This window comes from Balaenoptera musculus, chromosome X, assembly GCF_009873245.2.
Source record: "Balaenoptera musculus isolate JJ_BM4_2016_0621 chromosome X, mBalMus1.pri.v3, whole genome shotgun sequence".
NCBI classification, from domain to species: domain Eukaryota; kingdom Metazoa; phylum Chordata; class Mammalia; order Artiodactyla; family Balaenopteridae; genus Balaenoptera; species Balaenoptera musculus.
In genome coordinates, this window is record NC_045806.1 from 64,907,057 (window position 1) to 65,030,288 (window position 123,232).

General features: G+C 35.2%; 1 protein-coding gene and 1 pseudogene across 1 annotated transcript; one reads left to right on the forward strand and one right to left on the reverse strand.

Annotated features, from left to right (window-relative positions):
• Positions 1-59,991: 59,991 nt before the first annotated feature.
• Positions 59,992-121,551, reverse strand: BRWD3 (bromodomain and WD repeat domain containing 3). Its single transcript, XM_036840240.1, has 30 exons — positions 121,516-121,551; positions 118,039-118,143; positions 116,856-117,009; positions 112,935-113,069; positions 111,775-111,903; positions 110,241-110,466; positions 108,298-108,465; positions 106,049-106,232; positions 102,620-102,713; positions 100,694-100,843; positions 97,921-97,997; positions 97,162-97,330; positions 95,865-95,978; positions 91,248-91,355; positions 87,824-87,948; positions 86,076-86,158; positions 84,867-84,978; positions 83,858-83,919; positions 83,599-83,754; positions 82,811-82,931; positions 81,673-81,798; positions 81,508-81,586; positions 77,115-77,171; positions 75,884-76,024; positions 74,930-75,004; positions 73,432-73,581; positions 71,949-72,112; positions 71,151-71,248; positions 70,446-70,604; positions 59,992-65,776 (listed from the first exon to the last, which is right to left on the reverse strand). The coding sequence occupies exons 2-30, from the start codon at positions 118,056-118,058 to the stop codon at positions 65,022-65,024; spliced, it is 4,191 nt and encodes a 1,396-aa protein (XP_036696135.1). The 5' UTR covers positions 118,059-118,143; positions 121,516-121,551; the 3' UTR covers positions 59,992-65,021.
• LOC118888788 lies at positions 88,513-89,857 on the forward strand (annotated as a pseudogene).
• Positions 121,552-123,232: the final 1,681 nt, after the last annotated feature.

Consider the following 123,232-nt stretch of genomic DNA (forward strand, 5'->3'; position numbering starts at 1 on the left):
TATATTACTCAGCCATAAAAAAGAATGAAATACTGCCATTTGCAGCAACATCGATGGACCTAGATATTATCATACTAAGTGAGTCAGACAGAGAAAGACAAACATCATACGATATAACTTACATGTGGGATCTAAAAATATGATGAAAATGAACTTATTTACAAAACAAAAATAGACTCACAGACATAGAAAACAAACTTCTGGTTACCAAAGGGGAAAAGGGGTAGGGGAGGGATAAATTAGGAATTTGGAATTAGCAGATACACACCACTATATATAAAATAAACAACAAGGACCTACTGCATAACACAGAGAATGAACTGTATTCAATACCTTGTAATAACCTACAATGAAAAAGAATCTGAAATATATATATATATATAAATGAATCACTTTGCTGTACACCTGAGTGGTAAATCAACTATATTTCAATTAAAAAAAATTAATGGTCATAAAGAGGCTGACCAAATGTGGGAGAAGAATAGAGGAACACAGTGAGAACTTCAACAAAGAAATAGAAAATATAAAAATATACTAAACAGGGGGGGACCTTCAAGATGGTGGAGGAGTAAGATGTGGAGATCACCTTCCTCACCACAAATACATCAAAAATACATCTACATGTGTAACAACTCCTACAGAACACCAACTGAAAGCTGGCAGAAGACCTCAGACTTCCCAAAAGGCAAGAAAATCCCCATGTACCTGGGTAGGGCAAAAGAAAAAAGAAAAAACAGAGACAAAAGAATAGGGACAGGAAGTGAACCTCTGGGAGGGAGCTCTGTAGGAGGAAAAGTTTCCACACACTAGGATGCCCCTTCACTGGTGGAGATGGGGGGTGGGAAGCTTCAGAGCCATGGAGGAGAGTGCAGCAACAGGGGTGCAGAGAGCAAAGCAGAGAGATTCCCGCACAGAGGATCGGTGCCGACCAGCACTCACCAGCCAGAGAGGCTTGCCTGCTCACCCACCAGGGTGGATGGGGCTGGGAGCTGAGGCTCAGGCTTTGGAGGTCAGATTGCAGGGAGAGAACTGGTGTTGGCTGTGTGAACACAGCCTGAAGGGGTTAGTGCACAACAGCTAGCCAGGAGGGAGTCCAGGAAAAAGTCTGGACCTGACTAAGAGGCAAGAGACAATTGTTTTGGGCTGCATGAGGAGAGGGGATTCAGAGCACCCCCTAAACGAGCTTCAGTGATGGTCGTGAGCCACGGCTATTAGCTCGGAGCCCAGACATGGCATGAAACGCCAACACTGCTGCTGCAACCACCAAGAAGCCTGTGTGCAACCACAGGTCACTATCCACACACCACTCCCTGAGAGCCTGTGCCACCTGCCACTGCCAAGGTCTCGTGATCCAGGGACACCTTCCCCAGGAGAACACACAGCTCACCCCAAGCTGTTGCAAAGTCACGCTTCTGCTGCTGCAGGCTCTCCCCACATTCCAGTTATGACTACAGTACCCCTCTGTCCCCCAGACCTGAATGAGCAAGAGCCGCCTAATCAGCCAACTTTTTAACCCCCTCCTGTCTGGATGAAGAACAGATGCCTGAGGACAACTTACATGCAGAGGTGGGACCAAAATCAAAGCTGATCCCCAGGAGTTGTGTGAACAAAGAAGGGAAAGGAAAATTTCTCCCTGCAACCTCAGGAGCAGCAGATTAAATACCCACAAACAACTCGATGTACCCTGCATCTGGGGAATACCTGAATAGACAAATAATCATCCCAAAATTGTGGCGGTGGATTTTGGGAGCGAGTGTAGACTTGGTGTTTTCTGTCTGTGGCTTGTTTGTTTCAGAGTTTTTAGGTTTATTTTAGCTTAGTGTTTAGTGCTTGTTATCATTAGTGGATTTGTTTATTGGTTTGGTTGCTCTCTTCTTTCTTTTTTTGTTATTATTATATTTATTTTAATAATATTTTTTTACTTTTTTTTAATTTATTTTTTTCTCACTTTTCTCCTGAGCTGTGTGACTGACAGAATCTTGGTGATCTGGCATGGGGACAGACATGGGCCTCTGAGGTGGAAAGCCACGTTCAGGACATTGGACCACCAGAGACCTCCCAGCCCTCGTAACATCAATCGGTGAGAGCTCTCCCAGAGATCTCCATCTCAATGCTAAGACCCAGCTCCACCCAAAGGCCAGCAAACCCTCGTCCTGGGCGCCCCATGCCACACAACTAGCAAGACAGGAACACAACTCCACGCATTAGCAGAGAGGCTACCTAAAATCATACTAAGTTCACAGACACCCCAAAATACACCATGGGATGTGGCCCTGCCCACCAGAAATAGAAGATACAGCCTCATCCACCAGAATACAGGCACTAGGCCCTTCCACCAGGAAGTCTACAAAAGCCACTGAACGAACTTAACCACTGGGGGCAGACATCAAAAACAATGGGAACTATGAACATACAGCCTTTAAAAAGGAGACCCCAAACACAACAAGTTAAACAAAATGAGAAGACAGAGAAATATGTAGCAGATGAAGGAGCAAGGTAAAAACCCACCAGACCAAACACATGAAGAGGAAATAGGCAGTCTACCTGAAAAAGAATTCAGAGTAATAATAGTAAAGATGATCCAAAATCTTGGAAATAGAATGGAGAAAATACAAGAAACGTTTAACAAGGTCCTAGAAGAATTAAGGAGCACACAAACAATGATGAACAACAAAATAAATGAAATCAAAAAATCTCTAGAAGGAATCAATAGCAGAATAACTGAGGCAGAAGAACGGATAAGTGACCAGGAAGATAAAAGAGTGGAAAAAACAACCACAGAGCAGAATGCAGAAAAAAGAAACAAAAGAATTGAGGACAGTCTCACAGACCTCTGGGACAACATTAAATGCACCAATATTCGGAATATAGGGGTCCCAGAGGAAGAAGAGAAAAAAAAAAAAGGACTGAGGAAATATTTGAAGAGATTATAGTTGAAAACTTCAGTAACATGGGAAAGGAAATAGTCAAGTACAGGAAGTGCAGAGAGTACCATACAGGATAAATACAAGGAGAAACAGGCCAAGACACATATTAATCAAACTATCAAAAATTAAATATAAAGAAAAAATATTAAAAGCAGCAAGGAAAAAACAACAAATAACATACAAGGGAATGTCCTTAAGGTTAACAGCTGATCTTTCAGAAGAAACTCTGCAAGCCAGAAGGGAGTAGAAGGACATATTTAAAGCGAAGAAAGGGAAAAACATACAACCAAGATTACTCTACCCAGCAACGATCTCATTCAGATTCGATGTAGAAATAAAAAGCTTCACAGACAAGCAAAAGTAAACAGAATACGGCACCACCAAACCAGATTTACAACAAATGATAAAGGAACTTCTCTATGCCCGAAACAAAAGAGAAGGAAAACACATACAGAAACAAACACAAAACAATTAAGAAAATGGTAATAAGAACATGTATATCAGTAATTACCTTAAATGTAAATGGATTAAATGCTCCAACCAGAAGACATAGACTGGCTGAATGGAGACAAAAACAAGACCCGTATATATGCTGTCTACAAGAGACCAACTTCAGACCTAGGGACACGTACAGACTGAAAGTGAGGGGATGGAAAAAGATATTCCATGAAAAAGGAAATCAAAAGAAACCTGGAGTAGCAATTCTCATATCAGACAAAATAGACTTTAAAATAAAGACTATTACAAGAGACAAAGAAGGACACTACATAATGATCAAGGGTTCAACCCAAGAAGAAGATATATAACAATTGTAAATATTTATACACCCAATATAGGAACACCTCAAAACATAAGGCAAATGCTGACAGCCATAAAAGGGGAAATAGACAGTAACACAATAATAGTAGGGGACTTTAACACACCACTTTCACCAATGGACAGATCATCCAAAATGGAAATAAATACGGAGACACAAGCTTTAAATGAAACATTAGACAAGATGGACTTAATTGATATTAATAGGACGTTCCATCCAAAAACAACAGAATACATTTTCTTCTCAAATGCTCATGGAACGTACTCCAGGATAGATCATATCTTGGGCCATAAATCAAGCCTTAGTAAATTTTAGACAATTGACATAATATCAAGTATCTTTCCACCCACAACGCTATGAGACTTGATGTCAATTACATGAAAAAAATTGTAAAAAACACAAACACATGGAAGCTAAACAGTATGGTACTAAATAACCAAGAGATCACTGAAGAAATCAAAGAGGAAATAAAAAAATACCCAGAAAGAATTGACAATGAAAACATGATGACCCAAATCCTATGGGAGGCAACAAAGGCAGTTCTAACAGGGAAGTTTCTAGTAATACAATCCTACCTTAAGAAACAAGCAAAATGTCAAGTAAATAACCTAACCTTACACCTAAAGCAATTAGAGAAAAAAGAACAACACCAAAAAAAAAAAAAAAAAAAAAACTAGAGTTACCAGAAGGAAAGGAATCATAAAGATCAGATCAGAAATAAATGAAAAACAAATGAAGGAAACAATAGCAAAGATGAATAAAACTCAAAGCTGGTTCTTTGAGAAGATAAACAAAATTGATAAATCATTAACCAGACTCAGCAAGAATAAAAGGGAGAAGACTCAAATCAACAGAATTAGAAATGAAAAAGGAGAAGTAACAACTGAGACTGCAGAAATGCAAAGATCCTGAGAGATTACTACAAGCAACTATATGCCAATAAAATGGACAACCTAGAAGAAATGGACAAATTCTTAGAAAAGCACAACCTTCCAAGCCTGAAACAGGAAGAAATAGAAAATATAAACAGACCTATCACAAGCACTGAAATTGAAACTGTGATTAAAAATCTTCCAACAAACAAAAGTCCAGGAACAAATGGCTTCACAGGTGAATTCTACCTAACAATTAGAGAAGAGTTAACACCTATCCTTCTCAAACTCTTCCAAAATAGAGCAGAGGGAGGAACACTCTCAAACTCATTCTACGACGCCACCAACACCCTGATACCGAAACCAGACAAAGATGTCACAAAAAATAAAAACTACAGGCCAATATCACTGATGAACATAGATGCAAAAATCCTCAACAAAATACTAGGAAAAACAATCCAACAGCACATTAAAATGATCATACACCATGATCAAGTGGGGTTTATCCCAGGAATACAAGGATTCTTCAATATATGCAAATAAAAAAATGTGATACACCATATTAATATATTGAAGGCAAAAAACTACATGATTACCTCAATAGATGCAGAAGAAGATTATTGAAAAAATTCAACACCCAGTTATGATAAAAACTCTCCAGAAAGTAGGCATAGAGGGAGGGAATCTACCTCAACATAATAAAGGCCATATATGACAAACCCACAGCCAACATCTTTCTCAATTGTGAAAAACAGAAAGCATTTCCTCCAAGATCAGGAACAAGAAAAGTTTGCTCACTCTCACCACTATTATTAAACAGAGTTTTGGACGTTTTAGCCACAGCAATCAGAGAAACATAAATAAATAAAAGGAATCCAAATCAGAAAAGAAGAATTAAATTAAGACTGTCATTAAATTAAAACTGTCACTGTCACTTTAACAGTGAATTAAAGCTGTCACTGTTTGCAGATGACATGATATTATGCATAGAGAACCCTAAAGATGCTACCATAAAACTACTAGAGCTAATCAATGAATTTGGTAAAGTAGCAGGATACAAAATTAATGCACAGAAATCTCTTGCATTCCTATACACTAATGATGAAAAATCTGAAAGGGAAATTAAGGAAACACTCCCATTTACCACTGCAACAAAAAGAATAAAATACCTAGGAATAAACTTACCAAGGAGACAAAAGACCTGTATGCAAAAAACTATAAACACTGATGAAAGAAATTAAAGATGATACAAACAGATGGAGAGATATACCATGTTCTTGGACTGGAAAAATCAACATTGTGAAAATGACTATACTAACCGAAGAAATCTACAGATTCAATGCAATCCCTATCAAACTAGCAATGGCATTTTTCACAGAACTACAAAAAATTTCACAATTTGTATGGAAACACAAAAGACCCCGAATAGCCAAAGCAATCTTGAGAAAGAAAAATGGAGCTGGAGGAATCAGGCTCCCGGACTTCAGACTATACTACAAAACTACAGTAATCAAGACAGTATGGTACTGGCACAAAAACAGAAATATAGATCAATGGAACAGGATGGAAAGCCCAGAGATAAACCCACACACATGTGGTCACCTTATTTTTGATAAAGGAGGCAAGAATATACAATGGAGATAAGACAGATTCTTCAATAAGTGGTGCTGGGAAAACTGGAGATCTACATGTCAAAGAATGAAATTAGAACACTCCCTAACACCATACACATAAATAAACTCAAAATGGATTAAAGACCTAAGTGTAAAGCCAGACACTATCAAACTCTTAGAGGAAAACATAGGCAGAACACTCTATGACATAAATCACAGCAAGATCTTTTTGACCCACCTCCTAGAGAGGTGTGAATAAAAACAAAAATAAACATAAGGAACTTAATGAAACTTAAAAGCTTTTGCATAGCAAAGGAAACCTTAAACAAGATGGAAAGACAACCCTCAGAATGGGAGAAAATATTTGCAAATGAAGCAACTGACAAAGGATTATATCCAAAATTTACAAGCAGCTCATTCAGCTCAATATCATAAAAACAAACAACCCAATCCAAAAATGGGCAGAAGACCTAAATAGACATTTCTCCAAATAAGATATACAGATTGCCAATAAACACATGAAAGGATGCTCAACATCACTAATTATTAGAGAAATTCAAATCAAAAATACAGTAAGGTATCACCTCACACCGGTCAGAATGGCCATCCTCAAGAAATCTGCAAACATTAAATTCTGAAGAGGGTGTGGAGTAAAGGGAACCCTCTTGCACTGTTGGTGGGAATGTAAATTGATACAGCCACTATAGAGAACAATATAGAGGTTCTTTAAAAAACTAAAAATAGAACTATCATATTACCCAGCAATGCCACTACTGGGCATATACCTTAAGAAAACCATAGTTCAAAAAGAGACATGTACCACAATGTCCATTGCAGCTCTATTTACAATAGCCAAAACATGGAAGCAACCTAAGTGTTCATCGACACATGAATGGATAAAGTTGTGGCACATGTATACAATGGAATATTTCTCAGCCGTAAATGGAAACGAAATTGAGTTATTTGTAGTGAGGTGGATGGACCTAGAGTCTGCCATACAGAGTGAAGTAAGTCAGAGCGAGAAAAACAAATACCATATGCTAACACATATATATGGTATCTAAAAAAAATAAAATCGTTCTGAAGAACCTAGGTGTAGGACATTAATAAAGATGCAGACGTAGAGAATGGACTTGAGGACACGGGGAGGGGTCGGGTAAGCTGGGACAAAGTGAGAGAGTGGCATGGACATATATACACAACCAAATGTAAAATAGATAGCTAGTGGGAAGCCGCTGCATAATACAGGGAGATCAGCTTGGTGCTTTGTGACCACTTAGAGGGGTGGGATAGGGAGGGTGGGGGGGAAACGTAAGAAGCAGGAGATATGGGGATATATGTATGTATATGGCCAATTCACTTTTTTATAAAGCAGAACTAACGCACCATTGTAGAGCAATTATACTCCAATAAAGATGTTAGAAAAAAGAACTATGTATAAAACAAATAAGCTACAAAGATATATTGTTTAGCACAGAAAATATAACCATACAGAGAATGTAGTTTATAATAATTTAAGGTGGAATATAGTCTATAAAAATTTAATTAATATTATGTACACTTGAAACTAATATAATATTGTAAATCAACTAAACTTCAATTAAAAAAATCTTGTATGTCAAATAAGTCAAAAATACCTGAATATGTATTGTATCTTATCAATAAAATTGGGTAAATACTTATCAAAATTTAACAAGGAAACTGACCAGGCAATTCATAAATGAATATAAATGACTGATAAGTATTAAAAACAAAATGACTGAAAATCATAATAGAAGGAATAAAAATAAAATAATAATAAAAAAAAAGAGAATAAGGGTTGACAAGGACATGGTAAAGTTGATACCTTTATATATTGCTGTTTCAAATGTAAAATGGTTCTGCCACTGTGAAAAACATTTCAAAAATTTAAACATTACCATATGACCCAGCAATTGCTAAGGAGAATAAAAAACGTGTTCAGAACAAATTTTGGACATAATTTTTTATTGAAGCATCATTCACAATAGCCAAAGAGTGGAACAACACAAATATCCAACAACTGATGAATGGATAAATAAAATGTAGTTACATACATACAATGTAACATTTTTGGCAATAAAAAGAATTTAAGTACTGTTTGCCCTATAAAATGGGTGAACTTTGAAAACATTATTATTTAGTAAAATAAGCCAGACACACAAAGCCAAACAATTCCATTTATAAATGTACAGAATAGCTAAATCCATAGAGAGAGAAAGCAATGTGGTGGTTGCCAAGTGCTGAAGGGAGAGGAAAATAAGTAGAAAGTTACTAATTTATTCATATGGGTTTTATTTTGGGAATGACAAAAATGTTATAAGATTAGTCGAGATGGTTGTATCTGTCAAGAAACCCCTGAATCATAAACTTTAAAATATTTTAAATTGTAAGTTTTATGTTATGTGAATTTTGCATCATTAAAAAAAGTTAAATAACATAACTTAAAAGTGATAACCTAAACTTCCACCTTAAATCACTGATAAAAAAAGAACAAACTAAATCCAAATTAGGATTTGGAGAAAATAATAAGGATGAGAGAAGAAATGAATAAAATAGAACATAGTAAAGAGAGAGAAATCAACAAAATGAAAAGGTTGTTCTTATGAAGCTCAACAAAATTGACAAATCTCTTTCTAGACTTACCAAGAACAAAATGAGAGAAGACACTAATTACTAAAATCAGGAATGAAAGAGGGGACATTAGTACCAAGCTTACAGAAATAAGAATGAATTATAAGGGAATACTATGCACAACTGTATGTCAACAATTTAGATAACTTCGATAATGTGGATAAATTTCTACAAGGACACATAGAACATATGAATAAATCTATAACAGGTAAAGAGACTGAATTAGAAATATAAAACCTACCCACAATTTAAAGCACTGGCCCAGATGCTTCACTGGAAAATTTAAAAAATATAAAGTTTAAAGATTAACTAATACTAATTTTTCACAAACTCTTTCAAGAAATAGAAAGGAGGAAACACTTTTCAACTCATTTTGTGAGGTCACTACTACCCTGATACCAAAATCAGAAAAAGGGTGTCACAAAAAAAGAAAATGACAAACCAACATCTCTTTTAAATATACATGCAATATCCTCGACTAAATATTAACAAACCAAAACTTGCACTATATAAAAATATTATACATCCTAATCAAGTGGGTTTTATCCAGGAAGCAAGGTTGGCTTTTCATCTGTATATTGACTAATATAATACACCATGTCAACAGTGTAAAGAACAAAACTGTATTATCATCTCAACAGATGTAGAAAAATCACTTCACAAGATTCAATACCCTATCATGATTTTCAAAAACCAGAGTGAAAAAGAGTTTCCTCAACGTGATTAAAAGGACCTCTATGAAAAACCTACAATTTAAATCATATTTAATGATGAAAGACTAAGTGATTTCCCCCTTAGATCAGGAATAAAGTAAGGATGTCCACTCTGATCACTTCTATTCAACCATATATTGGAGGTTCTAGACAGGGAAATTAGGCAAGAAAATGAAATTTAAAAATCCAGAATGGAAAGAAAGAAGTAAAACTATCTCTATTGGGAAATGAAATAATTTTGTTTGTTTGTTTGTTGTTTGTTTTTGGCCATTCTGTGTGGCATGTGGGATCTTAGTTCCCTGACCAAGGATCAAACCCACACCCCCTGCATTGGAAGCATGGATTCTTAACCACTGGACCACCAGGGAATTCCCTGACATAATTTTGTATGTAGAAAATCCTCTAGAATTCACTAAAACGTATCAGTATTAGATTAAAAATGAATTCCTCAATGTTGCAGGATGCAAGGTCAATATACAAAAATCACTTGTATTTCTATATAATAGCAATGAATAAACCAAAATGAAAAGTAAGGATACAAATCCATTTACAATGTCACCAGAAAGAATAAAATACTTAGGAATAAATTTAAGAGGTGCAGAACTGATATGCTTCAAGCTATAAAACGTCCAAAAAATTATAGAACTAAATAGAAAGGTGTGACATGTTAAGATACTGGAAAATATAATATTGTTAAGGTGGCAATACTCCATAAATTCATTACAGGCTCTTCACAATTCCTATCAAAATATCCAGTGGCTCCTTAATTTCCAAGCTAGTCCTAAAATTTATAAAGGGGGTCAATGTATTCAGAATAACCAAGATGATAGTAAATAAGATAGTAAATAAGAAAGTTAGAAGACTAACATTTCCAGAAAGGAAATGTACTTACTACAAAGGAACAGTGACCAAGGGAATGTGGTATTGGCATAAGGGTAAACATATAGATAACTTATATTGAACTCAGAATCTAGAAATAAATGTTTACATTTATAGTCAGTTGATTTTCAACAAGGGTGCTAAGGCAATTGAATGGAGAAAGAATCATTTTGTTTTGTTTTGTTTTAAATTGGTGCTAGTTCAACTAGATACCCATATGCAAAGGAATAAATTTGAACACCTGCCTCACACCACCATATACAAAAATGAACTCAAAATGGAACAAAGACCTAAATGAAGAGCTAAAACTAGTAATCTCTTAGAATAAAACCTAGGTGTAAATCTTCATGAACTTGGATTGGGTAATTGTGTCTTAGATCTGACACCAAAATCACAAGTAACAAAAAATAAATAAATTGGACAGCATCAAAATTAAAAACTTTTGTGCCCAAATGATACTATGAATAGTATTAAAAGACAGCTCACAGATTGGGGGAAATTTTTTGCAAATTATGTATCTGATAAGGGTATTATCTAGAACATAAAAAGAGCTCCTAAACCCAAGTATAACAATACAAATAGCCAATTAAAAACTGGGCAAATGATTTTTTTTTATTTTGGAATATAGTTGATTTACAATGTTAAATTAGTTTCAGGTATACAACATAGTGGTACAAAATTTTTATAGATTATGCTTCATTTAGAGTTATCATAAAATATTGGCTATATTCCCTGTGCTGTACAATATATCCTTGTAGCTTCTTAATTTTATACATAGTAGCTGTACCTCTTAATCCCCTACTCCATCTTGCCCCTTCCCCTTTCCTCTCCCCACTGGTAACCACTTCTGTTCTCTGTGTCTGTGAGTCTGTTTCTTTCTGTTAGATTTTTTAGAGTCCACATATTAGTGATAACATACAGCATTTGTCTTCCTCTGTCAGACTTACTTGGCTAAGCATCATACCCTCCAGGGCAAAGGACCTCAATGCACATTTCTTCAGATAAGATATATATATATATATATATATATATATATATATATATATATTTATTTATTTATTTATTTATTTATTTATTTATTTATTTATTTATATGGCAAATAATCACATGAAAGAACGTTTAACATCTTCAACCATCAGGGAAATGGTAAATAAAGTGACAATAATATGTTAATATTCTCAATATATTCTTGGTATCATTGAAATATATTCTTGGTATAATCAGCTGTATTTTGTCTCAGGATCATTGTGTTATATCTGAAGATTGTTATATCTGAAGATACCACTTCACATCCACTAGCATGGCTACAATTTTAAAAGACTGGTAATAACATGTGTTGGTGGAGATATGGAGAAACTGGAACCCTCATACATCCCTGATGAGAATGTAAAATAATGCAGATACTGTGGAGAAAAGTCTGGCAGTTCCCCCAAAATGTTAAACACAGAGTTACCATACGATCCAGCAATTCAACTCCTAGAAATATACCCAAAAGAATTAAAAACAGGTGTTCTAACAAAACTTGTACATGAATGATCATAACAGCATTATTTATTATAACCCAAAAGTGGAAAGAACCCAAATGTCAATTAACTGATGAATTAATAAATAAAAGTGGAGGGACACGCAAGAGGGAAGAGATATGGGAACATATGTATATGTATAACTGATTCACTTTGTTATAAAGTAGAAACTAACACACCATTGTAAAGCAATTATACTCCAATAAAGATGTTAAAAAAAAGTTGTCATATACATACAACAGGATATTATTAGGCAAAAAAAGAAATGAAGTACTACTAGATGTTTACTGCATAGATGCACCTTGAAAACATTATGCTAATGAAGAAGTTAGACACAAAAAGTAATATTTTGTATGATTCCATTATGTTAAATGTCCAGAATAGGCAAATCTATAGATACAGCAGTTTATCAGGGCTGGTAGGGGTTTGGCAGGGTAGATTGGGGGTAAATGGGGATTGACTGCCAATAGGTACTGACTTTATTTGGGAAATGATGACAATGTTCTAAATGGTGGGATCGTATGGTATGTGAATTATATATCAATTAATATGTTTAAAAGGCTGAAATAATAATTATATCTCAATAAAGCTATTACTCCTTAAATGGATGAACATAGTCTTCAGAAAAACAATTTTCAGATGTAACATATTAATCCTAAAACATAATTTACCATAAATATTCCAAGAATATAGTTAGACTATACCAAAACTATACTGAGCATATCAAGAGATTCTATAAGTCTGGAGTAGGCCTTAAAATTCTGGGTACTAGTTAATTGTTTTTTTAAAAGAGAATACTATGAACCATTATTTGCCAAGAAATTGGACAACCTAGAAGAAATGGACAAGTTTCTAGAAACATACAGCCTGCCAAACCTGAGTCAAGAGGAAACATGTAATTTAAACAGACCAATCACTAGAAGTGAAATAGAATCTGTTGTAAAAACAAAACAAAACAACAAACAAACAAAAAAACTCCCTGCAAACAAAAGCTCAGGACCATACAGCTTTACTGGGGAATCCTATGAAACATACAAAGAAGAAACTATACCTATCCTTCCCAAACTATTCCAAAAATTGAAGCAGAGGGAACACTATCATAGTCATTCTATGCAGCCACCAGCACTCGCTCTGATACCAAAACCATACAAAGACACTACCAAAAAAGAAAATTACAGGCCAATATCTTTGATGAATATAGATGCAAAATTCTCAGAAAATTAGCAACTCGAACCCAACAACACATAAAAAATGATCATACACCACAATCAAGTTGGATTCATCCCAGGGTCATAAGCATGGTTCAGCATATGCAAATCAAGCAATGTGATACACCATATCAAAAAAGAAAAGAAAAAAAACACATGATCATCTCAATAGATGTAGAAAAAGCATTTGATAACATTCAACATCAATTCAGGATAAAAACTCTTACCAGGGGCTTCCCTGGTGGCGCAGTGGTTGAGAATCTGCCTGCCAATGCAGGGGACACGGGTTTGAGCCCTGGTCTGGGAAGATCCCACATGCCGCGGAGCAACTAGGCCCGTGAGCCACAACTACTGAGCCTGTGCGTCTGGAGCCTGTGCTCCGCAACAAGAGAGGCCGTGATAGTGAGAGGCCCGCGCACCGCGATGAAGAGCGGGCCCCCGCTTGCCACAACTAGAGAAAGCCCTCGCACAGAAACGAAGACCCAACACAGCCATAAATAAATAAATAAATAAATAAATAAATAAATAAATAAAATTAAAAAAACTCTTACCAAAGTAGATATAGAGGGAACATATCACAACATAATAAGTGCTATTTATGAAAAACCCACAGCCAACATAACACTCAATGGTGAAAAGCTGAAAGCCTTCCCACTAAAATCTGGAATGAGACAAGGATGCCCACTCTCACGACTTGTATTCAACATAGTATTAGGAGTCTTAGCCACAGCAATTAGACAAGAAAAGAAATAAAAGTTATCCAAATTGGAGGGAACAGGTAAAATATCATTATATGCAGCTGACATGATACTCTATACAGAAAACCCTAAAGACTCCATACAAAAACTACTAGAACTGATAAATGAATTCAGCAAGGTAGCAGGATACAAAATTAACCTACAGAAATCAGTTGCATTTCTTTACACTATCAATGAAATATCAGAAAGGGAAATTTAAAAAGCAATCTCTTTTAAAATTGCATCAAAAAACTAAAATAGGAATAAACGTGACCAAGAAGATGAAAGACTTAAATGCAGAGAAGTATAAAACACTGTTAAAGGAAATTAAAGATGATTCAAAAAATGGAAAGATACCCCATGCTCTTGGAATGGAAGAATTAATATTGTTAAAATGACCACACTACCCAAAGCAATCTACAGATTTAATGTGACCCCTATTAAATTACCCATGACATTTTTCACAGAACTAGAAAAATAATCCTAAAATTTATATGGAACCATAAAAGACCAAGAATTATGAAAACAATCCTGAGGAAAAAGAACATAGCTGGAGGCATAACCCTTCCAGACATCAGACAATACTACAAAGTGACAGTAATCAAAACAGCATGGAAGATAGCGGAGTAGAAGGATGTGCACTCAATCCCTCTTTCAAGAGCACTGGAATCACAACTAACTGCTGAACAGGCATCGACAGAAAGACACTGGAACTCACCAAAAAATATACCTCACATCCAAAGACAAAGTAGAAGCTGCAATGAGAGGGTTGGAGGGTCACAATCACAGTAAAATCAAATCGCATAAACACTGGGTGGGTGACTCACAAACTGGAGAACAATTATCCCACAAAAGTCCACACACTGGGGTGAAGGCTCTGAGCCCCACATCAGGCTTCCCAACCTGGGGGTCGAGCAATGGGAGGAGGAATTCCCAGAAATCAGACTTTGAAGGCTAGCAGGATTTGATTGCAGGACTTTGACAGGACTGGGGGAAACAGAAGCTCCACTTTTGGAGGGCACACACAAAGTAGTTTGCACATCAGGACCCGGGGGAAAGAGTAGTGACTCCATAGGAGACAGAACAAGACCTACCAGCTAGTGTTGGAGGGTCTCCTGCAGAGGTAGGCGGGGGTGGCTGTGGCTCACCGTGGGGACAGGGACACTGGCAGCAGAGGTTGTGGGAAGTACTCCTTGGCATGAGCCCTCCCAGAGTCTGCCATTAGCCCCATCAAACAGTCTGTAGCCTCCAGTGCTGAGTCACCTCAGGCCAAACAACCAATAGGGAGGTAACTCAGCCCCACAAATCAGCAGACAAGAGGATTAAAGTTTTACTGACCACTGCACAGCCGAGCAACACCCAGCTCTACCCACCACCACTCCCTCCCATCAGGAAGCTTGCACAAGCCTCTTAGATAGCCTTATCCAACAGAGGGCAGACAACAGAAGCAAGAAGAACTACAGTCCTGCAGCCTGTGGAACAAATACCACATTCACAAAAAGATAGACAAAATGAAAAGGCAGAGGACTATGTACCAGAGGAAGGAACAAGATAAAACCCCAGAAAAACAACTAAATGAAGCAGAAATAGGCAAACTTCCAGAAAAAGAATTCAGAATAATGATAGTGAAGATGATCCAGGACCTTGGAAAAAGAATGGAGGCAAACATTGAGAAGATGCAAGAAATGTTTAACAAAGACCTAGAAAAATTAAAGAACAAACAAACAGAGATTAACAACAAAATAACTGAAATGAAAAGTACACTAGAAGGAATCAGTAGCAGAATAAATGAGGCAGAAGAACGAATAAGTGACCTGGAAGACAGAATGGTGGAATTCGCTACCATGGAACAAAATAAAGAAAAAAGAATGAAAGGAAATGAAGACAGCCTAAGAGTCCTCTGGGACAACATTAAAAGCAACCAACATGCACATTATAGGGGTCCCAGAAGGAGAAGAGATAGAGAAAAGACCCAAGAAAATAATTGAAGAGATTATAGTTGAAAACTTCCCTAATAAGTGAAAGGAAATATTCACCCAAGTCCAGGAAGCACAGAGAGTCCCAGGCAGGATAAACCCAAGGAGAAACATGCCAAGACACATAGTAATCAAATTGAAAAAATTAAAGGCAAAGAAAAATTATTAAAAGCAACAAGTGAAAAACGACAAATAACATACAAGGGAACTCCCATAAGGTTAATAGATGATTTCTCAGCAGAAACTCTACAAGCCACAAGTGAGTGGCATGATATATTTAAAGTGACGAAAGGGAAAAACCTACAACCAAGATTATTCTACCCAGCTAGGATCTCATTCAGATTCGACAGAGAAATCAAAAGCTTTACAGATAAGCAAAAGCTAAGAGAAAACCAGCTCTACAACAAATGCTAAAGGAACTTCTCTAAGTGGAAAACACAAGAGAAGAAAAGGACCTACAAAAACAAACCCAAAACAATTAACAAAATGGTAATAGGAACAGGCATATCAATAATTACCTTAAATGTGAATGGATTAAATGCTCCAACCAAAAGACACAGACTGGCTGAAGGGATACAAAAACAAGACCCGTATATATGCAGTCTACAAGAGACCCAATTCAGAACTAGGGACACATACAGGCTGAAAGTCAGGGGATGGAAAAAGATATTCCATGCAAATGGAAATGAAAAGAAAGGTGGAGTAGCAATACTCATTCACATAAAATAGACTTCAAAATAAAGAATATTACAAGAGACAAGGAGGACACTACATAATGATAAAGGGATCAATCCAAAAAAAGATATAACAATTATAAATATAAATGCACCCAACATAGGAGTACCTCACTACCTAAGGCAAATGCTAACAGCTATAAAAGAGGAAATTGACAGAAACACAATAATAGTGGTGGAATTTAACACCTCACTTACACCAATGGACAGATTGTCCAGACAGAAAAATAATGAGGAAACACAAGCTTTAAGTGACACAATAGACCAGATAGCTTGAATTGATATTTATAGGACATTCCATCCAAAAACAGCAGATTGCACTTTCTTCTCAAAGTGCACATGGAACATTCTCCAGGATAGATCACATCATAGGTCACAAATCAAGATTTGGTAAATTTAAGAAAATTGTAACCATATCATTCTTCTTTTCCGACCACAATGCTATGAGATTAGAAATAAATTACAGCAAAAAGAAAAAAAAAACACCTTAAAAAACACAAACACATGGAGGCTAAACAATACACTACTAAATAACCAAGAGATCACTGAAGAAATCAAAGAGGAAATAAAAAAATACCTAGAGACAAATGACAACAAAAACACGATGATACAAAACCTATGGGATGCAGCAAAAGCAATTCTAAGAAGAAAGTTTACAGCAATACAATCCTACCTCAAGAAACAAGAAAAATGTCAAATAAACAATCTAAACTTACACCTAAAGGAAATAGAGAAAGAAGAACAAACAAACCCCACAGTTAGTAGAAAGAAAGAAATCATAAAGATCAGAGGAGAAATGAATGAAATAGAAACAAATAAAACAGTAACAAAGAACAATAAAGCTAAAGGCTTTTTTTTGAGAAGATAAACAAAATTGATAAGCCTTTAGCCAGACTCATCAAGAAAAACAGGGGGAGGACTCAAATCAATAAAATAAGAAATGAAAAAGGAGAAGTTACAATGGACACCATAGAAATACAAAAAATCTTAAGAGACTACTACAAGCAACTCTATGCCAAGAAAATTGTCAACCTGGAAGAAATGGACAAATTCTTAGAAAGGTATAACCTTCCAAGACTGAACCAGGAAGAAATAGAAAATATGAACAGACCAATCACAAGTAATGTAATTGAAACTGTGATTAAAAATCTTCCAACAAACAGAAGTGCAGGACCAGATGGCTTCACAGGTGAATTCTATGAAACATTTAGAGAAGAGCTAACGTCCATCCTTCTCAAACTCTTCCAAAAAAATTGCAGAGGAAGGAAGACTCCCAAACTCATTCTACAAGACCACCATCACCCTGATAACAAAATCAGACAAAGATACTATAAAAAAAGAAAATTACAGACCAATATCACTGATGAATATACATGCAAAAATCCTCAGCAAAGTACCAGCAAACAGAATCCAACAACACATTAACAAGATCATACACCATGATCAAGTAGGATTTATCTCAAGGAGCAAGGATTCTTCAATATATGCAAATCAATCAATGTGATACACCATACTAACTAAAGGAAGAATAAAAACCATATGATCATCTCAATAGATGCAGAAAAAGCTTTTGACAAAATTCAACACCCATTTGTGATAAAAACTCTCCAGAAATTGGGCATAGAGGAAACCTACCTCAAAATAATAAAGACCATATACAACAAACCAACAGCCAACATCATTCTCAATGGTGAAAAACTGAAAGCATTTCCTATAAGATCAGAAACAAAATAAGGATGTCCACTCTCACCACTATTATTCAACATAGTTCTGGAAGTCCTAGCAATGGCAATCAGAGAAGAAAAAGAAATAAAAGGAATACAAATTGGAAAAGAAGAAGTAAAACTGTCACTATTTTCAGATGACATGATACTATACATAGATAATCCTAAGGATGTCACCAGAAAATTACTAGAGCTAATAAATGAATTTGGTAAAGTGGCAGGATACAAAATTAATGTACATAAATCACTTGCATTCCTATATACTAACAATGAAAGATCAGAAAGAGAAATTGAGGAAACAATCCCATTCACCATTGCAACAAAAAGAATAAAAATACCTAGGAATAAGTCTACCTAAGGTAAAAGATCTGTACTCAGACCACTATAAGACACTGATGAAAAAAACCAAAGATGCAGAGAGGCCTTCAAAATGGCGGAGGAGTAAGACGTGGAGATGACCTTCCTCCCCACAAATACAACAGAAATACATCTACATGTGGAACAGCTCCTACAGAACATCTACTGAACGCTGACAGAAGAACTCAGACTTCCCAAAAGGCAAGAAACTCCCCATGTACCTGGGTAGGGAAAAAGATAAAAGGAAAAACAGAGACAAAAGAATAGGGAAGGGACTTGCACCTCTGGGAGGGAGCTGTGAAGGAGGAAAAGTTTCCACACACTAGGAAGCCCCTTCACTGGCAGAGATGGGGGGTGGTGGGGGGTAAGCTTCAGAGCCACAGAGGAGAGAGCAGCAATAGTGGTGCAGAGGGCAAAGCAGAGAGATTCCTGCACAGAGGATCGGTGCTGACCATCTCTTGCCAGACTGAGATGCTTGTCTGCTCACCCACTGAGGTAGGTGGGAGCTGGGAGCTGAAGCTCTGGCTTTGGGGGTCAGATCCCAGGGAGAGGACTGGGGTTGGCTGCATGAACACAGTCTGAAGGGGGCTAGTGCACCACAGCTAGCTGGGAAGGAGTCCGGGAAAAAGTCTTGACCTGCCTAAGAGACAAGAGACCATTGTTTTGGTGTGCACGAAGAGAGGGGATTCAAAGCACCGCCTAAACGAGCTCCAGAGACAGGCACGAGCCATGGCTATCAGCACAGACACCAGAGACGGGCATGAAACACTAATGCTGCTGCTGCAGCCACCAAGAAGCCTGTGTGCTAGCACAGGTCACTATCCACACCTCCCCTCCCGGGAGCCTGTGCAGCCCATGACTGCCAGGTCCCATGATGCAGGGATAACTTCCCCTGGAGAACACACAGTGTGCCTCAGGGTGTTGCAACATCATGCTGGCCTCTGCTGCCACAGGGTCGCCCTTCATTCCGTACCCCTCCCTCACCCCGGCCTGAGTGAGCCAGAGCCCCTTAACCAGCTGCTACTTTAACCCCATCCCATCTGAGCAAAGAACTGATACCCTCAGGGGACCAACACGCAGAGGTGGGGCCAAATCCAAAGCTGAACCCCAGGAGGTGTGCAAACAAAGAAGAGAAAGGGAAATTTCTCCATGCAGACTCAGGAGCAGCGGATTAAACCTCCACAATCAACTTCATATACCCAGCACCTCTGGAATACATGAAGAGACAATGAATCATCCCAAAATTGAGGCGGTGGACTTTGGGAGCAACTGTAGACTTGGGATTTGCTTCCTGCATCTAATTTATTCCTGGCTTTATGTTTATCTTAGTTTAGTATTTAGAGTTTATTATCATTGGTAGATTTGTTTATTGATTTGGTTGCTCTGTTCCTTTTTTTAATATATATAGATATATTTTTTTTACCTTTTTCTCTTTTGTGAGTGTGTATGTGTATGCTTCTTTGTGTGATTTTGTCTGTATAGCTTTGCTGTTACCATTTGTCCTAGGGTTCGTTCTTTCCTTTTTTTTTTTTTAATATATTTTTTAGCGCTTGCTGTCATTGGTGGATTTGGTTTTTGCTTTGGTTGCTCTCTTCTTTCTTTTTTTCTTTCTTTTTTTCTTTCTTTTTTATTACTTTTTATTTTTTTAACTTTTAAGAATTTTTTTAATAACTTTTATTTTATTTTATTTATTTTTTCTTTCCAGGGTCTTGGTGCTCCAGCCAGGTGTCAGGCCTGTGCCTCTAAGGTGGGAGAGCCAAGTTCAGGACACTGGTCCGCCAGAGACCTCCTGGCTCCATGTAATATCAAACGGTGAAAGCTCTCCCAGACATCTCCATCTCAATGCCAAGACCCAGCTCCACTCAACAACCAGCAAGCTACAGTGCTGGACACCCTATGCCATACAACTAGCAAGACAGGAACGCAACCCCACTCATTAGCAGAGAGGCTGCCTAAAATCATAATAAGGTCACAGACACACCAAAACACACCACTGGGCGTGGTCCTGCCCACCAGAAAGACAAGATCCAGCCTCATCCACCAGAACACAGGCACTAGGCCCCTCCACCAGGAAGCCTACACAACCCACTGAATCAACCTTAGCCACTGGGGGCAGACACCAAAAACAAAGGGAACTACGAACCTGCAACCTGTGAAAAGGAGACCCCAAACACAGTAAGTTAAGCAAAATGAAACTACAGAAAAACACACAGCAGATGAAGGAACAAGGTAAAAACCCACCAGATCTAACAAATGAAGAGGAAATAGGCAGTCTACCTGAAAAAGTATTCAAAGTAATGATAAAGATGATCCAAAATCTTGGAAATAGAATGGAGAAAATACAAGAAATGTTTAACAAGGACCTAGAAGAACTAAAGAGCAAACAAAGATGAACAGCACAATAAATGAAATTAAAAATTCTCTAGAAGGAATCAATAGCAGAATAACTGAGATAGAAGAACAGATAAGTGACCTGGAAGATAAAATAGTGGAAATAACTACCACAGAGCAGAATAAAGAAAAAAGAATGAAAAGAACTGAGGACAGTCTCAGAGACCTCTGGGACATTAAACACACCAACATTCAAATTATAGGGGTCCCAGAAAAAGAATAGAAAAAGAAAGGGACTGAGAAAATATTTGAAGAGATTAGAGTTGAAAACTTCCCTAATATGGGAAAGGAAATAGTCAATCAAGTCCAGGAAGTGCAGAGAGTCCCATACAGGATAAATCCAAGGAGAAATACACCAAGACACATATTAGTCAAACTATCAAAAATTAAATACAAAGAAAAAATATTAAAAGCAGCAAGGGAAAAACAACAAATAACATACAAGGGAATCCCCATCAGGTTAACAGCTGATGGTTATCATCAGGAAGTCTACAAATAATAAATGTTGGGCAGGATGTGGAGAAAAGCAAACCCTCCTATACTGCTGGTGGGAATGTAAATTGGTGCATCCATATGGAAAGCAATATGGAGGTTCCTTAAAAATAATGAAACTAAAAATAGAGTTACCTTATGATTCTCTAATACCATTCCTGGGCATATATTCAGAGAAAGCCATACTTCAGAAAGATACATGCACCCCAATGTTCATAGCAGCACTATTTACAATAGCCAAGATATGAAAGCAACCTAAATGTCCATTGATGGATGAATGGATAAAGAAGACGTATATATATATACAATGGAATATTACTCAGCCATAAAAAAGAATGAAATATTGCCATTTGCAGCAACATGGATGGACCTAGAGATTATCATATTAAGTGAAGTAAGTCAGACACAGAAAGACAAATGTCATATGGCATCACTCATATGTGAAGTCTGAAATATCATAGAAGTGAACTTATTTACAAAACAGAAACAGACTCACTGACATAGAAAACAAACATATGGTTACCAAAGGGGAAGGAGGAGCAGGGATAAATTAGGAGTTTGTGATTAGCAGATACAAACTATTACATATAAAATAGATAAACAACAAAGTCCTACTCGGACTAATATTCAATATCTTATAATATACTATAATGGAAAATAATCTGAAAAGGAATATATATATATATATATATATATATATATATATATATATATATATGTATGTATGTATAACTGAATCACTTTGCTGTACACCAGAAACTAACACAACATTGTAAATTATCTATACTTCAATTTTTTAAAGTGTGTGTATTAATAAAACTGTAGGTTATGATGTGATGTAAATCTTCAGTTGGAACTACTAATATAAAAGTAGCTAGATTCAAAATTGAAGTAGCTAGATTCAAAATTGAAATGTTAACAAAGTTAACATTTTTTAAAAATCTGAAGTTAGGACTGATAACACTATATTATTATTGTCTAATAATGAGCAAAGCAGCACGAGGACTCTTATAAATACAAACATATTGACAGTGAAGTCATTGACAAATCTCTAGGATCTCTCCATACAGCATACAATTTCTAAAATATTTATACTAATAACATTTATCTGTACCAATTTAGCCTAGAAAATCTAAGCATCTCTTCCGATCTGACAACTATTGCCATGCAACACATCACTTGTTGTTACTTCAAATAAACAATTAGTATTAGAACCTCCCTTTTTACAAGATAAAAGAACAAATCTTTTGTGATCTTCCAAGGGCCCTCCAGGAAATCTCAGACAGTTTTAGGTACAAGAGATAGTAAGATTCAATTCAACGTCAGAAGTTGTCAGATTTGAACACTTGATTAAGGTAGGATTTTAGGTTGCTGAGAAACAGTACTTGGATACCTATTTAACCACAATGACAATAAAAGATTTTTAAAGTAAACATAGTAGGTAACATGATTGTAAAAAACCTTACATTTGTCCTAAGTGTTTGTTCTCTTCAATCATCAAAGGCATAATAAAGTCAACATAAGCCATAGAATATTTGCTATCTAGGCAGATTACACAGAATAAAAAATAAGCTTATAGAATTTTTATTAAGAGCAACCTGATAGTCCAAGAAAATTTTGTCAATTTAACAGAGAGAAAAAAGCAAACTCTAGTTTTGCATCTATATAATACTTGATACTAAAGGAAACGCAGCTCTTTTTGAAAATTTTATGAAGAGACCAATCAAATCTTAGCCAGGTTTGTTCATGGTAAATAAAATTCCTCTTTCATGAAATGGCTATGACTTTCTATTTCCACTCAGATTTTGCAGTATACTTTGCTCTTTTTCATTCTGGAAAAAAAATTTTACTTTAGGAAAACTACTCTCTTTTTCCCTTAACAAAAACATATCCTGCATGCTTTGCATACAAAGTCGAACTTCTCTGACACCATTGCTCCTAGTAGAGTCTTATTTATGTATACTGATTATAACTTTAAATTAATGTCTATTTTTCAGAGAAAACTAGAAGGTAGATAACTTTTGTGTGAACTGTCACACACGAGCATTTTTCAGCAGAATAGCAGAGCCCATGAATACATACAGTATAGTATTATATGGTAACACATATCCTTTATACAACTTCTCAAAGTGGCAAAAATGAACACATTCATTAACAGACACAAAGATGTCGCTTCTCTGTAGTATATAAAAATAAGAACCAAAGTATATAAACTTAAATTATGCTTTATAATGTTTCTGTATTCTTCTTACTTGCAGATGATCTAAACATCCAATGACAATTAAGTTAGTAAAGGATTTTTAGTTACCTAAAGGTTTTGGAAATTATCTTTCAGCTGACATACAATAAAAAATAATTATTATTGAAATAAAGTTTGTCAGAATAATGATTCAATTTTGTTAAGCATATATTTACATTTTTCATAATCTTAAGCATTTAGTAGAATTAATGATAGCTGATTCAATCAGTAAACCTGTATCATTTAGGAAGAACATAACTCAAGTAGAATAAAAATCTACAAATGTTGTGCTTAACATTGACTATCAGAGAAGACATAGATGTTTTTGTTAAACAAAAAATATTACACCAATCTCACTTGCCAAAGGTTTACCTAAATTATGTGAACCTGAATTCTTAAAACATTTTTGAGTTTGTTTCTGTAAGTTTACTTTCGACTTTTTAACACACTGAAAATATTGGAAGTTCAATGTCCTTATTTTCTAGGAATTTTAAGAACATGCCTTTTATATAAGCACTTATTTATCTCTAAACCAATCAGAGTAGATCTTTAAGATTTTTTACAGCCTAATTTGGTAATACCATCTGGAGGTCAGAAAGCATTACACACTTACATAATGAGATGTAAAAAGCCTTTCTGAATTACAGACACACGGAGAAATAAAAATCATATAGCTTCAATTCTATTTCAGCCCTGAGTCAAAAGTAAACACAAAATTACAAAACACACCAATTCTTATCAAGGAACCATTCTCCTGTCATTGGGTAGGAGTCTTTAACTGATTTGAGCTTAAAACAGACAAACAAACAGAAAAGACTAACAAGCCAGATTCCCTTGCCATCTTGCACTCAACAGAGACAAGATCTCTATAAGTCATTAATCCATTTACAGAAATCACTAAATGGTCAGACAAAGCAAAAGAACCTGGCATGAAAAATCAAGTGATTATTCAGAAACAATCAAATCCTTACTGAACTATCAGTGGACAAGAGTCTGGAACACAGGACCAAGAATCAGACTCACCATTGAATATGTGGATCACCAGTCAAGAACAGAGTACAAAAAGGCTCTGAGATCCCTGGTTACTTGGGTGGAATAAACAGGGATCCAAAGCAAGGTGGAATCCCATCTGAGTCATGGCACCAAACAGTCAAAGACACAATGCACTGGAAAACTAAGGACATGATTTTATTCAGGTTATTGCAATAGAGAGAACAGTCATCAATGAGGAACACTCAAAGAAAAGGAAGGAAGTATGAGCCTTTATAGAGTTGGTAGAAAAAGGGATCATGAAGAGGGCAAACAGTGAGGCTCTCTGAATGGTAGAGGCAGTTAGTTCTAAGAATACACCAGAACAGGGTGGTCCTTTGTTGTTAGTTGTTTGGAACACAAAGGGATGGGGGTATTTTTCAACTGTCCCTGCTTTCTGGAAACACAGGGCTTAGATAAAGTTCATCATTGCCACATGACACAACATATTTCTCCTTTTTATGGTGAGAAGGGAAGGGGAGCTCAATCTTACAATACATTAAAAAAGATACATTCAGGGCTTCCCTGGTGGCGCAGTGGTTGAGAATCTGCCTGCTAATGCCAGGGACACGGGTTCGAGCCCTGGTCTGGGAAGACCCCACATGCCGCGGAGCAACTAGGCCCGTGAGCCACAACTACTGAGCCTGTGCGTCTGGAGCCTGTGCTCCGCAACAAGAGAGGCCATGATAGTGAGAGGCCCGCGCACCGCGATGAAGAGTGACCCCCGCTTGCCACAATTAGAGGAAGCCCTCGCACAGAAACGAAGACCCAACACAGCCATAAATAAATAAATAAATAAATAAACATTAAAAAAAAGATACATTCAAATACAAATTATTTATATACCTAGCAATGCCCTAGACAGACAAAGCTATTTCAGTTTTTTTAATGTGTTGTTAATATTTTTCTCAGAAACTTCCAGAATTACCTCATAATCTTGAGTGAATGTAAATTTAATTTAAAAAATGAAAGTTGACAATCATTTACTCACTCTTGCCTCTTCATTTTCTAGGGAAACCACTAGTAACTCTATATCCTCCAAGCAAGCACATGAGCTTTATTATATTTCCCTCAGTTAAACCTAACAAACTGTGTTCTCTCAAACAGCCAGTACCTCATATAACCTTGAAGAATGTGATTATCCCCAAAGAAAAGTGAAGACATTTTCACTTAGTGGTGAATTATCAATCACACTTCTCAGCTCTGTGCACATGTTCATGGTGTCCTACTGTCAAATATTGTGATAACTGGAACCCTTACATTGTTCAAATATCCGTAGGGTAATTAAGTTTGTTGTAATAAAATGTATAAAAACTTAAACACTTTCCCCTGGCTGGAAGAATTCCCAGAGAATATGACAGGAGATTGTAAACATACAAGAAATTAAACAGATGTAATCATCACCCTGGCTTAAAATGCTTTTTTAAAAAATTTATTTTCATCTCAAATTTGAAACATCAGTAAAGCAGATCCTGAATGAATGGAAAACATTAGCTCATATAGTTGCATGTCTTGAAAGATTTTGTGGTTTCAGGAAACGACAAAACAGAGGAAAGGAACAGAGTGCTTTCATAAAAAATAACATCCTATAAACAAAAGCCATATGTTGTCTTTGAGGCATATCAAACTCTAAGTTTATTAAAATTTCTACCTTGTACAGTTGCTAGAACAATAAAAATACTGTTATGTATCTGACTTGTCTTTTTCCCAGGGGTGACATTATCTTCTACCAGAGTGACCTTTCCTAGACAAGGTAGTTTCACACAGACTTCAGAAGGGCACCAGAGCCTAGAATCTCAGTTCCAGAAATTCTAACCCAGTTCTGATAAAAGTTTCCCTACCCTTACCAGCTCCATGACTAGTCACCCACATGCTCTGAGCTAAGTTTACACTCAAAAAACTTAGGCATAGCAGAGGAATCCTTTTTTTTTTTCATAAAGTATATTTGTTTACAGAAGCCAAGTGATTAGAAAAGAAGTGCATGGTAAGGTAAGCCCTGGACATTATTACACTCTGAAAAATATAGGAGGAGGAGGTAATTCATATCTAGTGTGGATTCCAACCAAGTAGTAATACCTCCCACGCAAAGGATTAGAATAAACAAAATGTATAGCAATCCCACTTGACTCTGGACCACCCCATTCCTGCAGTATTTTAACAGCAGAGACAAAAGAACACTGTTTGAGAGTAACTCAGGCAGGAAGAGTTACTCAGGTTAGAGAGTTGCAGAACCAACAAACAAAGACCTGAGCTGTTTCCCTGGTTAACAAAGAAAGGAGGTAACAAGGATTTTGCAAAAGATAAGGAAAAAAACAAATCTCTTGTGAAAACCTACTTATTTTTTAAAGATGTCCTTAAAGGGAACTTTGAGGAATAACCTAAGTAAATTCTGAGAATAATTTGCAAATTATCTGAGCAATTCTAGCACAAATTTTGAGTAACATGAAATTCAGGGACATGAAAAATTTCAGGAGAAAGAGGGTGAAAAGGAATCCAGACTGGACCAAACAGGCCTTCTTCTCTTAATTATACAGGATTAGATTCCCACCAGATCCTTAGTGAGGAGGAACTGGAAACCCATCTCAAAACTCCACTCCATATCTTTATAGTGATTATATCTATTTAGTGTAGTTAGAATAAATTATATCTAATTTTCACTAAAGAGGGAATTTTAAGGGATTCTCTGAATTCTTGTGTTGTATTCATAAAAATCTCAAAATTTAAAAATTCCTTCAGACATTATTATATATAGGTACCTAACGAAGCCCTGAAACCTTCAAAACTGCTTCACCACATTGAGACCAAGCACCCTGCATTAAAAGACAAGCCTTTGGAGTTTTTCAAAAGGAAAAAACATGAACACAAAGAACAGAAGCAATTATTGAAGTTCACCACTTCATCAAATGTATCTGCACTGAGAGCATCATTCTTAGTGGCTAACTGCATTGCTAAAGCTAAGAAGCGCTTTACTATTGGTGAAGAGTTGATTCTGCCTGCTGCTAAGGACATCAGTCATGAACTTTTAGGAGAGACTGCAGTTCAAAAGGTGGCACATGTTCCTCTTTCGACTAGCACCATAACTAGATGAATTGATGAAATAGCAGAGGATATTGAGGCACAATTGTTCGAGAGGATTAATGAGACACTTTGGTACACAATCCAGGTTGACGAGTCTACTGATGTTGACAAGACAACAAAGCTTGTTTTTGTGTGATATATTTTTCAGGAAGATATGCATGAGGATAAGTTATGTGCACTTTTGTGACCAACCAACACCACAGCCACGGAACTATTCAAGTCTTTGAATAATTACATATCAGGAAAACTGAATTGGTCATTTTGTGTTGGTATATGCACGGACGGAGCTGCTGCCATGATTGGACGGCTTTCTGGTTTCACTACTCAGGTCAAAGAGGTTGCTTCTGAATGTGAGTTTCCACACTGTGTCATCCATAGAGAATTGCTGGCTAGCTGAAAAATGTCACCAGAACTTAACAATATTTTGCAGGATGTGATTAAAATTATCAACCGCATTGAAGTACATGTCCTTAACTCACGTCTGTTTGTGTGGCTCTGTAAGGAGATGGACGCAGAGCACACACGTCTTCTCTTATACACGGAAGTGAGATGGCTTTCTAAAGGTAGATCACTGGCCAGAGATTTTGAGTTACAAGAGCCACTCCAGAGATTTCTTTTAGAAAAGCAGTCACCACTGGCAACACATTTCAGTGACACAGAATTGGTTGCAAAACTTACTTACTTGTGTGACATACTCAACCTGCTCAACGAACTCAATCTGTCATTTCAGGAGAGAATGACAACTGTGTTCAAGTTGGCAGATAAAGTGGCTGCATTCAAAGCCAAACTGGAATTATGGGGTGATGAGTGAACATTGGGATTTTTGACATGTTTCAAACACTAGCAGAGATTTTGAAAGAGACTGAGCCAGGGCCTTCTTTCTCCCAGCTGGTGCATGATCACCTATCTCAGCTTTCAAAAGAGTTTGAGCATTACTTTCCAACCACAAAAGTCCCCCAAACTGGGAAGGAATGGATCCGTGACCCATTTGTGAATAAGCCAGGTGAATCGACTTTGTCCGTGCTAGAAGAGGGTCAACTGCTTGAGATCACAAATGACAGTGGCCTTAAAAGTATGTTTGAGGCAACTTCAAATCTCCATACTGTCTGGATTAAAGTCAAGGCAGAATACCCAGAGATTGCCACAAAAGCACTGAAAAGCCTGCTTCCATTTCCAACATCCTACCTTTTTGAAGCAGCGTTTTCTGCAGTGACAGCCACCAAAACGAGATTACGGAGTAGACTGGACATAAGCAACACACTTCGCATGTCACTGCCTCCCATCATCCCCAGATGGGACCATCTAGTTGCAGGAAAACAAGCTCAGGGCTCCCACTGATTCTGCATTATGGTGAGTTGTATAATTACTTCATTATATAGTACAATGTAATAATAATAGAAATAAAGTGCACAATAAATATAATGCGTTTGAATCATCCTGAAACCATCCCCTCAACCCCCGGTCCATGGAAAAATAGCCACCTACAGGAATACCAGCTGGGTTTATATATACTTGCAAGTACTTAATTGAGAGTGAAAGGAAATTGGGCCCTGAAATGGAAAAAATGGGGTTCTTTGGCATTCCAAAGCTGAATTTTTAGTGCACATTTACAGCCAGCAGTCTTCTGGATCTCTGCCGGCAGAGTACTGGAAACAACAGTGGTAAGTGCTTTTCTCTTTCCTAAAATTAGATTAGCAGGGAAAAATATTTGTAGGGCTAGCTCTTAAGGAATTAAAAGCAACTGTCCTTGTTTTACAAATCTAGTCTTTATAGGACCAGAGGTGTGGCTCCAAAAATAATCCAAAGCCTACCAATCCTTTTACCACTCCCAAAACCTGCCCTATTTATCTTTTTTTAAACAATGCACATGTACTTATTTTAAAATATAAGAAAGAAAACTTAAATAAACAGCCCTAAATGTAAACAGATACTAGCTAACAGGATGATCACCACAGCAGGTTTTGTATCAAAAATGGAAACTTCCAAATGTCACAAAAATGGAGTAATAATTAAATCACTTATTCAATAACACCAAATACAAGCAGTAGTAAATATATTTGAATTTTAGGCAAGAAAATGTGTTCCCAAATATATATATATATCATGCAAGTAGATTAAAAATTATATGTATAGTAGGATGCTAATTTGTTGCAAGTAAACACTTTCCAATGTGCAAATACAGCTAGAGATAGGTACATAGAAAGGCATCAACATCTTCACTTTGAGTATGTCTGGATGACAGACTTATCTGTGATTTTTGTTTTTTTTCTTACTCATCTAGGTTTTCTGCTATGGATATGTATCACTTCATACTAGGAGAATGGGAGAAGTTAGTTTTCATAAAGGAAAAAATAAAATAAAAAATCTCCAAAGAGCTTTATTTTCTTTTAGCATTTGGTTTAATCACTTCAAAATGTTTGCATTGGTATGTACTAGAACAAATGATGGCCTATTTTTTCAAGATTTCCTGCATCTATTGAGATCATCATGCAGATTTTGTTCTTCAATTTGTAGATGTGGTATGTCAAACTGATTGACTTGCAGATATTGAAAAATCCTTGCATCCCTGGAATAAATCCCACTTGATCATGGTGTATGATCTTTTTAATGTACTGTTGGATTCTGTTTACTACTATTTTATTGAGGGACTTTGTGTCTGTGTTTATCAGTGATATTGGCCTGTAATTTTTTTGTTTTTTGGTTTCTTTATCTGGTTTTGGTATCAGGGTGATGGTGGCCTCAGAATGAGCTCAGGAATGTTCATTCCTCTGCAAATTTTTGGAAGAGTTTGAGAAGGATGGGTGTTAGCTCTTCTCTAAATGTTTGATAGAATTCACCTGTGAAGCCATCTGGTCCTGGACTTTTGTTTGTTGGCAAATTTTTTAATCACAGTTTCAATTTCATTACTTGTGATTGGTCTGTCCATATTTTCAATTTCTTCCTGGTTCAGTCTTGGGAGATTGTGTCTTTCTAAAAATTTGTCCATTTCTTCTAAGTTGTCCATTTTATTGGCATATAGTTGCTTTTAATAGTCCCTTATGATCCTTTACATTTCTGTGGTATCTGTTTTAACTTCTCCTTTTTCATTTCTAATTTTATTTATTTGAGCACTCTCCCTCTTTTTCTTGATGACTCTGACTAAAATTGTATCATTTTTGTTTATCTTTTCAAAGAACCAGCTTTTAGTTTCTTCATCTCTATTTCATTTATTTCTGCTTGGATATTTATGATTTCTTTCCTTCTCCTAACTTTGGGTTTTGTTTGGTCTACTTTCTCTAGTTTCTTTAGGTGGAAAATTAGGTTGGTTATTTGAGATTTTTCTTATTTCCTGAGGTAAGATTGCTTTGCTCTAAACTTTCCCCTTAGGACTGCTTTTGCTGCATCCCTTAGGTTTTGGATTGTCATACTTTCATTTTCATTTTTCTCTAGGTACTTTTTGACTTCCTCTTCAATTTCTTCAGTGATCCACTGGTTGTTTAGTAACATATTGTTTAGCCTCCACATGTTTGTGTTTTTTTACAGTTTTTTTCTTGTAGTTGATTTCTAATCTCATAGCATTGTGGTGGGAAAAGATGCTTGATATGATTTCAGTTTTTTTTTTATACTTACTGAGGCTTGCTTTTTGCCCAGCATGTGATAAATCCTGGAGAATGTTCCATGTGTACTTGAGAAGAATGTGTATTCTGCTGCTTTTGGGTGGAATGCTCTATAAATTTCAATTAAGTCCATCTGGTCCAATGTGTCATTTAAGGCCTGTGTTTCCTTATTGATTTTCTGTCTTGATGATCTGTCCATTGATGAAAGTGGGGTGTTAAAGTCCCCCCCTATTATTGTGTTACTGTCAATTTCCCCTTTTATGCTTGTTAGTGTTTGCCTTATATACTGAGGTGCTTGTATGTTAACTGCATATATATGTACAATTGTTATATCTTCTTGGATTGATCTCTTGATCCTTATGGTACTGTCTTTCTTTGTCTCTTGTAACAGTCTTTGTTTTAAAGTCTATTTTGTCTGATATAAATATTGCTACTCCAACTTTCCTTTGATTTCTATTTGCATGGAAAATCTTTTTCTATCCCCTCACTTTCTGTCTGTATGTGTCCCTAGATCTGAAGTGAGTCTCTTGTAGGCAGTATATATGCAGGTCTTGTTTTTGTATCCATTCAGGCAGTCTGTGTCTTTTGGTTGGAGCATTTATTCCATTTAAGTTTAAGGTAATTATCGATATGTACTTTCTAATTGCCATTTTGTTAATTGTTTTAGATTTGTTTTTGTAGGTCTTTTTTTCTTCCCTTCTTCTTTTTTTCTCTTCTCTTGTGATCTGATGACTAATTTTAGTGTTGTGTTCGGAATCCTTTTTATTTTTGTGTGTGTATCTATTGTAGATTTTCGGTTTGCAGTTGCCATGAGGTTTTGATATAGCAGTGTATATATAAACAAGATTGTTTTAAGTTGCTGGCCTTTTAAATTCAAATGCCTTTCCAATATCCTGCATTTGGGCTCTCCTCTTCTCACATTTGCTGGGTTTTATATCATATTTGTGTGTGGATGATTTCCTACCTTTACTATATGTTTGCCTTTACTGATGAACTTTTCCATTTGTAATTTTCTTGTTTCTAGTTGTGGTCTTATCTTTTCCTCCTAGAGAAGTTCCTTTAGCATTTGTTGCAAAGTTGGTCTCATGGTGCTGAATTCTTTTAGCTTTTGCTTGTCTGTAAAGCTTTTGATTTCTCCATCAAATCTGAATGAGAGCCTTACTGGGTAGAGTATTCTTGGTTATAGGTTCTTCCCTTTAATCACTTTAAATATATCGTGCCACTCCCTTCTGGCTTGCAGAGTTTCAGCTGAGAAATTAGCTGATGACCTCATGAGAGTTTCCTTGTACATTATTGGCTGCTTTTCCCTTGTTGCTTTTAATATTTTTTCTTTGCCTTTAATTTTTGTCAATTTGATTACTATGTGTCTCAGCATGTTCCTCCTTGGGTTTATCCTGCCTGGGACTCCCTACACTTCCTGGACTTGGGTTACTGTTTTCTTTCCCATGTTAGGGAAGTTTTCAGCTATTATCTGTTCAAATATTTTCTCAGGTCCTTTCTCTCTTCTCCTTCTTGGACCCCTATAATGCAAATGTTGGTGTATTTAATGTTGTCCCAGAGGTCTCTTATACTGCCTTCCTTTCTTTTCATTCTTTTTTCTTTATTCTGTTCTGCAGCAGTGAATTCCACATTCTGTCTTCCAGCTCACTTATCAGTTCTACAGCCTCTGTTATTCTGCTATTGATTCCTTCTAGTGTATTTTTCATTTCAGTTATCTTATTGTTTATCTCTGTTTGTTCTTTAGTTCTTCCAGTTCTTTGTTAAACATTTCTTCTATCTTCTCAATCTGTGACTCTGTTCTTTTTCTGAGATCTTAGATCATCTTTACTATCATTATTCTGAATTCTTTTTCAGGTAGATTGCCTATCCCCACTTCACTTAGTTGTTTTTTCTGAGGTTTTATCTTGTTCTTTCCTCTGGGACATATTCCTCTTCCATCCCATTTTGTCTAACTTTTTTTGATTGCAGTTTCTGTTCCACAGGCTGCAAGCTTGTAGTTCTTGCTCCTGCTGTCTGACCCCTGGTAGATAAGGCTAAGAGGCCTGTGCAGGCTTCCTGGTGGGAGGGACTGCTCCTGCCCACTGGTGGGTGGAGTTGGGTCTTGTCCCCCTGCTGGGCAGCACTGTGTCAAGAGGTGTGTTTAGCCAGCAGCTATGTTCTCAGTAAGACTTTAAGCAGCCTCTCTGCTGATGGGTGGGGCTTTGTTGCCCCCCATTGGTTGTTTGTCCTGAGTCTTCCCAGCACTGGAGCCTACTGGCTACTTGGTGGGGCAGGGATTGGTGAGAAAAGACAGCCTCCAGGAGGGTTCACACCAATGAGTATTACCCAGAGCTACTGCTACCAGTGTCTTTGTCCCTGCAGTGAGCCACAGCTAACCCCCCACCTCTGCAGGACACCCTCCAATACTAGCAGGTAGATCTGGCACAGGCTTTTATGAGGTCACTGCTTTTTTCCCTGGGTCTTGGTGCACACAAGACCTTGTGTGCACCCTCCAAGAGTGGAGTTTCTCTGTCCCCCAGTGCTGTGGAATTCCTGTGATCAAACTCCGCTGGCCTTCAAAGCCAGATTATCTGGGGTCTTCTCTTCCCATTGTCAGACCCCCAGAGGTGAGCCTTACTTGTGGCTCAGAACTTTCACTCCTGTGGGAGAACCTCTGGGATATAATTATTTTCCAGTTTTTAGGTTGCCCACCCAGTGGGTATGGGATTTGATTTTATTGTGGCTGCACCCCTCCTACCATCTTATTGTGGCTTCCTCTTTGTCTTCAGATGTAGGGTATCTTTTTTGGTAGGTTCCAGGGTACTTTGATGATGGTTGTTCAGCAGTTATTTGTAATTTTGTTGTTTTTGTAAAAAGAGGTGAGCTCATGTGCTTCTACTCCACCATCTTTTCTGTTTCTTTCCCCCCTGTTTATCTTAAGAGGTTTGTAATTTTGAGAAAAAAATTTTGGCCTTAAGGGAACAAAGGCCTCCTTGAATGAACTTTCCTTTTTTCCTCCTATGTCTTTGAGATGCAAATGTTCTACCTGGTTTTCTCCAGGAACCTTATCTCTGCTATCTTTTTAAAATGCAAATTTCAGGAAAGAGTATAGGTAATTTGGAACTTGTCTTGTCAAGGACAAATAGAAATCTTGTGTCTTCTCTATAAGTATTAGTAAAAATTGTTTAGCCACCTAGACAGGTGACCTTGATTTGTTCCATCTGCCAGAAACCCAATTTGAATCCAACCTCTTTTGTAACTGACGGGTTTTATGTTACTTTATAGTAAGTCCTCTACATACAAACCTTAAAGCTGTGAACTTTCAAAGATGCAAACATGCGTTCACATGTCCAATCACGTAAGTTAGTTCAAGATACTGTACTGTTAAGATTAAAAATGTTTTATTTTTTGTGTTTGTTTTTTATGTATTGTTTGTGTGAAAAATATTATAAACCTATTACAGTATAGTACTATATAACCAACTGTGTTGGGTACCTAGGCTAACTTTGTTGAACTTACAAACAAATTGAACTTACAAACGCGCTCTCAGAACGGAACTCATTTGTATATAGGGGACTTACTGTACCTGATTCACAGCTGAAATTTTGGAACGGGACTATATGGTCTCTGTCTTTAAGTGTTTTTGTGAGTCTATATATGTGTGTTGTATATGTGTGGTATTGCCAAAGTTAATTTGTAAAAGAGCTTTATTTAATTGGCTTCAAAGAAATTAAGTACTTAAATAAACACTCAGAAATATAAAAGAAACTGGCCAGAATGGATTTTTGGTTCACATGATCTGGAAAATATTCGTTATTGAATTAATATCTGGAGACTTCCCTGGTGACCCAGTGGCTAAGACTCTTCACTCCCAATGCAGGAGGCCCAGGTTTGATCCCTGGTCAGGGAACTAGATCCCACATGCCACAACTAAGAGTTCACATGATGCAACCAAAGATCCAACATGCTGCATCTAAAGATCCCACATACCACAACTAAAGATCCCACGTGCCGCAACTAAAAAGAAAAAGATCCCACATGCTGCAATGAAGATCCTGCATGCCACAACTAAGACCCCATGTGCCGAAACTAAGACCTGGCACAACCAAATAAATAAATATTTTTAAAAAGAATTAATATCTGGTTGCCAACAAACACATGAAAGGATGCTCAACATCACTAATCATTAGAGAATGTAAATCAAAACTACAATGAGGTATCACCTCACACCGGTCAGAATGGCAATCATCAAAAAATCTACAGACAATAAATGCTGGAGAGGGTGTGGAAAAAAGGGAACCCTCTTGCACTGTTGGTGGGAATGTAAATTAATACAGCCACTCTGGAGAACAGTATGGAGGTTCCTTAAAAAACTAAAAATAGAACTACCATACGACCCAGCAATCCCACTACCGGGCATATACCCTGAGAAAACCATAATTCAAATAGAGTCATGTATCACAATGTTCATTGCAGCTCTATTTACAATAGCCAGGACATGGAAGCAACCTAAGTGTCCATCAACAGATGAATGGATAAAGAAGATGTGGCACATATATGCAATGGAATATTACTCAGCCATTAAAAGAAATATAATTGAGTTATTTTCAGTGAGGTGGATGGACCTAGAGTCTGTCATACAGAGTGAAGTAAGTCAGAAAGAGAAAAACAAATACCATATGCTAACACATATATATGGAATATAAAAAAAAACAAAAAAAAATGGCTTTGAAGAGCCTAGGGGCAGGACAGGAATAAAGACGCAGATGTAGAGAATGGACTTGATGACATGGGGAGGGGGAAGGGTAAGCTGAGAAGAAGTGAGAGAGTAGCACTGACATATATACACTACCAGATGTAAAATAGATAGCAAGTGGGAAGCAGCTACATCACATGGGGAGATCAGCTTGGTGCTTTGTGACCACCTAGAGGGGTGAGATAGGGAGGGAGACGCAAGAGGGAGGGGATACGGGGTTATATGTATACATATAGCTGATTCACATTGTTATACAGCAGAAACTAACACAACATTTTAAAGCAATTATACTCCAATAAAGATGTTGAAAAAAAACACAATAGAAACACATAAACAAATGATCTAAATATTGAAGTTACAGACAGACACTTTAAAATAACTTTGATTATGCATACCCCATGAACCTAATCCAACTCCTATGGATATACAGAGATTAAAGTGTATTCATCTAACAAAAGACATGCACAATAATGTTCATAGCAGTCATTCATCATAACACAAAATAGAAATGAACTGTATGTCCATCACCAATTAAGTTTAGTGCACTTTATGTATTTAATATATGAATGTTAAACCTCAATAAAGAAGTAAAGCAAATAAAATAACTGATTAATACGTTCAAGAAAATAGAGGAAAACATGGAAAATCTCACTAGAAAACTGGAATTTATATTAAAAATATAATGAAGATTATAGAAACAAATAATGAAATATGTAAAATCAATATCTTAATATATGGACTTAACAGCATATTAAACAAAACAGAAGGGAAGATTAGTAGGTTGAAAGATAGGTCATTTGAATGGAGAGTATGAAGGGAAATAGGATGGAAAATATAGAAAAGAACATGGGATGTATGGTACAGTAAAAAATATCTAGAATATGTGTAATTGACATCCTGTAAGGAGAAAAGAGAGAATAGGGCACAAAAATTATTTGGAGAGACCTGGTTAAATTTTTACAGAACTGATGAAAGTCAGGAAGCTCTAGAATCATGAAACTCTAAGAACACCAAGCAGGATAAATTCAAAAGTCACACTGGACACAGCATAGTAAAACTGATCAAAATGAAATGAAAGACAAAGAGAAACACTTTTAAAGCAGTAAGAAAAAAAAATAGAGAAAGTAATTAACTTTCAAAATGGCAATAAGCCTCACAATGAAATATCTTTATTTTTTCAACTTTATTGAGAAATAAGTGACAAATGTAATAGTGTATATTTATAATGTACAACATGATAATTTGATACACCTATACAATGTAGAATGAGTACCAAGATCAAGACAATTAACACATCAATCATCTCAAATAGGTAACCCTTTTGTGTGTGGTGAGAATTCTTAAGATGTACCTTCACCAACATTCAAGTGCACAATACCATATTATTAAGCATAGTCACGATGCTGTATATTAGATCCTCAGAACTTACTTATCTTATAACTGAAAGTATGTACTCTTTAACCTACATCTTCCCACTTCCTCCTTCCCACAGTCCCTGGCAACCACCATTCTATTATCTGTTTCTATGAAATCAGCTTTATTTTTTAGATTTCATATATAAGTGATACCATACAGTATTTGTCTTTCTTTGCTTTATTTCACTTAGCATAATGCCCTCCACGTTCATCCATGTTCTTACAAATAGCAGCATTTCCTTCTTTTTATGGCTGAATGTGAAAATGAATTATAACATTTTCTTTATCCACTCATTTGTCAAACAACATTTAGGACATTTAGGTTGTTTCCATATCTAGGCCATTTAAATCATGTTGCAATGAACATGGGAGTTCAAATATCTCTTTGAGATACTGATTTCATTTCCTTCAGATTTGTACTAAGAAGTGGGATTGCTGGATCATATGGCAGTTCTGTTTTAAAATATTTTTAAAACCCCTATTCTATTTTCCATAGTGTCTGCCCCAATTTACATTCCCACCTACAGTGCACAAGGTTTCCCTTTTCTCCACATCCTCACCAATGCTTGTTATCTCTTATCTTTTTGATAATAGCCATCCTAACAAGTGTGAGGTAATCTCATTGTGGTTTTGATTTGCATTTCCCTGATAATTAGTGATGTTGAGCATCTTTTCTTGTACCTGTTGGCCATCTATATGTCTTCTTTGGAAAAAAATCTATTGATACCTTCTGCCAATTTTTTGAGTTGTTTGATTTTTTGATATTAAGTTCTATGAGTTCTTTATATATTTTAGATATTAACCCCTTATGAGATATATAATTTTCACATATTTTCTCCCATTCAGTAGGTTGCCTTTTCATTCCATTGATGGTTTCCTCTGCTGTGCAGACATTTTTTAGTTTGATGTAGTCCCACTTGTTTATTTTTACTATTGTTGCCTTTGTTTTTGGTGTCAAATCCAAAAATTTATTGCCAAGACTGATGTCAAGGAGCATATGGCCTATGTTTTCTTCTAGGAGTTTTATGGTTTCAGGTATTACATTCAAGTCTTTAATCCATTTTGAGTTGATTTTGTGGTAGAGCAAGATAGTGGTCCAGTTTCATTCTTTTGCATGTGACTGTACAGTTTTCCCAACATCATTTATTGAAAACACTCTTTTTCCCAATTGTACATTCTTGGCTCCTTTGTCATAAATTGACCATACATGTTTGGGTTCATTTCTGGGCTCTCTCTCCTGTTCCATTGATCTATGTGTCTGTCTTTATGCCAATACCATACTGTTTTGATTACTATAACTTTGTAATGTAGTTTGAAAGCAGGGAGCGATGCCGCCAGTTTGTTCTTCTTTCTTAGAATTGTTTTAGGTATTCAGGGTCTTTTGTTGTTCCACACAAATTTTAGGATTGTTTTTTCTAGTTTTGCGAAAAATGCTGTTGGAATTTGATAGGGATTACATTGAATCTGTAGATTACTTTGAGTAGTATGGACATTTTAACAATATTAATTCTTCCAATCCATGAACACAAAATATCTTTCCATTTATTTCTGTCACATTCAATTTCTTTTTCAATGTCTTATAATTTTCTATGAATAATAGGTCACTAACCTCCTTGGCTAAATTTACTTCCAGATATTTAATTCTTTTTGATACAATTGTAAATGGGATGTTTTCTTAATTTCACTTTCTGAGAGTTTCATATTAGGGTATAAAAAACTAACTGATTCTTATATAATAATTTTAAAACTTTACTAAATTTGTTTATTAGTTCTCACAGTTCTTTAATGGAGTCTTTATGGTTTTCAACATATAATTCTATGTCATCTGCAAATAGCAGTTTTACTTCTTTCTTTCCAATTGGGATATCTTTTATTTCTTTTTCTTGACTAATTGCTCTCATTAAGATATCCAATACTATGCTGGATAAAAGTGGCCAGAAATGGAATCCTTTTCTTGTTCCTAATTTTAGAGGAAAAGTTTCAGTTTTTCACCATTGAGTATGTTAGCTCTGGGCTTGTCATACATGGCATTTATCATGCTGTTGTACATTCCCTCTATATCCACGTTGTTGAGTTTTTATCATAAATGGATGCTGTATTATGTCAAACATTTTTATTGCATCTATTAAGATGCTCATATGATTTTATCCTTTACTTTGTTAATGTGGTGTGTCACATTGATTGATTTATGGATATTGAACCATCATTGCATCCCTGGAATAAATCCCACTTGATCATGGTATATACTCTTTTTAATATATTGTTGAATTTGGTTTGCTAATATTTTGTTGAGAATTTTTGCATCTATGTACATCAGTGATATTGGCATGTAATTTTTTTTTGTAGAGTCCTTTTCTGGTTTTGGTATCAGGGTAATTCTGGCCTCAAAAAATGAGTTTAAGTGTTCCCTCCTCTTCTTTTTTTGGAAAAGTTTGAGAAGGAATGGTTGTAAGTCTTCTTTGAAAGTTTTGTAGAATTCATCAGTGAAGCTCTCTGGTCTTGGACTTCTGTTTGTTCGGAGGTTTTTAATTACTGAGTCAACTCCCTACTGGTAATCAGTATGTTCAGATTTTCTTATTTCTTCATTATTCACTCTTGGTAAGTCATATGTTTCTAGAATTCTTCTTTGTTAGCAAATTTGTTGGCATAGAATTGTTCATATTAGTCTCTTATGATCCTTTGTGTTTCTGCAGTATCAGTTAAAACATCTTTTTAATTTCTGATTTTATTTGGGTCTGCTCTCTTTTTTTCTTGGTGAGTCTACCTAAAGGTGTGTCAATTTTGTCTATCTTTTCAAAGAACCAGCTCTTGGTTTCATTGATCTTTTCTATTGTCTTTTTAGATCTCTATTTTATTTATTTCCAGTTTGATCTTCGTTATTTCCTTCCTTCCAACTTTGGGTTTCATTTGTTCTTATTTTTCTCTCATGTTTGATGTATAAAATTAGCTTGTTTATTTGAGATTTTCTTTTTTCTTGCTATAGGCATTTATTGCTATAAATTTCCCTCTCAGTACTGCTTTTGCTTCATCCCATAAGTTTTGGTATGTTCCATTTCCATTTTCCTTTGTCTCAAGGTATTTTTTTAATTTCTTTTTTCATCTATTCATTGACCCATTGTTTGTCTAGTAGCATGGTGTTCAATCAACACATATTTGTTAATTTTCCAGTTTTCTTTTTGTAATTGATTTCTAGTTTTATACCATTGTGGTCGGAAAAGATGTTTGATATAATTTCAACCCTCTCAAATCTATTAAGACTTGTTTTGCAGCCACTCATGTGATCTATCTCAGAGAATGTTCTATTTGCACCTGAAAAGAATGCATATTCTATTGCTTGTGGATAGAATGATCTTTATATTTCTGTTAAGTTCATTTGGTGTAACATGTAAGGCTGATGCTTCCTTATCATCTTTCTGGATTATCTATCCATTGATGTAAGTGGGATATTAGAATCCCCTAGTATCATTGTATTGCTGTCTATTTCTCCCTGTAGGTATGTTAATATTTGCATTATATATTTAAGTGCTTTATATTGGGTGCATAAACATTTACAAATGGTATATCCTTTTGTTCGGTTGTCCCCTTTATCATTTTGTAATGACCTTCTGTATCTCATATTATAGTCTTTGTTTTAAAGACTATTTTGTCTGATATAAGTATAGCTACTCCAGCTTTCTTTTGGTTTCCACGTGGATGTAATATTGCTTTCTATCCCTCCACTTTCAGCCTGTGTGTGTCCTTACATCTGAAGTGAGTCTCTTGTTGGCAACATATACATGGGTCTTGTATTTTTTTTTTTTTTTTTTTACTATGTAATATGCAGATTATATATTTTGAAACCACGTGAAACCACTATTAAACTATAGTTCATATATATATATATATTATATATAAATTTCGAGAAGACACAGTGGAAAGTTAGAGGATATCATATACATGATTTGCATTCTCTACAAAGAGAAATCAGTTGAATTTTCAATGAAAAGAAAATATTTCCTGCTACTAGGACTAAAAGAAATTTTTTTGGCGGGGTCTTCCTATAGGTAATGTCCTGACCTATACTCCTGTCTAAATGTACCATTTGTTGAATAATCCACGTACTTGAAGTGGATGCTGCCTTGATTAAATTTCCATTTGTGATTAGGTCTCTTTTGCTTTCCTGTTCTCTTGCTGTGTTTGACTCTTTCTGCTGAAGATAGATGTTTACATCATTTTTCTCAATAGGCATAATGTAGAACTGGGAATGTAGTTTTGTATACTATGGTAAAAATGATGAGAATGATCAATTCAGATTAAACAGGAGCATGTTATTACAGGGTCCAGTGTCATTTGAGGATGTGGCTATAGATTTCACCCAGGAGGAGTGGCAGCAACTGGACCCTGCTCAGAGGACCCTGTACAGGGATGTGATGCTGGAGAACTACACCCACTGAGACTGGGTCTTGTATTTTTATCCATTCAACCACACTCTGTCTTTTGATTGGAGAATTTCACCCATTTACATTTAAAGTAATTATTGATAGGTATGTATTTTTTCCATTTTGCTAATTATTCTGGCTCTTTTGTAGTTTCTGTTTCTTTCTTCTTCTCTTGCTCTCTTCCCTTGTGGCTTGATGACTTTCTTTAGTTATAATACTCTATTATGAGTTGATATTAAATTAAGTTTGAACACATTCTGAAGTTCTATATTTCTATTTGCCCCTCATGTTATGTTTTTGATGTTACATTTTACATCTTTTATCTTTGTATCCCTTTACTATTTATTGTAGTTATAATTATTTTAACTACTTCTGTGTTTTAATGTTTATACTAGCTTTATGTGATTAATCCACTACCTTTACTATATAACTACCAGTAAGATTTACACTTTCATATGTTTTCTTGTTACTAATTAGCACCCTTTCTTTTTAGCTTAAAGAAGTTCTTTCAGCATTTCTTGTATAGCCAGTTTAGGAGTGATGAATCCTTTAGCTTTTGCTTGTTTGGAAAACCCTTTAACTCTCAGTTCTGAATGATAACTTTTCTGTGTATAGTATTCTTTGTTGGTAGTTTTTTCATTCAGCACTTTGACTAAATTGTGCTGCTCCTTTCTGGCCTGAAAAGTTTCTGCTGAAAAATCTGTTGACAGTCTTATGAGGGTTCCTTGTGTGTAACAAGTTATTTTTCTCTTGTTGTTTTAAGATTTTTTTCCTTGTCTTTAATTTTGACATGTTGATTATAATGTGTTTTGATATGGGTGTTTTGGGGATCTTCTTGTTTGGAAATCTCTTTGCTTCCTGGATCTGGATGTCTGTTTCCTTCCCCAGGTTAGGGAAGTTTTCAGCCATTATATCTTCAAATAAATTTTCTGCACTTTTCTTGCTCTCTTCTCCCTTTGGAGCCCCTATCATGCAAATGTTTGTCTGCTTAATGTTGTCCCATAAGTCCCTTAAGCTATCTTCATTTTTTTCTTTTTTTTTTTTTTTATGCTGTTCTGACTGGGTGAGTTTTACTGCCCTGACTTCGAGTTCACTGATCCTTTCTCCTGCTTCATCTAGTCTGTTGTTGAAACCCTCTATTGTATTTTTCAATTCAATTATTGTATCCTACAGCTCTGTGATATCTATTTGGTTCTTTCTCATATTTTCTACCTCTTCATTGAAGGTCTCACTGTGTTCATCCATTCTTTTCCTAAGTTCAGTGACCTTCATGAACATTACTTTTAACTCTTTGTCAGGTAAATCACTTATCTCCATTTCAGTAAGTTTTTTTTTTTCTTAAGTATTACCTTGTTCTTTTGTTTGGAATATATTCCTCTGTTTCTTAATTTTGCTTGGTTCCCTGTGTTGGTATCTACTCATCAGATAAAACAACCACCTCTCACAGTCTTGAGTGAGTGACTTCATGTAGGAAATGAACCTTATTGTTCAACCCTGCCCTAACTCTTGGCTGTCTCTCAAACCTTTGTGATTGTTCAAGCAGCCTATTTTATTTTTAATGGTTTCCAGTAGGTGAGGGTATGATGAGACCTCAGTGCCCCAAAGGAGAGGACCTCAGTCAGCACCTATATTTAGGCTGATTGGAAGCTAGACCCTCCAGTAGCAGCTTCTAGAGTATGCAAATGTATACAGTCCTATGGACTGCAAGTGTCAGCCCCACTGACCACCAGTGCCAGGTGATCTAAAAGTGTCCCCTGGGCAGCAGCTGCAAAAATCAGGTCTCCAAACAAATGTATAAGCTTCTGTCTGGGAGATACCAGCAAGCTGTAGTGAGGCAGATGGAGAGCACAAAGCTAGTGTGCACTGGCTTATGTTTCTCTGAGAACACGTCCATAGATCTCTAGATGTGTGCCAAACCTGATGCCTACCCTCAGGTCAATGTTCTAGGACAAGCAAATAGACCTCTTTCACAAAGAGACTTGGAGTGTGTTTCAGTATGCTGTCTATGAAGAACCCTGTGAGTGGTATCATGCCAAGAACTATCTCTCTGTTATAGCCCCATGGGACCCAAGAATGCAAGTCCCTTTGGCTACCAGAGCCAGACAATCAAGGGGCATCCCCTAGGCTGCAGCCTCAAAGATCAGAGAACTAGAAGTTAAAACTGGAGTACCAGATGCATGTAAAATCTCCCCTCAAGAGATACTGGTGCTTTGGATTAAGGCAGAGGGAGAGTGCAAATATAGGGCCCACAATACAAGGCCTCTGGAAAAGATTACATTCAGTCCTTAGATGCATGTCTAATTAGAATCCTGCCCCTCAGGCTGCAACTATGATGATAAGTTAACAGGCTTCATCATAGAAAGACTGGGATCTGGGGTCTATTGCTTTTTTGCTGTGCAGTGGAGGTGGTAGCAATTTAAAAACTCTTTTCCTGTTGATTACAGAGCTGTGGGACACATGAGTGAAAGCCATGGCCACTGGCCACTGGAGCCAGGTGATACTGAAGTGTCCCCTGACAGAAACCACAAAAATTGGGATTGCAGATATAAAACCTAGGCACCAGATGCATGTAAAAGTTCCCCTCTGTGAGTTACTGACACTCTGGAGCATATTAGAGGGAGAGTGCAAAGATGGCACCCACTGGCTGGAACAAGGCAAAGGAAAATTGTCAAGATTGCCCCTGCCAGGAAAAAGGAAAGAAAAAGAAAGGAAATAACCCCCTAGAGTTAAAAAAATTTTTTTTAATGTTGCAGCCACTGGCTGGAGCAAGGCAGAAGGAAAGAAAAAACCAGGAAAGAAGGAAGGAAGGAAGAGAGGAAGGAAGGGAGGGAGGGAGGGAGGAATGGAGGGCGGGAAGGAAAAATGAAAGAAAGAAAGAAAGAAAGAAAGAAAGAAAGAAAGAAAGAAAGAAAGAAAGAAAGAAAGAAAGAAAGAAAGAAAGAAAGAAAGAAAGGGACCTAGAGGCTTTTTCTTTTTTTGAGGGAAAATAGGGATGGTGCCTGCAGCTGGAGCAAGGCAGAAGGAAAGTACAAAGGTGGCATCCACCAGTCTCTATCCCAGATAGCACCTCAGCAGTCCTCCAAAAGTGTGTCAAATCATATGTCTGCCCCTCAGGCCTACGTTCAAAGATCAGCAAATGAGGCTCTCCCGTACAACATCTGGGCATGCTTGATTGGCCACTTCTTTGCTGGGCCCTGGGGCAGGCGAGTCTGCGTGTTCAAGACCTTTAAGTGCCATTTCTCAGATCCCTATAGCATTTTGTCTCTCATGGACACTAGCCCGATTGGTTTTAAAGGCTAGAATTTTGTAGCCGAGCAGGACACTATGGGACCTTCCTGGGACAGACTCCTTCCTCCATGTCTTTGCCTGCCTCTTGTTTATAAAAAGGCTTTCATCTCCTAGACTTTCCTTGACTTCCAAAGAACAGATTCAGTTACTAACTAGGAAAGTGAGGGAATGCAGAAACAAAGGAAAAGCAAGCCTAACATAATCTCTTCATGATTGTTAGCTTAAACTAATGCCTTGATTTATCACCCCAAACTGTCAAGATAATATTCTGTGGCTTCAACCAGTTGGCCCCAAGCAGAAAGATTGAAAATGTGGTATTAGGTGGTATATATTAATATCAGTCCATTGCTGCTCTCCAATCAGCTACAGAGTTCAATTAACATCATCTTGGACTGCAAAGTATACTAAAGGTATGGTGCTATAGACCTTACCCAGCTTTCATCCGAACTAAAAAGTAGCAGAATCTTGGCAACTGTTTACTTAAAGGGTTATGGTGCTGTCCTTTAGTTTCTACTTTGTTTCTTCTGATAGTAAAATGAAGAGAGGTTATTATATTAGAGTTTCTTAAATATGAAATTTTTAAAACCTAAAAATTAGCCTAATGAATATTGTTTTGTTATGAAAGCAAATACCATGAGGGAGGGGAAGAGTGGGCAGGGGAATGTAGCTCTCTTTTTTTCTGCTTTTCAAGCTTTCTGCTGCTGCCATCTAGTGTTCTGTCTACACTGTTTGCATTTACTTTTTAGTATTAACCGATATCCCTCTGTATCTCTAAATGCCACTGCAAGAAAGGATCTGGGTATTCTGACTTCCCTGTCCAATGTTCTTTTCACTTTAACACATTTGGGATAAAGTAGAACATAATCATAACAACTGTAGCTCTCATTTGTGATGGTCTCTGCAGTTTACAAAGTACTTTCGCACACTTGTCATCTTAGATTGCTCCTAATAGCAGCATTTCAATGATCCAGAGACTACAAATTAAGGCAAATAATCGTAGAATGTCAGAACTGAAAATGATATTAGAGTATAGCTAGCCCAATGGTTTTCAAACCATGGTATTCTCTGTCCTAAGGTTCCAGGGAGGTGACTTGGGGGTAGGGGTAGAGGTAATGGGACTTCCTCCTCTCACCACAAAACACACCTCCTTTATATATAGCACTGTTCCATTGATTTTATGTGTTTTATCTATTTGGGTACTAATAAGATTTTATTTTTCTGTATGAGATTTTGCCCACAGCCAGGATTCTACTACTAAAAAGTAAAAGTTGAAAATCCATACAGATGAGAAAACTGAAGCTCAGAGAGTTTCAGTCATAAGTAAAAGATCATGCAGCTAATAAATAGCAGAGCAAGATCTGCCTGATTCTAAGGCCCACATTGGCTTCCCAGACTTTGGAGTTGCTTATAGTAATCCAGATAGTTAAAAGAAATGAAAGATCAGACAATAAAACAAAACAAAAAACAAAAAACAAAAAAAAAGATGTTTTTTTAAAACTGTGGTAAAATATGCATAACATAAAATGTACCCTTTTAACCATTTTTAATTTTATAATTCAGTGGCATTAAGTACATTTACAATGTGTATCCACACTGCATCCACCACTAGGTATTTCCATAACTTTTTGCCATCTCAAACAGAAACTCCATATCCATTAAACAATAACTCCCCATTCTCCCCTCTATCCAGTCTCTGGAAACCAACATTTATTCTCTGTGTCTATGAATTTGACTGCTCTAGGAACCTCATATAAATGGAATCATACAATATTTGTTCTCCTGTGACTGGCTGATTTCACTTAGCATAATGTCTTCAAGGTTCATCCATGTTGTAGCATATGTCAGAATTCCCTTACTTTTTTTTTTAACATCTTTATTGGAGTATAATTGCTTTACAATGGTGTGTTAGTTTCTGCTTTATAACAAAGTGAATCAGTTATACATATACATATGTTCCCATATCTCCTCCCTCTTGCATCTCCCTCCCTCCCTCCCTATCCCACCCCTCTAGGTGGTCACAAAGCACCGAGCTGATCTCCCTGTGCTATGTGGCTGCTTTCCACTAGCTATCTATTTTACATTTGATACTGTATATGCGTCAATGCCCCTCTCACACTTCGTGCCAGCTTACCCTTCCCCCTCCCCATGTCCTCAAGTCCATTCTCTACTTTTTGAGGCTAATATTACATTGTATGTATATACCACATTTTGTTTATTCATTCATCCATCAATGGACATTGGGTTGTTCTCTACTGTTGACTATTGTCAATAGTGCTGCTATAATTATTTGTGTACAAATATATGTGAGTCCCTGATTTAATTTACTTTGGTATATACCTTAGAATAAAAATTGCTAAATCATATGGTATTTCTATATTTACCTTTTTGCAAAACCACCAAATTGCTTTCCACTTTGAAGCATATTTTTTTCTTTTATTCTTTTTCTTTTAATTTTTATCTGGGTATAGTTGATTTACAATGTTGTGCTAGTTTCACATATATAGCAAAGTGAATCGGATATATATATATATATATATATATATATATATATATATATATATATCCATTGTTTTTCAGATTATTTTCCCATATAGGTTATTACAAAATATTGAGTAGAGTTCCCTGTCCTTATTAGTTATCTATTTTATATGATATCACTTATATGTGGAATCTAATAAAAATGATACAAATGAACTTATTTACAAAACAGAAACAGAGTATAATTTGTATACTTATTTACAAAACAGAAACAGAGTATAACCAATCTCAAAATCAAACGTATGGTTACCAAAGGGAAACGTGGGGAGAAGTGATAAATTAGGAGATTAGGATTAACATATACACACTGAAGTATTTTTAAAAGCAATGGATTATAAATTCAGACAATATGTTTTCCAAATAATATATTTACCACTACCAATAAAGATTTTCCTTTTATGTTAAATTGTTTTTTTATAGAACATTGTTGTCTATAATCAAGAACACCTTATGTGGTTTTTATCACTGCTTATACTGAAGATTCTCTTGCTCTCCGTATAGTTACAATGAGTTGAAGTTTTGCTGATAGTCAATGCTGAGATTTAGAAGTCATGTGTTGTTTATGAAGACATTTCTTTAGAATCTCTTCCTTTTTGTCTACCTTCCTTAACTTATTTTGGCAAGGCCCTAATCTAATAGAAGTTCTGACATTTATTTCAGCACATTTGCCTCCAAAAGATGGAAGAATAAGACTAATTTATCATGCCATTTTTTGAAGTTGCTCCAGATCAATTAAATGCCTTCTTCTCAGTGTTAAGTCCTCAGGTTTCCTAAAGCATAATTTTCAAAATTAAAAAAATTTCACTTGATCAATTAATTAATGAACTGGATGATCAACTTACAGTATCATGTCACAATGTCTCTTTTACCTGAAGTAACTCTATGGTACAAATAAAATGTCCTTTTTATTTTTACCCCCAGCACAGAATGTGAAAGTCTTCCAGCAGATGCATAATATGAAATCAATTTGACCAGGATTATTCTATCATTATTGCTAATATCAGTGAGTGTGACAAAAATGAATTTGCTTGAAGGAAGTATTCTTAGATACACTGGTTTCTAAGACAATTCTACCAACATATTGACAGGTTCAATCATTTAATTAACTAAATGTTTACCCGAAGACCTACTAAGCTTCTGAGTTAACAAGAGAGAATATCCCTGTTTTCATGGAGGTTCCACTCTAGTGCCACGAGACAGACAAAGCACTAATAAGCAAAAATAATTTCAAATAGTGACACGTACTAGATGGAAAGTGTTATTCTTTAGATAAGATGGCTAGGGAGAACTTTTCTGAAGAGATATTTGAGCTGACACCTGAATGGCAACTAGGAGACAGCCATGCAAAATATGATCCAGGCAGAGGGAATAGCAAAGGCCATGAGGTAGAGGAAAGGTACATATATACCAGATCATGTAGGGTCTTGAAAGTCATGATAAGGAGTTTAGATTTTAACCTCAGTTCAACTTGTATCAATACAGTTAAATCACCATGTATAATCTACTATGAAAGATTCTAAATTTTGATTCAGAATTTTATAGGAGAATTGACAGTTCCCTCATTCCTGTGTTGGAGGACAAGTCATTGGAAGTAGATCCTATTATAAGTCCAATAAGTGATCTTATCTCTGTACCTTTTTTACTACAAATTTATGGCTGGACACTGCTGATGAACAGGAGGGAAAATAGGTCAGTGGTATTAGTGCATTTTTGTGATGCTTTCAAGTTAAGTGTGTTGCAATAGGAGAAAACAGGGAATTTGATTTCAAAGAATTTAAAAAACACTTGGTTTTATGGTTTTAGGGTTCAAGCCTGAGACACTTTGGGCCAGGGGGCAGGTAGTAAACCATTTTTGAATTTAGCCATTTCCAGCTAATCCTTATTCTTTGGAACAAATGAGGTTTGGAGTTAGCAAGAGGAAATCTGGACAGTCACTGGGGTCTTGCTCTTTTTACGGCCACTTCCCTACCTTTCCACCCAAGTCTGCTTTCTATACTGCTTCAGGAGAAAAGATGGAACGATAAGTGTTAGTAAGTCAAAATGTGACCTTAGAAAAGGGCCAGAATTCCTAGTAACCAGAGGAATGATGGAAGTGTGTAGGCCTTAAAGAAATGCTACTTCATCTGTTTGATGAGACTTATTAGCATCTCACATCACCATATTACATGATGAATGAGGACCCCTCCTCCAATATTTCAAAAGGGTGGGATACAGTAGTGACCCATCTAAGAAAGCCTTGGTGTTGCTTCAGGTAATGACACTGCTGTATTGCCCAGGAAGCTAGAGATGGAAATGGCTCACACAGCTCAGGGTAGCCTCCTAGACACGAGATTAGACCTCCATCTTGCAACTAAATGATGATAGCCTTGGGCTAATTTCCCACTCAAGTAATTTTGTTGTGGATTTGAACATGTATGAGGGTTCTAATCACTCCACATACTCACTCATATTTGTTACTATCATTATTATTATTATTATTGCCCTCTTAGTAGATGGAAAGTAGTATCTTATGGTTTTGATTTGCATTTCCCCATGACTAATGATGTTGACCAACTTTTCATGTGCTTATTGGTCATTTGTTTATGTTCTTTGGAGAAATATTTATTCAAATCCTTTGCCCATTTTTTAATGGGATTGCTTATCTTTTTGTTGTTGAGATGTAAGAGTTCTTTATGTATATTCTGGATACTAGATCCTCATCAGATATATGATTTGCAACTATGTTCTCCATTTCTGTGGTTTATCTTTTAACTTTCTTGATAATGTTTTTTGAAGCACAAAAATGGTTAATTTTAATGAAGTCCAATTTATTGTCCTTCCTTTGGTTGCTTGTGCTTTAGTTGTCATATCTATGGAATTATTGCCTAATCTAAATTGACAGATATTTACACTCAGGTTTTCTTCAAAGAGTTTTATAATTTTAGTTAGGTCTTTGATCCTTTTTGAGTTAATTTTTGCATATGATGTGATATAGTGGTCTAGCTTCACTCTTTTGCATGTGGATATCAAGTTGTCCCAGCACTATTTGTTGAAAGGACTATTCTTACTCTGACTGAATTGTCTTGGCACCACTGTCAAAAATCAATAGATCATAGATGTATGGTTTATTTCTGGACACTGAATTCTATTCCACTGATTTATATGTCTATCTTTATATCAGTACCACAGTCTTGCAGTTGTTTTTAGTAAGCCTTGAAATTGGGGATCGTGAGTCCTCCAACTTTGTCCCTTTCAGGATTGTTTTGGCTATTCTGAGTCCCTTGCATTTTCATATGAATTTCTGAAGTTTCTGCACAAAAGTCAGTTGGGATTTTGCTAGAGATTGCGTTGAATCTGTAGATCAATTTGGGTGTGTTGCCATTTTAATATTATGTCTTCTAAACCATGAATACAGGATATCTTTCCACTTATTTAGATCTTTAATTTCATTCAAAAGTATTTTGTAGTTTTCAACGTACAGGTCCTATACTTCTTTTGTTAAACTTATTCCTAAGTATTTTATTATTTTTGATGCTGCTGTAAATGGAATTGCTTTCTCAATTTTATTTTTGGATTCTTCACTGATAGTCTATAGAAATATAACTGTTTTGCATATTGATCATGTATCATGCAAACTTGCTGTACTCATTCATTTGTTCTAATACTTTTTACATTCATTCTTTAAAAATTTCAACATACAGAATGATGTAATTTGCAAATGGAGATAATTTTACTTCTTCTTTTCCACTCTGGATGCCCTTTATTTATTTTTCTTGTCTAAACACCCATGTTAGGACCTCGAGGACAACGTTGAATAGAAGTGGAGGAAGCAGAAATCTTGTCTTGTTCCTGATCTTAAGTGGAGAGTATTCAGTATTTCTCTCTTAAGTATGATATTAACTGTGGGTTTTTCATAGATGCCCCTTATCAGGTTGAGGAAGTTCTCTTCTATTTGCTGCAAATTTTTATCAAAAATTGGTAATGAATTTTATCAAATGATTTTTCTAATTCTAATGACAAGATAATGTAGTTTTCATTTTATTCTATTAGTATGGTGCATTACATTAATTGATTTTTCAAATTTTAAACCAAACTGCTTTCCTGGGATAAAGCCCACTTGATCATGGTGTATATACCTTTATATATATATATATTACTGGACTTGGTTTGCTAGTATTTTTGTACCTATTGATACTCACAAGGAATATAGGTCTGTAGTTTTCTTGTGTTGTCTTTGTCAGATCTTAGTATCTTAGTATCTGTGTAACACTGGACTCATAGAATAAGTTGGAAAGTGTCCTTTTCACTTTTATTTTCTGTAATAGTTTTTGAAGGATTAGTGTTAATTATATTTGGTAGAATTCACCAGTGAACCCTCTAGGACTGGGGTTTTCTTTGTGGGATGTTTTTAAATTATGAATTCAATTTACTTGTCTTAGTTCAGGCTGCTATAACAAAAATACTATAGAGTGGATAGCTTAAACAGCAAAAATTTATTTCTCACAGTTCTGGAGGCTGGAAAGTCTAAGATCAATGTTCTGGGAAATTCAGTATCTGGTGTGGGCCCTCTTCCTGGCTTGCAGCAGCCAACTCCTCATTTTATCCTCACATGGCGTATAGAGCAAGGCTCTAGTCTCTCTTCTTATAAGGACACTAATCTCACCATGGGGGCCCCAACCTCATCACCTCACCTAAACCTAATTACTTCCTAAACGCCCCACCTCCTAATATCATCCCACTGGGGGTTGTGGTTTCAACACTTGAATTTCTGGGAGGCAGAAACATTAAGTCCATAACACTTGTTATAGGTCGATCTGGATTTTCTATTTATTCTTAGTTTTGGTAGTTTGTGTCTTTCTAGGAATTTGTCCATTTCATGTATGTTATCTGATTTGTTGGCATGCAGTTTGTCATGGACTGAATTGTGTACCCTGCCCCATATGTTGAGGCTCTAACACCTAATATGACTGTATTTGGATAGGGTCTTTAAGGAGGCAATTAATGTTAAATGAGATCATAAGGGTGGGGCTCTAATCCAATATGATTGGTGTTCTCCTAAGAAGAGGAAGAGACACCAGGGATGCATGCTCCTCCGTGTGAGGAAGGAGCAAGAAGGCTTCCGTCTGTAAGCCAAAGAGAGAGGCCTCAGAATGAACCATCTCTGCCAGCACTTTGGTCTAGTCTCTGCAGCTGTGAAATTTCTGTTGTTTAAACCACATGGTCTGTGGTATTTTGTTACGGCAGACATAGCAGACTAATACACCATTGTTCATACTATTCCCTAATAATTCTTTTGATTTCTTTAAGGTAGGAGGTGATATCTTCTCTTACACTCTTGATTTTAATAATCTGAGTCTTATTTTTTCTTAGCATAGCTAAAGGTTTGTCACTTTTGTTGATCCCTTCATAGAGTCGATTTTTTGTTTAATATTTTCTATTGTTTTTCTATTCTCTATTTCAACTCTAATATTTATCATATCCTTCCTCCTCTTTGCTTTGGGTTTAGTTGCTCTTCTTTTTCTAATTTCCTAAGGTGAAAGGTTAGGTTATTGATTTGAGAGCTTTCTTACATTTTTTTTAATTATTATTTTTTTGGGCACACCATGTGGCATATGGGATCTTAGTTCCCCGACCAGGGATTGAACCCATGCCCCCTGCATTGGGAGCATGGAGTCTTAACCACTGGACCACCAGGGAAGTCTCCCTTCGATTTTATATAGGTATTTACAACCATAAGTTTTCCTCTGAGTACTCCTTTCGCTGGTCTCATAAGTTTTGGTATGTTGTGTTTCAGTTTTACTCATATCAATGTATTTTCTAATTTCCCTTATGATTTCCTCCTTGATCTATTGGTTATTTAAGTATTGTCTGACTTCCACATAAATTTTCCAATTCCCTCCTGTTGTTTGCTTCCAATTTCATTCCACTATAGTGGGAGGACATACTTTGCATGATTTAATCCTTTTAAATTTATCAAAACTTGTCTTATGGCTTTGAATATAGTATATTCTGAAGAATATCCCATGTGCTCTTGAGAATAATGTGTATTCTGCTATTACTGGAAACTGTTTTATGTCTGCTTCTCCCTGCAAGGCAAAATCTCTTGAGTCAGGTCATTGGAGCCAGCAGTGGGGACAAAGGCAAGCTTCCCTCTGAGTGATCCCTACTCTAGGAGTTGAGCACTCAGTTGGGGGCAGGGACAGCAGCCTGAGATCTTCTCCTGGCATAGAACCACATCATGAGCTGGGGCAAGAGTGATCAGGGCCTCAGACTTCTCAGCCCACACTACCAAAGCAGAACCTCCATACCATGAGAGGGGGTTGGGCAGAAGAAGGGAGCCCCCACCTGTCAACCTCATTGAGACTTAGCCTCAGTAACACATAGCTGGGGGAAGGATAAGAAATGCTGATATCCTGCTCCTACCTGGAAGAAAGCCCTTAGCCTGGGATCTGGAGGGATAGGGAGCCTTTGTTCTTGGCTGTAGCAGTCTAGAGTAGTCTCTGCCTTGCTGACCTGGGATGGGGCAAGGAGAGAGCAGCCTTGGTCTTGGTTCAAATGCCATAGATTCTCACCTTTCTTGCAGAATTTTCATAGATTTTCTTGAACAAACTTTTTTTGTTTTTTTCTATTTGCCGTTTGTCTTTACATTTCCAGAGGTTTTCACCAGTTCCACTGAGAAGTGAGTCAGAAGACCTCCTCCCATTGTCAGGCTAGAAGTTAATCTTTCTAATTCCTTTTTTACACTTAAATTGCATTCTGCAAGCCTTCCTTTATGAAAATTGAAACATCCGAAAGCAGTTCAGATAAGATATTTGTCTTCAAATGAATAACTTTAATCCGTAGAGTATAAGGCTTATCAAGATTCTAAGAAAATCAAGACTCCAATGAAAGTATGTTTTGGAGATTAGGAAGATGCATAAAGGATATGCAAAAAAAATAAGAGAATAAAATCATAAGGACTTTAGAAATCATTTAGTGATCAACTTCAGCCTTGTATAGCTAAAGACAACTGAAACCAAGGAAGAAAAGGGAATTGGCCAAAGCCACTCAGTAAGTCTCTGACAGATCTAAGGCTAAAACTAGACCAATGGGAAGTGGCATGTGTAATAATAGTTAAGTATACAGACTTTGGAAAATGACCTGAGGGTAAATCCTGCCATTTATTAGCAGTGTGATCTTGGGCAAGTTGTTTGCTTTTCTACACACCAGTTTCCTCATCTGCAAAATAGGGCTAATAATACCTTCCTAATAGCACTGAGCTCTCAAGAAATCTAACTATTATTACTAATACCATCAATTCTGACATTAAAATCCCACCATCACAAACAATCCCTTTACAGCCCATCCCCTCAAAAAAAAAAAAAATCACGTGAGGCTTCCCCTAACCTGTTTCTGAGGCTGCTGTGCTTGAAGGCATCGACACCCAAATCCTAACACTAGAGGATTTCATTCCTCATTAACCCTCCAAACCCCATTCCTCTCTCTCCTCTAGTTAAAATGGATCTTAGAGAAGTATCAAAATTTCCCCTTAGCTTTCCTTTCTCCCCTTACCCTCCACCATAACCATAGTACCTGACTCTAGAGTCAGACTCCTTCCATCAAAACACACGTCAAGCATACAGGCCAGGCCACAGAATGGTGTACAACCACAGCACAAGGCCCCAAGCCAGATTTCTAGGTTATATTCTCCTAATATAAGCAAAGATTAGTGTAAGTATAATCAGTTAGCCAAACCTGACTTTCTCTACATAGCTAGAAAAATAAACTCTTTTATTTTGAAGCCAAAAATAAAGCAGAATTGACTTACTATAAATTAGGCAACAAGCCCAGAGAAAATTAATATACTCTATTTTCAACTCCCTTTCTGTTTGATTTTTACAGCAATCTTTGTTGACAGAAGAACTCAACAGTCAATCTGTTAAAAACCAACATTTCTTTTTATGGCTGAGCATAGCACAGGGAGATCAGCTCGGTGCTTTGTGACCACCTAGAGGGGCGGGATGGGGAGGGTGGGAGGGAGGGAGATGCAAGAGGGAAGAGATATGGGAACATATGTATATGTATAACTGATTCACTTTGTTATAAAGCAGAAACTAACACACCATTGTAAAGCAATTATACTTCAATAAAGATGTTTAAAAAAAAAAACCAACATTTCTCTTCCTTGGATGACAATGAGTGGAAAGTGGTTAGAAGAGAAAATGTGGCATTAGTGAAATATGAATGAGACCAATGTAAATGCCATGAACCAAATGCAACTTGGGCAGTCCTAATGGCTTTTCAAAACCCATTGCAAAATCCCATTACTTAAGAATAAAGAGGGGAGCTCTACCATGTAACAAAGGACATTAGTTCTGAGTTAAATCACTTGAAGTTTTTCCCCTAATAACCACATAAACTGTAACAGAGCTGTTATAAAAATAAATAAAAATTGTTATAAAATTCAAGTTAGCAGGGATTCAAATTCAATTTTACTATATTTATATGGCTACTTGAAACCCACCAAATGCCATCCCTGCCCCAAAGTCTTACCTAGGAAAAAAATCCAAATCATTAAAATGATACCAAAGAAGGATTGGTATATGAAAGATAGGTTAGTAAATGCTTTCTTTTTGAAACACTCTATTTTCCCTAAATATTTTGGATTTAGGGAAAGTTTTTAAAATGAGGGTGCAAGGGAAGAGTGGCAAATTAAATGAGTAAAACCTAGAAGTAATTCAAGGAATGTTAAAAAAAAAAAAGCCCAAAACAAAAACCCTAAACTAAATTAAAACCATGGCTTAAACCAGGAACCTTGCTATATTCTCTGAGAACTGTACTTAAAAACCATTTAAATTCAGAAGGGAAAAAAAGTTCTAGGTTTTGCAGCTGGCAAGAGAGCACAGTGTGTGTAAGGTAGCAGTAACTGATAAATTTTGTATCATGCACTGTAAAGGACATGTGTGCACATTATTAGCAGAATTAATCCTCAAAATAAGATATAAGTAAATTCGCTACATTTTTCTTGGATATTTACCTTTGTGTAATTATGCATAAGATATGTACTTTAAGAGTTCCATTCATTTTTCTACTTACAAATCTGATATCTTTAAAACTTTTAGTTCCTAACTAACCACCTACAAAAAGTACTAAGAGGCATAAAGACCCACATCATAATGTCCTCTTTATTAAATGATCTTAGATATAAGCAAAAAGAAATGTGATCTTCAAAGTACTTATTGCATGATTTTGGAGTCTTCTTTTCATGGACAATGGAAAAGAGGAAAATGGAACCAAATATCACCCCATTAATAAGATATAAAAGCTAAGAATAGAAACCTGGAAGCAGATATTCTGGACGAATCAAGGCTTTTCTATTTACTAGCCACGTAACGTTCGGCAAATTACTAGATTTCACTGAAACTCATTTTTTCTGATCTGAAAAATGGAATTGACTGATAGTGTCATTCTGGTGCTTGAGAATATATTTGAAGATGAAATTTGTAAACTGCAAAGCTCTTTAAAAAAATCACAGTGCTTGGCACATAACAAGTACTCAGTAAATGTTGAAATTGATGTTGACTGAATTAATAAAATGAACAAATAAACAAATCTGAGAAGGAATAGACTAGTCTTCCTTTAGCCACCTCTTATCATTGATATAAAGAATACAGGCTACAAATTCCTGGTGGTAAATATCTTCTTCTATGAAGGAGATCCGTGTATGTATCTGGAAAAAGAATGTAACTCATTATCTCAGATTGTTCTCTGGAAATTTCTGCTTGAATAATTATAAGCAAAGCAATAAAAGATTAATATTTTGACAGTATTGAAAATTTATTGTATTCACCGGTCATATTTCTGAGGCAACTGGAGAGTAAAAATATATCTATCATAAACTTGAACTATTATTTTGCCTTAATAACTATTTTTCTGTATCATGATAACTACTTAACACAATTACAACAAAAATGAACAGCAACCTTCAAAACTGAAAGACAATGTGACTATGATCAAGCAAATGATATTTTCTGCTTCATAGGACCACACTAGACAAAATTAACACTTATGTTCTTGTATACAAGGTTTGCTATAATTTGTAAATTAAAGTTTAACAAATAGAAACAATTCAGAACCAGCAGTATTTCATTATTAATATTTCAGATGAACAATACCCATCGTAACAAAAAATCCCCTAAAAAATGAGCTATTATATAATTTGGGCTGAAAATTTCATTTTAACATGATATTCTAAGCTTTTTTAAAAAGAAAAAAAAAAAAAGAATTACCTTCAGATAGTTTTACTGCCTTAAATTACTTGACAGAATAAACAAAATTCCAAATATAAGTTAACATGTTGCTATACAAACACTACTTAGAACTGTAGCATGACAAAAATCAATCACAAAAAAATTCCTAAAAATGAATAAATCCCACCAAGTAATATTAGTAACCTAAATCAAGCAATTTAAAATGTTTTGATTTCTTCATATATTTACTATAAAACTTATTCTCTGAAGAGAATCATAAAGATGCTGAGCAGGTAATCTGACTATACAAAATTTACAAATTAATGAAAGGATACTAGCTTCAGAAAGTTGTTTTTAAAAGTTCTCCAATGTCAAATTAAGATTTAATTTGTTAATAATTAATAACAGTAAGAATTATCTATTACATGTTTGTAATCGACAGATAAGAGGTAACTTTATTAAGGCAATTGCCACAGCTGGCAAAGGAAAAACATACCAAAGTTACCAAGAAAGGAAAGAAGAAAGAAAAAATGTTTCTTCAAAACTTCAAGAAAACACTGACACCATAAAAAGTTCATATTATTTAATGTTGTATTTGGTTTACCAGCAATCTGTAGCATTAAAAAAATCCTTTAATTATTTATATAAAAGACCTAAGAAAGCAACTTAGGTGTGCGGGCTTAAATATCCAAAGAAAACCAACTCACAGGCTCAATATATTGGTTTCAATTTATTTTGTGCATTTTTGGAAAGTAGCTTTAAATTGTCAGGGGCATATAACTGAGGAAGAGGGTAGAGAGCACTCTGTCCTTGACCTTCTCAACTAGAAAGAAAAATGGATCTTCTTCTGAATACTGCTGTAATATTTTGTTATAAAAATTCTTTACTTTTTCTATCTTAAAAAAAACTGTCAGGTGAAGTCAGAAAACATCAGAGCCTGCTAATGAATAATTTTAATGTACATTTTTATATCTTTAAAGAGGGTTATCTTTAACCAATCAAGCAACTATACACAAATACCAAACAATGCATCTCCACTTAAATCTCCAAATATTGCAAAAATGTGGACTACTTTCATAGCCATAGGATATGATGCCAGAAGGCAAAGGTGATATTTTTGCTGAATACCTTATTTCTTAATTCTAAATACACAAAACAGACAGTATATGTATGAAACATACAGTTGGGTCTTTAGCCAGCTTACTTACCTTGAACCGAATGGAGTTCTGACCACTGGGAAGAAAATTCTCAGCAACCATTTAGTTGCATAAGTGGGATGTTCTTGTTAGGGCCTTCAGTTCCAGGCTTAAAAGTTACCTCTCACCTTAGTTCTCTCCCTTCATTTACATTGAACTAAAGCACCATTTATAATATAGTTAAGCCTCTGTGGGCAATTTTACTATAAATAAGAATGCCAGAGATTCATAGCTCAGCTGTTAAAACTTATAAGCTATAAACACATTAGAAATCTATTCATTTCAAAGAGCTCTCTCTACAAAACAAAATGTTGAAAAAAGCTTTCCAGGCTGTTTTTTAATGCACCAAGCAGCCCACATTTAAAATGCTAACATATTTTTACCTAAAAGTGACCCAAAGAATATCTGCAACAACTAAGAAAAAAAAAAACACCTTAATTTTTTTTGATAGGAAGAAGAGCCCTAGTTTCTCTAATTAAAATAATAACAATAATAGAATATTATATGACAAAAGACAAGAAAGGAAAGGCCTAAGAGTTACATGTTACAGTCTCTGAAGCTGGATAATGGAAAGGTAATTCCATATTTCTTTGTTTTTGTTAATTTATCTCCAGTACCTGAGTTGAGGCACAAAGCAGCAAGAGTGAAATTGATTCCAAACAACTTGGAATTTTATTGTAAACATCCCATAAAGAATGGCAACAAATTAGTTCAGTTTTTTTTCTTTGAAGATAATTGCTTATAATGACTAATAACTGCCAAACAAAACATCTTTTATAAACCAAGCCAGTTTAGTTTACCTTTCTTTACTGAATTTTAGTTTAATGGACATTTTGTCCATATACAATATCACATCAACTATTAACTGAATGATTTTCCACCTTAAAATTTATGGATACTAAGAACAAACATAAAGTACAGTTTTGTTAATACTTTGTAAGGGATTACAAAAGACAAGGATGATAAGTTACAGGACAAAGAAATAAATTACTGATTGCCATCACCACAGTATTGTTTAAAGAATTAACATTTGTAGTACTGCCTAATGTGTATCTGGTGATATATGTAAAAACACATTTCCCAACTGTGTTTCTAAATATTTTTGTATGTGATTTTAAAAGTCAATTACCAATGGCGATTTTAATACGTATCAATAGTTTTATTTTTTAGAAAATACTTACAATGCTTTTATGTCAAAGTCTCATATTCTAAATTTAATTAAGATAGGTATAAGAATAACAAATGGGCATACATATAAATAAACAAACACACCTTAACTCTAAACTGCAGGGCCTTTCTACTGTACTTCTTCCATCAATGAATCATAAATTGCCAGTCTTATTGAAGTTTGCTAAATTAGGTGCACTCTTCATTGCAGAAAGAGAAATGAGGATAAAAGCAAGCAGGAGAGAAATGACGGAAAAGGAAATAATCAAGGAAAAGACTGTATAAGAAATAAATGTCAAAAAATTTGAGGGCAATCCATATTATACAAAATATAGCACCATGAAAATAATTTAACCTCATAATTAGAATTTAATCAAAACTTGTTAAATTTGGTAAATTAAACTTGGTAAAGAAACTTTACTGAGAGGTGAAAAGCAAAAAAGCATGAAAATATTTTCACACTATTTTTTAAAACAAGCCTTAAAAACCATGTTAGAATATTCTATTTTCAATATAACTTTCATATACCCTCATGTAACACAAAGATGTTGGGGATGGAGTTAACATTTAAAACAATGAACTTTAAATGTTGAAAGTTCCATTCCTTCCCCCAGAAGTAAACTATTTATTTCAGAACTTGAAATGTTGGTAATTGTTTAAAAGGCTGGATATCAAAGTATACTGAAAATTATACAGGATGTAAGTCTTTTTGTGGATGTGAAAATTCCAGCTTAAAAAAAAAAGAAAATTCCAACTTTAAAGATAAGTACCAGTTGGTAAATGTGCATAAAATAATTCCCGAGATATATGAGCAAGTAATAAGGTGTTTAATTTTATCACTACCACAACATACAAATTTTGAAAAATGCTCAAAAAAGTTTTTATCAAAAAGCTAGAAGTAGCATTCACATCTTTCTCTTTTAATCATTCTGTTATTGTCTGAGGACAACTTAGGATTACAACAAAAACAACAACAAAGATAAATGACTCAAATTTACTTCAAAGTACTGGAAGGCTGAGTTAGGTATCTGAGCACACAGTTGTGCAGAATAAGATTTATTAATTTTACTCAGTTTCTTAGCCTCTGGGTGAAACAAAGTGCTGTATGGAAGAATTCCAGCACAAGCCTGATCTCTGGGAAGGGAAACAGACAAAGTAACACATGAAAGAAGGGCAAATTATATTTTAAAAAATAGGACACATGTACACGACAAAACCTAGATTGTTTATCTAGAAGGCATAATAATATGGATGATCAAGCAGTATATATACAGGCTAAGCGCTTTACAACAGAGGCAATAAATTGGTAGACAGTGAAAACAGCTGTCTTCCATACAAACTTTTTTTTAATGTCTGAGATAAAGCGTGTCAAGTTGGGGAAAAAAATCTACATATAGACCTATGCATGTGTGTGTGTGCGCGCGGGCGCGAGCGCCCGCACGCACACACACAAACATATCTAGTCATTACATTAATAGGCTAGTGAATGTTTTGGAGAGCATCCTATTGCTGGAAGAGATACACACAGCAAGCCATAGAAGAAACACACAATTCTGTTTTCATAAACAGATACATATGCTAGGATCTTAAAGCTGGGAATTAAGAACATTATTAGCATTCATGAGAAATATTACAATTCATTGACTGTTAATATCTAGCATAGGAATAGGCTTGTACATGTATATGGTCTCATGGGCCTAAATGTAACTGTTTTTTTCTTAGCAATTCATTTAAGATTTAGACTTTTCTTCAAAATTCTTAGCTCATTTCCTACTTGCCTTGCTATGGCTAAACCCAGATCTTACTTAGGTTTTAAGGACCTCTAAAAAATTAAAGTGATAAAATATCAATGCAATATAAATTACAATACATTCACAGGAGGTGGTATTACAAAAAAAAAGCAAAGTATAAATGGGGAGGGAGGGAGTCCAGATATAAAAGTAAAAATACTGTCTTCCAAACTTTTATTTTCACACTTATTAAAATAATTTGCATGCAAACAGAAAACAATCTGTTTGTTTTGTAATAAATGATAACTATGCTCATCTAACATACCCTGGTGACTAACTTTAAATCCTAATAACTGAAATCAATATTACAGCAAAATGCTGTTCACTAGTATTTTCACAGTATCTCACTACATATAAAATATGCTTAAAAATGTCTTCAGCCTTATTATTCTAATTATCTAAACCTAGAAAATCTTGACGTTTGGGAAATAAATGTGCCATTTTTATTTTTCAAAATAAATTATAAATAAAGCTTGAGATAGCTAAATCACACAAATGGCAATTCTTCTACATTTCAAGAGGTCGGCTCTTCATAGAAGAATGTCAAAAAATTTTTTTCACACTAAAACGATACACATGATACACATTTGAGTATATCCATGAATTTAAGTAACTATGTTACTTTGAATAGGGTAGGCCAAAGTGTTATCGATTCCAGGAAAACACAGGCACAAATTTAGTCTAAATGTCTAAGATATGAATAACTAAAATAGTACATTTTAGTAAAAATCAAATGTAGAGTTTTAAACATGAATGTTTTTGAATCTATATTATGGTTAAAAGTGGCAGCTGAGTTACAACCAGAAGTAATTTTGGTTTAGTGAAAAGTAGACTACAATAACAAAAAAAATCAGCTTGATCTACTGTCCAGTAACAGAAGTTAGTTCCATTAATAATTCACAATACTTTCTTAAAGCCTGAACATCATTTCTACTGCAAGTGAAAATTGCTTAAAGATGTTACTCCGAGAATACCCCCCACCCAACCCAACCAAAAAAGCAAAGTTATGTGTGTACTCCTTCCTCTGCACTTAAGGATTTTCAGACGCATGAAATGATTGAAAGCATGAGACAAATACATTAGCTTAGGAAATATCCTGGGATTACTAAGCATACATTAAAACGTTTCTTTTATCCCACAAGTCTGATCTATGCACAACAAATCGGTTGTTACAAAAACAGAGATCAATATTATCCTTCTCACCTCAAAAATCTAAGAATCTAATGAATTAGCAAATTTGCAATCTCTCAAATTTGAGGAGTAAAATTGATCTTGGAACTCAAGCTCACTTATGGAACCATGTGCACTCTACTTCTGTAAACAAGACCATACGGTTTAAAGTTTTTTTAATCTATAAAATAATGACTCAAAATATCAGTGTGCAGTGCAACCAGGTTCTATTCTGAAAGATTATCACAGAAGAACCCTTTGGAATGGTATAAGCAGAACCCTATTAAAGTTGATTCAAAATATTAGCTAGCCAAAACATTCCAACTCAAACTAGGTGCTGTGTTACATTTTAAAATTCAAAACTAGTCACTCACAGCTGTTAAATAGTAAGTGGTAGCAGAGATATATAAGTAGTAGATCAAGTCTACTTATACAAATATGTTCTTAGAAAAGCCTAATAAGGTAGAGCATACTAAAGAAAGTTAATTAAAACTATTAATTTGAGAGCCAATACAATTATTAACAACCTCTCAGCTTATAACTTATGAGTATTCATTCCTACCAAGCTTGTTCTATTTCTCCTTAGTAATGAATAACAGCATCTATTTTTCTTAATGTTTCCAGTAGTTGTAGTTAATAGAGGTAGCTGAGCTACTATTAAGTTATTCTTTGTGGATGAGGATTTTTCAAATGTTTAAGTTATTTTTTAAGCTACACAAGTTCTATTAATGCAATAAAATATAATAGGAAAAAGAAAATGGATGCAAGAAACTTTTGCATTTGGCACCTTGTCTAGATTGATACCTCAAGTATTCTTTTTTTAATAAAGTTAATGCACACATCAGGACACACCACAAAGATTTGCTACATATTTACAAGGCACCAACCCTTTCTCACCTTTAACATGAATTAAGCAAATCAATGAAAAGCATATTAAGAACCCCCCACCCCCCAAAAAAACTGTAGTATAAATATATACTTCAGTTCAGTACAATTCATGAAAGTTTGGCCTGGGAAGAGTAAAATAATCCAGATCGTTCTTACAATATAGAAACTGTAAACATTTAATAGCTGCCTTTAGGATTGGTGTATTGTGCAAAAGTTATTATTACTGGTACAGGAATCAAAATGGCAAAAACAAACTATATAAAACTCTGTAAGAAGGTGCTATACTTCTGTGATATAAAAGCAAAAGAGGGATATTCCATTGAGATAAAAATGTCATGCTACTCTTAAGAAGCTGAATGCTCCCTTCATGTAGTAAATCTGTAGTGTGTCTGTGGTGTGTGTGTATGTGTGTGTGTGTGTGTGTGTGTGTGTAGAATTTTTTAAAATTTAAGGCCTAATGAGTAAGGCTTGTTTGAACAAATGAAGTGTGGAGATCAAAAGTCTTGAAACAAATGTATACTGGCATAATGGAAAAGCACCAATGTGAAAGGAAGCAGAAGTCCCCACACAACTTGCTTTGTAGATTTCCTGGTAAATTCCCTGCAGTAGAAGGCCATTAAGTTTTTAAAATTATTCTAAATTTATTAACTGTTAATAATTCCATCCCATGAGATGGCTAACCCTGGCTTTTTCTGTCATTTTACGGACTCTGCCTGATCTGGATGTACCAAGATTTAGAGGATCTTCAGTGGACACAAAATTGTCATTATCAGAATCATCATTATATAAAACAGTCCTCCTGCCTTGGTTTCTTGTTTTAATTCGAGGCAGTCTACTGAAACGTCCTGAAAACATAGTATCAAATTCATCATCTGCAATACGTGCACGTTTGGCTCTGGTGGCTCCTCTAGAAGCACCTCTTCCTCCTCTCCCTCTCCCTCTCCCTCTCGTGCCACCTCCACCTCTTCCTCGACTGCCTCGTCCCCTGCCTCCTCTTCCTCTGCCTCCTCTACTCCATCTACCCCATCTGCCCCATCTGCCTCTTCCTCCCGTGCCTCTCGTCTTCCAGTTTCTTTTTCCATTGGCATATTGCTTTCTGAGTTTTCTTTTAGGCCTAGTTTGTATGAATTTGCTATAGTCATGGTCTCCATCTACATAATCTTGATCTGTTCTGGAAGTTGATTCAGAGTCAGAATCAGAACCACAGGTACTTTCAGAACTTAAACTGGATCCTAACTCTCCACTCTCTGAGGAAGATAAATGTGATTTCTCTTTTGTTTCTTTTTTCTCTTTCTCTTCTCTTCCCATGCTCTCATCTTCTTCTGATGCACTAAGTAGTTTTCTCTTGATTCCTGCCCGGGGTTCTCTGCCATCACCATTTGTAAGGGGTCCATCAAGGGAGTGATCTAAATCAAGATGAATAATTTTTTAAAGTTAAGCTTTGACATTGATAAGATGGTTATTTAGGTTCAAAAGTAAAATAAAAAGTCTATCAAAATATATTTGGTGCCCAAAGATAGATGGGGTAAAATCATGGAGAGTGCTGGAGTATGAATTTAAATCTGTTTGAAATGAAAGATACTAAGGTTTTAATTTTTATCTGATTGCTTTTTGCAGGGGATGGGGGGAGTGTGGAGGGATGATGGGTGGTGAGGTAGCTAGGTAGAAATTTTAAGGGCTTGAACTCTAGAAGGAATAATCTGGGAACATGTATCAGAATAATTTTATTCATTCATTCAACAAATATTATTGATTACCTACTATCTGCCAGGCATTGTATGGATTTTGGAATATGGCAATGATGAGACAAAGTCCTTGATCTTTGAATTTATATTTTAGTGTGGAAACCCTGATAGACTATGAAGTAAACAAATAGATAATATAACTTCAAGTACTAATATGGGTTATAAAGAAAAAGAAAAGTGGTTAAAAAAAGAGTGTGAATGTATGTATGGGGGGTATATTAGATAGGGAAGACTTTTCTGCTGAGGCAGTATTTGAGAAAAGAACTGAATGAAGTGAGATCTGGGGAAAGAACATTCCACTGAAGGAAACAGGAACCCAGTATAATTAGAGTAGAAGAGAAAAATAAGAAGTAGTAGGAGATGACTGCCAGTGGAGAGTTTTAAAGCTAGAGAATGACAGGATCTGATTTACATTTTTAAGAGTGCTATGGTTGCTGTATAGAGAATGGAATATAGGAGGGGCAAGATTGAAAGCAGAGATCAGTTGGGAGTACATTGCAGTGGTCTAGGTAAGAGATGATGAGAGATGTATCAATAGAGGTGATGATAAGTGATTAGGTTTAGAATATCTCCTTCTGGGGGAGCTACCAGAACCAACCTTTAAAGTTCAAACTGACAGGAATTGCTGATGGATTGGATGTCAAGTGTTAAGCACAAAATGAAGATCAACTCCTAGGTTTTATGCCTGAGTTAACTTGGTGAATGGTAGAGATATTTTGCTAGGTTAGAGAACAATGAAGGAGAATAGGTTTGGGCAATCTGGTGGAAAGAAAAAATCAAGATTCAAGATAGAAATACTACTAGAAATCCAAGTCAAGACATTTTAAAAAGAAAAAGAAAAAAAGCAAGTGGATATACCAGTCCAGAACTCAGGGGAGACTTGGATAGAGTTGGAGATATAATTTTGGAAATTTTCAGTAATGAGATAACATTTAGGGTAAAGAGAAATAAGAAAGCTCACGAGAGAGCAAGTAAAGAGAGAGAAGGTGGCTGAGGACTGAGACTTGGTATATTCCAACATTTAAAGATAAAGAACAATGGCAAAGATAAGCGAGGTAGGAGGAAAACAGGAGAGTGGACTGGAAAAATTGGAGAGAGCAGAGTAGGGTTGTATGGTAACCACAATTACAAGATTAGTCTAATAGTCTAGGTGTCATGGACTGAATTTTGTGTGCCCACTCCCCCCACCCCGCCAAATACATATGTTGAAGCCCTAACCCCCAATATGACTGTATGTAGAGCCTTTAAGGAAGTAATTAAAATTAAATGAAATCATAAGGGTAGGTGGGCCCTAATGCACCAGGACTTGCCTGTGTCCTTATAAGAGAAAGACACACCAGTGCTCACTTGCTCTCCCTGTCTGTGTATGCAAAGAAAAAACTCACACGAGGACACAAGGAGAAGGTAGCCATGAGCAAGCCAGGAAGAAAGCCCTTACCAGACACCAACCCTGCTGGCGCCTTGATCTTGGATTTTGAGCCTCCAGAACTGTGAGAAAATAAATGTCTGTTGTAGGTATATGAAAAGGTGCTCAACATCTCTAATCATCAGGGAAATGTAAATCAAAACCACAATCAGATATCACCTCACACCTGTTAGGGTGGCTAATATCAAAAAGATAAAAGATAACAAGTGTTGGCGATGATGTGGAGAAAAGGGAACCCTTGTACACTGTTGGTGAGAAAGTAAATTAGTACAGCCATTATGGAGGAGGTACGGTACAGTACGGAGGTTCCCTAAAAAAACTAAAAATAGAACTACCATTTGATCCAGCAAACCCACTTCTGGATATATACCCAAAGAAATTGAAATCAGCATCTTGAAGAGATATCTGTATTCCCATGTTCAGTGTAGCATTATTCACAACAGCCAAGACATGGAAACAACCTGTATGTCTTTCTACAGATGAATGGATAAAAGAAGGAAATATTGCCATTTATGACAACATGCATGGAGCTGGAGGACATTATGCTAAGCAAAATATGCAAGATACAGAAAGAGAAATATTGCATGATATCACTTATATCTATAATCTAAAATAGTCATTCTCATAGAGGGAGAGAGTAGGATGGAGGTTGCCAGGGGCTGGAGGGAGGAAAAATGGGGAGGTGTTGGTTAAAAGTACAAAGATTCAGTTATTCTGGATATCAAATGTACAGCATGGTGACTACAGTTAACAATACTGTATTGTATACCTGAAATTTGCTAAGAGGATAGACCTTAAATCTCCTCAACACACACACACATACACACAAACTCGGTAACTATGTAGAGGTGATGGATATGTTAATTAGTTTGATTGTGGTGACCATTTCATGGTGTATACGTATATCAATATATCAAATTGTACACTTTAAATATATACAATTTTTATATGTCAAATGGTATCTCAATATGGCTGCTAAAAAATGAATATCTGTTGTTTAAGCCAATCTGTGGTATCTTGCTGTGACAGCCCATGTTGACTACTATACTAGGCTAGAGACTATGGGGATAGCAATACAAACTGTAGCAAGAGATTTGAGTGATACTAAAAAGTTGTAGAATTCACAAAACTTAGCAACTGACACTTATGAGGGATAAAAGGTGAGTCAAAGAACACTGTAAGATTTTAAGTTGGATGACTCAGAAGATGATGGTACCATTAACTAAAATAGTGAGTGCAAAAAAAGAAGCAAGCTTGAAACATAAAAATGGATGATAAGCACTCAAGGGAAATTTTTTAAAGAAGTACTGGAAATGAGACTGGTAGAATAAAGAGATGTTAGGGCTAGATATATGAATTTGGAGTCATCAGCATAAAGATGATAGATGTAGTTATTAAATTCCTTTATTTGTAGAAGACAAAAAAGTGAGAAACTTCAAATAGGAGGCATGAAAGGCCAAAGAAAAGACAAAATATAGAAATATAGGAGAAACAGAGATATAGGATCAGTAGAGTATAGAAGCCAGGCAGTGGAGTTCCTAGAGGGGGTAGTCAATAGCATGCAACGATATAGAGAGATCGAGGAGATGGGGACTAAGAAAAGGACACTGGTTGGTCACTGGAGATTACTGGTGATTCTGGGGAGAAAAGCTTTTGGAGAGTGGTATGGGCAGAGGCCAGACTACAAAGCATAAAGGAATGTTTAGATGGAAAGAGAACAGAGGTAGGAAGTATAAGCTATTCTTTCTAAAAGCTTGACAGTGAAGGAAAGGGCAAAAAGAGAAGTGGCATTAGTATGCAATGTGCAGCAGGATCAGAGGAGAGGGTAAAGATATAAACTGGAAAAATAAAGGCACTAATTATTTTAAAGTAATCTGAAGTTTCAATATTTCTCACATAACTGATATAAAATATATCTTTAGAACATCTATTTTTATGTTATTTGATACTTCAATAACAATGGATAAGCTACTTAATCTTTCATTAAAATTTATATAAAATAGAAATATATATTCCAATAAAGATATTTATAAGAGCATATTAATCATTCTTCACAAAATTCAAATAGATGAACATATTAGAACTTTCTTTGAACATGCTCAGGGTCCATAACATAGGACTAAGTATAAGAAGAAAGTCTGCATAGCAACAATAACCTTCCAGTATTTATAACTGATGCCCTCAGACATGATCCAAAATGGATGTACCTGATAATGAATTATTAGGTCAGTGATTTCTTTTTAAGCAGTGAAAATTAGTCTTCAAATAAAAGTTATATGAAAGCTCATCACACGAAATAAAAAACAGAGTTGTTCTGGTTGAAAGGAGAAAGCTCTTCTGAGTATTTCTAAAGTACCTCTTTGGATTACCCAGAAATAGGTAGAACAGTCTGAAAACCCCTGAATTATTGAGACAGCAGGCCCCCGAAGGAAGAGAATATCTGAGTAACATAACTGGAAAACCAAAGGAAGGTTTTAGAAGTGGATGTTGACTGAAAGAAGGCTCACTTTTCAACACGAGCCCTTTTGTAAAATTGGGGTAGCCCTTAAAAATATGAGGCCTATTTAAAGGTGATTTTGGATTTTTTTTCCTTTCTTATTAATACGGTTTAATAATATGAAAAACCCTAAATGTGTCAAACAGCCTAGTTTTTATGTGCTTGGGGAAAGATCTTTTCATTTAGTTTTTTCTCCCTACTCATTTTAAATTTTATTTTAAAAGACTAAGATATGTTTGGAAATCTGCATATGAAATCCTATCTGACTCCAGTCTGACAATATTGAAATCCTCATTAACTATAAGAACATGCTAATTTTTACTACTTAAATACATCAGCTTTTAAATGATTTGTCTGCCATCATAAAGGAACAAAGAATAAATTCCCTGTCCATATTTATTTCTTACCTTGTTTAATCGGCAAAACTTTATTTCGAAATGATTTGGCTTTCCCTGGGTCATGGCTATTTCCACTTCGGCTATATCCACTGAAGCTTGATGAAGAAAATGGTCCATCCAGTTCATCATCAAGTAAATACAGTGACAGCCCTTCAGCAGCATCTGAAACTTACATTTAAAAAGATTGCAATGTTAACATAATTATGTTTTCAGAAAAATTAAACAGGCTCTTTTTAAAACTATATCTCAGTTATTTCACTCTAACATAAAAATTACAAATTGTTTAAAGAAAATATGAATATTTTGAGAACAAATGTTTTATTACATCATTAAGCTTTCAAGCACAGTTTGTCAGAAAAACTTGTCCAAGGAAACCACCTCCCCACATTATGAATCTTCAATTCTTAGGTTGGCAAATATATTATAGATGAGTGGTCTGAGATATTACAGATGTTAAAAATCATAAAGTCATATAATTTTAAAACTAAGTGACTTTAAAATTCATCTAGTCTTAACACCCTCACTTTAAAAATGAAGAAACTAAGTCCTATGACCTAATGTCTTACCCAGGGCCGCAGAGAACTGGGGATAAAATGCAACTTTTCTATTGATACATCCAAATCCACTGCTCCTTGCATTATAAACCATATTGCTTCTTCTATATTCTTTAGTTAAACTAAAATACAGAACACCAAAAACAAAAGGCATATTTACCAGGAGATGAGAAAGGAGAGCTAGTCCTGGCATAAGACACTGAGGTATTCTGGTCATTTTTAGGCTGTAACTTCATTTGTTTCTGTTTCCCTTTTGGACTATAAGTAAAAATATATAATAATGAACAAATTTTTCTATTAGCAATATATTATGATAGTATGATACAAAATGCTTAAGCTAAGCAAAGAAGAAATGCAATATAATTTAAGTGAAATAATTCAAATTGGTAATAAGACAAAGTTAAATTTCAATCATTAAAATATTAAAAAAAAAGGTTTTGGTATAGTAAAAGCCATATAAGCAAAGCTTTGGGTTACCAGCTCCACCTTTACACAGGTATAAGAGTTCTAACAACAACAACAAAAATCTCCGGCTTCCCCGGTGGCGCAGTGGTTGAGAATCTGCCTGCCAATGCAAGGGACACGGGGTCGAGCCCTGGTCTGGGAAGATCCCACATGCCGCGGAGCAACTAGGCCCGTGAGCCACAACTACTGAGCCTGCGCGTCTGGAGCCTGTGCTCCGCAACAACAGAGGCCGCGATAGTGAGAGGCCTGCGCACCGTGATGAAGAGTGGCCCCCGCTTGCTGCAACTAGAGAAGGCCCTCGCACAGAAACGAAGACCCAACACAGCCAAAAATAAATAATAAATAAAAATAAATAAATTAAAAAAAAAAGAATTTCTAAAAAAAACCAAAAAAAATCTCTGGGATTCCCTCAAAGTAGTCAATAAACTTTAAGAAGTGAGGTAATACATACAAGATGCTTTGAAAACTAAACTGCTATGTCAATGTAATATACCTAGGAGCTCTGCTACTAGATAATGAACTGCTGCTGCTTCTTAGACGTTTTCTGTACCGTGGCCTTCTCCTCTTCTGACTCTGGATTGCTGACTTATATTCAGAGATGATATTTTTAATATGACTTTCAAATAAGGCAGATAATCGCAATGTCATGCTATAGATCTGAAAAGGTAGAAATTAGTCTTGTTTTACCAACTACTTTAATTATATAAAAATAACAGGTTATAAACATGCCTGAACAATATCAACATCATCCTTTCAGACATAATATATGTGCTTCTTACACTTGAAAAATTCTTCCTGAAGAATTAAAACAAAATACCATTTCCACCTACAAATTAATAAAGATTTTTAAAAGATAATATCCAATGTTGGGAAGGGAAGGAAAAAACATTCTTATACATTGCCAGTGGGTATTTTAATCTGAACAACATTCTAAGGACAATCTGCAATATTTGCCAAAAACCTTAAAATATATACATCCTTTGGCTAATAATTTCATCTTTAGGAATTTATCCTAAGGAAATATCGGAGAATTACACACACAAAATAATTATGTTCAAGGATGTTAAAGATGTTAGCCACAGCATCATCCATTTAAAGTGAAAAACTAAAAACAACCTAAATCTCTAGCACCAGGACGCTGGTTAAACAACACAAAACCACCTACACAAAACCACCTACTCTTCTGTTTTCAAAGAGTAATAATAAGATGGAAAAATGTTCATAATATATATTTTTAAAAAGGCTTCAAAATATAAAACCTACTGTTTAAAGATTATACAAACATTTATCAGTTCACATGTAAATGTAGAAAATAAATCAAGTGTGAAAAATTATGTGTACAGAAATCCGTGAAAATTCATTTCATATGAGGTGGAAGTGAGCATGTATATACCTACTGTGCAATTGATTTAAAAGTTAATCAGATACTAGTGATTAGAAAACACAAAAATTATTACTTTTTTGTTCTCAAGATGTTTAAGTACTGACAAAACACAGAGAAAGTATTAAATGTGAGTATGAATAAACAGTTATAATTTCCCAATATAGTTCACTAATTTGTTATAATAAAGGGAACATAAATATTCAGAGCTAATCTAAATATTTCATATAAATTAATCCTGTCAACCACTTTTATTTATCAAATTATTTATTGGACATATTAAAGAGTACTCAAATTTCTACCACTCCTTTCCTTGACTTCTCTCTGGCAAATATAGGTATTACTTAAGAGTAAAGAAGAGGCAGGTAGGAGAAAGGAAGAAGGGCTTAATTTCAGAATGACTATGCTAAATGTATCTTTAATGCATGCTTAATAAACTGTTTCAGAGAAAGTACTGAGAATCAAACTTTAGAAACTATGTCAGAATGGTAGTACATACTTGTTTAGCAATTTTAAAACTGGTGAAAGAAAATTGCCTGATATATATAACTAAACACTTAGGTAATTAATCCACCTAATATTGGTTTTTTCATACCCTTGACTTTTTATTAGAGGTATAAGCTTTGGAGTTGCTGAATATTTGGCGAACATCCTTATAAAATTCCAGAGGACTACCATAGTTTCCTGCTTCCAAAGTTTCTTTCACAGTGCTGAAGTCCATAGGAGTGTCTATAACATGATAATCCTACAAAGAAGAATGTGTTATTAAACACACAGGCTGGGTAACAACACTACATAATACAATGGGACTGAAATTTGCATCATCATGAAACAAACACACTGCTCTTCAATCTGCCAGTTACCTCTTCCTAGTCCCAAACCATCCATTTAATAGAAGTCTTTTGGTGGCTCAGGGAAACAGCAGGGGTCTGTGGGAGGGTCTTAGCCCTCACCCTTCAATGGAAAACCATATGACTCTCTCAAGGGACAGAATAGAAAATCCACAGCCACTGGCTTCATCTCTACATAGATGGGAATATCTTGGAAATAGGTAGCTAATTTGTGACATGGAACTATTTAATTCTGTGTGAATAATCCCATCTTCTACTTTCATTGAGCAATGTGCCAGGGAGTTGGCATGAGGGCATTCTACCTAAACTGTCATTAGTTGAAGGTCAAAATCAAATTGGTCATGTTTGTGCCTTTCTCCTATCTTTTTGTTTTTTAATAAATGTGACACTTGTGCTTCATCTAAAGTCTTCAGTCTCAGATTCATAATTAGTTTGATTTTTATTAGTTAGGGGTAGGAGAATATTCTTTCTATTTTAACCTAAATCTTTCAAGTCTAGTTAAGATATTCCTAGGGTTATCATATGGAATTATATCTGAAATTTATACTTATGTATACCACAATCACCAATAATAAACATGTTCTGGAGTGAAAACCATAGTCAATATTAGATCCTTCATCCTACTTAGAATCATTAAGAAATAAAAGCACAACATTTCTCTCAAAGGAGAAGCCAAAGGGCCAGATGAAGGGGCAGAAGAAAGGTATTATAAAAAGAGAAAATATTTTTCAAAGTATGAGGAATCACAGTTGATCTTAATGTATCTTCTTAAATTTTTTTGCTTAAATCATAAAAACCAAAGTATATTCCAACATAATATGGCTTATGAAACAAAGATTTTCATAGAGAAAAAATATTGGCACTTCATGTAATACAATGACCAAAACTCAAAAGACCCAGTCAGCCTGCTGAATAAAGTCCCACTGGGAACAATCAGCTGCAATTACAGACATAATTATGTTGTGTAATTGATGTTTTCTACTCTGCTACAGTAGCTTTAGGCCTATAGAAACAAACAAACATCTACCCAGATGCTACAAAGAACTCTCCAGAGCATGTGTTGTTTAAAAGACAAAAAATAAACAACCAAAAACTCAAACAAAGGTAAAAAGATAGTGAGCAAAGTTGAAAAATAGCTTTACAAATTATAAAAGGTTTGTTTACAGTATTGGGATTTAAAAAAGTAAAACAACACAAAAACAACCAGAACATATATGCCTTTTAAGAGACTACTAGGCCTACCTCACAAAGAGATGGATCTTGTTGTCGTTCTGGAATAACTGACTCAGAGGATTCGCCCTCTTGCTCTTGATGGCCCTATTAGGGTAAAGAAGATATATTGTATTTCCAGACCACCACAACAAAATATCAAGACTTGCAATGCAATTATGATTTAAAGCTCAAAGATCCATAAATAGGAATTATGTATTTACTGACTATAATTTAAGATGAAGGAATTCTACATTCACCATTCTCCTCTACCATGAAAAACACAAAACTAATTTATTCTACCTAAACCCCCTACAAAAACAAATCAAGTTTTGTTGAACGTAATTTTGTTCCTTATTTGAATAATATTTTTTCCCAACTGAAACCTGTGTATGCAGAGAATACTGATGTTTACTAATTTCAGAGGATGGTTTGATGTATTTCTGAAATATTGCTGTACCTTTTTTCTGAAAAAGCTAAAACAGATTTGCTATCTATACTAAAAGGTTATTCAACATATAAATAGATATACTCCTAGAAAAGGAATCCTGTAATTTAAGTTCTCATGCTTTTATCTTTGATGAAAAGTAATATGGTATATTGATTACTCTAAGTGATCATATTGAATAACTTATTTATTATAAATTAAATAGGGCTGACATATGTTATCAAGGGTCTCCAGTATGTAGAAGTTTATTAGAAGTTAATAAAATGCATTAAACAAATATGCAAAATAAAAGCAGGAAGGAAATGCAAAGATGTTTAGATTAAAATTTGGTTTACAACTGTGTAATTTACAAAGTACATGTCAAGCATTTTAAAAAGTCATGACTAATCACACTACCCACTTTCACAATTCAAAGATACACAAACAAAAAAGGAAGAAGGAAGGAAGGAAGAAAGGGGGGAAAGGGCTCTTAACTAGAACTTAGCATGGACATTTATGGGAAATTACGTATTGGTAATTATTTAAATAACTATACTTACTGGGTAGGAAAGAGGATCAGATGGCTGTCGAAATGGCTCTGAGTCTTCACGTTCATAAATGAGGCCCAACAGTTCTGTGCATTGTTTTCTCCAAGCATCAGGATCACACTTTAAAGACAGTCTTTTGCCTCGGCATTTGACCTGTAGATTTTAAAATAATTATATCTAAAAGCTCTTTCCTTAAGTCTTCATTGATTTTCTCCTGTCTTCCTATGTTAATATATATCTATATAAGATAGAGCAGCTGCTATTTAAAAGTTTCTTAGTTTAGATTAAACATCATTCTCCCTGGCAAAAATATAAACAAATAAAAACTGGATATTATATTCTTAGAAACAGCAAGAATTCTAGTATTCTGAATTCTCATTTTAAGAAAATCTACAAGGTCAATAATTTTAATACCTTAGTCTTTGCTGCTAGTTAAGAATATTTGACAATGGCACCATAATTTTCTCAAAATAACACTTGAACAATATATATATTCTTAAGTAAACCCTTTGTGGTCATAATATATTCTTGCCTTTACTATTTGATGCCTTTTTTACACAATCTGTTTCAGTATTTGAAAGGAAACATTTTCCTTATATACAACAAATGTTTGTCTAATTATCATAGAGGAGAAGTGTGCAGAACAGAGTTAACATAACAGACCTGAGGCTATCTTTAGCAGGGCTTGCTTATAAGGTTGGCCCTTGACTGGCGTCTAGGAACTTGATACTTGAACTCTTTCCTAAATAATAAAGGTGGTTTACTGTGCCCACACTGTTTGTACAAAGAATGTCACTTGTGCTGAACATTCACTTTCCTGTACATTTCCTATGCTTTCCTGCTTTCTGGGAGTCTGGAATCTTGGCAGGTGCTAGCTAGATGGGGTCTACATAGCAAGCTCCCAATAAATTCTTTGGGAGCTCAGTCTCTAATCACACACATGTTGCTACATTTTCATTGTGGGGAAAGAATGTACTCTGTGTGGCCCTTCAGAGGAGAGAGAGAACATAAAGAAACCTGCACATGGATTCCTCCAGACTCTGCCTGTATCTTTTTCCCTGTGATCCAGCTGTGTATCCTTACTGTGTCACTGTCATAAACCTTAGCGATGAGTTAACAAGTATATATACTGAGTTCCATTAAGTCTTTCTAGCAACTCTCCAAATATGTGGAGTTGGTCTTAGGGATCCCTGACACAGGAAGCCTGAATTTTTTCTTATCAGCAGTCCATTTATTCACTTACCCTTCTTCCAGATGAAGTACCAGGACCATCTGAATCTAAATCAACCATTTCTGTATCCTAAAATTAAAAAGGAAGAATGGGAGAAGATATTAAGTTATATTCAGTCTTACAAATTAGATAAAATTTACAAAGAAATGGCAAATATAATCAAAATTAACTCCCTCATTGGAGCAGGCAACAGAACAAAGGTGGGAGGGAGACTCACTCCAAACTTCACCTACATGCTATATACAAGTTGGAAAATATACTGGGAGAAGAAGAGTAAATGAGGTTTCTCTTTAAATCAGAATAGGAAATGAGGGGGAAAATACAATCATTGGTATCTAAAGTTGTACCTAAATGTTAGTATTTTTTAAGAAAACTTATTTTATATGACATGCTAATTTAATATACTATAATCATGAATTACTCATGATTAATCTTTTGCTACTTCAAGAAATACATCTCTTTTCTATAGGGAAAATATGAATGTTTATTAAAACATAAGATTCAGTTAAGTATCCCTCTGAGGGTTAGTTTTTTAATACAAAGAGGCAAGGCCCACACACCACTATTAACTTGGTGATGGTGAAGCACACTGGTAATGCCTCGGAGAATCTAGAAAAAGGCTACAAATGAACTTATCTACAAAACAGAAATAGAGTTACAGATGTAGAAAATAAACTTATGGTTACTAGGCGGGTAAGGGTGGGGGAGGGATAAATTGGAAGACTGGGATTGACATATACACACTACTATATATAAAATAGATAACTAATAAGGACCTACTGTCTAGCACAGGGAACTGTACTCAGTACCCTGTAATGGCCTATATGGGAAAAGAATCTAAAAAAGAGGGGATATATGTATATGTATAACAGATTCACTTTGCTGTACACCTGAAACTAACACAACATTGTAAATCAACTATACCCCAATAAAATTTTTTTTAAAAAAGAAAGCAAAGTAGCTCATGAGCCATTGGCTTCCCTTTCTAAAATTGCTGAATTACATTTTACTTTAATTTTCTATTCTAACCCAGAGTTCCATTCTGAGGTGAGCAACATCCATCCATGATAAAAACTCCCTGGGGGGTTAACATCCAAAAGATATAACAAAATAGGTATAGATTTTATTTCAACATAATAAAGGCCATATATGACAAACTCACAGCTAACTTCATGGTCAATGGAAAAAACCCAAAAGCTTTTCCTCTAAGATCAGGAACGAGACAAGGATGCCCACTCTTTTATTTTATTTAACATAGTATTGGAAGTCCTAGCTAGAGCAATTAGTCAAGAAAAACAAAGACATCCAAATTAAAAAGGAAGAAGTAATACTGTCTGTTAGCAGATGACATAATATTACATATAGAAAACTCTAAATACTCCACCAAAAAACTGCTAGAACTAATCAACAAATTCAGTAAAGTTGCAGGATACAAAATCAATATACAAAAATAAGTTGTGCTTCTATATACTAATAATGGGCTATCAGAAAGAGAAATTAAGAAAATAATGCCATTTATAATTGCATCAAAAAGAATAAAATACCTAGGAATAAATTTAACCAAGGAGTTGAAAGATCTGGGCACTGAAAACTATAAGACCTTGATGAAACAGAAGAATACACAAATGAATGGAAAGATAGTCCATGCTCATGGAATGGAAAAATTAATATCGTTAAAATGTTTGTACTATTCAAAGCAATATACAGATTCAACACAATTTCCAACAGCATTTTTTGCAGAAATAGAAAATAATCTTAAAATTCATATGGAACCATATAAAAGAATTCTAATATCAATCTTGAGAAAGAAGAACAAGCTGGAGGCATCACACCTCCTGATACCAAACTATATTACAAAGATATAGTAATCACAAGAGTATGGTATTGACATAAAACACACAGATCAATGGAACAGAATAGAGCACAGAAATAAACCCATGCATATTGGTCAATTAATTTACAACAGAGGAGACAAGAATATAAAATAGGGAAAGGATAGTTTCTTCAATAAATTGTGCTGGGAAAACTGGATATCCACCTGCAAAAGAATGGAACTGGACACCTATCTTACACCATACATTAAACACAACTCAAAATGGATTAAGGACTTGGATGTAAGACATAAAACCATAAAACTCCTAAGAGAAAACACAGGGGGGTAAGCTGCTTGACATTGGTCTTGACAATGATGTTTTTGGATGTGACAAAATCCAAAGGTAATAAAAGGCAAAAAAAGCAAAAATAAACAAGTGGGACTACATCAAACTAAAAAGCTTCTGCACAGTAAAGAAAACCATCAACAAAATGAAATGCAATGTACCAAGTGGGAGAAAATATTTGCAAATCATATATTTGATAGGGGGTTAATATGCAAAAGATATAAACAACTTGATAGCAAAAGAACAAAGAATCCAATTAAAAAATGGGCAGAGAAACTGAATAGACATTTTTCCAAAGGAGACATCCAAACGGCCAACGAGTACATGAAAAGGCACTCAACATCACTAATCATCAGGGAAAAGCAAATGAAAACCACAGTGAAATATCACCTCACACCTGTTAGAATGGTTATTATCAAATAGACAAAGAAATAACAAGTGCTGGTGAGGATGTGGAGAAAAGAGAGTCCTTGTGCACTGTTGGTAGGAATGTAAATCGGTACAGCCACTATGGAAAACAGTATGGAGGTTCCTCAAAAAATTAAAAACAGAACTACCATATGATCCAGCAATCTCACTTCTGGGCATATATCTAAAGGAAATAAAAACAAGATATCAAAGATATAAAGTTGTACTCCCATGTTCATTGCAGTATTATTCACAATAGCTAAGATATGGAAACAATCTGTCTGTCAACAGATGAATGGACAGAGAAGATATGGTGTATATATATACACAATGGAATATTATTCAGCCTTAAGAAAGAAGGTAATTCTGCCATTTGTGACAATGCAGATGGACCTTGAGGGCATTATGCTAAGTGAAATAAGTCAGACAAAGAAAGACAAATACTGCATGGTATCACTCATATGTAGAATCTTTAAAAAAATAAAGTCAAACTCATAGAAACAGAGTACAGAAAAGCGGTTGGGTGGTGGTCCAGATGGTGGGGGGGAATATGGAGAGGGTGGTAAAAGGATACAAACTCCCAGCTAGAAGATGAATAAGGTCTGAGGATATAAGGATCTAATGTAAACCATGGTGACTATAATTGATAACACTGTATTGTATAACTACAATTTACTTAAAGAGTAGAACTTAAATGTTGAAAGAAAGGAAGGAAGGGAGGGAGGGAGGGAGGAAGGGAGAGAGGGAGGGAGGGAGGAAGAAAGGAAAAATAAGGTTGCTGAATTACATTTTACTTTAATTTCCTATTCTAATCCAAGTAATGCTACTTTGAGGAGGTATTCTTGCTACATCAAATTCTGAATCAAAATGCATTTATATGAAAGGTCAGAGAAAATATCAGGAATAAGAATGATACATTTTTCATTAGTTTCAGGAGGATAATATCTAATTGGCATATCTGAGTTTTCCTTAATAGGTAAATAACATTTAACTTCAATAATACTTACAACATTTTATAGTCAAATACATTTTTGTGATTTTTAAAAACACTGGAGATTTACCATTCTGGGAATTAACAGTACAGAAAATATAAACATGTAAAATACCTCTGTACAATAATAGCCACTGCAATAAAATCCAGCATATTTGAGTCACTCATCCCTGGGATGAATTGTTTTCCATTAAATATTTTTGAATTATCACTTTTCATTACTGTTTAAGCCTCTTATCTTGGTTTTTGCTTCTCTCTATCATAGACTCTAGTCACAAATAGCTTAATGTAAATTAGGGATATGACTGTGTGGGGAAATAAGATACATGAGGGTCTACTGACAATACTAATTCCATTTCATTAAGAAAAACTGGTTTATGTTTGCAAATTTTCATAAAGGAAATCAAATAGCAATTCCATGAAACTACTAAAAATGTAGACTTTCAAGTTTAAAATTATAAAATACTTAAAAATTTTATATATACTCTGTAGAAAATTAATCCCTACTAAAACTTCCATCAACTAACCATTCTTTTAAAACACTGTTTAGTGCCTTGTCCTGTTTTCAAGGGCTGGAAAATAAAGTATTGATTTCTCATCACTGAAACCCACTATGTCAAAAAGGATGACTGACCACCTCTCTCTGACTGTAGCACCACTACATTTTTGGTATATATTATCTACATATAGGTTAAAGAGTTTAATACAAAAAGATGCAGGTGTTCAGCCAGCTTTCAGAAATCAGCTTCACTGCTCATAGCCAGTTTTAACACTTACATATAATACTTATTGTACTTTAAATGACAGAAAAGGAATTCATGCCTACTAATCATGCTGTGATTCTTACCTCCTCTGCATCAGTACTGTTTAGCTCTTCTGCTTTAATTTTGTTATAAGTATCCAGTATATCAGTACAGCTCTGATCCCTGAGAAGACAAATAAGTTAAAATACATTTCAATAAATTTTAGAAGTCAGAAGTCAGCCTCTATGGGAGATAAAACTGCTTCTTACCCAATAAATCGAAGTAAGACATCAGTTACAATTTTGGCTGCTTTAACTATAGGACTGTCTGGCTCATTGAAAGTCCTAGCATTATGCTCAATGTAGCGTACTTCCCACATTAATGCTGATATTCTCCTATGAAAGAAAAAATACCCTGTTACTCTTGGTTGATACATTTAAAGTCTATTCTAGGATTAGACAACATAGAACAACTAGGCATTTAATCATGATATGTCAAAGGTGTTCAAATATATGTATGTGACTCAATATATGTGTGTGACTAATGTGCACTAATAAAGGTATACAGTTAGAGTATTTGAATCACAGGCAAGAGTTCAGAACCACTGGACTATAAACTTGGATATGAAAACTTGGAAAAGAACTGACCCACGGCATTGTGGGTAAATAGTGATTTGACCAAGGTCAAAGTAACAAAAACAAACAAATAGTGCTTTGATAAAGTCAACAGAAGAATGTTTCATTTTCAGAGAAAAGCAAAAAACAAAAAGGACAGATTTTTATCTCATTGCTTTTATGATATATACTATTGAATGAAATTATAGGTAAAGATATAAAATACACCCAACTGGTTATATTTATAACCATCTCATGGAATAATTGTGGTTAGGACACAGTAGACTCTAGGGTGAGAGAGGTAGCAAAAGCTGCCCTCCACTGCCTTCCCATAATCACCCCACTCCCAACCAAAACCAAGGAAAAAATAACTTGGCTTTTTCTATACACACTTTGGGGCTGGTAATTAAATCTAATTAACTGCTGCCTAATTCCCCAACAGGGGATTTAAAACATGCTCCAAGTCCCTGGAGCACCATAATCAGGATGAATCCACAAACTACTTAATCTGCCTTTAATAAGCTAAAATTAACTGTAGTTTTTGTTTCATATGTGACTTGTGCTAGTCATAATTTCCTCCCTGTCCATACCCCTTCTTACCCTGGAAGAGTGAAAATCTACTGAATAAAGGGAAATCAGTGTTCCAAATTTTCAGGAGAAATTTTGGAGTGGGTCTTCTGAACGGTTATTTTACACTATGAAAACAAAGATCTCAGTGTATCATTATGCAAAAAGGAAAGCAAAAGATATAAAACTATACAAGCTTTTAGGAAATGATAAAAACTAAACAGACCTGTAAAAGCGATTTTCAAGTCTCCGCCTGATGGTGTTGAGGTCAGTTGGATAAGCAACTACAGTACAATACAAGGGATAGGCACTGAGATCCACTGGAACAGCAAAAGGGCTGGCAAAATCTACAACATTTACAAAATAAAAAAAGACAATTATAAAGAACACTAACATTTCATGTTAACAAACAAAAACACATATAAACAAGAAGGGTGGGCAATATAATACTACATTTCTAAAATGCTGATGATTCAATTATGCAAAAACTAGACCAATACTATTATAATGTTATTCTTTTTATTTGGACATTCTATCTATGAATCAATCATGCATGATACACTGGTTCAAATCAGGTAAAAACAAGACAGAATTAAAGGAGAACTGTGTTTAACTTCAAATTTATGTCTTTTCTGGATAAATGTCAAATGTCTCGTGATATACTTCAGAAAATATAAGTAGTCATGGAGTAAAATATATTACTGCACCCACTGTCTTTACCAAAAAATCGATCCAAAGTTAGGCTCAGGGAATAGCTAGAGAGCCAAAATGACTCAAGAAAGTAAAAGACACCTATATGGCTGCCTTCACTATTACAGCCCCAGAACTGAAAAAGTTTGCCAGTCATTACTTTGGCCAAGCAAATAAAAATGTTATTATTAAAACTAGAATCACCGTGCCTCTTGAGTTAAAAGTATACCGTGAGAAAATGCATTTCCTTTTACAAAACTTATAATTCTGCTGGTTTTCCTTATTCCTTCCCATCTTCCTAATATTCTTTCACATTCACCATACCCAGGGAAAGAAGGTGGTTGATGCCCTGAATAACTCGTTCACATTCCTCATCTCTGGAATGAGCCCCCCACTCTCCTTCCTGAGGTTTGTATAGCAAAGCAGTCAATTCCTCCTGGGACACAGGAACACCAGCACCAACTTCATCTGGAAAGGCAGCTATGCATAAAGTGAAAAATCAGAAATAATTAGTTTCTAGAATCATGATATTGCCATTTTTCTTTTAGAAAAATTATAATTCATTTTTTAAAAGCATATTTACTTCCTTCTGGAATTGGCTCCATATCCCAGGGACTCATCTTTTCTCTCTCGTTATTGTCCCAGCTATTAAAAAATAACAAGATACAAATCAAATTCAGATGACACTTTATATACTAGCATCATTTGCATTACTTCTTGGGGGTGAAATTTGTAAAGGGACAATACAGTTTCCTTGAAGTACAACTTTGCTTACACAAATATAATAATAAGCCTCTAATAGAGAAAACATGGTCCATCAATATGAAAGAGAGTCATAAGCTTACTCTTAGTTCTGCTGGCCCTTTTTTTTTTAAATTCCAACCAAGCATACATTCAATGTTAAGCCAGGGTACGGAATAAAAAGATCTCTTTGGAAAATTCCATTCAGGTTAAAAAAGTCGATTTAATAGATCACTTATTTCTATGAGATAACCTACTTTATTCTAACAGGTTGAGTATTATAGCTTCTCCAAAAGTTTATTATTCCCTTTTGATCTACAATATGGAGGCTAAAAGTCAATCTTCACGGAATAAACATTTGTTCTATCATTCTTGGGAAGAAAGCTTTATTTATCAGGAATCTTACAACTCTGGTATTTCATGAAGAACAAAAGTAAATTGTAGACAAACAGTATATCCAAACATAATGCAGTCACTCCTGTCTAGAATTCATACCATTAAATAAAAGACTATGTAAATATTTAGTATTATATTCCAGCTGTAACAATTAATTTAAACACTGAATTAATTTCAGTATTCTTCATGAAATAATAATTGTAATTCTTGTCTAAAATAGAAATACTTAAGAGAAAATACAGGAATAAGGGAGGCAGAAATAAGTCTTCAGTTCCTGCTTTGTGTTAGCATGCATACTGAACCAAAAGGTTTATCACCAAATTCCTTCCTTAAAGGTATTATGATTACTTCCTTACAGGTACAAGTCTTATAAGACTAGGTAAGGTAGGGTTTATAGAAAGTCCATGTAGTACTAAAGTATTATATCAGGTGTAAAAGACCATAAATATACTTACTGAACACTGTAACACTGGAAAGAACTATCAGGATACTCTGGTTGAAAAGGCTGCTGACTCTCCACGGTCCCAAACCACCAGGCGTCATCTATTATACTGCGGAATCTATCACCTACAATGTTTTTAGAAATTCTTAAGAGTGCTCTTGAGAATAATCACTCTGTTCCCACTCTAAACTGCTAGTTTTTGTTGAATACAGAAGCAGCATTGTATCCAGCATTATTAGAAGTTTCAATCTGAGTTTTCCATATATGTGAATTTTACATTTTACCCTCTTCAAGGATTTTGATTTCCAAATGCTAATAATTATTCTGAAATAAATCACATATTACCGCATATAATTTAACGTTTATCAATTACTTGGGATCATCATTAGACATACTGCTTTTTGTACTGCACATATGATACTACAGTTGTTTCTTCTATTTTTTGTTTCACCATTTTGTTTTTAAAAATCTCTTCATGCTAGTTTTGTACCTGTAAATGGCTAAGGAATACGAAACCAACCATATGGACAAAAATGTTTCTCCCACATAAGAAAGGAGAATTTAAAAGTACTAATAGCAGATAATAACATAGTGTTTGCTCTGTGTCAGGTACCATTTTATTCATATCGACCTTATAGGTATGTTCTGATGTGATTCCCATTTTACAGATAATGGAATTGAGGCAGAGAGAGGTTAAAATCTTGCCCAAGATTAAACAGCTAGTGAAGGGGGAGGAATAGAGGGGGAGAGAATAAGAAGGGGAAAGAGAGAAAGGGAGAAAAAGGGAGAGGGGGAGAGGGAGAGAGGAGGAGGGCAGAGGGGTAGATGGAAAGAGGTAGAAGAGGATGAAGAGGGAGCGGGAGAGGGGGTGGGGGGGGAGAAAGAGAGAGAGAGAGAGACAAAGGAGAGAGAAACCCACAATCAGTAAAGGTCTGTTAAAAGCCCAAGTGTTAAGTACTCCATTTCATGGCCATTGACATTTCAAGATTTTCTTTTTAATACAGATTTGTATTCTAATAGAGTAGGTATTCACAGAAAAGGTTTTATGCCACATACAATGTTCATAAAATCACCTAAACGTAACCGAAAAGAAAAATTTAATTTAATTTTTCTAATTTGGCTAACAGCTTTTTCAGTCTACCGGTTTCTTTCTGTTAAATCGGTTTAAAAGTTACTTACTCTACTTCAAACAATAATTATTCAGTGAGAATTCTATACTTACCAATCTGCCAGTTCCTTTCTTTGGCTTCATTATAAAACTGATGTAGCACAAGGAAGTCAATGACATCTGGCATGTCATGATACCTGAGGAGAAAGTAAAGTACATATGATTCAGTATACTGATATAACAGTATATGTTACTTTCTAAACATCCAGGAATATATGCTTAATGTGGAGGTATTGAGCAAAATGTTGCAAATCTCAAGGTCCCTGTGAATGCCTTTACTTAAATTAAAGCCCATCTGTTTGATCTGTTTGGCTTAAATATTTACTTATGACATTATTTATATCACTAGCTATATTACTTATTTACTTACTTATTTATTTATTTATTATTTATTTATTTTTGGCTGCCTTGGGTCTTCGTTGCTGTGTGCGGGCTTTCTCTAGTTGCGGTGAGCGGGGGTTACTCTTCAATGTGGTGTGCAGGTTTCTCATTGCGGTGGCTTCTCTTGTTGTGGAGCACGGGCTCTAGGCGCGTGGGCTTCAGTAGTTGTGGCACGCAGGCTCAGTAGTTGTGGCTCACGGGCTCTACAGTGCAGGCTCAGTAGTTGTGGCTCACGGGCTTAGTTGTTCCACGGCATGTGGGATCTTCCCAGGCCAGGGCTGGAACCCATGTCCCCTGCATTGGCAGGTGGATTCTTAACCACTGTGCCATCAGGGAAGCCCTATATCACTATCTATATTACTTTTATCCTGTCTATTTTATAAGATTGTTGTTTCTTACATTACCCAATTGTGTAACCAGGTCTTCAACAAAACTAATGATGCTTAAATGTCTTGAGGCAATTGATCACATACATAGTTCCATATAAAATTAATTGTAATAGCGCAACTCTAGATATGAGAAGAAGCAACAAGGGAGAATATTTCCTGGATTATAAGAGTCTAGTAAAACAAATGATCCCAAGCCTAATCCAGAAATAGGACATTGAGTGGCCTATCAACAAAGTCCTTGCCTGACCTAAGAATAAGCCTTCGTAATGCCATGGGACAAATGGGTCATGACATTCTTCCCAAACCTTGGTTGAATTTATGACCAACAGGGGGTACTGTAAACAAAAATATGTTGCCTGCCACTCCAGTTCTACAAGGATCAAGTCATTAGCCACTGTAGTTGCTGACCTACAGCACACCCTGAAAGGAATTCAAGATGAAACATTCTGTGTTTTGGATATATGGGCCCCTAGATAGTTAAGATGCATATGTAATGAAGAATTTCAATGACCCCAGATTCTTGCATCTTCCCATATATAGAAAAGCACTAAAATCATTAACTGAGATATCTGATCCTTGTGACTAGCAATAACTAGCAGGATGTATGCTTGACTACATGTATTTCCCAGCCGCCAAAAAATCATATATACGCTGGCTCATTCCCTCCTACCTCTTGAGAGCAGTTTGTCAGAGCTATCTAAGAGGCTGTCTCCTAGACTATAGTCCTCAGTAAGTCCCCAAATAAAAGTGAAACCCACAACTCTCACATTGTACGTTTTTCAGTTGAGATATAGATAGATAGATAGATAGATAGATAGAGAGCTATTAAGTGGAGAAACAAAGCAAGAATTATACAAAGCAAGAATTCAACATTAAACCTTGGTCTTTAAACTCTAAAGCCTGTAGTGCTGTCATGTTTTCTTTCCCATTAAGACTTGTACTCTGCAGAATACATGATAGGGATTAAAATACACACACACACACACACACACACACACACACACACACACAAGATCCAAGATAGATACTCACTTAATGGAAAAAGATTCTCCAGTCATTTTGCCTGAAATGGGGTCCAGAAATGCAAGCTTCAAGCAGCATAGTGTAGGTGGTCCAACCTCATATTTGATTCCTACAATCTTAACAAATTCTTGTTCCTATTCATGAGAATACCAATAAATTATTACTTTCAATATAAATAATTGCCTAACATTTGCATATTATTTCATTATTATTTGAACAATTTAAAAATTATCTGAAACAACATTGTAAATCAACTATACTCCAATAAAACTTTAAAAATAAAAATAAAAAAATAAATAAAAATTATCCTAATACCCACCAGATACTAGGCACTCCACTAAGTGTTAAAAGTAATAAGACATGGCTCTTGACCCCTTAATAGCAATTTGTAGTTTAGTGCAGGGCTATAAACCAATGATAAACAGCAGAATCCCCTTGGGAACCTTTTTAAAATTCATGTTCCTAAACCTATTACTATGGAATTGAGTTCACTATGTCTGGGGTAAAGCTCAGTCATACATATTTTGAAAAAAACTCCCCAGGTTTTTCTCTGGGGAGTTAAGAATTGCTCTGCTGGTTAAGAATCACTCCTCTTGTCACTACTTCTCCCCTGAACTCCTTGATAGTCTGTCAGTGGGAGATCTTTGTGGCCGTCCTCTTGCCTCCTCCAGCCCCACAGAACCCTACAAGTCTCAGTCATGCGTGAGTGCATCTCCAGCCATGTTGGCCAGGCTGGTGTCCAGATCAGCAATTTCTGCTGGGAGCTCTACCGCCTGGAACATGGCATCCAGCCCGATGACCAGATGTTAAGTGACAAGACCATTGGGGGAGGAGATGACTCCTTCAGCACCTTCTTCAGTGAGACAGGTGCTGGCAAGCATGTGCCCAGGGCAGTGCTTGTAGACCTGGAACCCACAATCATTGATGAAGTTCGCACTGACACCTACCACCAGCTCTTCCACCCTGAGCAGATCGTCACAGGCAAGGAAGATGCTGCCAATAACTATTCCCAAGGTCACTACACCATTGGCAAGGAGATCATTGACCTTGTCTTGGACCAAATTCGGAAACTGGCTGACCAGTGCACAGGCCTTCAGGGCTTCCTGGTTTTCCACAGCTTTGGTGGGGGACTGGTTTTGGGTTCACCTCCCTGCTGATGGAACGTCTCTCTGTCGATTATGGCAGGAAGTCCAAGCTGGAGTTCTCCATTTACCCAGCCACCCAGGTTTCCACAGCTGTAGTTAAGCCCTACAACTCCATCCTCACCACCCACACCATACTGGAGCACTCTGACTGTGCCTTCGTGGTAGACAATGAGGCCATCTATGACATCTGTTATAGAAACCTTGATATTGAGGGCCCAACCTACACTAATCTTAATCGCCTCATGAGCCAAATAGTGTCCTCCATCACTGCTTCCCTGAGGTGTGATGGAGCCCTGAATGTTGATCTGACAGAAGTCCAGACAAACCTGGTGCCCTATCCCCACATCCACTGACCTCTGGACACATATGCCCCTGTCATTTCTGCTGAGAAAGCCTATCATGAACAGCTTACTGTAGCAGAGATCGCCAATGCTTGCTTTGAGCCAGCCAACCAGATGGTGAAATGTGACCCTTGCCATGGTAAATACATGGCTTTCTGCCTGTTGTACCATGGCGACGTGGTTCCCAAAGATGTCATTGCTGTCATTGCCACCATCAAGACCAAGCGTACCATCCAGTTTGTGGACTGGTGCCCCCCGTCTTCAAAGTTGGCATTAATTCCAGCTTCCCACTGTGGTACCTGGTGGATTCTTGGCCAAAGTACAGTGAGCTGTGTGCATGCTGAGCAGCACCACAGCCATTGCTGAGGCCTGGGCTCACCTGGACCACAAGTTTGACCTGATGTATGTCAAGAGTGCCTTTGTTCACTGGTACGTGGGTGAGGGCATGGAGGAAAGACAGTTTTCTGAGGCCCGTGAGGACATGGCTGCCCTTGAGAAGGAGTGAGGAGGCTGGAGCAGATAGTGCTGAGGGAGAGGATGAGGGTAAAGAGTATTAACCTGTCTGCTGCAATTTTACACTATTGTCTTGGGACTATCTTATTTGTGTTCTGTGAAGCTGCCCATTGTGGCCCTATCTTGTCAATAAAAGTGATATTTCTATTTAAAAAAAGAAAAGAATCACTCCTCTAGCAGAAATACAGTTTGTAAGTAGGCAGGTGGACATGTTATGTATATGTTTGGGAAAAGGACTTACATTTATGAGTGCCTACAATATTATTTTATAATACCATCCTTATACATTGTTATTAGTCACACTTAACAGATGACAAAACTGAGCCTCATGGGTGCAGTGACTTGTTTCAAGTTATACACTAGTATATAGCAGAGCTGGGATTGAAATTCAGGTCTTATTCCAAAGCCCAGGCTCTTATACCACATATATGCTGCCTCCTAAAATTTCCTATAACCACAGGGTTAGAATTTAAAGTAGGAAATCATATGGTTTATTTATTCCTTTGATTCTAAAAAAAAACAAGAACAAAAACCTCAATTTTCACCTGATTCAGAACAGATGGTAGCATTCCTGTTTCCCAGGAGATGATTATGTAAAGCTCACTTGATAAGAAATTTTAGCACCTTACAACCTTGATACAATTTTTACAAGTGTCAAATCTTTATTTCAATAAATATATACATTCTCTCTTGCATCCTTCCTTTGAAGCATCATTACACAACAACCCTTCATTTACCTGGAAAACTATCATAAAATTGCCCTTTAGTCTCTTGTTCTCAGAGTCGAAAAAACAAAACGACAAAAACAAATGTAAACCTAAGTAGAAATGATGGTGTATGTATCTCTGTGTCTCTTTGTCTGTATTTATATAAGTATGAATGAATGAATGAATATGTATTTACAGTGAGAAAATCCTTCTCTAAAAAATAAACATATCTGTTTTATTCAATGACATGTAGCTACATATGTACTATATCAAAAGAAATAATAAATAAAGCACCACAAAGTCATGAGTTTCTTAGGATTTATGATATTTACAATATCCTAAATCTGCCAGAATCTCAAGCGTGTTTGTGGTCCACATATGCAGTCACAGTTTATAGAGCCTCTAGAACATACAAAGCTGCTGAGGAAAATATCCACACCATGGAACTACTGCTTTGCTCCAATTATATCAATAGAATTGTATACACTACAGGACCTGAAGCTTGAAGGAAATTATGTCAAATAATCAAGACAACAGGTGGCATACAAATTTTGGGAACCATAAAATGTGACCCATAACACTCAGCTGTACAAGAGTATGGTACATCACTTTATCCTGGATGAACAATCAACAGTGAAATATCCAGAAACTGAGAATAAGCCTACAGGCTAATAACTTAATTCCCAAGATACTTCAATTGCATAGCTTATTAATTTGGTGAACTTACCCTGAGATCCATTTTATTCCATGGCTGTTTTTGTAGGTTAACGCTGTATATTTTTGATTTTCTTACAGCCCGTACATAAGCTTCATGTCCTTGCCTAAAATATATAAGCTAAAACAAAAAACATGAGGTATTAAACAGCAGCATACCATTTAACACCTCTATACGTCCCAATATATTCCTACAAATGTCCTCCTCTTTACAAAGAATATAAATAATTATAATTTTGAAAAAATTTATACAATAAAGGTACCTATAATCAAATAATGTTCATTCAGTACTCATGCCTATGTAGCTCTGCGCTAAATATTGCATAATAAAAACACACACAGTCCTTCTTCTCCTTAGCACCTTCATAAATTTCTGAAGAAACAGACTAATGACAAATGTACACAAAAGTGGTCATATTTTAAAGTAATATTTTTCAAACTGTAATTGACATTCTAAAGCATCAACATTTTAATAGCCTACACATTATATATATATATATATATATATATATATATATATTTCTAACCACAGGCTACTAAATACAGTAATTTCTAGACAGATTAAAATTTTTCTTTTGTAAGAAATAATATCAGAACTAGCATGGTATGGAAGGAAAATGAATCCAAGTGCTTGATAAAACTGTTCACCTCTTTAAGACAGCATTCACTACCATATTCTGATTCATTAAAAAAAGTTTCTTTCCCACAATAATTTTTTTCCGTCCTCACACCATACTGACAGGTTCAAATCACCTCCCAACCACAAAAATCTTAGCCTCCTTTAAGGTTCAGAATACTGGATCTGATTAAACAATCAGCAAACATTTCTAAAGTGAATGCCAACCCTGGATACAGCTTATTGTCCCAAACCTGTGCCCACCAGGGTAGAACAATGCCAGTGTGAATGGCCTTGCAGTAATATTTCCTAAATATCCCTGGGTGCACTCTGTACCTGAGAAGCTTAAGATCAGATTGCAAGTAGAATATGTAAGTAATGCCACCCTTCTTGTACATGTAGCTCCTTCCAAACAGCAGGCCTGCTTTGTAGGCGTTTTTCCCACTCTGCTTCCTTTATTTATTATTAATCCAAATACCCCAGAATCATTACACAAAGGCAACCATGGGGACAGGGAAGAAGTCAGGAGACCTGACTGCTGTTGGTGCTACCCTTACAGGCCATGTGACTCTGGCCTTCCACATGCTCACCTGTCAAATGAAGAGGACACTCTGCTGGCAGGGGTGTTCAAAAGATTAATAACAATAACAAAGGACAGAGAGACTAGCATGCATCAGGTACTATCTTAAGTGCCCTACAAATATCCTTTAATTTAATCCTTCCCAGAGCCCTATAAGGTAGATACCTTTATCCCCACTGTGCAGTTGAGGAAACTAGGGCACAGAGAAGTAATTTGTCAAAATCTTATTAGGTTTCATGCACTCCAATGTCCATTGCAGCACTATTTACAATAGCCAGAAGCAACATGGAAGCAACCTAAATGTTCATCAACAGAGGAATGGATAAAGAAGATGTGGTACATATATATAATGGAATATTACTCAGCAATAAAAAAGAACAAAGTAATGCCATTTGCAGCAACATGGATGGACCTAGATTTGTCATACTGAATGAAGTAAGTCAGAAAGAGAAAGACAAATATCATTATGATACCACTTATATGTGGAATCTAAAAAAAAAAAAGGGTACAAATGAACTTATTTACAAAATAGAAGTAGAGTCACGGATGTAGAAAACAAACTTATGGTTATCAGGGAGTAAGGGGGGAAGGAATAAATTAGGAGATTGGGATTGACATGTACACACTACTACATATAAAATAGATAACTAATAAGAATCTGCTGTATAGCACAGGGAACTCTACTCAGTACTCTGTAATGGCGTATATGGGAAAAGAATCAAAAAAGAAAAAAAAAGAGTGGATATATGTATATGTATAACTGACTCACTTTGCTGTACACCCGAAACTAACACAACATTGTAAATCAACTATACTCCAATAAAAATTTTTTAAAAAAGAAAAAAAAAACTTATATTTCCTATAATACTTTTAAAGGGGTGGTAGAGATAAATAGAAGAAAGTAACATAAAAAATACCATACTATGGAGATTTTAAAAATACACTGACATATTCTACCAATCAACACTAAGTCAGAATTTCTAATAGTTAAAAATACAAGTACAATTTTTTTAAAGGTTTAAATATTAGTATATAAACACAACTGTAGTGGTAAAAAAAGTCATTACCATGCTTACCAATAACATGATAAGCATGTTATTCAGATATCCTTTATTATATATTTATTCCTGTACTCAACAAATATTGATCAAATATGTATGTACAAGGCACTGGGTGCTATGGTAACACATCAAAATAAAATCCTTTCCCTCAAGGATATGGACAGACATGTAGATATATGAGTATGATACAAGGCAGAATGTAGTATGTATCATAAGAGAGAAATAATTTAGATGGGAAAGCACATGAAGAAGGAGTGGCAAGCAAATGGTAAGTAGGGATAACATGCAGAAGAAGTTGGCATTTAAGTTAAACCTTGAAAAATGAGCATTTTGAGAGGCAATGACCAGTGGGTAGGGGTATTCCAGGCAAAATAATGAAGGCTTAACACTTAAAAGTAAAAAGTAATGCTGTCATTAAGAGATTGATTATATAAAAGTATGTTTCTGCCTTTATGGGTTCTTTAAAAACATTCTTTAATTCACGTATTTCACTGTCTGATTCACTTATACACCTTTTCCATTACCTGAACAACTGTCATTACCTAATACACATTAGTCTTGAAGCATATAATCATGCACTAAGTTTAACAAAATAAAGGGAAAGGTAAATATGGTCCTATAAAATAGAGAGTAGTCTCAGATCATAGAGTATACAGATCCTTATTCTGTTCTAAGATTTTTTTTTAAATATTTATTTGCTTATGTATTTATTTATTTATTTTTGCCTGTGTCAGGTCTTAGTTGCAGCACATGGGATCTTTTGCTGTGGTGCATGGGCTTCTCTCTAGTTGCAGCGCATGGGCTCTCTAGTTGTGGCATGCGGGCTCAGTAGTTGTGGCAAGCAGGCTTAGTTGCCCCTTGGCATGCAGGATCCTATTTCCCTAACCAGGGATCGAACCTGCATTCCCTGCATTGGAAGGCGGATTCTTAACCACTGGACCACCAGGAAGTCTCCCTGTTCTAAGATTAATCCAAAATTATTTCTCTTAAGCCTCCATAAAAAAAGGCAATAAATACAAGAAATAGTGATTTTGGATATACCCCTAAGAAAGCTCTTCTAAGTTTTTTCATACAGCATTCATCCAGAGCATGTTTTACTAAAATAACCACACAAACGAGCATTGCTCAAAAGTCTGACACTTATAAGAAGACACACTTAGGAAAGGAAACATTTTAATAATATCAAAAGATATTATAATAATAAGTAATAGCTTAATTGTAAGGCTACTTGGTAGCTATCTCTGGTACAAAATATCTATAGAAGACAATTATAGAAAAGTTTGGTAAAATTTTTATTGGTTCCAAGATTTTTAGAACCATTTCCAAGGTTTTGCTCCTTCTTTATTATGATGATAATATTACATTCCTACTATGGGTCTTAAGTTGAAAACTGTGGGTAAGCATTTAATCATTCAAAAATGAATGATTAGTCAATATGTCAGAGACTATACAAGCCAACTAGGGCTCAAAATATAACAATGCTACCATAATTTTCATAAGAAAATCAAATAAAAATTTTTCACTGTATAGAATTTAAATCAATTTTTGACTGACCAATCATAAATATGGCTGTTATTCAATCATAGGTTCAGTAGGAAGGCCTTGTTTGTGAAATGACTTTCCCGTAAGCATTGAAAGGGGTGATCATCCTCTAGAATATTTTCTATCAGGTTGAGCATGGGTTTCTTTTAAAAAAACAAAACAAAACAAAACAAAAACAGTATTAGGACTTGATTAGGATTCAAAATACCACTCAATTGGGCTTCCCTGGTGGCGCAGTGGTTGAGAATCTGCCTGCTAATGCAGGGGACACGGGTTCAAGCCCTGGTCTGGGAAGATCCCACATGCCGTGGAGCAACTAGGCCCGTGAGCCACAATTACTGAGCCTGCGGGTCTGGAGCCTGTGCTCCGCAACAGGAGAGGCCACAATAGTGAGAGGCCCGCGCACCGTGATGAAGAGTGGCCCCCACTTGCTGCAACTAGAGAAAGCCCTCACACAGAAACGGAGACCTAACACAGCCATAAATACATAAATAAAAATTTAAAAAAAAACAAAATACCACTCAATTCTACTATGTGGCAATTAAGATAAAAATAAAGACAATTATTTTCATGGCTTCACAAGACAATCAATTTATCTCATGTTCATTGAGCATCTACTATACTAAAGACTCTGTGTCAGGCCCTACAAAGGACACAAAAATTAGTAAGATTCAGTCACCGTCCACAATAAATATATAATTGAGCAGCACAGTTAAGACTGTGAACATATAACTATAATAGAATTGAGAATATAAATGCCCTAAGACTGACATTAAAGTGAGTACTCTTGAGGTTCCAAGAGAAAAACGTTATTTAACAGAAAACAATTACCTCGTCTCCCATCTGTGGGACAAACGGGGAACGTCGTGGTATGGTATCCAAGATCCACTGAGGGGCAAACCATTCTTCATTGGGCTCACCTGCCATAGAAACCAGTCCTCCTTTCTAAAATATAGTTCACAAACATATAAACTATAAATATATGAACAGTTGTAGAAAAAATAGCAGGTAGAAAATGTTAAAAACATCAGGTTATAATAAAACACAAAATATACAAATTTTAAACATTTTCTTTTACCAATTAATTATGCATAACTTTTGTACCAATAAAACAATCAAGTGAGTAACATGTTCAATGTTGGCTGACAGATAATATGACACTATATACTATCTAAAAACCACAAATTTTACTCTTTATGTCCCTAGTATATCAAAGGAATTCAATACAAGTAACACAATAACTTTTTGCCAATTAAATGATGACCATCAAGAAGATAATTCTGTCTACTAAAGCAAGAGGTTACAGAATGAATACAGAATCCATTTTTAAATTAATATTCAAGGAACTGTGTGGATTAAGTTTTTACATCATTCAAATGAAATTATAGTGGGAAAAAAAACCCCATCATTGGGATGAAATAAAAACATAAAGAAATAGAAGAAGCCCTACATGATTTATGATATCCTTCCATTTTACAAGTCAAAAAGATATAGAAATTTATGACTGGTGACATGACAAGAATAATCCTTTTATACTACAGTGGCTTATTTAAAAACTCTACTACAGGGGCTTCCCTGGTGGCATAGTGGTTGAGATTCTGCCTGCTAATGCAGGGGACACGGGTTCGAGCCCTGGTCTGGGAAGATCCCACATGCCGCAAAGCGGCTGGGCCCGTGAGCCACAATTGCTGAGCCTGCGCGTCTGGAGCCTGTGCTCCGCAAGAGAGGCCGCGATAGTGAGAGGCCCGCGCACCGCGATGAAGAGTGGCCCCCGCTTGCCGCAACTGAGAAAGCCCTCGCACAGGGACGAAGACCCAACACAACCATAAATAAAAATTAATTAATTAATTTAAAAAAACCAAAAAAACTCTACTACATTTTAACAAACAACTGTCAAAGTGTTTTTATTTAATGTTAAAATAATAATGAAAATATTCTAGCCTCTACTTTTGACAACAGAAAAATTTCAAAAAATCTTTACATCTTTTATACAATTTTACTTAGTTTCTCAGACGGAATATTATTTTTAGAGAAAAGTGAAGTGTTACTGTTAAGTATTCAAGTATCAAAGGCAAAAACCAAAACCAACAAAAAAAAAAAAAGAAAAACAACCTGTAAACTTACAAACCTTCTTTCTAGTCTGTTTAGGTTTCTTTTGCCGTTCTTCAAGTGACTTCAAATTCTCCTCCTCAGAGCTGCTGCATATTTTCCGTGTTGCCTGTCTCGTTTGCCTTTTTGGAGGTTGCAAATTTATTCCAGCATCTGCTGTCCAATCAGAATATTCACTTGATGAATCACTGTATATAATACATAAGTTCAGAAAAGGAATAGTTTTGTGTCATGATTGAAAGATGATCATTTTGTAATCAAACAGCATTATAAATGACATGGTTTGATTTTCTTCTAACCAAAGATTAAAAAATATCAAATATAGAATTTTGATCATTACCTAAGTGATTTTAGTGAAATGCTTCTTGGATAAAGTATAATGCTTAGTTTCCCATAACAGGATTTAAAATTCAAAATTCCTGTCCAAATCACAAAAGCTTCTTTAAATAAAGATGTTCCTTATCCCTGGAAATGGTTAAATATAGTTGATTTAAACCTGAAATAAATACACATAGCCTGCCAAGGTGTAGAATCTTGGATTTACAAAGAATCTTATTTTACAGATGGAACTATTTTAGGGAAGTAAAGCCCATGATGACATGCGCAAAAAGATATTGGTAGAGCTAGGATAAAACAACAGGTCTCTGGGCTTCCAACCCAGTACTCTTTCTACTATAAAATACTATTTTAACTCTGGCTTTACCAAATTCCTACAAGAACATAATTTCACATTAAAACTGTCAAATGATTTTGACCAAATCAAAACCATTAAAACTACCTGGAGGAACTTTCACTTTGCCATTCAATAACAGGATCCTCTATAGAAGCATCACTTGTGCCAACTGTTTCATCTTCCTGCAACAAAGAGCCAGCAATTGAGATATATGGTTATTATTAACTAGCATATTATTAATTAGCATATATTACCTGTTTTATAACACTTTTTGTATTCCCCCCTCCAAAAAAAAGTTCTAGTTAAAAGTGTATGTAATCATTTTTCTATATATACTTGTAACTCATAACTAAGCCTACCAAGTATTTAAAGATTTCTAGCATCTACTATCTTACTGATATGAGACACCTTTTCTTATTTCAGATGCAATAGACTCCTTAAGAAACACAAATATAACCCTCTTAAATTTTGTTAAAACCACTGTTTTCTTTTTTTAATTGAAGTATAGTTGATTTACAATGCGGTGTTAGTTTCAGATATACAGCACAGTGATTCGGTTTTTGTTTGTTTTTCATTGAGGTACAGTTGCTTTACAATGTTGTGTTAGTTTCTGCTGTACAACAAAGTGAATCAACTATATGTATACATATATCTCCTCCTTCTTGATTCAGTTTTATATGTATATATATATACATAAAAAATATATGAATTTATATGAATATATATATTCTTTTCCAGATTCTTTTCCCTTATAGAAAGCCATTGTTTTAAAAAATACCTACCCAAAAATGATAAAAATACCTATATGCCTCTACCAAGTTAATATAATTACTCTCCATAAAAAAGTTAATCATCTTTTTATTATGTAAGCTCTCAAATGTACCAAGGTAGAGGAAATAGATAACATCCTTGTGTACACAATCTCCAGTTTAGACAATAAGTCACTGCCTATCTTGTATATATACCCTTACCAACTGCCTCATACCCCAGGTATTATTGTGAAAAAAAAGCATTTCCACTATAAATATTTATTAAGATTAGGATTCTTTTTTAAAACATAACCACAACACAATTATTACATTAAAAAGATAACAATTCTTTTTTTTCTTTTTTAATAACAGCTTTATTGAGATAGAACTCACATACCATAAACTTCACCCCTTCAGAGTATACAGTTCAATGGTTTTTAGTATATTCAGAGCTGTTCAACCATCACCACTAATTTTAGAACACTTTCATCACCCCAAAAAGAATCCCTAAACCCATTAGCAAGGACCCCTCACTCCCCACTACCTCAAGCCCCTGGAAGCCACCAATCTACTTTTGGTCTTGGTACTCTTGTCAAAGTACCCCATACTTTGAACAACAAAATCTGTACCAAGTAATCTTTGTTTTTCTTCTCTCTTCTTCTTTTTCATGTATTTTTAATTTTCTTAACCATCTTAAATTGCTACGTTGCCCTGAATTTCTCCTTGCCTATCTGTCTTAGTGACACTCATGCAACAGGACTCTTTAATCCATCTACATTCAATGTCTTTTTGTTTTAATTCTTTTAAGTCCATGGCTCAGAGGCAAGAGGTTTTTTTTTTTTAATTTTTATTGGGGTATAGTTGCTTTACAATGTTGTGCTAGCCTCTACTGTACAGCAAAGTGAACCAGCCATACACACACACACATCCCCTCCCCTCTGGATTTCCTTCCCATCCAGGTCACCACAGAGCACTGAGTAGAGTTCCCCATGCTATACAGTAGGTCCTCCTTAGCCATCTATTCCATACATATCAATAGTGTTTATATGTCAATCCCAATCTCCCAATTCATCCCACCCCCCCCCTTGTTATCCATACGTTTGTTCACTATGTCTGTCTCTATTTCTGCTTTGTAAATAAGATTGTCGATACCAATTTTTTCAGATTCCACATATATGTGTTAATATACAATATTTGTTTTTCTCTTTCTGACTTACTTCACTCTGTATGATAGTCTTGAATACGTGATCATTCTTTTCAGATCAAGATTTTCATGGGTGGGGGGAGAGAAGGAGTGATATTATTGATAAGAGTTAAAGAATTGTGAATGGTGGGAGAAGAATGAGGGTACCATACATTATCAATGCATAATTAAACCCTCATTATTCACTTAAATACTATAGTTATTAAGAGAACAAAAGGAAAGGACTGGAGAAGAGAGGAACATGAGGAAAAGAACTGCTATAGTCTTTATTTCATTACCATGGAAAAGGTAGGTCTGAAAAAAATCATCACTCAGTAATCTCCATGATTGGTAAAGTCAACAATAACAGAAAACATGTATATTATGATTACACAGTCAACATGTTCTGGAACTGTATAACTAGTTATCTCAGTTAATATTCCATTTCTTTCCATTTCTAGGCAGATTTGCTCTCACTCTCTTTTCTTACTGTCCCAAAGCCAAACTTTTCCTGGCATGTTTGATACCCTCAACGAAGATAATATCTTCGGTACAAATAAGAGAAGATATCTAAAGGAATTCAATATAATGCTCAAATTTGCCTATTAAATGCCTTATTAATAAATAATACTCATAAGAAAGTCATTAAAATAATTTTCTGTTAAATTTACCCTTAAAAGTAAACCCAAAGTTTATCAAATTGCTATTTCTTTCGTGATATGTCGATTTTCAGCCTTTCATAGAAAAAAAGAACTTTGAAAAGGAATCTAGGTATCAGATATGCCTTAACTTCTTTGTGATTTTACAAGGTCTCGGATATTGACCTCATTGATAGTCTCATGTTATTAAACCTAGTTGAAAAATTTAAAAAAAAAGTAAACCCAAAGTGATGACACTAACTGGGAAACAAAAAATTACATTGAGTAAATAATAGCAGATATCTAACCTCTGAGGAGCTATCTGAGTCTTCCTGTACACCTGAATTTTGACATGATGCTTGTGAATTATGCTCTATGTTGGATCGTGTTTGGTAAGTATGCTGGCGTTTGCGTTGCGTCCTTCGTAAAGACCGCCCACAGCTAGGCGGATAATCATTCTATAAAACAGAAGGAAAATAAATTTTAAAAAATGAAAGGCTCAGTGAATATACACAAAAGAACATACATAAAGCAAATCAATTGGGCTTGATTTGGAGTGAGGGTGGAGGTGAGAGATAGGAATAAAGTCCCAAAAAGAAAACCCAAGATATATTTTTATACTATGTTTTTACATAAAAAATATACTTCATTTTTATATATTTAACCCACTTCCATTAATACAGATTACTTTCCGTATTTTGAAAACTTTGTGATCAAATTAAAGATAGTGCTGAAATTCTAAACTGCAAGAATCTGCCCACTCAGAATTTACATATACCATATTATCTACAATTTATTACAGGCTGAAGCAAGATATCTATATCATATGTATGTGTATATATAATTCTTAATATAACATGTATTTCTTTAGTTCTATAAAAAACTACATTTAGTAAACGAGTCAAAATAAAAATTTAATTTTTAATAACAAAAATGTAAAGTAAAAACTGTTTTATTCTACCCTTTACAAGTATAAAATATTCTTACTGATATACCATATGTCAAAACTATAACCCTAATATGTCATCAGGAGTAAACAAGCTTAAAGGTCTTCTAAATCAGTATCAAGGGCCAGTTTCTTATCTTACATGTAAATGTTTCTCATTTTCAATATAAATAAAAATGTTTACAGATCCAACTACCCTGTTTATTAGTCTCAGACAAGTCTGATGTTTGACAAATCAGCTTAGCAGGAAAAAAGAATATAAATCATGGATGTGAGTCATTCAAAATCTCTAAGAAAATAATCTTATCACAGAACATCATATACGCTAATAAAATCTGAACAGAAATTAAGAAAGTGGGTATCAAAATGATCTAAGAATATTTAGAGATATTCATATAATAATTACCTGAAATTGTATTTATCAATACTGAAAAGACACTTAAAATTCAGTACCCATTGCTTATATTTCCTTAATAAGATTAAAATCAACCTAGACTTTCCAATTTACCAAACTCTTCAGGAGTTACAGTTATTAGTTCTGGGAACAAAACTATATTCTTATGCCACTAGTTTGTTCAACCTCAGAGTACTAGTCAGGGGTTTAAAATGCACCTAATGGAGTACAGGAATCTTATTCCCTGATTAGCAGTTTCTACTGGGAATATGAATCTTCCTAATGTATATAGAACAGATTTTGCTCCTGTCTAATTAGGTAGGCCAGGAGTAAGCCTAGGGCAGGGGTCAGCAAACTTTTTCTGTAAAGGGCCAGAGTACAAATATTTTGGCTTTGCAGGTCATATGATCTCTGTGGCAACTACTCAACTCCATAGAGCATGAAAGCAATCATAGACAATATATAAATGAATAGGTATGGCTGTGCTCCAATAAAACTTTAATAGGAATAGGCAGTAGACCAGATTTAGTCCATGGGCAGTTTGTCAACCTCTGCCCTAGGGTATCTGAACATTTGTTTTACATTGTGATTAGTGATCCAGCATTAATTTTAAAGTTCTACTTTAACCATATGAAAATGGTATTTTAATACAAATATCCTATACCTACAATGAACATATATCCTAGATTTGGGGGGATAGTTCTAACTTTGTGTAATTTTATCCTTATTAATAATAACCATATATCTCCATTTGGGGTTTCAAAAAAATAGTTTCCCTATATACAGACACCTATCGAAATAATCCCTTAATACATAACTGCCACCTTTCAAAAACCTGGTATCTGCAAATATTTACAAATAGTGTATTGCAAAGTACTGTAAAGCTAAACTTACCCTTTGGGTAGCATAAGATGGCTTCTTCTTCTTTTCGACTGTATAAAGACTGATTTCTAAGTCACCTTTAGCAGTTCGACATTCTTCCTGAACCCTAATAACAAATCAAAGGTCAAAGTAACAGAAAATCATCAAAGAGCAAACCAATGGTTTATTTATTATTAGAGAAATGCAAATCAAAACTACAATGAGGTATCACCTCACACCAGTTAGAATGGGCATCATCAGAAAATCTACAAACAACAAATGCTGGAGAGGGTGTGGAGAAAAGGGAACCCTCTTGCACTGTTGGTGGGAATGTAAATTGATACAGCCACTATGGAGAACACTATGGAGGTTTCTTAATAAACTAAAAATAGAATTACCATATGATCCAGCAATCCCACTACTGGGCATATACCCAGAGAAAACCATAATTCAAAAAGACACATGCACCCGAATGTTCATTGCAGCACTATTTACAATAGCCAGGTCATGGAAGCAACCTAAATGCCCATCGACAACGAATGGATAAAGATGTGGTACATATATACAATAGAATATTACTCAGCTATAAAAAGGAACGAAATTGGGTCATTTGTTGAGACATGGATGGATCTAGAGACTGTCATACAGAGTGAAGTAAGTCAGAAAGAGAAAAACAAATATCATATATTAAGGCATATATGTGGAACTTAGAAAAATGGTACAGATGAACTGGTTTGCAGGGCAGAAATTGAGACACAGATGTAGGGAACAAACATATGGACACCAAGGGGGGAAGCGGCGGGGGGGTGGGGGTGGTGGTGTGATGAATTGGGAGATTGGGATTGACATGTATACACTGATGTGTATAAAATTGATGACTAATAAGAACCGGCTGTATAAAAAAATAAATAAAATTCAAAAATTCAAAAAAAATAAAAATTAGATAACAAAAACACCTTTAAATATAAAATTGGACATTTTAACCATTTTAGGTATGCAATTGAGTGGTGTTAATGACATTTACAATGTTGTGTAACCATCATCACTATTTCCAAAACTTTTTCATCACTCCAAACATAAACTTTGTAACCATTAAGCAATAACTCTTTATTTCTCCTTTCACCAGTCCCTGCTAACCTCTAATCTACTTTATGTCTCTATGAATTTGCCTACTCTAGATATTTCATATAAGTGTAATTATACCCTATTTGTCCTTTTGTGTCTGGCTGATTTCACTAAGCATTATATTTTCCATGTTTATCCATGTTATAGCAAGTATCAGAAGTTTTTATGGCTGAATTATATTCCAGTGTATGTATATATCACACTTTATTTGTCCATTCATCTGTTGACAGGCACTTGAATTGTTTCTACAATTCAGCTATTATGAATAATGCTACAATAAACATTGGCATACAAGTATCTGAGTCCCTGCTTTCAATTCTACTTCTAACATTTTGAACAGAGAATTATTTCATATTGTTCTACTGCCAGGGGGTAGCATTCAGTTCATATATTAGCTATGTCTCCCTTTTCTTATTACTGCTAAAGAAAGAAAAGGTGAAACCAAATTAATTTTGCTACTTGTTGGCTCAGCTGGTAAAAAGGTTTCGCTAGGAAGATATCAGGATTTGAATGGATTTTCTATGTTCTCTGTCAATGTCCTTTCTCTTTTCCAAATCTATTTCTAGTTGCTGTGCATCATCTGGAGTCAATATTACAGTAAATGTTAAGGTTTACAAATAAGGATAGGGATTCTAAGTTTGAAATTCATCCTAATGAAAACCTTTCATCCAAAGAAGTCTACTTAAATGATATTTCTAAATATACGCTAAGCACTGGGTCTACTACATACCTATACTGCACTCCCAAACTGCTCCAATTCTGAGTTTCCTCAGAACCACTGTTGAATATTGGGTCCATGTATCACTGACATTTAATCACATATGGCCTCATGTTCTTATTTAATAGTATTTTTTCATATCTTCTAACCTAGACTATAAATTCAAAGAAGACAGAGATTATGTTTTTTCATTTTTCAGTATTCCCCAAAACATTTACCACAAAGCTAAGCAAATTTAAGATAATCTTTAAATAGTTGTTATGGAATAAACTAATGAAATAATGTGGAAAAACTAATGCATGGCTCAGCTAAATTAAAGAAAAATACCTTAGTTATTAGCCTAACATAGTACATTTCATTTTTTTTAACATCTTTATTGGAGTATAATTGCTTTACAACGGTGTGTTGGTTTCTGCTTTATAACAAAGTGAATCAGCTATATGTATACATATATCCCCATATCTCCTCCCTCTTGTGTCTCCCTCCCACCCTCCCTATCCCACCCCTCTAGGTGGTCACAAAGCACCCAGCTGATCTCCCTGTGCTATGCGGTTGCTTCCCACTAGCTATCTATTTTACATTTGGTAGTGTATATAAGTCGATGCCACTCTCTCACTTCGTCCCAGCTTACCCGTCCCCCTCCCCATGTCAAGTCTATTCTCTACATCTGTGTCTTTATTCCTGTCTTGCCCCTAGGTCCTTCAGAACCATTTTTGTGGGTTTTTTTTAGATTCCATATATATGTGTTAACATATGGTATTTGTTTTTCTCTTTCTGACTTACTTCACTCTGTATGACGGACTCTAGGTCCATCCACCTCACTACAAGTAACTCAGTTTTGTTTCTTTTTATGGCTGAGTAATATTCCATTGTATATATGTGCCACATCTTCTTCATCCATTCATCTGTCGATGGACACTTAGGTTGCTTCCATGTCCTGGCTACTGTAAATAGAGCTGCAATGAACATTGTGGTACATGACTCTTTTTGAACTATGGTTTTCTCAGGGTATATGCCCAGTAGTGGGATTGCTGGGTCATATGGTAGTTCTATTTTTAGTTTTCTAAGGAACCTCCATACTGTTCTCAATAGTGGCTGTATCAATTTACATTCCCACCAACAGTGCAAGAGGGTTCCTTTTTCTCCACACACTCTCCAGCATTTATTGTTTGTAGATTTTTTGATGATGGCCATTCTGACTGGTGTGAGATGATACCTCACTGTAGTTTTGATTTTCGTTTCTCTAATGATTAGTGATGTTGAGCATTCTTTCATGTGTTTGTTGGCAATCTGTGTATCTTCTTTGGACAAATGTCTATTTAGGTCTTCTGCCCATTTTTGGATTGGGTTGTTTGTTTTTTTGATATTGAGCTGCATGAGCTGCTTGTAAACTTTGGAGATTAATCCTTTGTCAGTTCCGTCATTTGCAAATATTTTCTCCCATTCTGAGGGTTGTCTTTTCATCTTGTTTATGGTTCCCTTTGCTGTGCAAAAGCTTTTAAGTTTCATTAGGTCCCATTTGTTTATTTTTGGTTTTATTTCCATTTCTCTAGGAGGTGGGTCAAAAAGAGTACATTTTAATTTACTTACTCAGAAAGAACGTTACCATATTGACTCACCTACTAACCCCATTATTTAGTTCATTGACCACCACTCTTCTGCTCCATGCCATGAGATCTCTTTCAGTGGCCATCTGGCTTCTAGGAGCATTGTTATGCATTTGTCGGACACCTTCAATTTGACCACTACGTCGGAGTCCAATGTTTGGGGAAGAAGATATGTCCATATTTGGATTTCTCAGAGCTAAAACAAAAACAAAGGAAGGCACCACTCTCTTAGCAAAGGCACCAAACTCTTCCAGATCAGAGCTCTAAATAAAATAGGAGATTCAAAGACAGTACTGCTGGACAATATTGCTATCCCTTTTTTATACATTTTCTGTACCCCCTTTATGGTTTTTACAGTCTTATAGATAAAGCAGGCACTCAATAAATGTTTACTGTCTCTATAGCTCTTTTAATATTTTTCAGAGGACTTTCACAACTGTCATCTACTAAATGCTCAGTAAATACAAAAGGTGTATTTAACATATTTGGTAGATTCATAAATGTTATTAGTACTAGTTCAGAAAGCAGCTTTTTAATCTAAATTCTACCTTTATTTAGCCCATTAAAAGGTTTTTGAATAGAACTCCAATAAAGCTTTCAAAAATAGTAAGAAAAAAATTATTTTAAAAAATTTTTAAACTATCAAAATTTCATTTTCAAAATTGATAAGGAAGGAAAGAAAGGGGAAATAAGCAATAGAAATTTTACTTTTGTTTTTAATCCTCCAGTAAGGTCCCTGTTTATTTTTTTTGTATTGCAAATAAAACAAAAATGGAAACTGAAACATTAAACTGTTAAGATAAGCACCAGAAAAAAAAAAAAACAAATGAACATTGCAAAGAGAAGTCAGTGGGGTCCCTTTGACTAACAGCATTTCAAATCTAACCACAGAAACCTAGTATTGAATTGCTGACCTCTAAATCAGGGTTCTAAGAAATTTTTATGTCTTAGGAACAAAAGGCCTGGATATATAGGATTATCAGCCCACTTCTTATCTTGTTCCAGGTTAAGGAAAGCTTATCTGAGCTAGGTGCTCCAAATGACATGAACAAAGAATGCTTTTATTTTAATTTTATGGGATACTAAAGAAATCAGGAAATGAGTAAAAGACCATGTGAATCACCTCAAATTTAAATCACCTTATTCATTTCTGTGGACTCCAAAATGTCACAATACCCAAATAAATGACCTCAATTATGTAAATATAAAAAGAAACACATTTGCCAAAATCCCGCATGAGGACTGCATTTTAAACAGAACTAATAGTTCTTGAAAAAAGTAAAACTGACATAGGCTAAGATTATACAAAACTCAGATGCATAGACACATTTCATGTAAAGTGAAGGAAGACATACAATAGATTGGAATAATACTGGTAATTAGAATCAAACTTGTCAAAGTCAATTAAAAAGTTATATCTGTATTCCCTAAGAAGAGGGCTTCTTGTCTTCCAGTATATTTTTGTAAACTCGAGAGACAGATGATATGTTGCTTCCTTTTCAACAAAGGAGGGCAAATTTTTTTTGGTATTAATTTTTAAACTTAAAGTGGCTTTAATTTTGAAAACTTTTAGGTTGGTTCCCCTAGAAGGGGCTGGACTTATTGTAGCACCTTGCTTATTACAACAAAAGTAAAGACTGCAAATACATAACTGAGTTAACAGAAAACAGTATATTAAAATACACCATCTGTGGGCTTCCCTGGTGGCGCAGTGGTTAGGAATCCGCCTGCCAATGCAGGGGACGCATGTTCGAGCCCTGGTCCAGGAGGATCCCACATGCCACGGAGCAACTAAGCCCACAACTGCTGAGCCGGCGCTCTAGAGCCCGTGAGCCACAGCTGCTGAGGCCGCGTGCCACAACTACTGAGGACCGCGTGCCTAGACCCCGTGCTCCGAAACACGAGAAGCCACCACAGTGAGAAGCCCGCGCACTGCAACGAAGAGTAGCCCCAGCTCACTGCAACTAGAGAAAACCTGCACGCAGCAACCCAACGCAGCCAAAAATAAATAAATGAAATAAATTTATAAAAACAAAATAAAATAAAATACACCATCTGTATTCCTTAGGAGATGCTAAATCACTTTAGCCCCAAATGATAATGAGATTATGGCACTTTAGTGTATCATATCACAACTGTAAATTAACAAAAATGTTGCTTTTATTTAAAAACCTAAAATGCTCCTCACATGTAATTACTTGGTACAAGTAAAATAATTAAAGTACATTCATCATACCTTTTACAAATATACACATACTTACCACCATTAGCAGAATATGATCTATTAATTGGAAAATGTGGAATATCTCCTTCATTAATTAGCCTCAGATCTTGTTCTCTTTGTAACTCCCTGATTATTCCATCAAGAATGCTCTCATCTTGGTCATTGGTTTGTTGCCCAATTACCTGTTCTACTACTTCACCATCACCTTAATTAGACCAAAGATATAAAGCCACAAAATTATTTACATTTCAGTGTACCATAAATATAGTAAAATCAAGCTTAATCTATAAGTTTCTAGACAAATAATTTTAAAGGGATTAAAATGAAAATAAAACGTATAGCAAACAAAATATTTTCTAAAGAACTATTACATATGTCAGCTTGTGTGTTTAACTTAACCAATATCCCCAAACTAGACATTATTATGAGAGCCTTCTCACCTTAAAGAAAAATTATTAAGTTATTAACTTAAAAATGAATTTTCTCTATAGAATATTCCAAGCTAAAAGTTGGGAGTAGAGATTTGAGTAAGGTTTTAATAAGTTCAACTGAAAATACCGAAAATGCTTTGCATCTTTCGTGAGAATTTCCTTTCGGAAAGAAATCAATTATGGTCTTTCAAATATTGTCTCTTTTGATAATACCTCAGTATATTGATGAGTATAGAAATTATTTCTTATAATGAAATTCAATGATTACGTCTGAATAAAAACTTATTTACTTCTATGATCTTTTTCTTTCTTAAATACATCTTAGACCTATTTTTCATCTTGTCCTCTAGTCAGATTAAATGGCATCTGGTAGAGTAGCCAAATGATCAGGTCTTATAGGAAGTAAAATATGAATTACAGGTTTTTTTATTCATATGCTTTCAGTTTTATCTCCTATTAATATTCATGCTTTTCCCCCTTATTTAATAAATATGACATCAAAGAAGTAACTATTGGCACATGTGTAACACCATTTCATTGCTCTACAAATCTTTATGAGAGAGAACATAAAAAAGGATATGCAACATTTCATTCTAGAAAGGTCAAGTCTTAATTCCCTAGTAAGGATATAAAATTCCATTTGCAGGAGTTCCCTGGTGGCCTAGTGGTTAGGATTCAGTGCTTTCACTGTGGAGGCCTGGGTTCGACCCCTGGTCAGGGAAACATCCCGCATGCCGCATGGCACAGCCAAAATACAAAAAAAAAAAAAGAAAAAAAATTCCATTTGCAAATAAATAACTCATTGCCTCATACTTGGAAGAAAACCTACAAGTAACAAACTAAGGTATGAAGCCATTCTGGTGTGGGAGGTGGTGTGGAGGCAGTATACCTAAGGGAAATATGCCAACCAGAAGAGTTGCTTTAATAGAGAATAGCTTATTTCAATGTCTTTTTCTACTACGTTCCCATCATGCATCACACTCATCACTGCTTCTTCAATATCCTCCAAGATTGAGTGTTATTTAAACACTCAGCATCCCCCACCCCAAAACTCAATAATTCTTTACATTTCAAACATGAGGATGGGTAAACAGCCACTTCCCAGTTTGTAGTTCTTGAAATTTCCTCTTCTTCAGTCCATTAACTATGTACTCTCAAATTAAAATACTAATACTATGAGCAGTGGAATTTCACCAATTATAAAAGCTTGACACATTAAAGTTAGTACATTTAATCATCACTAGAAGTCAATACGATAAACAACAGGATCATACATATGTTCAGGGTTCTAAGAAAGCAGGTCAACACATTCTCTGTTTGAGTGTACTCTTGTTTGTCCTAGTCCATTTATCGGTGTCCAGGTGAGATAAACAGTGTAAAAGTACTCTGGTAAGATAAAAAGTTCTATGCAACTGAAAATTAATAAAGTATTAGGTAAAATATAGTATAACCTACTACAGAGTTTAGCATGGGGATATATTATAGAGAGAACAGGAGCAAGTATAACATTTTGCAAAATGTTTTAAATTTAATTTTGTAGAGAACATACCATTAGCCACATATCCCAGCTGTGGTATAAGCTGTTCATCTTTACAATTTTCCCGTCCTGGTACTAGCCTTTGGAATTTTGTGGGATGAGGATTTCCATCAACATCCACCAAGAATGGGGGAGGCATGAGATGAGGAGCTTGTTGGGTTTGTTCATCCAATACATAGTTGTTGGCATCACGGATAAGAGGTCGATAATCCGTATGGAAGAACATCTGATCTGGAATCTTTATGACAGATTTTTAGTACTTAATATGCACAGGAAATTTATAAATAAGCATTTATTTTCATTCCTATAGCGCATGTGTTTTTCAAATCAGACAATTTCTGCATTATCTTTATAGTCCTCTATAGTCATATGTTCCCTCTAGGTAGAAGTGAATCACCTAGATCATAATCCTATCTTTTCCCCACAAAACTCTACAATCTATATTACTTTCTGGCCCTCCAATATAGTATTTTTCCAATTAGGATAAGAAGAAGCAAAGCAACAACACAGTAGATAAAGTTAGTTATTTTTTAAGTTGTAAAAAAAATACAAACTTTTTAACTATTTTTCTTGCTTATTTTTATTCAAATAAGAATAGATGGAGTATAATATAAATGGTGAGGCAGGTAAATATCAATTGCATGAAAGACACTCAAAGGTGATACAAGTATTGAGCTGAACTCAAAGATTCTAAGCTCTTTTCCAACTCCAAGATTCTATAATCTATCCTAAAGTCACAGTTCCTAAAATATAAGAAACCAATTAAGTTAGTTTCCAAAGTATTTTAACAAGATCAATAATAGGTAAAGTAGCCAAGAAAGAAAATAAGCATTCAGTCACCAGCTGTTTATTCCCAATTTAGGATAAGTAGAGGATGTAATCTGGTAAAATTGTTCTCTTATTACACCTGAAAGGCAATACAGAGAATATGTTCTAAGCAAAAGGATTTCTTAATGAATTTTTTTAAAAATTTTTTAAAAAATTTTATTTATTTATTTTTGGCTGCGTTGGGTCTTCATTGCTGTGTGCGGGCTTTCTCTAGTTGTGGCAAGCGGGGGCTACTCTTCGTTGCAGTGTGCGGGCTTCTCATTGCGGTGGCTTCTCTCGTTGCGAAGCATGGGCTCTAGGCACGCGGGCTTCAGTAGTTGTAGCACGCAGGCTCAGTAGTTGTGGCTCATGGGCTCTAGAGTACAGGTTTCAGTAGTTGTGGTGCACGGGCTTAGTTGCTCTGCGGCATGTGGGATCTTCCCGGACCAGGGTTCGAACCCGTGTCCCCTGCATTGGCAGGCGGATTCTTAACCACTGCGCCACCAGGGAAGTCCCTCCTAATGAATTTTTATATCTACATCATCCTATATCTTAATAGTAATTTGAACTGCCAAGCTTTATGTTCTATCAGTGATGAAAAATTTTACCAAAAAAGGTGACTTTGTTATTTTATATCTATTGACACAGAGTGACCCTTATTAACTGGAATACTTCAAATAAAATTTATGAATGATACAATAAAAAATTGCAATCTACAACAAAAATTAAATATACTAACCTTTTCATAGTATTTACTGCATCCAAATCCAAAAAGCAGCAAATGCCCATGAGAATCAGTACAAGCAAAATGGTTTCCATCTGGTGAAAATTTACAGTCAAACACTGCACCATGGCCTTGACCTTCAATCTGAAATTTAAAAGAGTCACTTTAAGTCATCTTAAGAGGTAATTTTCAAATAATAAGTGGTCAATAGCTTCTGCTTGCTAATATCTTGGATTATGTGATGCATCAACATTCCAATGTACTCTCTGACTTCTGTAGCCAGAACCCTACTGTAATAGTAAAGCTCTAAAAGAAATTAGGGAGAATTTCACATCAAACATTACTAGCAATGTCATATCTGAAGAAGAACTGCATGAATGACTGAGGAGAATAAAAAAGACCTAAACACAACCAAATTGACAAAGGCGCTATCTCAGCAAAGTCAAGATATTATCTTCATATTTAAATTGTAATGCAAGTTTTAAAAGAACCATCCTAAAATTAAAGTACACAAATCAATCTCACTAACACAAGGCAGAGGGTTATTATTAACACCCTGAATCTGTATAAAGCCTATAAAAGGGAGCTCAAAGGCCAACAATTTAGAAACGTTTAGTCAGAACTATTCTTCAGAAAGGAACACTAAATATGGTGAATATGAGTATTCCCATCACCACAGGAGGGTGTTCTACTGGAAGAAGAGATGGCTCACCATATTTTTCCATAGTTTGTACGAAATATATCTTAGAAGTATCCATATGTCCAATTCCATGTGTGCCAAACAGCTTTCTGATTACTAACTAAGCTATATGGGGTTTACCAGAGACAGATACAATACAGTCACTGTTGTGATTCATTAATTAGGATTATAGTTTAAACATTAACTTTTTTGTGATTTTGGTTAGTGTTAGCTCCAAATGCTTATTAAATTTGAGTTTCTAGAATTAAGAGCTGGGAACAAGAATTTGGAAAGTGCTAACACCACAATAACAGAGACACCCTGAAAGGCATAATTCTCAACTGGCCTTACTCTTGGGTCTTGAGTCATTCTCTAAGTTATTACATGGATTTAAACAGATGACAAGAGGTTCCTTGGCACTAAGTATACTTTAATTACCAAGTTGTCACATAAGAGAAGTCTGTTTTAATATCAACTAAGCATAGATTTCCCTTACCATGTTAAAATAATTCCGAATTTTGGTCCCCCGGTCAAGGTCCCAAATAAAAATGTTCCCATCATGACCTGCCGAAAGTATGATCTTTTGGTCAAATGGATGTGCTTCCAAAACAAATACTTCATCATCATGTCCCTGTGACAAAATCAATATTAAAAATGAAAAGCAACACTGAGTATCTGGCTTATTTGGTTAAAAGATCTCGGGAGTGTGCTATCAAATCTGATTCAGATGAATTCATGTACACAAATTTAACAGCATTTACTACATGCACGCTATAAGAAATAGTTTAGAGTTCCTTATATATTTAAATGCTGATTTCATAAAATATTCAATAGAGAGAAGACCTGAAAAGATGTTTAAAATAAAGACAGTCCAAATCAGTTACAGTTCATTAACCAGGTCCCTGAAGTGGAATTCTTATTTCTAGGACTCTGCTATTAAAAGGTTACAAAATATGTGACAAACAGAATCTTTTATTAACACCCAATTCTAACACAGTGATAACAGACAAACCTTCATTATTCTTCATCCAGCACTCTCTATCACTGGTATTCATATTGTATTGTGGGAGGCCCCATGGTATATTCAAACAAGCTATAGTTTGTCCTTTTTATCTTTATCTACTTTAAAGTTGAAGGTTTCATCTAATATGCTATCTGAAAAATGGGTTTGCTGCTAAAAAAAAAATAAGTTTGAAAACCAATGCTCATGTTTCCCTGACAATAAATCAAGTAATATCAGTATCTCTATAGACCTTAGATCAGGAGTCTGCAAACTATAAACTTCAAGCCAAATCTAGCCCCCGGATGTTTCTGGACATACAGCCTGAGAGCTAAAAATGGTTTTTACATTTTTTTAACAGGTAAAAAATGAAAGAATATGCAACAGAGACCATATGTGGCCTGCAAAGCCTAAAATATTTACTATCTGGCCTCTTAAAGAAAAAGTTTGCCAAAACCTGATTTAGATCATTGTTGATTTTCCTAAACTCCTGACTAGAGAGTACATCATTAACAACAGGCTCAAAGTCTTAGAAAAGCATGCAGGACATCCTGAAATTGGATTTCACTTAGGAACACGTCAGCATAATACATATCAGGGGCTTCTAGAAATGATCATATATTGTGAACCTAAAAAGTGCATTTTATCCCAAATCACTGTATACAAAAATAGAGTATCCTACCATATTACCATTATGGACAAAAGTTTAAAAGTAACTTTAGAATGGCTCAAAATGAAAAGTGGAAGATGAGGAGGTAAAATCGATTACAATAAATATCATCAGAAAACTTTTTTCCCAATGACTACCAAAAAAATTATTTATTTATCACAACAAAATCTCTTGCTGAATATCTAATTTGATATAGTAAATACTTCCTCAGTTTCCTAACCAGTAAATAATAAAATTACTCTGTTAAACTCAAATGATAGTGATACAACTACATTAGTGTACATTAGGAAAGAGAGGCTTTTAAGTAGGGGGTTGCATTTTTGGCCAAAATGACATAGTCACTGGGTCATGGGAAACAAAACCTAGTCAGCTTCAGTAATGTCTTAAGATTTATCATCTGCCCTATTTTTATTTATCAAGCACACCTCTATTTCCACCACTACCACAGAATCCAAATTATCATCATGGCCCATCCTATCACAGAATCCTACAGTATACCCAGAGTCATTCTTATCTCATTCCAATCTATTCTCTCTACTCTATTGCTAGAATTACTGGGTATTTTTCAAAAGCAAAATTCACATGCTATTCCTTTGCTTTTAAACCTTTTCATGGTGTCCTGTTGGTCTCAGGATAGATCCTGCAAGACCTTGTACGGTCAGGCCCCTGTCCATTTCTCCAGTCCTATGGGGTGACACTCTTTCTGCTCTCTGTGCTCTAGCCAAAAATTGGCTTTCTTTCTCCTCCTTTCTACCTCAAGACCTTTGTACATGCTTTTCCCTCTTCTTAGAGGGACCTTTCAACCTTCTCACATATGTAATTTACCAAATATTTATTGACCACACTGAGACAGAAAATAAACAAAAAAATACAATAAGAAAATATCAGATAGTGATAAACACTATGATGAAAATAAAGCAAGACAGTGACTGGGAGGCTACTCTAGATTGTTTGATCAGGGAAGGCCTTGTCAAGGAGGTGACATCTAGGCTGAGAGCTACAAATCTTAACCCAAACTTCACTTCCTCAGGAAGCTTTTTCTGACCCTTCCAGACCAGGTTTGGTCATCCTATTGGAAACTTGCTTTGCACTTTTCTTTCTTAGCATTTATTTATTAAATGCTTGTTTCTTTTTTTTAAAATTTATTTATAAGCTGTAAACTCCAGGAGGATGGGGACCCTTTAATTTAACATTTACTCCTAACTCAATGGTTGGCACAGTGGATACTCAGTAAGTATTTGCTGAATGGAAGAACTTTACGCCCTAGTTAAGACCCTGACATACAAATTGTTAACACATAAAATATAAATTCTATACCAAAACTAAGCAGATTTGACTGTTACAAGTACTAAAAATAGTCTGTTCTAAAATTTCTTCATTAAAATTCACTGGAAACAGATGACCCATGAGTCAGCCCATGGGAAGTGTACCACTAAAGAGAACTCTAAATTAAGATATTTATTAAGACAGAATTTTATAAAACCAATGGCTACAACATGGCCTTTGACGCTGTGATTTTTAGAGATAAAGACCTGTAGCCACTGGCCACATGTGGCTACTAAGCATCTGAAATGTGGCTAGTGAAAACTGAGATGTTCTATAATTGTAAAATACACACTAGATTTCAAAGATTTAGTATGAAAAAATGTGAACAATTTCATTAATATGTCATATTAATTACATGTTGAAATGTTACTATTTTAGATATACTAGGTTAAATAAAATATATTATTAAAATTAATTTTACCTGTTACATTTTACTTTTTTATTGTGGCTACTAGGAAAATTAATATTATATACATGGCTCATATTATCTTTTTATTGGACTGTGCTGACATAGACAAACATTTCCTAGTAAGTAATAAAGCAAACAGTATAGGTTTTTCCACACATATTAATAGAAACTTGTATCAAGGAACAGGGAAAGCCAGAATGAGATAAGCATTGATTTAACAGAAAAAAGGAAGAATCTAAAATTCCCCTAACACAGTGTTAGGGTTTTACTTAGGAAGGAGGACTTGGGAGGTATATGAAAGATCAACTGCAAATCCTCCCAAAATTAAAAAAATCTTTAGAAATCTCAGAGGCCTTAGAAAAGATTATCTCACATAGGCATCAAATAAGGATGATACTATGGCATACAACGAAGAAATGAGTCATGAGAATTGCTATCTAGTCCCTATCATTTACTACTGTGTAAACCATATGGCAATCTCTTGGCCCTTCTGAAAGTACTTATGAATCGATAATTGAAGCAGAGAGGAAATAGGCTTTTAAGTAGAGTTCAACTATGACAAATTCCTTTTTTTAAAAGAAAGAAGGAAAGACACCATTTTCTCCTACTTCTTCCTCTTACCTCTACTTCTTGCATAAACTAATCCCCAAAGGTAGAATACAGGATACCCTTGTTAAGATAAAGTCAGCTCTACCCTTAAAACATTAACAACAAAAAATCCCAACTCATGCTAAAAACAAAATAACTTACATACCCTTGACCACATATGATAACATAATGCATAAATAAATATCAGACTTGGAAAGGATCTTAATAAGTTTTCATACTTGCTTTTAGCAGCTACACCATGTGCCATCCCTATTTTGTAGATATGTCAACAGAGGTACCTTGAATAATTACTTCTCCAAAGGACAGTAAGCCATAGAAAGTAAATTAGAACACTTAAATTTCCTGTCTTCTAGAATAATGCCCTTTTTGACCATTTTAATTATTCCAAAAATAGAATACTTACGGATAAAGTATGAAGAAGTTGGCCTGTGATAGAATTCCATACTTTCAAAAGGAAATTGTTCACTGCAGTAATAACTGTGGTATCATAGCGATCCCAGGCCACCATAGTCACCTTAAGTTTAGTGACCTTGTCTTCTCCAGATGGCAAATTATTCCTAAACAAAATGATTTCAGGTTCATAAATTTTGAACAAAGGTGCATCTAACATAGCAAATTATGGCAAAAATCTCTCCAGGAGCATGCAACTTTTTAAATTAAAAACTCCTAAACTATACTTTTAACTATTCATGAAATAAAATAATACGAGTAACACATAGGGCAATACCCATAAGCTTATTTTAGGGAGGAAAAAAAACACAATATGACAAAAATTTTATTGTTAGTTACATGAGAACAACAACAAAAAAGTGAAATTAGAAAGGAATCTGCAGATACCTTGAAAAATAAAGTACAAGGTTAGATTGGCTACCAGAAAATATGAAGAAAACATATAATGGACACTTTATTCTTAAATATTCATTTTTGAAACTAATAGGTCTTATAAAAAAGCAGTAAGAAATTCAGTAACTTTTGTTTTAATTGAATGACATTATCAGTAGCTATGACCACAAAGTTGGTTCTATATTGTTATTAATGGGAAGATAATTAATTTCCGGGTCATACCCTAAAGGAATTGCAGTATCCTAAAGAGGAATTATATATCTTCCAATGAACAGTGAAGATGATGAAACAGAATTCTGATTAATTGTATTTATAATGTCAAGTAGGAATGTTAGCAATATGAAGTATAAAGGTATCCTCAGTAAGTCAGAGAAATATCTAAACATACGATGACACTTAATAGGGACAATCCTCAAAGTAGAAAATAGTATAAATAGATATAAAAAATGACTTAATAGAAAATCAGGGCAGAGAATGATTATATGGGCATTAGTAAAGCACAGAGATCTTTGGATCACAAGAGACCAGAATTTTCAATGAGTCAGCTATGTTCCTATCATCCAATCTGTCCATCGACAGCAAAAGGCAATAGTGCTTAGAGACTATATACAGATGCAAACTTCACATCTACCAATTAACTACAAATTAAAAAGATATTTATTTTCATTATTAAATAGAATTCAATAATGTAAAACATACTATACCATATGAGAACCACTAAAATATCTAACATCCAATCTTACCCAGTCATTTTAGTAGCCATATCTAGCACTATACTCTTCCACTCTTGTTGCTGATATTGCCAGATTCTTGCCGTTCCATCTCTACTTCCACTAACAAATCTTAAACTGCAAAGAAACAGTTAAAATATCCTTATTACCTTCCTCTAAAATGGAAATCACTATTTTTCTAATTATAAAAGTAATACATTCATCCTCATATATTTCTGCGGAGAATAAAAATGGTACACTTTGTAAAACAGTTTGGCAGTTCCTCAAAATGATAAACAGTACCATATGACTCAGCAATTCTACTCCCCCATAAATATACAAGAGCAATGAAAACATAAGTCCACACAAAAACTTGTACACGAATATCCATGACATTATTCATTATACGCCAAAAAGTGGTGACAACCCAAATGTCGATCAACTGATAAATGGATAAACAAATTGTCGTATATCCATACAATCGAATGCTTGACAGCCACAAAAAGGAATCCAATTCTTATACATGCTCCAACATGGATGAATCTTGAAAACATTATAAGTGGAAAAAGTCACAAAAGACCAGATATTGTATGAGTCCGTTAATATGAAACATCCAGAATAGGCAAATCTATAAAAACAAAAAAGTGGATTAATGGTTGTTCAGAGCTGAGGGTGGAGGTGTAAAAAGATTGGGGATTGAAAGCTAAAGGGTATGATATGGGAATTCTTTTTAGGGTGATGACAATGTTCTAGGGATATGGATTAAGAGATACAAACTACTATGTATAAAACAGATAAGCAACAAGGATATAGTGTACAGCATGGAGAAATATAGCCATTATTTTATAATAAACTTAAATGGAGTATAATCTATAAAAACATTGAATCACTATGTTGTACACCTGAAACTAATATAGTATTATAAATTAAATATACTTCAATTAAAAAATAATAAAATAAAATTGATCGTAGTGAAGGCTGCACAACCCTGTGAATATACTAAAAACATTGAATTTTATGTGGAATGTATCTCAATAAAACTGTTATAAAAATACATTCATTAACCTATAAATCTATCACTGTTCATAATTTAGTTTCTATTCTTTCAGACTTTATTAAAGACATATATATATATATATATATTTAGATATTCCCCCTACAGAAAATAGAATTACACTACATATAATGTTTTATAATGTTTTTCTTTAGTTTAAGTGTACAGTTTGACCCCTGAACAATGTAGGGATTAGAGGCACCGACCCCCACACTGCCACACAATCAAAACTTTGCGTGTATATTTTGACTCCCCCAAAGTTAAATACTATTAGCCTACTGTTGACCAGAATTACCAATAACATAAACACTTGACTAACACTTATTTTGTGTGTTATATGTATATCTACATATATTTTATACATTCATGACATACCTTTCTCTTAATTTTTTTGATATTTCTAGGCTACATGGTTTGTCTGAGTTTTTTCAAATTGTCACAAATCTCCAAAACTTTTTCTAATGTATTCATTGAAAAACAATCTGCATAAGTGGAGCTGCACAGTTCAAACCTATGCTTTTCAAGGGTCAACTGTATTTTGTAGATATATTTCTATGTTTACAAATATAAAAACTACCATCACTTTCAATAAATGTTCAACAATATGGATATATCAAAATTTATTTAATCAACCTCCTAATGATGAATATTTTTACTGTTTCTAGTCTTCGCCATTATAAATAATGTTGTGATGAATATCTCTATACACATCTTTGTAAAACCTTATATATATCTTTACTGAGTCAAAGGGTAGGCACATTTTTTTTTTTAAAGAAAGAAAAGCTTTATTCTGTCTCAGCTTCAGGTTTGGCCACAGATGCACACACTGGGAGCTGTCAAATCAATGACATTTTCCTAGTATAACAGTATAATGGACTCTTTCATGAAGAATTTATACTGTCTTCCTGAATCTTTTCTCCCTTATATTCCCCCTTCAGGGTAGGCACATTTTGAAAGCTTTTGACATACTGCCAAATTATTTCCCTGAAAAGTTTTTTTAAAAACAATTTACAGTATCATCAAGGTTGTGGGGGAGTGTCTATTTTCCCTAAACCCTTGTCAATATTGGGTGTTATCATTTTTCAATATCTTGTCATTCTGAAAGAAAAAAATTGTTACTGTTATTCTAAATTGCATTTCTCTGATTATTAGTAAAATTGGACATCTTTTGATGTATTTACTGGCCACATAACTAATTAAGATAAAATAATATTTCTCATTTAAGGAAAAAGGCAAAGAATTAAAAAATTCATATACTCCTAGAATGAAAGAATAGTAGCTGTACAAACCTTCCAGTGTATAGCTCAGTAGGGTGCAATAAACCAACTTAAAAATTATTTTAAGGATTTTTCATTCCTAATAAAAACATCACTCTTTGTGGACCATCATTATTTACTCTCGCATTTAACAAAGATTAACACATTCATCATAGTAATCACCCAGTGTTTGAAAAGTATTTAATAATAAAACATGGTCACCCACATAAAGTCTTTATAGACAGATAAGGATACAAATTTATGCTAAGTGGTTGAATTTTTAAATCTATTCTAGGTCAATTTGTAGGCCAGGGCAGAAGATTATCACCTTCTGGGGACCAGACATTTGAGAGGGTACATGAATACCTGTATATAATTTCTGAGTTTACAGACATAGGAAATTGTGTATCATATGAGTAGTAGAGACAGTAAGCAATACAGATGCTCAAAGGAAGACAAGACAGCTAATATCTCAAGCAGTCAGGAAAGGCTTCAGGTAGCGTATGAACCTTAAAAGGAAGATAGAACTTAGAGAAGAAAAAGAAACAGGAGGCAGAAGGAAAATAAAAGGAAGGAGAGCAGAAGGGAGAGGGAGGACATAGGTGGTATAGAAAAGGAGTGAAAGGAAGTAGGCTATGATTATTTCTGGTGTGAGGTAAAGTATAAGTGAAAGAATGGATAAGAGAATGTATATGGGATGTAATAATAATGATGACTAAATCAATTGGGCTGGATCTAAGTATTTAAATGGGGAATAGTAGATAAGAAAAGAATGTAGGTATAAGTCAAGTTGAAGAGAATTCTGAATGCCAGGCTAAAACATTTGAATTATAAACAAAGAGAAAACACTAAAGATTTCTGAACAGGGCAATGTTAATCTGACAGAGATGGACTAGATACATTTAGAAGGGAAAAGAAAACTGAAGGTAATGGGTCAAATAATGGAATTCTTGACTAAAATGGGTGATAACAGAAATGGAAAAAGGAAAATCACTAATAAAGGAAGAACTGATAGACTATGGCTACTACTTGGATGGGAGCTTAGAAGAGCTGGGGTAAGAATGTCATCAAAGACAGACAAGGGCTTTCAGCCTAAGTGACTGGACAGAAAAAAAAATGTAGTAGAAGTAGTGTTTTCTGAAGAAATACAGGTAAAATATGTGAAACATCTGTTTATACAGATATGTACTACATAGTTACCTGTCTCCATTGTTACAGAACTGAACAGCAACAACCTTGTCCTAAAACATAAAACAGATTTTTGGTTAGAATTAATTTATTTTTAAAACGAATAAAGTACTCTTCCCGCCATATTCACATATGAAAGTATCATGGAGTAGATATTTTAATGCTATAATTTTCTTTAAAAAAAACCCTCTAATTTTCTTTTAAAAATTAATGAAGGCTGAAACAATACATTAACTAAGGAGGAATACTTATCAGCAGTAATTTGAGATAAGCCAGACATAAGCAAACCTGTTTCTAAACCATAATCTCAAGAGACAGATAGTTCTGAATAGGTGATAGTTTATTATATTCCCCATAATAAGACAGCACACTAATCTAAAATGCCAACTTAAAATAATTCATTTAATAGTAGTTGAATTAAATTCCTCACTTAACGTTTTTTTTTTTAATTTTAGAAAACAAATCAATGATTTCCTGTTTCTTACATGGTTTATTTAATTATTTTACAATGAATTCATTTGACCATCTTTAGGTTCTATAATTTAGATACTGTTGTTTGAACCTTTCTTTACAATGACTAAACTATACTTTTACAAATATAATGTGCATTGTAGTGATTATATTATAGTAATGTACCTTCAAATGTTGGAAACATTTTCACAAACCACAATTATTGAACTACATTTGAACGTAATTTTTTAATTAATTTTCTTTTTTATTTGAACTTAATTTTTAATAAAAAGCTCAGATACTAAATGTCTTCGTATTTAATTATTTTTTCATTTTAAAAACGTATTAAACCGTCTTCATATGTTCAGACGTATCTGTGATTCACACTGTTCCATGATTTCACTGAGTATTTATCTGACAGATTCGGGATTCTCACTGCCAGTTGCAATAACTGGTTTTAGATGTTCTGGAAGGACATCTTACTTTCAATGACTAACAGCCACCACTGATTTCAACAAGGAATGTTTAAGTTTTCTGACTTTTTCTTAGCTAGGCCCTTGTCAAAAAACCCCTACCAATCAGTTTTTCTTCATCTTTTCCCCCCTCAATTATTTCCCATTCATTTATTATCTCCTCCTCTCTCAGCTCTCAATAAATTTGACTGCACTGTATACACACCTTGCTTGGGTGGTAACTGTAAAGATGCCTCCTTTGTGTGCTCTAGCACAAGTGGATTTTTCCCACTGGATAGTCTCAGATTGAGATCTTTATATATTTCCTAAGTTTTTCTCTTTCACAATTTACATAATATTCCAGGATTTTAGTATCTAGGAATAAGTAACAGCAAGGTGAGAGCTCAGCTAGGTTCAGTAACTTTTCATAAGGAGAATATCCAATTATGTTTATATGGTAAGACAAAAGCAGGAGGCTGTTTCCAAAAGCTCAAGGAAAAGGTTTCTAACAGGGGTCTCTTTTACTACAAATTTCGGGAACATGATTGATTCTGGAACTCACAAAGTATCTTTTTTTAAAAGTCATCTTTCAGGGAAATTATGTGTGTTTTATTGATATGTACTAATACTATTCTAAATAAAGTGTCAATAGTAGTAGGAACAGTAACAGTAAGACTTGTAAAGCTGAGTACTTTCAAATGCTGACTATACAGCTTTGACAATGAGGAACATGAGATATACAGTGAGCTGAAACAGAAATACTCCCATATTCAACAGTAAATAATTACCTGGAGAAGGTAAGGAAATAAACAGAAGGAAGAAGTGAA

Coding starts and splice junctions, on each gene's coding strand:
- BRWD3 (XM_036840240.1), bottom strand. CDS start 118,058: ATGGCTACTAAAATGACTGG. Junction 81,587..81,672: donor GTCTTACTTCGATTTATTGG/GTAAGAAGCAGT, acceptor TTGTCTTCTCAG/GGATCAGAGCTGTACTGATA. Junction 73,582..74,929: donor AAGATCCATCTCTTTGTGAG/GTAGGCCTAGTA, acceptor TCTTCTTTGTAG/GATTATCATGTTATAGACAC.